The sequence below is a fragment of the Antechinus flavipes genome, chromosome 1 (assembly GCF_016432865.1).
Source record: "Antechinus flavipes isolate AdamAnt ecotype Samford, QLD, Australia chromosome 1, AdamAnt_v2, whole genome shotgun sequence".
In the NCBI taxonomy this organism is placed as follows: Eukaryota; Metazoa; Chordata; class Mammalia; order Dasyuromorphia; family Dasyuridae; genus Antechinus; species Antechinus flavipes.
This window is the reverse complement of record NC_067398.1, coordinates 23,837,607-23,981,785: the sequence shown is the minus strand read 5'-3', so window position 1 is coordinate 23,981,785 and position 144,179 is coordinate 23,837,607. Positions and strand designations below refer to the sequence as shown.

General features: G+C 41.8%; 1 protein-coding gene across 1 annotated transcript; it reads left to right on the top strand.

Annotated features, from left to right (window-relative positions):
- Positions 1 to 38,655: 38,655 nt before the first annotated feature.
- PRICKLE2 (prickle planar cell polarity protein 2) lies at positions 38,656 to 133,324 on the top strand. The gene is made up of 7 exons (XM_051980175.1): positions 38,656 to 38,838; positions 75,918 to 76,031; positions 79,480 to 79,617; positions 79,879 to 80,082; positions 82,420 to 82,606; positions 91,410 to 92,279; positions 126,222 to 133,324. The coding sequence occupies exons 1-7, from the start codon at positions 38,707 to 38,709 to the stop codon at positions 127,094 to 127,096; spliced, it is 2,520 nt and encodes an 839-aa protein (XP_051836135.1). The 5' UTR covers positions 38,656 to 38,706; the 3' UTR covers positions 127,097 to 133,324.
- Positions 133,325 to 144,179: the final 10,855 nt, after the last annotated feature.

Here is a 144,179-nt window from a genome sequence, read left to right as displayed (position 1 = left end):
GACTCCCATGACCATTTTCTGAGCAAGATGGTGGCAAGAAGTACAACCCTTACAGAGGGATGGAATCGGTCCAGAGGAAGCTTTAGCCTGAGAGCATCAAATTGTGAACATAGTTTGGAACATGAAGAGACCTCATTAGCCATCAAATCAACCATCTCTGAGCAAGAATCTTCCCTGTATCATCTCTGTGTCCAGAAGGGAAATCTAATGACCAGCATCTTGCCCGAGCAGCCACTTTGACATGGACACCAGAAGTAAGGGTCTTTAGCAATATACTAAATTCATTGGTGGGCAAAAAGGGTATACACTAGATAGGGTTCCAAGTCTGGAGCCAGGAAGACTCGTCTTCTTCAGACCCTTCCCAGTTCTGTGATCCTGGGCAAGTCACTTAACTCTGCTTTCCTCAACTTCTCATCATAGAAGAAGGAAATGGGCAACCACTTCAGTATCTTTGCCATAAAGACCCCAAAATGGGGTCTTTATGACAGACATGGGCGAAGTTTAATGAATGAGAATATTGAATAGAATAAAGAATGCTTTGAATGCATAAAATACATTCTGAAGTACCACAGATTCAAACCCAGGAGACCTCAAAGATAGCAGGACCTTTGAGGTTATGTAGTTCAACCAATACCTGATGGAGAATATTCTTCCCAATCTTCCCAACAGTGAAGATTTACAAAATCACTGTGGCTCTAGAATTTGTTAAATGTAATCAGAGTAGGCTGAAACATTGACACTCCACGAGATCTCAGACATCTTAACCGCCATTTAGCCTAAACCTCTCCTTTTACAGATGAAAGAACAGAGAGCTCTAATGAATTGACTAGGGTATGTCGGCAGAATAGAACTTCGAAGTTAGAGGCCTCCATGACCGTCTAGTCTAACTCATACTGGAAAAAGAATTCCCTCATATGTCATACCCAACAAATACTTGTGTAATCTCTAATTGAAGGTCTCCAATGAGGAGGACCCCTATTCCATCTTGGGATACTTCTCTTTGGGATACCTCTAATTCTTAGGAAGTTTTCTCTCAATGGCAAATTTAAATTTGCCTTTAAACATTACCCCCCATTAGGCCTAGACCTGACCTCCTTCCATGATACCCCTTCCACATATTGAAAACTGTTATCATACCACCCCTGGATATCTTCTTCTCCAGGTTAAACATCCCCATTTCTTTCATCTGGTCCTGACAAGAGCTCACAGGCTTGTAACATCCTGCTTGTCCTGGTACATTAGGAATTATTATGGGGCAAGTGGAGGTTTGAATCCAGTTCCTCTGATTCTCAATCCTGCAATTTCCACAGCCCTCCCTCCTCCCTTCGCCAACATCATGGAGAGTGAGAATTGCTTGATGAGAAAGCTGGCACAGAGGGGACATAGGGAACTTCACCAAGGAAGTTGTATGTCAGATGCCTATTCTTCCTGGGGAATAACTCACCATATCAAGCCTGTACTATTGATGTGGGACTTGTAACTATTCAGTTTCTGCATCATTTCCTAGGATAATTCATGTATCCAGTGAAAAAATTGGGAGGGAAGCTTAAGGTGGGAAAACCTTCATGGAGGGAGTAAAGAAGAAAGCAAGGAAGGAAGGGAGAAGAGAGAGGGAGGAAGGAAGGGAGGAAAGAAGGAAGGGAGAGAGGGAGAAAGGAAGGAAGAAAGAAGGCAGGGAAAAAGGGAGGGAGGAAGGGAAGTAGAAAGGGAAGAAGGGAAATAGGGAGGGAAGTAAAAAGGGAGAAAAGAAGGGAAATAGGGAGGAGGGAGGGAGAAAGAAGGAATGGAGGGAGAAAGGGAAGTAGGAGGGAAGAAGGAAGGGAAATGGAAAGAAAATAAGAGAGGAAAAAATATGATCACTGGCTCTTAAACTGGAAGGATAAAAAGCCTTGGGTGGGTTGTTCTCCGAACAAGTTAACATAGAATGCAGGCATCCGCTTGCTGTTTAATGAAAATTAGTAATTACAAGAAGCTGCTATATCAAGTGGCATATTTTCTTTGTCTTAGATAAAGCCGATATTTGCCAGGATATCATGTGGCTTTTAATGATATTTTCATGGAAATTTGTAACAATAAACAAGTTTAGTTCATTGCTGTTAAAAAAAAAAAAAAACAATAATAAAATCATCCCTAAAAGAGGTGGGAGAAGATAGGAGTAGCATTTTTTTTTGATTTGCTAAATCCCTCCATGTTCCAGATTTTTTCTCGTTTGACTAACCAGGCTTAACAGAGGAGAATAAATAACAGGGTTGGGGGGGTCTGTGGGGGTGGTTGACAGGAGGCTCATTTAAAGTTTAATGAATAAGAATATTGAGTCTAACAAAGAATATTTCGTACGCATGAAATACGTTCCAAAGCACCACAGATTCAAATCCAGGAGATCTCAGAGTTCGCAGGATCTCTGAGATTATGGAGTTCAACTAATACCTGATGGAGAATCTCTTTTCCAATATTCTCAACAAGTACTCATTCCCATTCAGCCTTTTCTTGAATACTTCTAGTCACAGGGAACTCACTGACCCCTGAAACTTCCCATTCTGCTTTAGGATGGCTCTGATTTTTAGAAAAAACTTCCTGAGATTGAGCCAGAATCTGACTTTTTATAGCTTCCCTCCACTACTCTTACTTCTTCCCTTGGGACCAAATAGAACAAGTCTCGTCCCTCTTTCTCATTATAGTCCTTTAAATACTTAATGGTAGCTATCCCTTCTCTTCATCACCTAAGTCTTTTTTTCTCCTGACCAAGCTCCCTCACTTCCTTCATCTGAACATCTTATGCCATGAATTTAAGACCCTTCACTATCCTTTGCCTTTTTCTCTACCAACATCCTCCTTTTGCCAGGTTCTCTCAAGAATCAGAGGCTTCAGACGTGTTCCAGATTTGTTTGTTGTTAAAGGCCAGCCTAGTTAAGTTGTTAGAGATTTTCTATGAGCTTAGTTCTGACTCGTAGAGTCCCAGTAACTGGTAAAAAAAAATCTACCAAGCTGTTAGCATCAGCAAAGGAACATGCACCCATGCCAGGGAGATCATGGATCCCTAAAAGTTCCTCAAAGCCATCAGCTGACAGTGCTTTCTTCTTAAACAGCTCTTCTGCTACGGTGTAGATACAGCCATTGTGTCACCTTGGACAAATCCCTTTTACTGATGTGTTTGGCGACTACAACATAGAAATATTTAAGAGAATAATAAATGTGAGAAAGCCATTACGGTGCAGTCCAAAGTGAAAAAAGACTTGGATTCAAATTCTGCTTCTTTCATGATTAGTGTGATTTGGAGGTAGTTACACAACTTCTTGTGTCTGTTTCCTCATCTGTAAAATGAGGGGTTGGATGTAAGGGCCTCTACTATCCCTTCCAGCTCTAAGTCTGTGATCCTTTGATCCCATGACCTCAAAAAATCTTCATGTTTAGCCTCCAGACTTCACATGGCTTAACATAAACAAAGACACTGAACTAGCAATTATCAGTCTCTTTATACCCGGGACTGATTTTTACCTCTCTCTTTCTCAATATCTCTCCTTTACCCTTTCTTTCTCCTTTTCTGTCTCTCATACCCTACCACCTCTTTCTGAAAATGCTCTGCAGACCATGGGTCTTTACATTATTGATGATGGTGATTGTGGTTTGTTTAAAAGGAAAGTGAATTAACTTTTTAAAGATACTTCTGAGACTTTGACAATATTCCTCAAAATAAGGGGATTCTTTGGGGCATCAGAGGTGACAGAGAAACAGAAAGGACTCCAAGACATCTTTCTGATGATCCTCTAATTGAAACTTCCCCTATTTCATTACAGATGTTCTACATTTTCCCTTTGTAGTCCATGTCTGAGTCAACTGTCCAAAATTCATCCTGATGTCCAGCTGAAATTCCTTTGGGATTTGATCAGAACTTGTTTCTTCTTCTTTCCCTACTTGGAGATGAGAAAGGCATTTCAGTGTCTTCACCCTAAAATCTTTTCAGCTGTTGAGAGAGCTAAAGGTTGCTAGTTCTTTGCTTTCTCTCCTCTAAGCTAACTAGTTCTGATTCCTTTATTTTCTCATAATCCCCTAATCAGGTATTTACTAATACAGAATATAGTAGGATTATTTCCTAGCTCTTGCATGTCATATTTTAATACACAGCTGCATAATGCAGTATTCCCCCTCCTTCAACTTTTTTTTTAACCATAGTGCTGATGAACCACAGAATCATCTTCATAGTATCTGTGATTCTAGGTCTTTTAATGCTTTATGCCTTTTTGATCTTTTTTTGTCTTCATAAATGTCCTCTCCCTCTTCCCAACTTTACACCTCCATTTATGTGAATCCTCTCTGTCCTTCAAGACCCAATTCAAATGTCCTCTCTTCTGTGAAATCTCCTCCAGCTACTCACCCTAAAAACAATGTCTCCTCTGAGATTTTGTAGTACTTTGTACCATGGCACCATTCATGTATTTATTGCCTGTATATGTTCTGTTTCCTCTTTTGTTGTTGAATTATTTTAGCCATCTAAATAAGACCCCATTTGGGTTTTTTTTGGTCAAAGATCCAGGAATCCTTTGCCATTTCCTTCTCTAGTTCATTTTACAGATGAGGAAATTGAGGCAAACAGAGTTAAGTGACTTGTTCAAGGTCACAGAGCTAGTGAGTGTCTGAGGCTAGATTTGAACTCAGGTGCTCCTGATGCCAGAGCTAATCCTTTATCCACTATTGCACCTTTTGTTTACCCTACCATCTTGTCACTTTCCATAAAATCAGCAATGACTCTTCCTCATATATTTTCATAGAGCTTTGTACCAGCAGGCACTCGACATGTGATCATCCTTCATTTAAACACCAACAGATCCATGATCTCATCAATGTGGATGCTTCCTTCTGTGGTATAGAGAGTGATTGCTTCATGTGTAGCCTTTGAGCCTGTCTATTTCTGACAAGTCTCTCTTATAGGTGAATCTGCCTTTGTACTATGCGCCTTTGTCTTACCTTTATGTTTGTTGGCTTTATCTGTAAGTCTGTTCTCTCTAATTATATTAGTATATTATATTAATATATATTATCCTCTCTCCTTATATTGTTTGGTCTTATTCTAAAAGTTTTTGATTTGTCCTTCAGCAAATTTGTAGCACATGCACACACACACACACACACACACACGTACATCCTTGTGCTTTTCCCTCCCCCAATTTGTCAAAGTTATTTAGAATTCTGTTCCTGTCTTTCAAGTTGCTAGCAGTTAACCCTATTTAACATGGTATTATCTTTGCATCTGATAAACATGTTTTCTTCCTTTGGCCATCACTAGCTATCTGGAACAGTATGAACCCCAGGATGATAACGGTTGCCATAAGGAAATGTTGACAAAGGGATTTTGACCTTAATAATGTGAGTTGTTATGCAAAGGATCATCTGACTGTTTTCTCATATAGCTGAGCGTACAATCATGGAGTCATAAGGGACTTCAGGAAGTCATCTTGATTTCCCCCTGCTTCTCATTAAAACTGACTCTAGTTCATCACAGAAGTGGTATACTTTTATATTGCCTCTCTTCCCAAAAAAAGACTACAGAGAAAAGAATAAGCCCGAAGAGGTACATCCCCAAGCTAGAAAGGTTTTGAATATTATTGATCGATCATCCTGGCCACAGCTAAAAATGAGGCACTAGTGATGGAAGCTTTTTGGTCCTAGTGATTCATTACTTTGCCTAATAATAATAGTAACGATAACTTTACACAGCAGTTTAAAGTTTGTAAAGTACCTTCCATCATGTTTGTTCATTGGTGAGTCCCCAAAACCTTGGGAAGCCGGTAATACAGACACTATTATGTCAATTTTAGACATGAGAAGGCAGAGATGACACCCAAAATGTTGACGTCAGAGGCAAGACTCAAGTCCAGGCCTTCTTGACTTTCGAGTTCAGCATTCTATCCACAATCCCATGCTGGCTCTTTAGATGTTTACTGAGTTTTCCATGTCACGATCCTAACCTGGACAAGGGAGTGCCCACAGAACTGGCATTGTGGAGCCTTTGGATAAGGTAGCATGAATATCTATTGGATCAGGCCTTTTACTTCTACAGATAAAACCACCTTGTACCATCCCAGGTAGATGGATATCCTCATTTTTAAAATTTTCTAAATACATATCCCTATTTATCTATTTTCTGTTAATGCATTTGTAAATATATAATTTTATGCTTATATTTTATCTCTCTATATATACACATGTAAAAATCTATGCATATGTTTATACATTGTTTAGCCCCTTACATTTTTAAGTGTTTTTATACACATTATCTTATCCTATTACATTTCTAATGTAGCTAGATTAGGCTGTATGTCTGTTTTACTATTGAAAATTGAAGTACATTTATTTGTGATTTTGAGCAAAAAGGAACCTTAGAGACCATCTTGTCCAAGATTTTTATTTTAAAAGTGAAACGACTGAGAGTGAGACAGTTTAAGTAATTTAAGAAGGTCTAGTTCTAAGTGTCACAGGCAGCCTTTGAACTCAGGGCCTCAGACTGAAAATCCATAGTTTTTCGGATGATGCTTTGCTATGACTTGGCCAAAGTTCCATATTCAATTCAACTGGGACCTGTGTTCCACCGCCACTGGCCCATAAGCGATCTAAAGAAGTAACATTTGTCATTGAGGTAGAGAAGATAATAAAGGTCATTCTTTCACACACAACCTCCCCCCCCCATCTGAGTTATGTGAGCAATAAAGGTTAAAGTGATGCATTACTCACCTTCTTATATTGTTAGAGTCTATTTCTGTGAGTGAAAAGTTATTCCGGGTCCAAATATGAAAGGGCTTCTATGAACTCGAGAGAAATTATTAAAGCATTCTTAATACAATTACATATAACAAAAGACATAATTTCACTTCCCCACATGGAACAAAAAAAGTCATTTGAAGCATCAGAGACTCCAGCTGTAGGGGAGAGATCCTCATCATGGGAGGTTCTACAGGATTGAGAGGATGGGCGAGTGGCTGAATGGATTTGGGGGCCCTTGGGGACATTTCTGTGCATGAGAGAACATACTCAGTTTCCCTGCCTTCCATGTCTTCCCCCGCCCCAGTGTTTTTAATCATATTCATAAACTCCTTATTGTGTTAAAATCCTTCATCTGTGGAATGAAAAAATAATAATGACCCACATCCCCCCTCCCAAAATGGCCCCAACTTTGGTGTCTGCCATTCACGTTGGGGGGGGGAGAGAAGAGACCGTGGAAAAACATCTCCCTCCCCACCCACCCCCCGTGGAAAAACCCTCAGCAGCTTTTCAGATTGAGGTAAAGGGAAAAAGGGCAGTTGAGGCAATCCAAACAAACATTTACTCCCCCAGAAGGGCCGGTGAACTGAAGTGAAGTTAGTTGGAGGGGGGAGGCAAAAAAAACCGACCAAGTTCTTTGAATGGTCAGCTCAGTTTATTAAATGTTGGAACAGTAATTCTCTTCTTGCAGGGCTAGACAGAGAGGCAGGCACTTAATCCAAAACAGCCACTCAGGATGGTCAGCGTGCCCAGATCTGATCGCCTCCTCCAAAGAGAAAAAACAGCATCTTTTTAAATGGCCCATTTTTTTTTTTTTTTTTAACAGCTGGAGGGGGTGGGGGCGAACCGAGGCAGCCAAGCTACTCGGAGCAAAAACCGCTAAGCCAGTTGAGAGGATTTCTCTCCTCTGCCCTGCCTGGGGGATTATTGATTTGGGAGAGAAGCCTGATTTCCATGTAAATAAATTACGGAGGGCTGGGCCGGGAGGGGGGAGCCGAATCAACTGTCCAGATGCAGCGCCTCTGACTTGCTGACATCACGGCCTCATTAGCATGCAGGGGATGGGAGCATTGCTACAGCGATGATTCTCGCTCGGCGAGCTCGCTCCGGAGCTGACAATTCTTTTGCGATGAGCTTACGTGGATGCTCGTTAAACGTCTCGGGCTGCCACAGCACGGTGCACGTCTTCTGGCTGCCTCGTCGGCTCGCTCAGTGAAGAAGGGCAGGGCCGGGAGGAGGGGAGGCCGGCCGCCGGACTCCCTCGGCTGGGATCGGGAGAGGGCAGGGGGCCGGAGGCGGGAGGACCCCCACCCCCCACCCCCGCCGGGCTGGGAGCCGAATTCGGGGAGCTCGCCTCCGCCACGCAAGCCAGCTGCCCTCGGATGCCACATTCGCCTCCGTTTACGTCTGTGGCTCCGGGAGAGCTCCGGCAGAAGCCAGTCCTTCCCGGCTCCGGATCGGGGAACGGGCCGGGCCGGGCATACAAGATGCTTCCTTTCGCCGGCGCCCGCTTTGCTGTCTTGGAAGTCCGGCGCCTGAGCAAAGTGAGCCGGAGTAACTGACCGGCGGAGGGGACGCCTTGGTTCCCATCTTCATCCTCAGCGGAGGCAAGTATGAAACGAGCTCGCGTTCCCCAAGTTGGAGCGGCCGGCTGGCTGTGGCCAAGCAGGGGCAGAAAGAGCCTTCCTGCAGATGGTATTTTGGTAGGAGCCCAAAGTATGACATATTAACTTGGTCCGAAAGCTCTTCGGGCCACTTCTCTCCCCCTCCCCCCTTACTCTTAGCTTCGTGCAGGAAAGGTTAATTGTTAAATTGTGTGTCGTAGCTGCAGGAAGTCCTCCCCAGATCTAAAGCTCGAGCCCGGGTGCTTGAGGAGGAGGAGGAGGAGGATTCCAGCCCAGCTAGCTTAGTGTGGCTACAGAGGCAGCGTTGTTTCAGATCTGGACAGTTGCATTCATTAAGTGCTCTCAAGGAAGAGGGCTCGGGGTTTAACTTCCAGGTTTGGGGAAGGGGGGGGGGTGGATTCTGTTTGTTTGCCTCATTTAAGCTGCATTTTTCAGCTGGGACCTACTAAGGGTGAACGCAGCTCCCAAATGTGCCTAAATGAACGCCTCTGTCGTTACCTCCATCTGTTTCCATGGTGGTGTTTTCCTAGTCGGTTCTCCTGTTTTATTTTTGTTTGTTTGTTTTTTCTCCTGCCATTCTCACCGAGGCTTATCCGAACGCTGGTTCCGAGCTACCCACTCGAGTCATTATAGAATAGCCTAAATCCACGTCTCTCCCTTCTCCTCTTTTTCGTGGGACTGAACAGAGCCAGAGGCCAAAGGACCCTTCGGGGAACTGGAAACAATCCGTGGCGAGCTGGGTCCTCCCGGTAGATGTGGTTTGCCCCAGATGCTGTGCCATCCTTAACCAGGCGGCTCTGCCGTGGGAGAACTCAGCCCTCCCCAGGTTTGCTTTTCCCCAGGGAGAGAGATTTTTTTTTCCTCCCTTTGGTAAAACTGCCAGCCTTTCAGTGACCACAGCCAGGGTGAAAATTTCCGGGGTGCCTGCCGTGGAGGGAGCCTTTATCTAAACAACCACAGGCTGGCTCTCTAGTGGGTGAGACAGGGATCGGCTCTGCTCTTTCATCTCTTTCCTGGGTCTGTTTTTAAACTGTCTTTGCCAGACTTGTCTCTGAAGCCGGTTGGCTTCCTCGCTGGAGGCAGAATAAGCTTATTCCACCGCTGATTGCTTTCGCAGATGGGTCAGTCCTAGGGCTCCCCCGGGGATCAGGAGTAAAGTCTCAACTTTGAAATAATGGCTCTATTTTGGAAATTCGGATGTCCTCAGATGCTTGGAAATGGATTGCCTTTCCCTTAGAGATAGATAGACAGACAGACAGACAGACAGACAGATGGATGGACATTAAATTTAGATAGATAGTAAATAAATAAATCCATCTACTATATAGTAGATAAACCAATCACTACTGTATAGTAGATAGATGTTGGAGAAAATAAATTGATAGATGATAGAATTTTTGATGCAAAAATTAAACATTTTCTTCAGTCTTTAGAATCTATAAAAAGTCTTGGAAAAATCAACATGATCAGAAAAGAAAAATCTTGCTAGCTCTAGCAAATTAGACACTAAGCCCTAGACGCTAAGGAATCTAATCTGATCTGGGAAGAAGGCCTTTATATTATCCAAAAAAAAAAAAAATCTTTGCAAGTTTAGGGGAAGATATGACCAAAAAAAAAAAAAAAAAGGCAACTCATGAGTTGGACTAAGATGAAAAGTAAAAGATGACAAAGGCACAGTATTCTTAAAATATCCTAGAGCCGATGGGATGCACTTCTGGGAACAGCGGTGGTGTTCACTGGCCCAAAACATACCATGTCTCGGTGCTAAATTCAAATTTTATTTACACTAGAAGCTTAAATTGAGACTCCTCCTCCTTCCATTCAGCCCTTCCCCCACCCTATCTTCAATTTGTTTAATTGATAAAGTGCTCTTCCTTGTCTAGGGCTACTGTTCCCAGTAGAAAGGGAAAGCGAATGGATGGAGCAATTAAGATCATTAAAGGCTGTCCCAGAGCCCAGGAGTCTTTAAAGACCTGTTCTGACTTTGGCAGCTGACAGGTTACATTTAGCTAACTGGAGGATTCAAGTCAGAATGATGATTTAGCCTGATCTCTCTTTTGCTTCTTCTTTTTGGAGAGAGACAGAAAGAATCACAGACAGAAGGAGACAGAGAGACAGAATGAATGTATGTGTTAGGGCAGGCAGCATGATGCTTTTACCCTGCCTTCCCTACCCCCATTCCTTGACATGTTTTTCTCCCAGTTCTCCAAAATGTAGCCTCATGATCTACAATCCCATCCCTGATTGGTTCCTGAAAAGTTCCTGGGCTCAACTTGTGCCACCATATGGAATATTTCAGCTTGGGGGGTGGGAGATATGGCTTTTTAAGAAAAATTGGGCCCCCTCTCCTTTTTCCCCTCCCCCCTTCTCATGATTCAATCCACCTGGTTTTTCCTTTGTATTAATGACAGGCGACATCTTCAGCAGCCTTGAGGGCTTCTCCTTTTCCCTCCCCTTCATGCCAGGAAAGGTGTTTTAGTCCCAAAGTCTAAGAGCAGCTGCTTTTTCCCAACCTCACAATATCCGTGCTGTGGAGTTCTTATAACTGTGACCACTACAGACCTGGAAAATGAGCTAAAGCTGTGTTTTCAAGGCCAGAAGAATCTGGCTCCATTCCTCCTCAGTGTGGGGACACAGCATTGGGCTTGAAAATCCCCTATCCTGTGTGACTATTTAAAGTCACCTCGTTGGTTCTGGCAAATAAAACTTTCTATTAATACAGGCCTTTTCTAGGTGATTTCATGTCAAGTTGAGGCTGCAAACATTTATTAAGCACTTGCTTTGTGTCAGGGACCTGAGATTGATTTTTAATTTAAGCTTTAGTGTCCTCCCTACTAAAATGAGAGTAGAAATACTTGTACCCCTTATTTCTTCAGACCAATAAGGCCATCGTCATTATAGCTTGTATTTATAGAGTGCTTGAAGGCTTGCAAAGTGCTTGAAGGACGTTACCTCATTTGATTATGTATATGAAAGTCCTTGATAGTTATAACTTATATAAATGCAAACTGTTATTATTGGGCCCTAATGATGTGACGTAGATTAAGTATTTGCATCCCTACTTGGCAGTTCAGGGGATCATAGGTTTAGAACTCAAAAGGACATTGAAGGCTCCATCAAATTCAACCATCTCATTTTACATAGTAACTTGAGGCCCAAGGAAGTCGAATTCTAATGAGGGGACAATATGTAAATAAACTACTAATGTACAAGATGCACTTGTCGGCTTGCCACAACTGAAAACATCCAAATATCAATAAACTGTACACACATATACTATACATATATGTGTGTGTATATATATATACACACACACACACATACGTGGATATATTTATGTGTTTGTATTTATACATGTATGTGTTGTACATGAATGTACATGCATGTATTTGTACACGCGTTCACATGTGTACAGATTATGCACAGTTATTCTATTGTGGTACATATTTATACACACATGTGTCTCCGTGTGCATTCAATGCATACCTTACTGCTTATGTATGAATCATGTTCATAGCATACGTTTGCTGTGTTTACACAAATGCACATGTATGATTGTGTTCCTGTGTACATATATGTATCTATACATGTGTACATATAGACACATTGACTAGGAGGATACACAAATGAGCCCTAGTGTCAGAACTTAGATCCTCTACCTATTTACTTGCTTTTTAAAGCTCTGTGGCCTCTCAGTCCCTGTACTTTTTGCAAACACCTCACTTGAGACCCAAGATCACATAACGAGCACTAAGGGAGCAATCAATACTTCCATCTCTCACCACACCAACCAAAGCCCTCTCCATTTCAAGGTCACCATGAACAAATCTAATAGACCTGAGGAGCATTCAAAAGCAGAAATCAGGCAGAACTGGGAATAGAAAGCTCGGCACCAGACTGGTGGTGGTTTTCCACAGGCCCATGTTTATTGGTTATTGGTTAATGTTAATTCTGATGAAAATGAGAGACTATCTGACTTCTCTTTAAGACCTGACTAAACCCTTGGTGTCATAGAGTAGCTGGAGCATGGGCTTGGAGGAATGAGGAACTTGGGTTTCAGCACTGGCTTAGACATATTTTAGCCACAAGACCCAAAGAAATTCAATGTTTCCTCATATAGAAACAATAATAAAACCTATATTTTTTAAAAGTAGCATCTATTTGTCATGGTTTTTGTGAGGACAAAAGAAGAGGAGTTACTATGGTGTAATATATCTGTAAACCCTAAAATACTATAAAATACTAGACATCATTAATATTAATTTTGGTATTATTATTATTATTGGAGCTGGAAGGAACCTTATGGACCATTAAATCCAACCTCTTCATCTTGCAGGTATAAGTAAACTGAGGCACAGACAGGTTAAATAAGTTGCTCAAGGACTCATTGTTTTTTAAAGCTTTTTATTTTCAAAACATATACATAGATCATTTTCAACACATATACATAGATAATTTTCAACATTCACCCTTTCAAAATCTTGTGTTCCAAATTTTTTTCTCTCTTCCCCTCTTCCTTTCTCTTTATATATATTTGCACAATTATTATGCTGCACAAGAAAAATCAGAACAAAAAGGGAAAAACTGAGAAAGAAAACAAAAAGCAAGCAAACAACAACAAAAAAGTGAAAAAACTATGTTGTGATCCACACTCAGGTCCCACAATTCTGTGTCTGGCAAATGGCTCTCTCCATTACAAAACCATTGGAACTGGTCTGAATCATCTCAGTGTTGAAGAGACTACGTCCATCAGAATTGATGGTCTTATAATCTTGCTGTGTATAATGATCTCTTGGTTCTGCTCATTTCACTGAGCATCAGTTCAGTAAGTCTCTCCTGCTGATCATTTCAAGGACTCAGCGTTGCTAAGGACACAAACCTGAAGCCTCCCACTCTGAATCCCTTTCTTTTCTGGTTCCATCTTTTTGAATGAAATTTTATCCTCAAGCAGCTTCTCGTACCAAAAAAATGAATGGCCCCCAGGAGCTCCTTACTTACAGCTCCTTCTTCCTCTCCCCCAGTAACTGTGTCTGCTGGTCCTTGTCACTCTGGTCTCCTCCTTTTACTCCAGCCAAACCCACTTTTGTGTTTGTGGGTACAAAAGGAAAACACACGTGGGCTCGGACACTTGGAATTTCTCAGCCAGAGACACTTATTCTTAGCCCAGACTCCAGTTTGGAGCCAGCTTACCCGGGTCCTTTGTTTGGGGCCTGAGACCTGGATTCTGTGGGGAGAGTTATATCCCCTGGGAAGAAGTGCAGGGAGAGGTGAAGCTTTGTTTAAAGGTGGATGGGAGGGTTAGGGATCAGGGAACCCCAGTGGGGGGGCATTTGTTCCATTATGAAAGCCTGAGCTCAGGTTTAGTGGGGTGGGCTACAGCTGATGAGTCAGAAGGCCACCTTGGATGATCAGATTTCAGAGTTAGACTTAAGAGTTCAAATCCAGCTGGGGGTACTTTAGTGGGTATGTCTGTTTCTTCACTTTAAATATCTCTCCCCGCCCCCATTTTCCCTCAGTTTCCTCAACTGTAAAATGGGATTTAGGAATAGACTTTGCTCACAAATTGTAAGCAGAATGTCTGGTACACAGCAGGTGTTATATAAATGCTTATTCCCTTCCCCCTTCCCAGTTGTCATTAGCTAATCCCAACAGACAGCATCATGCAGGTATTTTAAAATTCCGCTTGTGGCTTACTTTGGCCAATTAGAAGCTGTACGGTCAGCCAGGCCCTTTAGGAGATGTGTGCCACGGAAAGGTGTGTTTCTTACCAGGAGCATGTCTTCACGTGCAGTCTATTACGAGCTGTGTTCTCCAGGCACTAGGACAGAAAGCTTTGGCCCTGAGCTAGATTCCTCTCCCAGCCCCTACCCTGAAACCCCCACCCCATTTGGCTTTGGTTCTCCAAGAGGGATTTGGCCACCGGCTAGTTGGAAGTAGAGAATGAAGATGAGGAAGCCAGATGTTTGTGGACGGTCAGAGTTACGGGCACCAAAGCCATCTGAGGTTTGACCCAGTTTGGAAATCCAGCTGCCAGTCCTTGCCAAAGAATCTCTCAGGATCCCCGAAGCACGCCTGAAGGAGAAATAGCAGCCAATCCGGTTCTCCTGCCTCCTATTCCTAAGGACGGTAGCCTCTATTAAGTCCCAGAAGCTCTATCTTTCTCATGCTTGTGCCCCTTTAGGACCCATCAGAGGCGAAGCACCCTGGGCCTGTTTCATGCAGCTGGGATCTCCTCCCAATTTCCACTGTGCTCCCCACCCTCCCTTGGACTGCTTCCTCCATACCCACCCACCACCTTTTCTTTTTTATTAAATGGAGCTTCGTGGACTTTCCCCAACCCATTCCAAAGTTAAGAGGGACTAGGGATGAGAATTCTTAGCATATCCTCTCAGCTGGGCAGCGGGCCAGTTTTCAGGCTCCTTGGCGTACGTTTATCAGTCCAGAGCCCTAAGAGACTGAAGTTCATGAATGTTCCAGGATTTCATTGAGAAACAACTGTGCTGCATTATGACCAGGGGATCAGATCTGATTTCAAGTGAGTTGTTTTGGAGTCTCTGGAAGTAAGGGAGTGTGTGTGTGTGTGTGTGTGTGTGTGTGTGTGTGTGTGTGTGTGTGTGTGTGTGTGTGTGACTATATATTTTTAAAATGATAATTTCTTCTGATTTACCTTTTCCTACTAGATCATTGTCTAGATCCCCTAGTAAAGAGACCCCCCCATTTTTTATGTGCTGGATGCCCCCTGGGCAACCTGATGGTATGAAGCCTTTATCTGAATAACAGTTTTAAAAACATAAATATATAAGATTTCAAAGGAAATCACAATAAAGATGTATTTTTCTCCATCGGAGTTTACAGATATGCTGAAATCTATCCATGGATCCTTTTTTGGGGGAGGATATTTGTGGACACATACCCACTTTAAGAACCCCTGTTCCAATATCATGTTATTTAGTGTGACAAAATTCTGATTTAGAGCTGGGATGGGCTGGGTTCATATTCCATCTTTACATTACTAGCTCTTTGACCCCAGAAAAAATCATTTAGTTTAACTGGGACTCAATTTCCCTCATTGTAAAATGAGGGAGCAGGGGTCCGTGGAGGGGCCTACCGGCTTCAAAGCTCTGATCCTAGGCGTGATTAGCCATCTAATCCCTATTGATCACTGCCCAGCCAGCATCTGAACTCCTTTTGGTTATTTCTCTTTCATGAAGACAGAGCAATGGATGTTTCTATGTCAGACATGAAATGTGTCACTTCATCCATTATTTGGAACCAGCATGGCCTTTGTAAATGTCATGGTTTAGGTGATCACATGTCTCCGGTTCAAAAACCAGGGAAGTAAAGCAACGTCGTGCTTTGTGCCACAGAAAAACCTCAGGATCAGAGACCACCTGACCCCCAACATCATCCTCTGGCAGGGGTTCTTAACCTGGAGGTCGCAGACACTTCCCCCTAAGGGATTTGTGGGTAATTTCACATGATTTGAACTTGGATGGGAAAAAATATTGCGTGTTTATCTGCCCCAATCTCTAACTGAAATTTAGCATTTCCTTCAGTTATTAATATAATTATTAATTCGTTATTATCTTTATTATTATGAATGTAAAAGAGAAGGAGTTTATAGGCTTCCTCGGACTTCTAGAGGAGTCCAGAACACAGAAAGTTAAAAATCTGGACTTGGTTCAATGCCTTGATTTTAGAAGGGAGGGGAGACTCTAAAGCTCTGTCCAACTCAAAGAGTTAGTCAGTGGTGAGACTGAGTCGGGAACTTGAATTGTCTTAACAGACATCCACTGATTCTTCTATGGGAACTAGTTGGTCCCGGTGGAACTCAGCCCTGTTCAATCACAGAATAAGAAACTAAAATTACATCAGGGTAAAGTGTAGAAATGTGGCAAACCACTTGGGGTCTGGCAAGGGTGGCCCATCACCCAAAAGCTACATTTACACCCTCTCTGTTCAGAGCCAAGTCATTCCTGATGTGGGTAGATTTTAGAGGGTAGGTTCAGTAACTGAAGAAATCATTATATTTACCAGATTTTCAAATCTCAGGCAGAAGTCATTGAGAGACACAAATGAGAAAATATATGCAAAATATTTTGTACTTCTTGAAGTATTATTAGAAATACCTGCAATTATTGCCTTAAATATTGAATTCTCTCACATAAATACAGAGTATATCTAGCTCTGAGAGGGGAACATACCTTTCCTATCCCTCAAAAAACCTCACTAAAGACCAGAGAGATTTCTGAATCGAAAACAGATAGTTTTAAATGCCTAATGGATTCAAAAGGGGGAAATTCATTGCTAGTGGTGGTCATTAACCTTTAGGAAATTACAAAGAATAATCTGATCATCCAGCTAAAGCTGTAAAGGATCTTAGACCATGGAATCCAATCCCCCTTATTTACAGATGAGGAAACTGAGGCAGACAGAGTCTAAGTGATTTGACCAGGGTCACAAATATTAAGTGGGATTTGAGTTTGTCTTCCTTTTTTCCTACTTACATATAAAGGAAGGTTTTCAACATTTGTTTTTATAAGATTTTTGAGTTCCAAATTGTTCTCCCATCCCATCCCTTCCCTTCCCCCTCCCCAAGACAGCAAGAAATTCAGTATAGGCTGTACAATCATGTTAAACATATTTCCATATAAGTCATGTTGTGAAAGAAGAATCAGAACAAAAAAAGAAAAACCACAAGAAAAAAAGACACAAAAAAAGCAAATGTTTAAAAAATGAAAATAATATGCTTGAATCTGCATTCAGACTTCATAGTTCTTTGGGTGTGGATGGCATTTTCCATCACGAGTCTTTTGGAATCATTGTGGAACTTTGCATTGTTGAGCAGAACTAAGTTATTCATGATTGATCGTTGCACAATTTTGCTATTGCTGAATGCATTGTTTTCCTGGTTCTGCTCACCTCACTCAGCATCAGTTCATGTAAGTCTTTCCATGTTTTTTTCTGAAATCCACATGCTCATCATTTCTTATAGCACAATAGTGTTCTGTTACATTTATATGGCACAATTTGTTCAGCCATCCCCCAATTGATGGGCATCCCTTTGATTTCCAATTTTTTTCCACTATAAAAAGAGATGCTACAAACACTTTTGCACTTACAGATCTTTTTCCCTTTTTTATGATCTCTTTGGAATATAGACCCAGTAATGGTATTGCTGGAGCAAAGGGTATACCCCATTTGATTATCCTTTGGACTTCGTTCCGAATTGCTCTCCAGAATGGTTGGATCACTTCACAATTCTACCAACAATGCATCAGTATTCCATTTTCCCATACTTTCTCCAACATTTATCACTTTCCTTTTCTATCATATTAGCCAATTCATTTTTCCTATGAAGAACCAAAGCCCAGAGATGATGAAGGGATTTGTACCTGTAGTGTGTATATGACCAATCACATATTATTTCCAATAATATTTCAATTATTTCCAATATTATTATTAATATTATTCCAATATTATTTCCAATAATATTCTTTCCATGACTGTTCAATAAGTTGCTTCCTCTGGCCCAGAAACTGCTAGGTTTGCTTTTTTCAGTCAGATGTAACAAATAATGTGGGAATCATCTCCCTTTCACAGCTTAAAAAGAAAAATACATTGAAGCTCAGATCTATAAAATGATTTCTTTATGTCATATAACCACTAAGTAAGAAGAAGATGAGTGCTGTTTTCAGAACCTAGAGTCAGAATTGTAGACTTTGGAAAGCACCAGGGAGGTCACCTTTTCCAAACCTTCGCCAAAGTATCATTCCCATCGAGGATACAAGAAAAGTTGTTTTCTTTCTTGTAGTTTAGGGGAGGGGAGAGAGAAGGAGGGAGGGGAAAAAATTTGGAACACAAGATTTGGCAAAGGTGAATGTTGAAAATTATCTTTGCATGTATCTGGAAAAATAAAATACTGTTTAAAAAAAGAAAGAAAAGTTGCTCTCTGCTGAACGATACCCTTCACCTAAGGCACACCCCTAGAAGCTATAAGTTCTTGGTTCACTTGGACAATTTATCTGTAAATAGCTGTTGCCTGGTAAATCTGTAACATAGCTTCCCTTCTTCGCATCTGCCTCTTCTTCCTAAAAATTAAATGAGCATCCTGCTTATTTGAGGATTCTTGGTAGTTGGGCTCCTGTTCATTGAGGTTTTGTTCTTTTTCTCCCCCAGGGAAGTGAGTTCATTTGTGCCCAGGGCCCCCGGGCCCCTTGGTAAAGCTGCTATTGTCTTTGATTAGGGCTAAAGTGGGTTCTTTATCCAGCTTTTCTGACAGGATGCCCCCAGAGAAATGCCAGCCTTGCCATCTGCTTTGCTTTACAGAGCTCTTCTTGTCAGACTTTTTCCCAACAGACCTTTCTTCAGTTTCCCCTCTTTTGAGAAACTCACTATATAAAAGCATCCCATATCACCTCAGCCAGGGATCACAGATTTAGACCTCAAAGAGTTTAAGTCATCTGTTCCATCCCCCTAATTTTACAAATGAGGAAACAGAGGTGGAGTCATTTGCCGAAGACCCCACAGACAATAAGGAGGAGAATCAAGATTCCAACCCATGTCTTCTGACTCCAGATCCAGTTTTTTCCACTATATTTGTGCATTGGGCCTGCCCCTGACGTAAGCCTCCAACTGGTTTGGCATTTAAAGTCTCATCCATACCCCCAACCCGCCTTTCTTCCAGTGGTCACAAACCCACCCAGAGAGAGCGTGGAGCTTGGATCTATCTATTGCATTCATTCCCAACCACCAGTTGACCAGAAGCTGCTCTGTGGACAGCAATATGGCGGAGGCAAGTCTTGTTTCCTAGTCAGGTTGAACTTGTTTTGAAAATACGTCTCGTTAGAAAACAAAGGTGAAGGTGCAGTTGTTCTAAGAATAGTCTTGATCTGCCCTTGGCACCACGAATTCAGCTTTCTTATTGGAATGGGCTCTGGAGGGAGGACAGGTAGATAGCGACTTACTGGGTGTGATTGATCAAACGAGCTTGAACTTGCCCTACTTTCAATCTGTCAATTTGGCTGCTTATCTGGGATTCCCTAAATAGGACTCTGGTGTGTCCTTGAAGGTCTTAAAAATAGTTCAAAACTCTGAACAGTTTGGCTGCTGAGAATTGAGTGTCTGAGCTAGTAACTATCATATGATCTGGATGTATTGAATTTGCAAGAAATTTTCCAAACATCAAAGAATGAAAACAAATATTTCACTGTGTACTATCTGCTGAGTACTCGGGAGGAAAAGAAGGCAGAGAAAACAGAAGACATGTTCTTGTGCTTAAGAAAATCTTCAGAAAGGGATGTGGATAATGTTCAGTCTTGAGCCTTTTCTTCAAGTTAGATTGCAGCCAAGCCAGACAGCGAGATGGTCCCTAGGTTTCCATATTTAATTGATTTTTTCGTCTGAGTCTGAAGTCAAAGGTCCCGTATTCAAATTTTGACTGCCACTTGCTGAAAGCTAGATAACAAAGAGGATAGAAAGCAAGTCTGAGAGTCTCTATCTCAGTTTCTTCATTTGTTAAAAAAAAATAGAAATAATATCTCATAGGGTAGATGAGAGGGTCAGGTTGAGTTAACATGTATAGAATGCTTTGCAGACCTTACGGTGTACAAATGGGATTATTTATCATTAAAACCATCACTTTCATCATTACCTGTGTGACATTGGACAAAGAAAACATTTCATTTTTCTAAATCTCAACTTCCTCATTTGCAAATTGAAAAGGTTGAACCACATAATGTCCTAGGTCTTTTCTTATTTGAAATCAATGATTTTGGGGTACTCTTAGTGATGGGGCATTGCCTCCATCAGTGCAGATTGCAACTTCTTCTATTCCTTCTCCTCCTCCTCCTCCTCCTCCTCCTCCTCCTCCTCCTATTATTGTTATTGCTACTACTACTACTACTACTTTCTTATCATGAGTCACCTTGTCCATGGTCTTGCATAGAGCTTAAAGACTGGGGGGGGGGGAGGGGAGAGAAAGTCTGACTCTGGACTTCTTAATATTGCCTGGATGTCAGTGAAGGCGAGGGACTAACTAGCCTACTCTTCTTTGACATTGTGTCTCTTGCCTTATTCATCACATCTTACAATGATCTTGGACTTTTCTGATGCATCATTGGGTTATCCTCAACTTGGACTCTTTATGGAGACGTGGTTTTCTATTGTAACCTTATAGGAATATTGACAAACCTCGGTCTATTTGCATGGAGTAAAGAAGAAAACAAGAAAACATATGCTTGCCAAAGGCATTTGCCACCATTTTGGAGAAAGACTCCAAGTGGAAAAGGAATTTCCTGTAGATGGTGGAGGTTTGCTGCTATCCTTGGTTGCAAATGATTTTGTGCTGATGACATCAAACCTTGCATTATTGTGTCTATGAGATCTAAAATGACTCAGAGTTTAGCTTAACAATTACTTTTACTACTATTATTACTATTATTACTACCACCACTATTACTATTGTTATTACTACTACTAACACAACCACCAATTCTATTACTATTAGTTACTACTACTACTACTACTACTACTATCACACTACCACTACTTATAATCATTATTACTACTACTACTATTACCTACCATCCACCACCTCCACTACTACTACTACTACCACTACCACCACTACTACTAGTCCAATTGCTACTATTACTATTACTACCACCACCATTTATACAATGATTTAGATTTACAGAACATTTTACATAATTATCTCATTTGAGCCCCACAAAAATCCTCAGAAAAATTTGCCACCATCAGTTATTTTTTCCCCTTTTACTCTGAAGAGCTAGAGTATCATTCAGTAGTGAGAAGATAGATGCCTTTGATCCATACTGGCTCTGTGTCCCTGAACAAGTGACTTAACTTCTCATTGTTTTAAGAAACTTTTTGTGACTCTTAAATCACAGAGAAAGTGCTGACCTGCATTGGTAGAAGGCGCTTCCTTACCTGGGAGTTCCCTACTTCAGTGAAATCACAGGTCCATTTATCCTTATCTGTATCTTTTGTAAGAGAGGCTGCATTATTGTGATTTGTAGAATTCAGTGCAGATAACCTTCATTTTATAGATAAGGAAGCTAAAGTCACTTGAGCCTCATGTAGAAGGATAATTGATAAGCCTTGGTTCTTGCTCCTGTTAGCCTACATTTCTGAGAATTTTCCACAGTCTTTTTGCTGTTCAGTCAGATATTCACTAAGTGACTTCTCCAAAGAGAACACTTGGCTGAGTAACCTTATGGATGGGGACAAGTGGGAATGGCCACATTCATCAGCCATTGGGCTCACTTTGTGACTTCAAGCCATGCATCATTGACCTGAAACAGAACAAATATTAAAACCATTTTCAAACTCATTACCCTCATGGACCATGTGAATTCAATTCATCAAGGGCTTCTTTCCAACCTCATGTGAAATAAGGAAATGTTATTTTCTCCCTGCTTACCTCCCTCCTTCCTGTCTCGGCTACAAAGCTGGGAGGATTGCTTTTTGTCCCAGAACAAAACCCCAAAGCTTGGTTTGGAGATAAAACTGGAGAACTGTAGCCAGAACCTTGTCTCTCTCTCATCTTCTCCCCTTAGGAGATCTCTCAGCTTGCTTGACTTGAACTGAATCTCTTCTGGAACTCCTCTTCCCCTTCTGCGTCTGCACCAATCTAGAGCCATGGGTCTTGTTTCCCACACCCCGTGTCTTGGTCAACCCCTCCATCCCTCTCCCCACCCCTCTGAACCCCAGTTCTTTGGCACTTACTTCCCAAAGCTCTGTGGGGTTGTCTTTCTCTTTGGCCTCCTTTTGCTGGTTTTGTGTTGAGCCCATCATCATGGATATTAATAAGAGTCTTTGACAAGTTTGGAAGGGTGTGTCTGGAGCCAAAACTCCCCCAAGCCAAGCCCCTGAGGGAAGGGGATGCCAGCTGGCCTTGTTCCACTGCAGCCGAAAGGATTTCTCATATATGCTGTTGGCCAGCCTCCTTGGATGAAAGGTGCTCTAATGTAAACTTACAATGTTATTAATAAGCAGCCACTTAAGAATTTACTGTGCCTTTCCAATGATTGGGGGGCCTCTCTGTGAGCAGGGCTGGAAAACTGCCCATTTCATTGTACATGGATGAGGTGACCATGTGGGTGAGGATGGTATATGATAGGAGGGCACTGCCCTCCCAGTCTGATGAGAATGACTCACTTGTGAAGGATTCTGAGTCCAGAGACCTGAGTTCAAATTCCCAATCTTCTTAATATCTGTGTGAGACCCACTTGATGTGGCAGAGGCAGGACAGAGACAGGTACCTAGTAATTGTTGACCGTCATTTAGCCTCTCTGCATCTCAGTTTCTAGGATTTGGACTAGATGAGTTCTTAAATTCCTGCTAGCCCTACATCTGTTACATTACGACAGGCTAGAAGTGTTGTATTAAGTGTGAGCATTTTAGCCCAGATCTCTCCCCTGAATTTTAGCCCAGGTTTTCTGGCAGACATCCTCTTCGATTTCAAACTCGGCTCATCCAAAATGGAACCCCTTAGATTGCCTTGCCATTCCTCCCACTACCATCTATCCCTCCCCAAAACTTCCCCCTTTTGGCGAAGCACATCATCCTTTTTCCAGTCATGCAAGCCCCCAGCTTCAGTGGATCCCTTGATTCTTCTCTCTGACCCATCCTGCCCCGTTCACCACATCTCACTGACTCTGCCTCTAAGACATATTATCAGATTATAGATCCAGAGATGGAACAGGAACTCAGCAGCCATCTCAAGCAACCCTTCTTTTCTACTGAGGAAATTAAGACTAATAGGAGTTAATAGAAGTGGCTTGCCTAAAGTCACTCATATGGGTAAGGACCAGAAATAGGATTTGAATGTAGAGCCAGAGCTTTTCCCATAGTCCCATTCCCACTTTATTCATACAGTTAGTTCAACCCTTATACTTCTCACTTAGACCATTGCTATAGACTCCTTAATGGCCTCACTAGTTTCAGTCTCCTGTAAGTCATATTTCTGACAAGTCTGACCATGTCACTCCTCTGCTCAAAAACCTTTGGGGCTTCCTTCTGCTTCTGGAATAAAAAATTCCCCAGTTTGTCATTGAAAGCCTTCTACAATCTCAAACCCAGCTTACCTTTCCAGCTGCATCTCTATTGTAGCTAAAGTAGCTTCTTAAGCGTTCCCTGAATGGGGCTTGCCATCTTCCATCTGGGTGCCTTTGTTGTCCGGTTGTCCTTCATACTTGGAGGGCTCATTCCAAACTTGGATTTCTCAAAATCCTTGGTTTTTTTAAGGCTCATTTGTCATTTCCTACATCTCTGATCCTTCCATCTATTCTTGCTCTTTCCCTCATGGAATTATCTTGTATTTACTTATTTATGGACTTGTTTATAAACCCAATGGACTATAGGGTCATGGGGAACAGGGATTACTTTGTCTTTGTCCCTATATCCTTGGTATCCTGTACAGTCCTCTGCATAAGTGGGCCCTTAATAAATGTTTGCTAAACTCCTCAGTATATAATGGGGTTTTGAATACACAGTAAGCATTCATTTCACACTGGGAAGTTTATACCAGCAGGATTGAATTATTCTTTAGCTTAATGAGAAACAAGATGGCAGCTTTCTGAGCAGTTTCAACGGTGATATATAGAAATAGAACTTGGTCAGTCTCTGTCTGGATAATGATGCCCAACAAAGGCACTTTATCACTGATCCCGAAAAGACAACCCAGTGTTTTTGCTGTATACTCTTAAAAAAAATCTTTATTTCAATAAGCAAATATTTTCTCTACATTCTACATCCTCCCTCCCATTGGAGGGGGGAAAGAAACAAAGACTTTGTCACAAATATATATAATCAAGCAATGCAAATTTCCATATTAGCTGTGTCAAAAACAAATGCATCTTGGGAACATCACTTCTTTGGCTGGAGGTGAATAGTTTGCATCATCATTAGTCCTATGGAGTCACAGATAACGTTGCATTGATCAGAGTTCTTCGGTCTTTCAAAGTTGTTTGTCTTCAGAATATTGCTGTTATTGTGTAAATGGTTCTCCCTATTCTATGCATCGGTGTATACGTCTGTCTGAATTTTGGCGAAATCATTGCCTTTCAATCACTTTCCATTACATTCATTTACTATAATGTTCAGTTATTCCCCTAGTGATAGGTAAATCTTTGCCCCTATCGAAACGAGATCCTAATAGTGTCTTTATGCCTATAGATTCTTTCCTCTTTTGAGCTTCTTTTGGCTATAAGGCTGATATCCCTGCCACTGGGAGGAATGTTACTGAGTGGAAAAGAAGACACTACTCCTAGTGATCTGGGAATTATTCTCATCTGAGTCTGGAATGATAAGAAAAATTTAAGTAGCTTTGTTTCCATTTTCTAGAGAACTTTTGAACTAGAGAACTAGATGATATGTAATAGAAATAAAGAGCTTAGGAACGTGACTTAAATTTCTGCTCTGCAACTACCTGCCTTTAAGCCCTTCAGCCTCAGTTTCCTTCTCATTCAAATGAGGAAGTTGATTTTGCTGATCTGAGTCTCCCTTCCATTTCTAGATTTTTTTGCTCTCATAAATAGTCCTTTTACTTCCTCACCTCCCAAATATTATTCCTGAAACCTACTAGCAAAACATTTGCATCATCAAAAGCCTAAATATTTTAAAAATCAGGTTCTGGATGAAGTAAAATAAACCGATCTATCCCCTTGGAGTGCCCCCACTTTACCTACTCTGTGTATTCTTAATATGGTAATAGTTCTGACAGGCAGACGAGGTGACCTGAGCTTCCCCAGATACCCAGCTTCTTGCCTCCAAGATAGCAGGGATATAAACAGCAGAACTGCTCTGCCTTCACCATCTATGGACAATATGAACTCCTCAGCTGATGGAAGCCATCTTGTGGCTAGGGACCAGAGGAAGATATGCTCCATTATCTGTCCTTCAGATCACTGAGAGATGGAAAAGGCTACTCATGTGGCAAATTTTATATCCAAGGCCGTAGCCTGCTGTGACTCTCTCGGGTGAATGACTTCCCGGAGTCTTAATTTCCAGGCCTTTAAAGTTAGGATGGAAGAAAAACACTAGATTAATATATCCAAATCACCCTAAGATTCTTATCTTGTGGGTTGTGGGTGCCTCTTCTACATTTCCTTCAATAAGTTCAGCATTTTGTGAGACAGGGGATGGCAAGTCATATGCCAGGAGACTTCCTTTGAATTTTCCTGCTATCATAAGGATACTCTTGCTAACTGAGGCTTGAGGCAGCAAGGTCCAGGGAAAGAATAATGAATTTAGAGTTAGAAGAGTAAATAATTTTTTTTTAATTAATGGGTACCCAATGAAATGTCCCATTCACATGTATAACCATGAATATATCTTAGGTGATCCCTGATTTCCTAGAATCAAAAGTATGAATAAATTTCTGTTGCAACTCTTAGAAAAAAAATAATTTTTTTGCAGATGAACTTCATAGAAGTTTGTTTTTGCTTCCTCCCATCCAACATAATGAATTTGCCTTCAACCAAGTGCAAAGCCCAGTGAGCACCTTGCCAATCCTCGAAAGCCTGAAATTTCTCGGTCATCCTTTTGGGGCTCATCACATTTTTCTTTGTACCCCAGTAATCCTCCTGCTCTCCACTACTGTACTTCTGGAGGGCAGGGTCAAGGTCATTATCGGTTGTCTGTCTCATCCACTGCTCTCCTGTAGTAGGTGTCCAATTGGACAAGAAGTTGGAAGGAAGACAGTTCCTCCCTAATAGCTTGCAGGTGGGCAATCATAAATGCAAATTAGAAAGCAGAGAGAACCCTTCAAAAAGGTTTAGGCTTCTGAGAAAATTCACCCAGGAGACTGTCAAAGGAAAAGTGACTCACTTCTACCGCTGGAAAGCCAGAAGCCAGTCTAATGCAAAGTAGAGCACTGTACGCATTTCTTCATCGTGCTGTAAATTTGCAAATTAATAAGAGGAAACAATTGTCATAGAAAGTTAGGTTACTTCGACTCCAGCAGGCCTCCAGAGAGGGAGGCCCTTCTTAGCACAGATGGTCGAGCCAACGGAGCCAGAGGGGAGTGCTAGGAGTTTGATGGAAGCAGGCAGTGAGCTTTGGCACACCAGCCTCATACCCAGCTGGCTCTGGGTTGCCGTCTCTCCCTCTCAGCCTCTGCATGTGCAAGGAAACTATTTCTCAGAAACAGCAAACGTCAAGGTTCATGTCTGACTCCATCTTTCACTGTTTGAGCACCAAGGAAAAGAGCCAGAGAACAAACAAACTGTAAATGTACCCAGGGATCCTTTCTGGTCCATGAGGATGGGGCTCGTCTCATCCCTCCGTTAGGCAGTCGCTAAGCATTAGAAAAATAAAACAGGGACTGAATGTGGATCACAATGTAGTATCTTCACCATTTTTGTTGTTGTTTGCTTGCTTTTTTATTTCTTTCTTGTTTTTTTTTCCTTTTTGAGCTGACTTTTCTTGTCCAGCATGATAATTATGGAATATGCATAGAAGAATTGCACATGTTTAACATATATTGGATTACTTGCTGTTTAAGGGAGGGAGAAAAAATTTGGAATACAGGTTTTGCAAGGGTGAATGTTGAAAACTGTGCATATATTTTGAAAATAAAAAGCTAAAAGAAAAAATCAGACCCTGCTCTTAAGGAGCTTATATTCTAATGGGGATGGGGAAGTCCATCTACAAATTAAAGTATAGATAGAATACAAACAAAATGAATGCAGGATGGCTTTGGCAATGGAGAGGAATCGCATCAATTACATCAAAATTTAATCTCAAAAACAAATGGAAAATCTTACAGGCAAACTACTCCCTGGATGCAATGTCTTTAAAGAAACCCAGATTGGGATCCGGGATATATTCAGAGGTCCTTCCAATGGGCATTTAACATAAAGCGACTAAACAGATGGTCAGAAGGACACAAGAAGGGCTGGATTAGATTTAGAACGGAATTGGATTATTCTATTTGACCCGAGAAAGAAAAGCCAGTATGTACATGTAACTCCAGTGGCTACGAGCATCACTCTGGAGCGTGCAGCTGGCCTGACATCCTTGTCACTGTGCTCTCCTGCTCGTCCCTGGGAATAAAAACAGCCACTTCAGAATACTTGGCTAATTGTGCTTAACATAAGACTTTTCAGGTCCGTGTAGTCTCCTCTTCTGCTGCTTTTTAGAGCTCACATTAAAAAAAAAAAAAAATGTCTACAATTACAGTAGCTCAGAGCCCCCAGCTAAGAAAATTCCTAACATTTTAGGCAGAGGTTTGGCTCAGTGCTCTAATTTGAATTTATGCTTATCTCTATCTAACCACTGGCATCTTTACGAGGGAGAGGAGGGAGGAAATCAGGTTACTGGATTGGAGGAAAAACATGAGGGAAGTATGTTATCGTATCTGTAAATGGACAGTGGCTGTAGATTTCCTGTTCATTTTCTCTGGTTTGGTAGCTTCTGCCTCCCCTGCTTGCCACCTTCACCAGAAAGACTTTTGTGCAGAGGTGTGTGTTAGTGACTTGAGGCAAAAAGTGCCTCTTTAACTCTGGGCCAGCCAGACCTGCAACTCATTGAATCACAGGAGTCCATAATTAGAAGGGAGCCATTCAGCAAGCATTTCTTGAAGGCTTACTATGTGTCAGACATACAAAGACAAAAACAAGACATTCCATGCCGCCAAGTAGATTACATCCTGTTAGAAAAAAAAAGGAACATGAACACAAATGGAGCACTATAAATGTGGGGGTGGGGGTAGGGGTGAATAAGGCACTAACAACAAGAGGGAATCAGGAAATGGATGAATGAATGAATGAATGAATATGCATATATTAAACACCTATTATAAGCAGGACACTGTCCTAGGAAAAGCTTTGTCTATCTGGAGGTTGGGTTGAGCTTGGAAGGCAGCTAAGGCTTTTGGGAGTTGGAGTTGAGGAAGGCCAATGTTCCAATCCCAGGAGAACCCTGTGTGTGGAGGCTGAAGAGATGGAATGTCATGTTTGGGGCACAACAAATAGGCTAATTTTGGCCATAATGTAGATTACTAAAAGGCACTGATGGGTCTCGAGCCGGAAAAGCTAGACTAGAACCAAATTTGAAGGGCTTTAAAGGCCAAAATCCAAACTTTTTATTTAATCTTGAGGCAAGAGGGAGCTTTTACAACAGAGGGACATCATCACTGGACAAAGAGCTGCGCTTGGAGCATCCATCTCAGAATCCAGCCAACCCTAGCCTTAACCCTGTTTGCTGTTACTGGGTGGTTTTTAGTCATATCTGACTCTTCTTCCAATGTCTCATAGCCAATAAGTGTCTGAAGATGCATTTGAACTCGGGAAGGTGAATCTCTCTGTCTTCAGGGCTGGAACTTTTATCTGCTGCAGCACATAGCTGCCTACACTACCTGCTGTTGTTATTGCTGTTGTTTAGTTGTGTCTGATTCTTGGTGACCCCATTTGAGGTTTTCTTGGCAAAGATATTGGAGTGGTTTGCTGTTAACTTCTTCAGCTCCTTTTACACATGAGGAAACTGAGGCTAGGTAGTTGAATGGTTTGCCTAAGGTCACACAGCTAGTGTCAGAGGTTGGATTTGAACTCAGAAACTTGAGTCTTCTTGACTCCAAGCCCAACACTATCCACCGCACCTTCACCTAGCTGCCCTGACCCCAGCCATGACTCCCTTCTAAACTATCTCTGACAGAGTAAGTGGTCATTCATCCAGCTCTTACTTACATATTTCCAGTGACAGGGAGCTCACCACCTTTCAAGGTAAACTCTGTTTCTAGACATCCCTTGTTTTTTAAGAAATCCTTTCCTTCTATTGAGCACTTTTTGGAATACTGGGGCTTTACTTCATGAAGCTGTCATTCTGACTTTCCCTCCTTTGTACCCTCTTGCAGCCCCAGTTGTTTTCTTTAGTTTCAGCTAGCATTAAAAAAGGAGAATGGAAATCCCACCTCTAATCCTTCATATTCTTGGAAAAGTCATTTAGCCCTTTCTGTCTCTTCAGTTTCTTTTGGGAGCCAGACTAGGAGGCCCCCCGGATCCCTTCCAACTATAGCTCTGTGGTCCTGTAATCGTAGGTCATTTACCCTCCCCAGGCCTGAGATCCTTATATGTAAATGAGGAGGTAGACCAGATGGCCCTGAGGATCCTGTCCAGCTCTAGATCTCTGACCTTAAGTCAAAAGGCAGCAGAGGAAGGTGGTGTAGTTCAATTAAGGCTGTTGCTTTGCCTTGGCCCAAATCGGCGATATTGTTCTTGAAAAAAATGAAAGTTCTGAACCCCAGCCTGGGAAAACTAGACCCTGTTCCAGCCTCTCCCGGGTTTACTCTCCCAGGACAACCCCATCCTTTTACTGGAAGAATTATGAATTCTCAGAATAGTCAACACACCAATATTTAAAAGTACAAAGACATACTCTAAAGCCAACTATTTAGTCTTCCATTGCCCCTGCTCCGTTTCTTTCTCTTAGGACAGATCATGGAAAGTTTATGTCAGCTAGGACCAAGTTATCCTACATGAGTTTTCTTGTGAGACTTAACTCTTTACCTCCCAGGACTCGAGAGAAATTTTGTAGCGTCTCCCCTTGTGGGGAAATCTTCTCCCCCATCCCAACGTGTGTGTGTGTGTGTGCCGCCGTGGTGACGTGGCCCAGGAGGATCCATTTCTCTGAGTTGTGTACTGCATATTTGTTCCATACTAATGTTATGTTTGTTTTCCTGGCGTGTTACACCCTTCTCTCAGGCCAGACTCATTCCTGGGAGTTCAGGGGGGTGGAACATTTTGGATGAAATCTGACCCTGGCTTTCTTCACATTTGAAATATCACTCCATAAACTAACACTTAACCAAAAAAAAAAAAAAAAAAGCTCAAAATCAGGGCTGTTCCTGAGTAGTACAGTAGAAAAGGTGAGGGCTTGGGGTGTCAGAAGAATTGGGTTCGAATTCTGGCTCGGCCTTGTAATTTGTGGCAAAAGTTGCAAAAAAGGTTAATTTGTGCTTGAAGTTGGGAATTGCTTCCTAACAACTAGCGCTCTCCCCAAAGTGGAATGAACTATGTTCTAGAGATAGTGGATTCTCCCACCTTGGAGAGCTTCTAGCAAAGACTGGAGAAGTATTTCTCAGGTATATTATTTTCATGTTTGGATTGGGCTAGTTGTCTGCTGACTCTCACTAAGTCAATAACCACTTATTAGATACCCAGTGTGTTAAGATTTATTTAGATTTTTCCGGAGTAGGTAAAAGGAGTTTCTTTGCCTCAATTGCTTCCTAGCCATAGTCCCTGAATGGGTGCAGACTTGACTGAGTTGAAGTTGAAGACCTTAGCTTTAAAAAGTTGAGGTCTCCCATTTCATCTAGGGTCATCTCCAATCATCTTGATCTAAATCTGGCCACCCAATGGCTCTGGAGGGGTAAGTGAGGCAGGGGACTTTTCCCAATCCTCCCTCACTTCAGTCCAGTTCACTGGTATGTCATGGCATCCCCTCTCTGATGTCATGGGCTTCTTCAAGAAAAAGATCAAACAACAACCAATTCTGTGACTTCCTTTGATTTTAGGCAAGGATTTGACTTCTGGCTCTCGGTTTCTCCATGTGTTAAATGAAGGACCCTTAAAGGACCCATCTACTTATTGTATGTTCCTTACAGCACTTAGCTGTGTTATTCACATTTGTCCCTTTTCACAAAGCATGGGAGGGTGCTGGGTAATTTCAGCCCTTTCTCTCCAGCACATGGGGATGTTGTGATACTGACCCTTAAACATGTCCTTCAGGAGCCTAGGCTGTGTTGAGTCGAGCCTGTTTTTATTAATCTTTCCTCTACAATGTGTGAAATCTGAACTCGTCTTTAAGCATCCTTCCCATGCACCCCTCGCCTTTGACCCTTCATCCAGAAGTGGGACCTGTGCCAATCCTAAACTCGGTCTCCAGAACCCAATCTGGAAAGAGATGGGGATTTTGTGCCAAGGCTCAAGATGTGCTTGTGTAGAGTCTTCTTCCCACCATCCCGATTCCACAGCCATGCCCTAGGTGGGGATGCCAGCCCAGTGCCCACCATCCTGAATCCTGGCGCAGGAGACTTCATGGAGAGAGGGCTTGGGTTGGCAGTGACACTTGAGCAAGCTCAAGCTCCTGAAGGATTTCTGGCGGCTAGCTGAACTCCAGTGGCTTGTTAGAGAGGGACAAGCCTTTGATTTTAGATACCACATTAATACTGATGGAGAAGGGCACATTTTGGATCAGGAAGCACCAAGTAAGCACCCATTATGGAGCGGGAAGATACGATGATGTTAAAACTGAAAATTAAAACAACCCCTGCCTTCAAAGAGCTTATGTTCTCTTGAGAAAACCTTCTCTTTCTCTTTCCCTTCTTTTCCTCTCTCTTTTCCCTATACGTCCTCCCACCATCACCATTTCCAACTCCCAATACCCTGTACACCCAAAGAAGGGAATACCATGGCTCATTGTTTCACACAGTTAACCCTCACTTACTTCGAAGCACAGATTTTCTTCTTCCTCAAATTAGAGTCAGAAATCTGAAATTTATAAGGCTTTGGAAAAAACCTTCAGGAGTCAAAAGAAAGTATGGTAGCCTGTATATAGAATCAGAAAAACCTGGATTCAAGTCCTATTTCTAATATTTACTATGCTGTATGACCAAGAAATATCAATTAACCTCTTAGTGCTCTAGAGAACTCTGTAAAGCTATGTGTTCCAGACAATTTGCTGATCTATTTCAAGGAAGGGAGTTTTCCACACCAGGGGTTCCCCACAGTAATACAATCAGAATAATACTAATATAATCTAAGATAATCTTTTCTTAATGTGAGTTATTATTATTATAATTATTAAAGACTTTTCTGGTTTAAGGATTCTTAATCTGTGGTCCATGAACTGATTATATTGGGTTTTAAACTGTGATCATTGAATTCCAATATAATTGGTTTCCTTTGTAATCCCATATATTTTATTTTATGAACTTAAAACTGTTATTCTGAGAAGGGGTCTGTAGTTTTCACCAGACTGCCAAAGAAGACCCTAATTTAAAAGGGTGAAGAGTCTCTGAGATTCTAGTTCAATTCCCTTCATTGTTCAAAGGGAAAGAGTGAAACTTGGAGAGGCAACAAATAAAGCCTAATGTCGTTGGGGTAATAGAACCAAAGCCTCGTCCTACTTGATCCAGTCTTCTTTTTCCTTTCTTTCTCACTTCCCCATGAACACTTAGGTAGTCATTCATGGCAATGTTTTAGTGAAGATGATCTCAGCAGCTTAGAATATGTGGTCATGGAGTTTGAGGGTCAATACTTCTCTAAAGACACACTCGAGAAGACGGATTATTTTTCATTTTTGTGCTCACCCCAGTAACAGGCACATAGGAAGCATCGAATAATGTAAGTGGGATTGAATTAAAGGGAATCAGGAATATTTTGGAAAGGGCTCCCTCAAGATTCACTACCTCCAAATGGTTTGGATGTTATGGAACAGCACAAAGGGGCTGCGAGAGACCTTTGGACGAGGCTCTCGTGTATCTACAATTATTTTTTTCCATATAATTGCTGGATGTAGTTTCTGTGATGAAGAAGTGAATGAATAATAGCTGTGACTTTTGGAGGGGGGAGGTGAGAGTGCAAAGAGAATACTGAATGTCTTCTCTGAATCATGGCCTTTTCCTTAAGAAATCTGTCATTCACAAACCCAATTATGTGCAGGTAGAATGTCAGCCCTGACAGAATGAAATCCATGCTCCCTGCCAAGATTATAAAAAGAAATCCTGCTTACCAGCAACTTCTATTTTCATAAATGTCTATTAAAAAATAAAAACTAAAACATAATCCACACAATCCCCAGAATTCACTGTGTTTCAAGGAAAAGCTTTAATCATTACAGCAAAAGAAAGAACTGAAGGGCCATTGGGTGTCAAAACTTGATTCCCGCCAAAGCGAGTGAGCGACTTGGCTTTTCTGCTGATCTTGGGCCACATTACCAGATTACATCGCTGGGCTTTGGGTAATTGGATGTAAACATGCTAGCGCCTCTCCAGAGCATCCTGGAGAAGATGCCATTATGGCTAGGATTCATGGTTTCTTTAACCATGGAATAAATCTCTGCAGTCAACAGACATGCATTTTCTTAAGTGCCTGCTATGTGCTAGGTACTGAAGATAGAGATTCAGTGAATGAAATAATCCCTACTTAGAAGGATTTTACATTCTGCTGGCTTAAAACAACATAAGATCTTAGAGATAAAAAGCTACAAGGGATTTTATAGGCTATAGAGTTCAACTTCTCCCCTTCCTCTCCCTTGCCCCATTTTATTTAGGGGACAACTGAGACACAACAAGGTTTAAATGACTTACTCTGAATCTTACAATTAATAAGTGTCAGAGAGAAGATTTGAATCCAAGTCTTGATTCTGCCAATGACACAAAGTGCAATATCATAAAGAAACAGTTGCAAATGGTAAATACAAGTAGCTTTTCTATTTATCATACATATCATTCAGCCAGAATTTATTTATTTACTATGGTCCATACTGTGCTGGGCACTGACGTTATAAAGACACAAGTGAAAAGATTCTTGGCTTCAAAAAATTTGTACAATTTTTAGCGGATGTTGTAAATGAGAGGAAGAATAGCCAGAAAAGGCAGCTAGGTGGTACAGTGGATAGTGCTGGACCTGTGGTCAGGAAGACTAATCATCATGAGTTCAAATCTGGCCTCAGACACTTACTTGTTGTGTGACTCTGAGCAAGTCACTTCACTCTGTTTGGCTCAGTTTCCTCACCTATAAAATGCACTGGAGATGGAAATGGCAAATCATTGTAGTGTCTTTGCCAAGAAAACACCAAATGGGGTCATAGAGAATTGGATACCACTAGAAAACAAATAACAACAGTCAAAAAGATAGAGGTAAAGGGTCTTTTGAAGGATTTTGGGATTTTTGCTGTTGTTTCCATTTGTTTTGTGCCTCAAGGTAATGAGTCCCAAGTTTGTTTCTTTTTTTTTTCTTCCTCTCTCTCTCCTTCCCTCCCTCCTTCCTTTTTTCTTCCTTCCTTCCTTCCCTTCTTCTATTCTTTACTTCCCTCCCTTCTCCTTTCCCTCCCTCCTTCCTTCCTTCCTTCTTTCCTTCCTTTCTTCTTCTCTCCCTCCCTCTTTTCTTCCATCTATGGCTATATATACATATGCACATGCATATATGTATATATCCAAACACGTGTACACATATATGTATTTTTATAGATGTGTGTTTTTTCAAATCATGTTTTTTCAGTACACGTGCTAGTCACAAGATGAGCTCCTCTTTGGTTCCACCCGAGCCGCTGCCCTCCTGTTGGTGGAATCTTTACAAGCAGCAAGCTCTGAGGCTCCAGGCTGACAGAGCTCTAAGCCATCTCAGCCACTTAAAATAGAATCCTTTTGCTCAGTCAGGTGGTGGGGAGAACATCTTGCATTCTCCAGGATGCTTTTCTCACCCCACAGATGCAGAGAAATGGATCTAAGAGGCAAGTTAAGTTGAGCATTGACAAGCTCTGTGGCTGTTTGGCTGGCCTGTGGATGCCATCAAAGTTTTCTCTTTTTCCTCTTCTTCCTTCCCGCTTCTCCCTCTGCCCAGTGTACCTAGTCTGGGCCAGGGACACCAGCCAGGATTGTATCATTGTCCTGTCCTTGGACTGTATCAAGCAACATTCATCTGCGTTTCAGTGAATGCTGGTTCCCCTTTTCTTAGTACTTCCCTTCCATGTATTTGACATTAGTGCTCTCTGTCTGCTTCTCGAATTCTGGGGCTTATTTCTTCCAGGTTGTGTTTCTTTCTTTTTTTTCTTTCTCCTGATGTTTTGGTTTATTTTGTTAGTTCCTCCAACTTTAAATATTTTGCTGTTCCCTGTCTTGCTGTATAAATGAGGCTCCTTGATGGATATTCTGGGGACTGCACTGGGTAAAATTGCTTTAAGTTTTATGAAAATAAATGTGTGATTTTTCTAGTTTTTTTAAGTATTAGTCACTGAATAACTTAGTAAAATTAACTTCAACACACGTTTAGCTCTTTTTCCTCAAGTCATAAACTCGCATAAGAAACTCTGTGAAAGCTTCTCTGCAGTCCTGGCCTCTTCACAGTAGCTGATTAATTAAAGCGTTCCCATTAAATTATGCTGTGATTATTTTTGAAGGTAACAGCCAGAGGCCAGACTGAGCCCCTTTGACTTGGTAGATGCAAACCAGACATACAGTGTGTTTTGGGGCTGTGGGCGTCTTAGATCTGATGGAAAGCAGGAAATGAGAGAATCTGGCAGGGCTCCGTGGCCTGGCTCAGTGGAGCCTCCTGACTTTTTTTTTCTTTTTCTTTTTCTTTTTTTTTTTTTCCTGAAGTACATTTTTGTGTTATAAAGGGTAAAGTGGAAACTTAGGTGCAAATCTGTATCGAGAGTACTTAAGATGAATGGCTTTGAAGGCTCCCCACATTAGAAATCAGGAAAACTGCAGTAGAAGAAATTGAACTATTTATTATTTTGGAGTTGTCCCTGCCCTTTTTTGTTTGGAGTAGAAAAATCATGGTTAATTTTCTCCCCCCCGCTTTGGGGCTTACATCGGTTTTTATATAGCCTCATCCTTCTTGTGCCCAGAGAAGAGGGAACAGATGGTAACCTTAAAAGAGAAAACTCAGTTCTGGGGAAGGATTGTATCTTTATGTACCTTTGCTTGAAACTCACAGATGCATGGACTTCCTGGATATGTAAAAACGATTAAGGTAGAGAACAATTGGGTTTCTAATTAGGATTTCAAATCTCCAGCTCTCTGAAATAGAGGTAGACATTTCTTTCCTAAGAGAATCCTTTAGCTAGTCTAATTCAGGGAAGAAATCTATCTCTGCTTTTCACTTAGAAAAAAATTTCATTCAGTTAATTGTTATATCCAAATCCTTTCCAGAAAATCTTGGTTTTTTCTGCTAAAAGACTCTAGGGAAGCCTTAAGGCCTAATGGATAGAATCAAGAAGACCTGAGTTCAGATCTCTGCTGACATAAGCCAGCTTTGTGACTAGAAAGAAGGGACCTAACCTTTTTAATGTCCCCGGCAAATATTTAAATAGTGTAACTCATAGATAAGTCTTGCTCTGCATTGGCCAATTCTGTACCAAGAGATCTAAACCAAAAAAAGGGGGGTAGGAAGTGAGGAATAATATCTGTAGTATACATGTTGCTTGAATGTAATTACATGAAATCCTATATATAAAGCATTTTTTTTAACTTTAAATCATTCTATAGGGATGAGGACAGGATCTGGATCTCAGATTTCTTTGTTATAAGCTCCCAGGAGAGGAAATTCTCTTTATAGATGCAGGTAGGCACCTCCTCTACCACTTACAGTCTTAGGGAGTTGCCTAGAGCTCTGAAATTTTTATTCTGTATATGTCAACGACATGGATTCAAACCCAGATTTCTTGATTTTGAGGCTGACTCTTTATAACAGTGTACCATGCTGCCTTAAACAAACCACTTTGTAGAAATCAGCGATTATTATTGTTGTGTTTTAAGTGGATTTCATCATTATCTTTTGCCCTGCATTTTCCTTTGTTATCTTCCTTATTTATCCTTCTCCACAGCTATTCAGACTGAAGACGTTTTTTAAGAGAAAGAAGAATAGAGCATTCAGTAAGCTGATCAATGTCTTAATAAAATCTGACTTATAGGGAACATTTTATAGCTGTGCATCCTCACTTCTGCAAAGGAAAGGAAGGAAGCACTGTATTTATCTCTTTGCAATCAAGTTTCTTCTCCATTTCCTCCTCTTCCTCCTCCTCCTCCTCTTTCATCATCATCTTAAATAGCATTTATATATCACTTTAAAGTATGCAGAGTACTTTTACATATATTACCTCATATAATCAACAACAACAATGGTGGTGATGATGGTTTTTAAAGGTCTGGACCAATTGCTGGTACAGAAACTTCCTCCATTAAGGTCAGTTATGGGCAACTTTGTCTATAATTCAGTCTCAGTATTGCCTAGCCTCCTGAAAGATTGTATCCATGATCAAATGAGATAATATTTGAAAGGTGTCTGGCACACAGACACCTTCCCTCCTTCCCTCCTTCCTTCCTTTCTTCCTTTCTCCTTCCCTCCCTCCTTCCCTCCCTTCTTTCTTCCTTCCTTCCCTTCTTCTTTCCCTCCCTTTTTCCTTCCTTCCTTCTTTTCTTCTTTCCTTCCTTCCTTCCTCCCTTCCTACTTTCCTCCCTCCCTCCCTTCTTTCTTCCTTCCTTCCCTTCTTCTTTCCCTCCCTTTTTTCCTTCCTTCCTTCTTTCTTCTTTCCTTCCTTCCTTCCTCCCTTCCTACTTTCCTACTTTCCTCCCTCCCTCCCTTCTTTCTTCCTTCCTTCCCTTCTTTCCCTCCCTGTTTTCCTTCCTTCTTTCTTTCCTTCTTTCCTTCCTTCTTTCCTCCCTTCCTACTTTCCTCCCTCCCTCCCTTCCTTCTTTCTTCCCTCCTTCCCTTCCTCTTTCCCTCCCTTTCTTCCTTCCTTCCCTCCCTCCTTCCCTGAATCCTTTGGAGGCCAGAACTAACCATTATACATTTCATCTCTTAGTACTGTTATGTTGTTTCCTCATCCTTCTTATCATTATTATTTTTAAAATTATGATATGAATATCAAGTTTGGTGGTAATTTCTTCTTGCAGATATTTAACTATCAATGAATTTTTATTTGTAGTCTTTAAACTTTCTACTTACCTAAAAATATGCACACACTCACACACACATGCAAACATATTGTCTTTTACCCAAGAGAAATGTCATAAAAGGGAAGCTGAGTTCATGTTCAAGTCACTCTGTTAGTATTGGACAGCTAGAAGCCACAGGAGGCAGAGCACTGCACCAAGAGTCAGGAAGTCCTGAGTTCAAGTCCAGTTTCAGAAACTTACTGGTTGCGGGACTTTGGTCATGTTTGCCTTAGTTTCCTCATTTGTAAAATGAGGATCCTAACAGCACTTACCTCCCAGGGGTATTGTGAGGATCATAGGGGATAATATTTCCAAAGTTCTTAGCAGAGTACCTGGCCCACAGGGGGTACTACATTAATGCCTCTTCCCTCCCTGCCCATGATCCTCCGGGGCTGCCTGTGTGTTTCCATTCCCATCATGGAAAGTGTACCTACACATCCGCTGCTTCGGATGCTCTGGGGCCCTGCCGGAGGCTCGTTGCCAAGAATGTTTTGATTTCCCGATGGGGGCTGCAGTGATTGGCAGCTCTCTGGAAAATACTTTCTTTCCTCTCTGCATTCTCCCTCACCAAGCCTCCTTTCTGCTTACAGGAAGATCTGCCTGCACTGCAAGTGTCCCCAGGAGGAGCACATCGTGACGGTGATGCCTTTGGAAATGGAGAAGACGGTCAGCAAGCTCATGTTTGACTTCCAGAGGAACTCGACCTCGGACGACGACTCGGGCTGCGCCTTGGAGGAGTACGCTTGGGTCCCACCGGGGCTGAAACCCGAACAGGTAACACTACCCTTCTTTAGTCCTCATTCTGCCAGGAAGAATCAAAGCTGGGCCGTCCTGCCCCAAAGTCTGGCTCTGGGTACCAGGAGGCAGGCTGAGTGGGAAGTGGTGGGAGTAGACTGAGGTCAGCTTGTTGCCAAGCCAAGGCAAACTTGGGCAACTGTTGGAACCCAGTCTTAGAAGATGTTTGGGAAAGTCGGGCCCAGACCAAAAGTTGGGGGAGCTACGTTTTTCATTGTCTGAGAACTTTGAGGTGAGGCTCATTTCCAGAGGGGAAGGAGAAAGTCTAACCTTGTTCTTTCCAGAGATATGCCCCCATGTTGAGATATTGAGCTTGGCTATACTTGAGTCACAAAGACGTCGGCATTTCCTAGAATATTTTGGCACCCCCCACGGGCTGTAAATATCATTGGTTTGATTAAAGGAACCCGCTTTTATTTTCTCGCTTTTTTCTCTGCATTCTTCCCTGACACACAAATCCTGACTTTACATATTTTGGCAAAAGGGAACCCATCTATCACCGTCCAACTATAATAATAATATTAATAACTGACATTTTTATGGAGCTTTAAAGATTTCAAAGTACTTTACTTATTTTATCTTTTTGGAACCTCATGCAACACCCCCAATGAGGGTACTAGGCAGTATTGTACCCATTTTGCAGATGGGCTGATGGAAATTCTGAGGGCACACATGGAAATCAATTCAAAGTCACCTTTTCCATCTTGAGCTTTCAACATTCCCCAGAGGCCTCTTCTTTTTCTGGGATCAAACATAAACCCCTGTGTTTGTTTTTAAAGCCCCTTCCAACCAGGCTCCAAGTTAGCTTTTTAGCCTTATTACACATGTAGGCTCCAGTCTAGTCAGACTGGCCTTTTGGCTATTATTCATACACATCGCTGTATTTTCTGTCTTTGTCTTTGCCGGGTCTTCCCCTAGACCTAAAATATGGATCTTCCTCTCCATGACCTCTTGGAGTTCCAGTTCCCTTCCAACTTCAGCTGCAGCTCTTCCTTCTACGCGAAGCCTTTCTTGATCTCCCCAGCTGCTGGTGTCTCTCCTTCATTACCTTTTACCTATCTTGAGTGGACTGGGTACATGCACGTTTTTTATATGTGTACCTGTTGACTCTCCCAATATAATGGAAGGTCCTGGAGACAGAAACTTATTTTCTCTTTGTGTTTGTGACCCCAGAATCTGGCACAGCAGAGTTGCTTAATAAACGCTGGTTGATTGATGATTTCTGGGCAGGAATATGGTGGACAGAGTGAGGCAGGTGCTAGGAACTTCGAGAGATTTCTGGGAGATTCCTTGGATAGTCCCAGTGACTATTTAAGACTAGTGAAGTGTGGGAGAAGATGGGTTTGAAGACTGAGGAATGCTATTTAAATTCCAGTTCTTTCTTGTATGTCATTGGGCAAGCTAAAGAAGAAAGAAAAGAAACAAGCTTTGATTATGATGATATTATTATGATTCTGTGCTACATGCTTGACAAATTATTACCTGAATTGATCCCCATAACAACTCCATGAGATATTATTATTATGCCCATTTTACAGTTTTGCCTCTGTGCTCTCTGAGAATCTTTGAGCAAGGCTCAGGAAAGTATTTATCCTCAAGTCTCTGTCCCACCATTGTCTTAGATAAGTCACTTCTCAATCATACAGGATGGCACCTAATTAAGGCTAAGTGGACTTCAACAACAGCCTCCTGTCTTTACCATTCCCGATAATTGATCATTCCTTGGAAATCCATTAACTCTAGGGTTAATCCATTTCACTTTTGGACAGACCTCTGGTAGAAAATGTTCCTTTATGGTCAGACTCAAATTCTTGTCTTTTTTTTTGCCCTGTCCCCTTAGGGAATTACACTATAATTCTCCTTCCGTATGACTGCTCTTCCCCCATTCTTTTCATATATTCTTTCATATCCACGCCCTCCCCCATGCCTAGAAGCCACTCCTTTCTTTTCTCCATCTCTCAAAACAGCTGCCTTGCTCCCAGATTCAGGTGTGCCCTCTTCCTCTGGCCTTTTCTGATCCTCCCAAGTGTTGATCTCCCTCTTGAGATTATCTGCATTTCCTCATCTGTCTCCAGGTGGAATGGGACCTTCCTGAGAAGAGCAGTTGTCTCCCATTCGTATCTGTATTAGCCACTGTTTTGTACATTGCAAGTGCACGTTTTGAATTGAATGAAGAGATGGGTTGGTGATCGTGGCGTGGCTCCTATGCCCAAGCTACGGACACCATGTTATTTTCCATCCTGAGTTCACTTGCACATTTTATTCTTCCTACAGCTGCTCGAAGTCCCCCACCCCCTTCTTTCTTATTCACTCCAGGATGCGACATGGGTCTGGACTAACCAATCTTCAGCCTTCTTGCCACTGATGATTTTTTTTCCTTTGAGAACAGTAATTTGTTTGACATAAATATCAAATTCCTGGCTTTCAGTCCATGCTTTGTCCAGAGGAAAGATTTCCTCTGGGGCAAAAGCATTTGAAGAGAAAGAGTGGCAGTGGAGGTAGATTTGCAGACAGTCTTGCCAAGAGAAGGGATAACCCATTTCCTAGAGATTCTGGCCTCTATTCCCAAGAATGCTGGGAAAGGAAGAGGAGCACAATTGAATGGGACCAGGGAAAGATTTCTCAGAGTTTGCAAGACCTTAGGCCTAAGTTTCAGGAAGCCACATGATTCCTATTCTCAGAGAGCTGTAGTGCAGAAAAGGTCAAACCCTAGGTCTAAGCTTCAGGAAGTTGTGTGACCTACGGGAAGTAGACAACGTTGCTGACCATTGGTCAAAGACTACTTCCTTTTCAGTCTATCAATGAATTAAAAAATCAACAGGAAGGGTGAGTTGAACCCAAGTCTTTTTTGCTATTTAATCCATTGCGTGTTTTCTGCCATGGGCCACGCCATGGTGGACTTTGCCCAATTGGTGTACTTGGACCTCTCCTCGCAAGGACCGAATAAATGCTTTCTGTTTGTATCTGGGGATGTCTCTTGAGTAGTGAATTTGGGTAAGGGGGTCTAGCACTCCATCCCACACACTATAAAGAGGTCTCCTAGGACTTTTGGCCAGGAGGTAGGGGAAAGAGGGAGATTGAAACTGCCTATCCAGCTTCAGTTCATCTTGTTTCTGCTTGAAGAACATGATGGACAACTCTGGTTCTCTACAGAGGGAAAATGCACATTATTGGATATGTGTATCCTGGTACAAAGCTCTTGTCCCCCCAACTCTAACTTCCTTCTCAGCTCTAAAACAAGCTTTTTTTTCTCTTTTTTGCTGAGGTAATTGGGGTTAAGTGACTTGCCCAGAGTCATGCAGCTAAACTCACCCTAATCTTTAATTACAAGTAACTGGGAAACTTGGGCTCATCTGTGGAGTCTACCGATACAAAAAAAATGAATATATGCCATTTGGAGTGGGGAGTGGGAGCCATCTATTTGTATATTGCAGGGAGGAAATAAGGCTGATGTTTCCTGGGCTTGTTTTGAAGGTGGATGATTCATGCTATCAAATAAGCCGGGTGAATGGTGCCAAAAGAAACAGTGTTCCCATCTCCGAGGGTTCTTTCTGTTTGTCCTTTCAGCTTGGAAGGCAATTTTGTCTTTTCTTCTTCTTCCTTACTTGAATCTATAAAATAGAAGCAATGAGAACCATGAATTGTCCTATAGAGAAAAGACTCTCTGGACATCAGCTGATGGACTCTGTACTTGTCTAATGAAATATCATTTACTAAAAAAGCTGGATGCTATTGGAGAAAGGGAACCAACAACTCTGCTTATTTATTTTTAAATCCAGGGTTGATGAGACTGCTTATGAATTTAAAGAGACCTCTGTAGTCAGATTCAGATTAAAACATGGAGTCCTCTAAAGCTTTGCTTCTTCACGTTGCCTCTTGCTCTGATAACTCCCATTTACTTGTCTGTGTTTGGGAGCATCTTCCTTTTTAACAAGAGGAATTGTGGGTGAATATATTAAACTCCTAGTCACTAGAGGCAAAATATAAAGGTGCTTTAATTTTTGTAAGAAACCTTTCATATCCTCGCTTTATTCAAGGGTTAAGACATACCTCCCAGTGACTGTCAGAATTTTTTCTTCTTCTAAGAAGGCCCGTCATGTTAATGTCATGGAAGCTGAAGTTGGCCCTTTGGGGCACATGAGAAATGAAGAATGTGTATTCCTCTTTGTGCTCCCAATTAAAAGGTATATGAGGAGCATTTCTTTTTTCATGAAGCTCAGTCCCAGCAGGTGTGTATGAGCAGTATTTCTTTTTTTCTTGAGGATCTATCAGTCCCAGTAGGTCAGCCAAACAGCCTTGTAAGTGCCTTCTCTGTATCAGAAACTGGGCTGATCGTGTAAGTAAAAAAGACCTGCCTTCGAGGAGCTGACATTCTAACCAGCTTAAAAGGGACTGTGAGCCTAACTCTTCTACTTACTAGCTGTGTAACTAAGCTTTGGACAGATCATACAGATCTCAGTCTGCTTATCTATAAAATGGGGAGGGGATTGAACTTAGCCCTTTAAGGTCTTTTCTAGCCCTGAATCTGTTATCCTTTGCCAGAGTCTTACTACTCAATACTTAAGCAACTTAGACATATACTTTAGTTCCACGGGCCTCTGTTTCTTCATTTGTAAAATAGAGAGATTAAACCAGATGAGGTCTAAGGTTCCTGTCAGTAAAAAATCTGATAACTGTATGATCTTTGGAGCTTGCCTTGTTTTACAGATGATACGAAAAAGGAAAGAATGAGCTGTTCTTGGCTCAGTGGAAAACCAATCTCATCTTTGTAAATTGGATGTGGTTTCAGGTGATTAGTCTGAAAAGCAAGGGAAGGAAAGCCATTTTAATTTAATTTGCATCTCTTCAAACTTTGTGTTTGGAAGGGAATGCAAAATAGTGACTTCAATCGGGAGCCTCAGAATCTTTGTCCATCCTGGCTTCCAATTAGGAAATTGATATTTTCCTCCCCGGATCTCAGTTTCTCCACTGATCATCAGACGGGTGCCATAATTCTTACCCAATCAATCTCACAGGTATGTGGTGAGAATCATTTTTGTAAGTGGATAATGGTGAGGAAAGAGCTTTGTAAGACTAAGAGCCCTATAAAAATTGGTGAGGCGGCTCCTTTTCTTCTCTTTATTACCCTGGAGGAAAGGAGGTGCCATGTCAGGCTACTGCTTCTGGGCTAGACCGAAGCAGAAACTCGTCTTGTGGCGGTTGCCTTGACATTGCTACCAACGTATTTATTTAGCAAAGCACGGGGTGATACTTCCCCACGTCTGTGTCTGCACACAGGGAGGGGAGGGTTGGGTGCAATCATTTTCCTCTTGTGTTCCAAAGGAAGAACATGGAGTAAAGACCAGGATGTGGGTGGCCTGCCTTCTGTGTGTACTTTCAAATTTCCTTCTCTCTTTGGTCTTCTGGCTCCCTTACTTCTCGGCACAGTTTGACTAGAGTATCCAAAGTCAGGGCAGATTCCCCACCCCGCCCCAAGATGCTTATTTCCCTCAAATGCACCATGTGTCTGTGAGGCTCTGAGCAGGATGTTCGGATCTGAACATCCTAGGATCTCAGTGTGCTCATGTTTGTATCTTTTCCTTCTCTTTGAATGGTGCTCTTGCATGTAATGATAATAGCCTCCATTTATATAACAAAAAATCTTTTACATACATTATTTTATATGAGGCTCAAAAGAAGCCTGGAAAGTAGGGAGTATCAAAATGGTGGTTTGATTTGGACCAGATCTGGGATTCCGTTGGGATAGGGGACTCCCATTGAGAAAGTGTATTCTGTCCTTATAGACTGACTACTTTGAAATATATGGCCTGGATCATCTAACCTGTATATTTCAGAAGATTTCTATTTGTCTCATTCCAAGGCCAGTTTTCTATCCACCATAGAGAGGCGTGTGTGTGTGTGTGTGTGTGTAGTATGCATAAGTATATATAGCTATGTCTAAATAGATTGTAGCTATATCTAAATACGGAGGTAGATAGATTTAGAATTTTAAGGGACCTTAGAAGTCATCTGAAACATCTCATTTTACCAATAAGAAAACAGAGATACAAAAAGCATACATGACTCCCAGGCAATAAATAGCAGGTCTGAATTTGAACACAAGACTCCAAGTGTTCCCCTGTACCTTATTGCTAGTTCTGTCTCCTATATCCATAGCTATCTCCCAACTCAGGGCTTCATCTGCTTCCATCCAAACCACTTTGGTGCCCTCCTGATTGGTCTTCTGCTCCCAATCTTTTCCCTCTCCAATCTCTCTTACACAGAGATACCTAAAAGCAGGAATGTGCTCGCTCTCTACTCAACAATATTCAGAGGCTCCCTATTGCCTCTAGAATAGAGTTCAAACTCTTCTCCCCAGTGTTGAAAGCCTTTCCCAAAGGGAATCCAACTCTTCTCCTCAGCTTTGTTTCCCTTCTTTCCTTTCAAAGGTTCCAATCAGATCGGCCTCTGTCCCCTTGCCCTCACCGTACACTGTCAGTCTTTGGCCAGGGTGTCCCCTGCTACTGCCCTTTCTCTGTTTATTATAATCCTTAAGCTTCCTTTAGGAAACCTCCTCATCTCCTGATTTGTTTTCCTTCTTCACTTTTCTTGAATTTATATATCTGTTTACTGAAAAAGAGAATATAAGCTTCATGAGAGCAGTAAAACTGTCTTCCTTTCTCTTCCTATAGGATAGCACAAGTGTCTCCTTGTATAAAGTAGCAGATTTGTCTCATTCCAAGGGTCTTGATAAATGTTGGTTAAATTGAATTAGGGGCAGATGGGAGTTCATTGCATAGAGTGTTGGGTCTGGAGTCAGGAAGCCTTGGACACTTGCTAGCTTGGTGAGCCTGGGCTCTTAAGACACTTAATGCTATTTGCCTCAGTTTCCTCATCTGTCAAATGAGCCAGAGAAGGAAATGCTAAACCATTCTAGTGCCAAGAAAACCCCCAAATGGAATCATAAAGAGTGAGACTGATTGAAATGACTAAAAAATGAATTGAAATGAAGTGACTAACCCAGAATCAGGCAGCTGCTTTTAAAAGCACAAGCAAGAGAAAATGTGGACCCCAGAAGCCCACAGCTCTTGATTTCCCTTACCAACAGCAAGAGAGATCATCAAATTTCCATATTAAGGAGCATCAGAGAGTGTGGAAAGAGGGACAGCTAGCTGGGTTTGAGGACAAGAGGCTGGTCAAATCCCAACTGTGCTATTTATTAACAGCCAGACTTTGGGCAAGTCACCTGGCCTCTGAAATTTCTCCCAGCTGTAAAGCTTAAGATTTGGTGACTAATGACATCTTTTCCATTTTTCCCATGGTACTCTAGAACATCTTTACTGAGGACGGAGGGCAATGTGACATGTTACTTTGTAGATTCTAAGCAAAGACACCTGGAACCGCATGTTACTTTGTAGATTCTAAGCAAAGACACCTGGAACCCACAGCTCTGTACTTTTTTCCTAAAATACCTAGCCTAAAGAAGGTAAAATTGCACTTTTGGCTTTCTTTAGTGGAAGGACAGATGACAGTGACTTCAGCTCCAATAGACATAACGTTGAAAGAATGACTGTTTATTCCCAAAGCAAACATTCTGACTCAGTCTTGACTCACACTTTTCTAGAAAATCTGGACCCTAGCTAGGTTTTTTTTTGTTTTTTTTTTTTTTTTTTTTTTTTTTTTTGCCGTAACAGCCCAGCTACTGTGTCAGCATCAGTCTGTGGTCGACATATAAGCAGGAGCATGTGCCATCACTGTCCTCAGGATGACTGGACTGAACCAAGCCCCCTGGCGTGGCCATCCTCCCGATGACTCAAAGGAGAGAGGAGGATTGGCAAGGCTTGCTCCGTCGCTCATTGTTTCAGAATTAAACAGCAAATCCAGCCAGGATCATATAAAGGCTGTCTTAGACCTCATATTGGGGGAGAGGGAAGAAAGGAGACAGAATCACTCCTATGACTCTCTGTGGAAACCTCCAGGAAACCCAGAAAAGGACTTTTTGGTGCAGCAGGTTTTGAATTGTGTGAAAATGGTATTGGTCTCCATCTCAGTATCATCTAGGCAGGACCAATCTCCTCACTTTCCTTGTATCAGTAAATCAATGAGCAAGCATTTATTAAGCATTTACAATGTATTAGGTATTCTGCTAAGGGGAGAAGGGGAGACAGAAACAATTCTTGCCCTCAAGAAGCTTACATTCTTTTTTATTTTTTTAATTTATGGAATGAAGCATTTTCATAATGTAATATAATAAAAATGAAAATTGCACATGAAACTGCAAATCTACTACACACAACATACTGTTCCTTTTAAATAAATAAGAAAATTATCATGTAAATTTATTTTTCCCCTCCCCCCTCAGAAATGGCTACCATTAGACACAAATAGCTGTGTGTGTATTATGTCTATATATGTATATACCCATATACACAAATATGCATACATATATATATATGTAAGATTATTCTATGCATATTTTATTTATTAAATTTTTCTCTGGTTGTAGATAGTGTTTTCTTCATATGTCCTTAATAGTTAATTAAGAAACTTGCATTTAATGAGGGAGAGAGACATGAACATCAAAAAGGTTATATAAGACACACACAAAGTAGATCAGAAGTTCTTAACCTTTTTAGCATGGGCCCCTTGGGAAGCCTGGTGATGCCTATGGACCCTATTTTTGAAAAGAGTGTTTACATGAAATAAAACACACAGGATTATCTAGGGAACCAATTATTTTGAAATATAGCTATTAGAATAGTTTTTCAAAGTTCATGGGACCCAGATTTAGAACCCTTGTTCTAAGGAAAGAAAGAACAAGGGTCCAATCCCAGATGTGATTACTTGTGTGAACCCTAACAAATGATTTCATTTCTCTGAGCACCATTTGTGAAATTAGCATGCATCAGACCAGCATTTTTAACCTATTTTATCCTGTGGACATTCTGTAGGACCCTATGGACCTTTCTCAGAATGTTTTAAAATGCAAAATAGGATTACCAAGGAAACCAACTAGATTAAAATACAATTATCAAGATAATGGATATTTGCTACCTATACATCTACATCTTATTAGATTAATATATTATCTCTGTGTCATCTGTTTTCTTTATATCCATCATCAATACATGATTTATCATCCATCCTTGCATCTATATATCTATTCGTTATCTATCTGTCCTATCTTTGTTCATCATTTATCTATCTATCTATCCAACTATCTGTTTATCTTTCTGTCTATCCGTCCATCTGCTTACCTACCTCTTATTTCTATCTTATGTATCTCTATCCATCTTTCTTGTATTTATCTATCCATTTATCCATCTACCCATCTACTTATATATCTATTCATCCATCTATCTACCTACATATCTATCTATCTATCTACCTATCTGTCCATTCATCTGTCTGTCCATCTATCCATCCAGCCATCCATGTTGATCCATACATCTATTTATCTATCCATCTCTATCCAACAGTCATCTGTCTAACCATCCATCCATCTATCCATCTTTTTATCCATCTTCTACCTACCTATCTCTGTCTGTCCATCTGTCTTGTCTATCTATGTCTGTCTTGTCTATATCCATCTTTCATCTATTTATCTACCCATATATCCATCCATCTATCTACCTATCTATCCATCTATCTACCTACCTACCTACCTGTCCATCCATCTACCTATTTACCTACCTATCCATCCATTTATCCATCTATCTATCCATCTTTTCATCTGTTGATCCTTCTCTATCTCTAATCATTCATTTATCTATCCAGCTTTCTATCTATCAATCCATTTCTCTATCTGTCTCTCTTTATCCATCTCTCCATCTGTCTGTCTGTCTGAATAGTTCACACCTCTGGAGCAAAAGGAAAGTGTTCGTAGAGGAGCAAATTCTAGCTACTGGGGGGCCAGGCTTCCTGCAGAAAGTCTCCTTTCTTGTACTCTGAGTGTGAACCACGGCTCCCTGAGAATCCTCAGCACTCGCTCCTCCTGGGCCCCAGTTGGCAAGCCTCCTGGGTAGGGCTTAAGGTAGAAAAGTCTCCCAGGTTTTGTTTTCTTCTTCCTTGTGGAACATCTTTGCTTTTAGTGAACTCCCTCTGAGCAGATGAAAACTTTCCCAACACCCTAGAAAGTTCCTTCCCCACACCCTGCCCTGCCCACTCCCTTCCCAATCTCCTTCTTCCTCTCCTGTTCCTTTTTGTTCCTCCCTCTGCCTTTCCTGTTCTCTTTTTCCTCCCTCTCAGTCACAGGATTTTAGATTTGGAAAGGATCTGAAATGGGCCTCCTCTCCAGCCTCCCACCCAGTGCAGGAATCTCCTCTCAGCATCCCTGCCAAGGAGGTCATCCAGGCTCCCAGCCTCAGCCCGAAGACGCTTCTTTGATTTTTAAAAAAGTTTTCTTAATGCCGTTTGTTTTTCTATCTCAAGTCATTTCCGGATAGACCCCCCTCCTGGCCTCCGCTGAGCCTTCCCTTATAAAAACAACAACAACAGCAGCAGCAGCAAAGTGAGCAAGATGACGAGCAGCTCACAGTGAAGATCAGAGAGCCGAGGATGGAATGTGCCCAGTCTGGGTCCCCGGGCCTGGAATGCACTCCCTCCTCAGCTCCGGAAACCCCTGACTCCCTTTCGAGGCTCAGTTCAAGTGTCACTCCTGCCAGAGATCTTCTCTAATTTCCCCCTCAGTTCGAGGCTCAGTTCAAGTGTCACTCCTGCCAGAGATCTTCTCTAATTTCCCCCTCAGTTCGAGGCTCAGTTCAAGTGTCACTCCTGCCAGAGATCTTCTCTAATTTCCCCCTCAGTCCCGCCCATCACTGTATGTTTATTTAATGCAAAAGCCATTTGGGAAGTTTATCAAGCCACTTTACTTCCATGGGTCTCAGTTTCCTCATTTGTAAAATAAAAGGCTTAGACTCTTGACAATTCAGGTCTCTTCTGTTTCTAGATCTGTGAGTTCTGCACCCCCCAAGGGGAATGGAAGCTCCTTGAAGGCAGAGACTCTCACTTTTAACAAACGTATCCCTGTATTTTTACAAATGTATCCCTGGTGATTTGTGCAGAGTGAGAACTCATAAATGTATGTTGGTTGATGTACGGATCCATCCCATTCATTTTTTCAGATGAGGAAACTGAGGCTTAGGATATTAAGTCAAGCAGTCAGTAACAGAGCTGGGAATCCACCTCTCCTGAGTTTAGCCCTCTTGGCATGGCACCGTACCCATGGGCACCATTTCCCACCCGAAGTCACCTCTCTTACATCGCTACCTCCTGGACAAAAGGAAGACTGTGTATTTCTTTATCTCCTTCCTGGAGCTGAGATCTGTTATAATTATAAAGGCATATGAAGCCTCTTTGTGTCCCCGAGACAGCCAGCCTGTCCCTGTGGCGCTAATTGGAAGGTTCTTTGTTCATGTATTGAATCACAATCTGTCTCCCTGTCCATCTTCCCCTTTCCTTGAGTTATAGTGGGCAAGGGGGCTATCAAGAGCAGGGGAAAGAAAGCAGCTTATTATTTTAGCTTCTCCTACAGCAAAAATAACAACAGTAACTAACATTTATATGATAGTTTCAGTTTATACAGTCCTTTTCTCTTGTCATTTCATCTTTCCCACAACCCTGTAAGTTTAGATGCTATTATCTTCATCTCAATTTTACAGATGAGAAAAACCAGGGTCAAAGATTGAGTGGTTTCCCCAGATTACAGAACTGTTGATATCAGAGGCGGGATTTGAAACCAGGACTTCCTGACTCTGAGTTTTTTCCTATCCACTATACAGGATCTTCTGGACCAGATCCTGAAACAGTTGTTAGCCTTGTGTAGGGTTGGAAGGCAGCAGAACTTTGTGATAACTGTGCCTATCAACTATTATTTTTAACTGTGGGTACATCAATTGGTAATTGAGCATGTAGGATGTGCTAGGTAGGCAATGTGGAAAATACAGAAGGGTAGATGATGTAGAAGGGAAGGCAAGATAACGACCAAATGACCAGGGCTTTGTCTAAGAATGACACAGATTACTCACACATGCTAAATGAGTTCAACAGAGGGAAATTGCTCTTTGCCCAAATCATTCTTTTACTGGCTCATGGTCTAGAGTTCCGGTTGCAAGTCAGAGAGAGGAAATAAGGGGAACGATGCAAAGAGAAGAATAAGCTATCTGATCACAGCTTCTACCCAAATTCAAAAGGAGCAATTTGTTTATCTGGCAGAAGAGGAATGGGGTAAGGAAAAATGAGATTAGAACAATAGAGTAAGATGGGTAGCCCTGCCCCAAAATGGACTGGCCTATCTCAGGAGGTCATAGGTTCAATGATTTAAACCTAGAAAGAAGGATCCTTTTAAGTCATCCAATCCAACCTTCTTCATTTTATAATTGAGGAAAATGTCACTTAGGAGAGAGGAAATGACTTACCAAAATTATACAGGTAGCTGGTTAGTGACCTATTTCAGTCTCTTCATTGCTCCAACATGAGTCCCCCATCACTGGAGATCTCCAATCGCAGGCTGAATGGCCTCTTGTTTGGGATCTTGTGTTCAGATACTGGTTGAAATGAATAATAACTTCTGAGGTCCTTTCTGACTTGGAAATTCTGAGTTTGTGGAATAGTGTAGTTTGAAACTGGTATAGTCCTGAGGTTGAACTGGAATGAGGAGCAAAAGGTCCTCAAGTTTCCCTCCTGACCCTGGACCTCAGTTTCCTTGTCGACAGACTGTAGAAGGCTGGACTTTATGATCGCTGAAATTCTTCTAGCTCTAATGAGCTCTGATTTATGAAATGGAAGATTTGCTAAGAAACGGTAGATTTGTGTAGAAGGGCTATGTGGGAGTGATGATGGGTGAGGAGATATATGGAATGGGATGGGGAATTCTATAGAAAGGAGGAATGCAGCAATGTGAATTTATTGAAAACTCTATGAGATATTCCATCTTATCTAAAAGTTTACTAGCTTCCACTGGCCTCTAGCATAGACAGGAACAGCCCTAGAGAACATTCATTTTGTTTAAGGTTGAATAAAATCTGTCAAATGTATTTGCTTTATAGTTTTAAGGACTTAACATATTATTTTTCTTCTGGAGGATTTGCTTTTTTTTTTTTTTTTTTAAAGGATCATGAGTAAAGAAAGGGTCGTGCTTTACACAAAGGCGTGTATCTCTCATGGTAGAATTTCAGTGACTATAGAAAGGGAGACTTCCTCTTGTTTTCCTAAGTATACCATGTTTGTAGGCAGCAGGCGTTCTTCCCACATGGATACACAAGCTTCCCATTACAGCAGAGAATGACATAAATCGAAAAGGACTTAAAATGAAAGTCAGTTTTATTCAATCAATATTTATTAGATAACTTTATGTATTCAAGACCCCTCTAGTAATGAAAGAAGTCACAGCCTCCACCCTCAAGTATCGAGAGTAACAGATGGAACATAAATGAGCATTGGGATAAAATGGGGGTAGCGGGAAAGGGACATGGGTCAATGAAGGCTTCATGGAAGAGGTGGCATATACACTGAGCCTTAAAGGAAGGGAACTTCTTTAATAGGGTAGACGTGGGGACAAAGGTTGGGGTAAAAACTCATCTAAAGAGACACTATGGTATAGTGCTTAGACTCAGGAAGACCTGAATTCAAATGAGTAGATAATAGTACCTAGCATTTACATAACATACTCATTCATTCTCTCTCTCTCTCTCTCTCTCTCTCTCTCTCATTCTCTCTCTATATATGTGTGTGTGTATATTTATGTATATTTACATAACTCTTTTTATACATAACAAGTTATTCAAAGCTCTTTACTCATTCATATTATCTCATTCAGTCCTTACCACAACCCTTGGAGACTGGTGCTGTTATTATTCCCATTTTATAGATGAGAAAACTGAGGATGATAATTTAAGAGATCTGCTCAGTGCTAAATGTCTGAAGCTGGATTTGAACTCAAGAATTCCTGCCCTAGATCTCTTGGATTACCCATGGTACCATCTAACTCCCTAGGTGTTCATGTGTATAAAGAGCTTCCTACACCTAAAAGTCCTACATAAATGCGCTAGGATGATTGTTATTCTAAGCTGTGTGCAAACACGTGGAGATGGGAAAGGGCGAGATGAGAATGGTGGATGATCATCCAGTTTAGGTGGAGTCAAGAGTACATGTGGGAGTAGTGTGAGATAAGGCTGGAAAAGTAGATTGCTGCCAGATTGTGGAGGCCTTTGAATACCAGGCAAAGCCGTTTGTGGGTTGGGTTTTTGTTGTGTGTGTATGTATTTTAAGGGAAGTGCAGAATCTTTTGAAGCACAAATGCCCATTTTTCCTGGAAAAAGGCACTAGGGTTTTAGAATGAGAAATGAAGCATGAGAAAGTAGTGATAATTTTCAGGAGGGAGCGGTATGGCTTTTCCAGCCAAATTGACAAAGACCCTCCCACAAACAGCCCCTTTTCAAGGGTTCCTGAGATAAAAAGACCCAGCATGTGTAAGTAGCAAGTTATGAAACAGTCCTCAAAGGAAAATCCATTTTTTCCTTTTTTAGGAGTCTGATAATCCTTATAGTTTGGAGAAAGGATGTGTTAATCCTCTAGCTTGTCAAAAAGCATTGTTTTAAATGCTCAATCCAAGTTAGTGGGGCCTCCCTCTACTTTAAATAGCATAAGCCTCCGAAGGGATTGTTTTATGGCCGAGTACCTCATGATGAGGTGCCAGTTACTAAATGTCTCAGAAGACAGACTTGCCTTGTATAGAATTGTGCTCTTTGGCCAAGGTGGGAGAGGACTACATTTCCCAAGATGCCTTGGCCTGGGGTACAAGCACAAATGAAAATAATTCCATTTCACAGGAAGCTGTTTGTCTATGGCTCGATTTATTGATTGTGGAGGGGGGACTCCTGGAGAGAGAGGAGAGGATAATTGGAAGGCTCTGTTGAATTCATGACCTCAGTATGCAGTGGCCAGCCATACAAGGAGTTTGTGTAGCACCATTATGATTGGAAAAGCAAAGAAGGATGGGCTACAGCCTAAGCCCACAGGTCTTAACAGCAAGGGATGGGTTCCCTGCTGAGGCTGAGACTATTAGAACTGGGAGTTTTGGAGGAGTTTGAATCCACTCTGCAGGGGAGGGGCAATGAAGCTTAACTCATTTAGCAATGTGGTGGATAACTTTTTTTTGGTGCTTTACTATGTTGTTCAGGATTTAAAAAAACTTTCAGTGCTGTTCTGTTGTTTTGCTTTTTTTTTTTTTTCTTTTTAGCACAGAGCAAATGAATACGTAGCCCTTAATCTCGTTGGTTCCCAGTTTTCAATCTAAATGGGAGCAAATCAGTGACCTCTTTCAATTTAGAAAAGAGAACTCTCCCATCTTTTCAATCAGTTCATAGAAGGTTTGAAGGACATTGGAGCAAGAGCTTCTAAACCTTAATTGATGTACCCCAGTGTTGAGTGATGGGTCTATTAAACTGCGTGCTCCTGGCTCTTGAAACAAGTTCAGGTGATTAAAGAGTCTGACTGCAGAGGAGCCGATTGTATGTTGGATAACCTGAAGCTTACTTGACAACGATATTTAGCTTGGAAGAAAAGTTTGGGTTTGGAGGGGATGATAACTATCTTCAAATATTTGAATGGTTGTCTTATGGAAAATAGGTTCATTTTGTTCTTTGTGGCCCTCGAGTAGAAAACCAGGGATAATGTGTGGTAGTTACAGGGAGGCATGTTTTGGTTCATTGCTATCTGACGATTAAAGCAGCCCTAAATTAAGGAGTATTTAAACAGAGACTAAATAACCTCTTTTGCTGGTGATGATACAGAAGAATTCAATGCTTTAGACAAGATTTTCTTTTTCAATTCTAGAATTTCATGAGTCGACGCATGACCAACGAGTAATATATTTGGCTTATTTTGGCCAACATTGAGAGAAATGTTGGCTTTGGAGTAATAGGACGTGGCGGCAAACTCTACCGCTTAACTTTACTGAACCACCGTTTCCTTATTTGCAGTTAGGTCCATGTTGGTGTGAATGATGATTCCCATGAAGTGATAGCATCATCTGAATTCTCACTGCATATTTCCATTAGGCTGGAGCCAGCTACCATATTTTACATAATTATAACTTTAATAGTGTGAATTGAAACATGTGATCACTTGATGCTATTCATTTTTCACACTAATTGGAGCCTAGCTGCACAAACTAAAAAGGTTGGATTAGATAATTTCTAAGGTCTGCTCAGCTCTAAATCAGCAGACTTGTTTTATGCTAGAGATTATTCCTTGAGATCGTCCCCAATTTACCCTGTATATACCTTGTTTGTACGTCATCTGCATGTTGCATCTCTCATTAGACCACGAAGACCAGGGATAATTTTGCTTCTTTGAAGCCCCAGAACTTAGCACAATGCTTGGTATAACAGATGTTTGATAGACGCTTGTTGACTTTTTTAAAAAAACTATTTTAATGATGCCTTTTGTTTCTGTATCACTGTTATTTGTGGATACATACATCTTACTTCTTCCTTCTCCCATTGGACCTCCTGAATCAAAAACAAAACAATTGATTCTATGATATTATGTCTTCACAATCCACCCCTTCTGAGAGGAGGAAGATATGTTTGGTTCTCTGGGATCATTCCGGTTTTTTTTAATTACTCAGAGATTAGCTTCCTTTTACTGATCTATTAGCTTGATTATTGTAGTCACTGGATATATTGTTCCTCTGCTTGCTATTTCTTTGCATGTTTCATTCTGTATCTGTTCATACAAATCTTCCCATGTTCTCTGAATCCAATTATTTTTCTTCTCTATCCCTGGCTTCCATTATCTTGTTCAGTTCAAAAGGAAGAGGAGCTTTTCTAACCAAGTAGGACACTTCCTACCAACTTTTTGTGCCTTTTTACTCATGTCATTTTAGCACATCTCAAACAGCTACCATCACAAGACTTGGAGCCAAATGTGATTCTGATGACCAACTAGGTATAGAATTTGACAATTGGAAGAGACCTCAGTGGCCATGTCCAACCTATAGATGAGGGATTCTTAAGTTTGGGTTCTTTTTCATAGATGCATTTTGCAGCTGGTAGTGATACACCCTTCTGCATTAAATTTTTTAATGCACAAAGTAAACATATAGAGAACTACAAAGGATCATTTATATTGAAATAAAATTATTTAAATATATTTTTAAAATTTCAGGGATCCCAGGCTAGGAACTTTTGTTGTAAACCAATGGAATTCCCACTATGACCTACCCAATAAGTGACCATGAAGTGTTGTGCTTAATAGTGTGCATTTATTAAGTCCTTACTGTGAGCAGGGCAATGTGCTAATCATTAGGGAAACAAAGAAAGGCAAAATAATTCCCTGCCCAGCCTCCTCCTTTTACAGGTGATGAAACAAAACCTGTAGAGATCAAGCACTTGCCCAAAGTTGAATGTATCAGAGCCGAATCTAATACTTGTGCCTTTTTTCCACTCCACCCCAATTTTTTTTTCCATAGAAAATTCATTTCACTTTTCTTGTAGGTGTCATCTCAGTGGGTTTTGTTCAAAAGGTAGTGACGTAATAGAAATATTATTGCAATTGACTTCAGGAAGTCCTAGGCCAGAATCTGATTTTATGTTAGCTCTGGGACTATAGGCAATTTACTTTCCCCATCTGAGTCTCAGTTTATTCATTTGTAGAAATAACACTAGGATTGTTAGGAGGATCAGAGGAGAGGATGTGTTTGAAGTGCGTCAGGAAGTTTAACGTGATTCTTGTCAGCTATTATTTTTACACACCCAAACCTTAAATGAATGTCCCTAGGAATTAAGAGTGGGGTCATGGAAGAGTTAAAGCTGTCCCTCCCCCACCCCTGTTCAGGCTAAGATGAAGGAAGTCAGTACATTCCAAGCTATAAAGAGGATGCATGGCCTGTCCATATGTTAAAATGGAAACAAAGATGATTTTGAATCCCTTCCAGGGACCTTTACTTATAGTTTTCCCTCTCCTCCCCCCACTCTAAGCCCCGATTCTGCTGAGGGTGACCGTATCATTAATCATATGGCTATCGTTCGCCACTCCTGGCTCAGGGGTCATGATGCTAGTCCACTGAGGGCACTGTTCACTTTCCGTCAACTTCGACTTTGCAGCTATTTCTATTTGAGTAGCTATTTGTGCTGGGTGGTGAGGCAGGGAGAAGACAAAGTTGTTTCTCTCCCCGTGCCCAGTGGGTGATTCTGCCTGGTAGGACGACTCTAGGGAAGAAAATCGAACCTAATGAACCTTCTAAAAACCCATCAAAACCATCATTAGACTTTTCCATTCTTCTTTTAAAGAGTCTCATCTTCGTTATGTCCTTCTCTTTCTAAGCAAGCTGAGCATGGAATGGAAGCAGAGTTCCTGTTGTTGATGACACTGGGATGTCTCTTACTAAGACTGAATTAGATTAAATTTCTACTAAATTGCTTCTTGCGTGGTACTACTACTACTACTATTTACCCTCTCTCTGTCTCAATTTCTGACTGTCTCTCTCTTTCTCTGTTACTGTCTTTCTCTCAAATGCTTCTGACTCTGGGATTTTGAGGGATGGGTGAAGCTCCAAATTGACCTCCCACACTGTGGATGAGAAGTCATTTCAGGAGCACTGTAACGTTGACTTTGGCCTCTGAAATGCACTGATGTCATTGGATGACAATGTTAAGTATGCATCAGTGTGTAGCCTTAAATAAAACTGCCAATTAATAAACTCGTTTTTAATGGAGCTGTCAGAGATGGACCTCGAACTCCTCCAGTCCTGGGGCCTTAAGTACTTTGCCAGATGAGCTCAGGGAGTAGCAGCGCAAGACCAGACTGGACCTGTACAGACTTGTGGCTGATGTATGCTGGATGGGATTCCCATTCAAGCCCTGGCTCATTTACAAGCCAGGGAAGGAAGAGTAACTATTGGATTTCCCAATGCTCAGCGTGAAAGGAAAATGGTTCTAACCATTTCCATAAATGCCTTGTAGAACAGCAGAAGATTGCCAGTGGGACCATCATCTCGGACTTCTGAGTGATTTCATATACAAACAGGCTCGTTGCGGATGAAGCAAGGTTTGACAGCCACCATGGCAAACCCACTGGAAGGTCAGAACCACTAGCCAAATGAGATCAGTTGAGTCAATCAATAAGCGTGATTTAAGAGCCTGTAATGTACAGAGATAAAAATGAAATAGTCCCTGCCTTCAGAAAGTTAGGAAGCTTTCTGAGGAGGTGATTCTTTATCTGTGGGCCCTCAGCTTCTGATTAGTTTTGAATTTCATTCAATATTTGTAATTCTACCTTGAAATTCATTCAGGGACATTCTCTGTTGATAGAACTATAAATGGTCTTGTGCTCTGAAAAACTATCAGGACCCTTGTTCTAGACCAATGGAACCCCTTTTATAACCTATCCAATTAAGTAATCATTGAACCTCTGTGATGGATAGGAAGCATTTATTAAACATCTCATGTGCATGATATTGTGCTAAGGACTGAATAAAGACAATTCTTGCCTAACCCTCTCATTTTACAGATGAGAAATTAAGATCCAGAGAGATAAAACATCTATTAAGCCCTGGCTGTATACCAGCTTCTGTACTAGGTACTAGGGATGCAAGGAAAGCAAAAACACAGCCCCTAGTCTCAAGAAACTGAAGGGGAGACTACATGCAAACAGTTTTGAAAGATATGGGGAAAATCATTTAATTACCTTTGATCCCAGAGATCCCTCTGCTGGTAATATAACCTAAAGGTGTCGAAGATAGGAAGAAAGGCTTCCAAATGTAAAATATTAAGAGTAGCATTTGTGTGTGTGTGTGTGTGTGTGTGTGTGTGTGTGTGTGTTAGTAAAACACGCAAAAACATATACACAGAGCTGGAAACAGTGTTGCCCATTGGTTGAGTAATGACTAAACAAGTGGTATTTGAATGTAACAGAATGCTGTTGCACCTTAAGAAAGAAAAATCATGAAGATTTCAGAGACATGTGGGAAGATTTACATGAACTAATGCAGAGTGAAGAAAACAGATCTGGAAAAACAAAACACAGAGACTACATATTACAATATTTTTAAAGCCACTAAAAGGCATTCGAGGTTTAATGACCATTCCTGTTTCCAGAAAATGAATAATGATGAAACATACCTCCCACATCTGGATAAAAAGGTGGAGGATTCTGGGTGTGAAATGTTGCATCTGCAATTAGACTTAGTCATCATGTCCATTTATTTGGCTTAAATGTTTTTCTTTCTACTGGGGCGAGGGCAGGATGAGAGGGAGAAGGAATTACCAATGTAAAAACAAAAAGATAAATAATAGGACTTTTTTTTAAGAATTAAACTCAGCTCCACAGATACTTAATGTGAGCCCATTGCTATTTCCTGAGACTACAAAAGCAACAGCAAAACCATCTCTGTCCTTTAGAACCTTCTTCAGAGCTATTGAAGAATCAGCACACTCAACATGACTGCTTCCAACCCAACTCCAATTGCCCCATCCCTAGACCCTCTTCAGTATTAATGTTTGCATAACTAGACATTATTTCCTGGCATCTATTAGTACTATTAATTTCCTCATTACTGAGCATCAAAACTCTAGGGCCATCTTGGACTCTATTCTCTCTTGCTGCCTTGTGCAAAATTGCCAAAAAGTTTTATCTTTCTAGAAGAATAGACTTCCCTGAAGAATTTTCCTTGGCCTCTCTCAGGGCATATGTCTTTAATGGAGCCATTATAAAGACTAATTAGAACAAAGTTTTTAGGTGTGAGTAAGAGTAGCTTTTTATTGGATGCCTAATTTTGATTTTATAATAGCTTTGAATGCTTATTCAGATCATATATTTATTCAGCAAACAGTTATTGAACCCTTATTCTGTGCAAGACTGTGACAGATGCATTTATTTCAATGAATAAAGCAATTATTAAGTGTTTACTAAGCCAGGTGGTGCAGTAGAATGCAGGGCCTTGAGTCAAGAAGATTCATCTTCTTGAATTCAAATTTGGCCATAGACACTAGCTGTATGACCTTGGGCAAGTCATGTAACCCTCTTTGCCTCAGTTTCCTCATCTGTAAAATGTGCTGGAGAAGGACATGTCAAGCCACTCCAGTATCTTTGCCAAGTAAACCTCAAATGGGATTGAGAAGAATTGGGCACAACTCAAATAACAAATGTGCAAAGCATTGTGCTGAGCTCTGGGGATGATTTGCTCTCAAGATCACCTTTTGATGGAAGAGACCACCTAAATGAAAGGTTTCAGCTATGTCAGGTACAAATATCCCATGATTCTTATTGTGGCAAAACATATTACTACTGCTTCTTTAATATCATTATCTACTAGAGCTATTCCCAGGGCTTTTGAGTTCAGTATCCAAGAGGAGATGATAAACACAGAGAGAAGCTAGCAGGGAAAGTGTGGACACAGCTGGTTGTCTCATTGGAATGCACTGGAATTTCCTCATGCAATAGCCTTACAGAAAGCAAAATTAAGGAGAATCAGGAGCTCACTAAAAGCATTGGCTATTCCATTCAATTGCTTGAAATTTCAGTCTGTGACCATGTCTATGATCTCACTTGGGGTTTTTTGGCATAGATCCTGGAGAGCTGCTCCAGCTCATTTTACAGATGAGGAAACTGAGGAAAATACACTCTGGGCCTAGTAAGGTCACTTCTGGCTGGAATTTGGTGCTACCAGGATCCCAAAAGAGGTATATGTCTGTCCTCTCTGATGATAAAACCAGGAGCTAAAAGAAACAAGTTTCTGGGAAACAGAAAATTTTTTAAAAGAAAAGAAAAAATGTCTTAGGCACTTTAAAAAAATCAAAATTCAAGACATAAATGTGAGGCTAACCTACTTAAAAATCCATGAAATTAATCAGGCAGATGGTAAGCATTTATTAAGCACCTACTATGTGTCGGGCACTATCCTAAGCCCTAGGGATTCAGAGAAAGGCAGAAAACAATCTCTACTTTCAAGAAATTCCCAATCTAGTGGAGGAGGTACTTTGAAGTAGATACACAGGCCTATAATTAACCACTACCCACCATTGGGCTTCACTTAGTAAATTGTTGAACATTTTTGAGCAGAAAAGTAGTGTTTCTGAAGCTGTGCTTTAGAAAAAAAATGAAACTGTAACAATATCAGAAAGGAAAGAATAATAGAGTTAAAGGTACCAGTTGAGTGATTATTGAAAAAGTCCATGTAGTAGGAAATAAGTGCCTAAGTTTGGCTGATGGAGTGGGAGCAGGAAGAAAGAGGTACATGAGAAGCATTTTGGATATAAAATTAGTGGATTCAGCAGTTTTGCAATGAGAGAGAATAGAATCCAAAATGGCCCTGGGGTTTTGATTCTCAACGATGAGGAAATTTAATAGTACCACTAATAGAAATTGGAAAATCAAAAGGAAGGAGGGGCAGATTTCTAGAGGAAGACTTGATTTAGAATGTACTGAGTGTGGTCTCTGTTCTGTTTCATATTATACTCTTCTGTCAGTCAACTTTCCATCTCCCGGAGTCTGGAATGCCTTCCCTCCTGACCTCTGCTTTCTAGAATCCTAAGCACAGCTCGGGTGCCACTTCCTGCATTTGAATCTTTTTCAGATGTTAGGGTTCTCCCCACCTTGAACTTACCTTTTTATTGTTTTTTTTAATATGTTCATTATGTTTTTTACCTACATATAGGTATTCCCAAGTGGAATGTAATCTTTATGAGGACATGGCTCTTGTTTTTGCCTTTGTATCCCTTTGCCTTTACTCAGTGTCACTTATAGGTGCTTGAAAAATGTTTGTTAACATTGTTAACTAGTTGTACTAGTTACTAGTTGTAATTTTCAGGAGATTGTTTTGAAATGGAAAAGGAAAATTTAACCTGAGTATATAGCACATAGATTAATGTCGGTATCACCTACTTGCGTAACAAGAACCTAGAGGGCTTTGAATTGTGAAACGCCTGACCAAAGAAAAGTCATCATAAGGACTATCCAATGGAAGGGATGGAAGAAACCATAGAGGTCACAAATCTAGTGGCATCCAAATGGGACCATTACATCGTATATTGTACATAAAGATCCTTTCAGGCCATATTTTGACTTGGAAAATCACATTTTAACATTATATTCTATTGTATTTTTTTCTTCTAAAATTTTTACTTATTTTGTTCTGAACTTAAGGAATAAAAGAAGCATCTCCATATCACAGTTGAAAAAGAAGGGGGTAAAAACATGATTGGGAAGTGTTTTCATGTACAATTACATTTTAATCTGATTTGGGCTGTACTCAGGAGAGTAGCCTAAGGAGGGCTACTTATTTAATCCCTTTGATTTCACCCAGCCTCATCCCTTTATGGATGAGGCATGAAAGGCTTGATAGGCAGTTTATTTCTGAGCTAAGTCATGCTTCTTGACCTCCAGTCCAGTGGATTTTTTCTATACCATTCCTCTGAGTAGAAAGAGAATATTTCAAATCGCATGATTTGGGGCATAGATTCCAGAAGCAGGGGTGTCTGAGATCTTCCATTCACATTGAAGCTTTGCCTGTATTATCTGGGGCAAATTATGTAATTTCTCTCAAGCTATTTTTTTCTGGCCAAAGATTATTAGCCCATTCCCTTCCAGGTATGTGAGAACAGACAAGGTGTAATACCTTGAGATTATCAAAAGGGAGGAAACCAATTATATAACGAAAAGAGCTCTGGTTCTGGTTCTGGAATCACCCCCCCCCCAGCTCTGCCGCTTTCTGCCTATGGGACCTGGCACATTGCCCCAACCTTGGGTTCCTCACAAGTAAAATAAGGTGGTTGGACAAAATGACTTCTGAGGTTATTCAGGATCATGATTTATTAATTACATCATTCAGGGCCTGGATTTATTAATTACCATTAGTTATTCCAAATTACCATACATGTGCAGGATTACAGAAAGAGACATGGATTCAGAGTCAACATAAGGTACCTAATCTCAGTTCTCTACTTAGAACTTGGGAATTGTTGGCTAAGTCACTTATTTCCTCTGGACCTCTGTCTGTAAAACTAGAAGGTTGGACTCAGGGATTTTTTTTTTCCCTGTCTTCTTTGGCTTTAAATCTTTGAGAAGTACTCACTTGGAGGTAGAAAGAGTTGAGTTTAAATCCCACTTCCGATTCAGCCTAGGTGATCCTGCTCTCAGGCTTCCCAACAATTCCCTAAGACTGTAGGTAACAGGGGAAGGAACCTAGTTGTATTGTTAGCTTAAGTCAGTTAAATATCAGATCCATTCAATAATTCTGTGACCATTCTGGAGACAATCCAAGGCCTTCACCTACTGCTACTCAGTGCAATCCTGGATCATATCACCCTGCCTTTCATTGACAGATGCTTGCAGAATACTTTCTACTCTAAATGTAGGCCCAAATGTGGGCATAACGGTCTATTTTTTTTAAAGAATCATGTAATTGGTGCTGATAATAAATATTAATTGTTTTTTTAGAATTGCCAACTTCGTTGTTCACATCTCTGTGCCAAGAAAAGTTTGTTATGTTCTCATTATCGAATGTTGACCTAATGTTCATGGTACTTTGGCACGATTGCCTACAGAGATTGGTATCTTGACTCCTCATTAGGGATAGAATTCCAGCTATTGGAAACTCATAAGCAAAGGCACAGAGAGAGGAAAGTACAGGGTGTGTGTGAGGCAAATAAATAGGCTAGTGTGACTGAGATACCTGGAAGGAATTGTGTGGGAAAGGAAGATGATGGAATGTCACCATCTTGCACTTGATTCGGTAGATAATAAGAGATCAGACATTAAAGGATTTAAAATTTTTATTTCAATATTTCAAACATCTGTAAGTTTACTGGTGTGAGAATTGTCTTCACTGATGCAGATCTCTACCCCTTTATACATTACTTTAAAAAAAAAATCTTTAAGTTGCAGGCTTCCTCCCCATCCCCCAAAAAAATCATTATCTGGTAGACAAAGTACTGGAGTGAATTCTTGGAACTTGACTGGGCAGGTTCTAATGGCTCATCTCTAGTCCAGTGTTGTAATCTTGGACCCCGACACCATAACCTTCAAAAACTAGTTGATACCATGACAAGGCATGCCAGCGGGATTTTTATGGACATTTGAGCAGTTGATTATCATTTAATAAAATTGTTAGATTCATCTCAGGAATTTCTTCCATCGCTACTTTATGTTAGGAGTCTTTACCTCTACTTGATGAGCATTTTAGCAAACAGAGCAGAAGGATAAAGAAATAGGTAAGATCATTGTATCATCAATCAATCAATCAAAAAAATTATTGATGAGCCCACTCTCATACATCTAAGAAACTGTATACAATAAATAGGAAGGACTCGGAGATATTAATTTGAATGTTAATTAATATTAAATACTAATAACATTTTTCTATACCAGAAGTGGAAAATCTTTTTATTTCTATCAAGGATTACTGATACCAGAGAGAGCAATAAAGAAAATAATATTTGGCAGTTCCATATAATAGCTAGTTAAAGGAGAGGGAAGATTAAGTAAAGACTTAAAAGTAGCATCCAGAGATTGAGAGCTTGGTGGAAAAGTAAAGGAGATGAAGGGTGGGAGGCTGAGTTGCTTATTAGAAGAGTATTAATGAAGGCTAACAGTTCTGCTTCTATCCCACTGTTCACTGGGCTGATAAGTTCTCATCTGTTATCACTGCCCTGTGAAATAATAATTAGCAGATTAATCACTGTTCATAGATTTTCAACTGCTCTTTTTTCTTAACTCTGCAGAAGCTTTACAATGTCAGATACTCCGGGGAAATTCATTTCCGGCCTCTGTAGAAGCAGTGGCCAGAACAACACCACTGTAAGAAGGATAACTGGAGATAGTTGGTTGAATTTAATATGATATATTTTCATATATTTCCATGGCCACTCAAAGTTTGCTGTAAGCTGTTCATTTTATTTTGGCACATGGTGAGTAGGTAACTTAATTGATTAAATCAAATGAGATAACGTAGTGAACGTTCTTTACAAACAATATATTAGCTATTAATAATATTAATAAGTAGATTATAGATTTCTCAAAATCAGGAGCTGCATTTTATTCCACGTGTGTAGCCTCACTACCCAGCATAATCACTATCACTTAATATTTGCTGAATTGAATTAAAGGGTTACTTGAAATCAAAAGGAGGCAAGCTGCCTTTAGCTTTCCCTCTCCCCAAAGAATTCTCATCTCTGGTTTATATTAATAGGGAAAAGCCATAATGTGAATTATTCAGAATGAGGTCATCTAAAAAGTTTTTGTTTGGCATTGGAATATTCTGAATCATTATGTATAGAGCAAAGGTCCCTTCTGAAATTAGCTCTGATATATCAAGATTTGAATTGCTTGGATATGTGGCAGCAGGGCAGCAAAAGACAAAGACCAGGAGCTTTCTCGGGGCTTGTGGCAGACAAGGATAGAATTATAGATTTTCTAGGGAAAATTCACCAAACAGGTATTAATGCCTGACACGTACAAAACAGTGTTATAAAAGTTGTTAAATGGTTAACAAAAATCACCGATTGGATATAGACACCAACCATTTAAATTGGTTTTAAATGTTCTAATTTTATTTGTCCATATTTAAGTTTTTCTATTATTTAAGTCTATAGAAATTTCATTTTATACATAAGGAGATCGATTGTGTCTTAGTAAGAGTAAGTAATGTGCTCAAATCTTATCGCTACTAAATGGCAAAGAGATTTTAAACTGATGTCTCCTGACCACAGATTCAATATGGTTTCCACAATGGCGTGATGTTGAAATGTTGATTTGTATATATGTATGTATATGTGTGTTGAGTGTGTGTGTATAAATGTTTGTGTATATGTACATATAGATCAAAATGTTGATTTGTATATATGTATATATATGTTTATTTGTGTAGATGTGCATAAATGTTGAAATGATTTGTATATATATAAATGTTTGTGTATATGTACATATATATTGAAAAGTTGATGTGTGAATGTATAGATATATAAATGTTTATTTGTGTATTGTACACACATATTGATATGTATATATATATAAATGTTGACTTGTATATATGTACATATATACAGAGATGCTGATTTATGTATATGTGTGTACATATATATACATGTTGATTTGTGTATATATACATATATTGAAATGTTGATGTGTGTGTATATATATAGAAAAGTTGATTTGTGTATATGTGTATATATGCATGTTGATTTGTGTATATGTACATATATATTGAAAGGCTGATTTGTGTATATATACATATATACCCACATGTGTGTACACACTATGGTAGCAGATTGTGCATGTATGTGTTGTGTGCATGCGTAATACATACATATGCATACATCTTCTGCCATTCCTAGTGTGTGTGTGTACTGTGCACGTGTATGTTTTGAATAAACATGTGTTTACACGTGTGTATGTGGTAGTCTAGGGATCTTAAGTCAATCAACTCTGCTAACAGGAAGAAGTTAACGCTTAGTTAACGCCCTTTGAAATCAAGACACCTGGAGAATTGTGGAATTGCCCACCTGTGTCTGTTCCTAACAGGCGTTTTATCGTGTCTAGCCAAAAAGTCTACAAGAGGTCTGAGCCTTTTATTCCTAAGGTCTTAACAAAGGCCCTTTCCTGAGCTGGCGAAGGAAGTACCCAATTGGGACATTGGTGGAGTTTAGCTTTTTAAACCCCCTAGAAAGTGAGAACTCTTGTCCTTGGAGCAGAGGCATTTTTTAAAATTGCCTTATTCATCCATTTATGGTAGACTCGAGGGCGGAGCTGGGGCACAGGAATTCATCAGTCACATTTGTGGATCCCGATGTCCTTGTGTCCTGGTCCTCCTGCCCCGAACCAGAGACCGTGGCCCCCATTTGTCAGCAATGTGTGAATTGAGCTGTCTTTGTATCTAGAGGCCCTTCTGCAAGGACTTTCCAGGGGGTGCGAGGCGAGCTTCAGGCCACAAATACGGGGCTCTCAAGGCAGAAATAGGAAGGGTCTGTAATGATTTGGTTTTAAGGCTCCTGACTACACATGTGCCCACTCGACCGGCATCTGCCGTAGCCGGCTCGGAGGTGGTGATCCAGAGATGAGGAGGAAGCCGCCCCAGATTCTAAGGACCTTTTCGGGTGTTTGCACTTGTGATCTCTGGCACCAGAGTGGATCACGTGCTGGGCTGGGAATCTTCAAACTAGCTGTGTGGTTCTTGGGAAGTCACTTAACCTCAATTGCTGAGAAGAGGAGGGGAGAGACAGAGAGTCAGAGAGACAGAGACAGAATCAGAAAGATAGAGACAAGGAAATATAGAGACAGACAGAAAGAGAAAGAGATGGAGAAATACAGAGTGATAGAAACACACACAGACAGAGATAAAATACAGAGACACAAATACAGAGAGACAGACAGAGATAGAGAGACAGAGACAGAAACAGAAAGATAGAGACAAGGAAATACAAAGACAGACAGAAAGAGAAAGAGATGGAGAAATACAGAGAGACACAGATACAGAGAGATAGAAACACAGAGACAGAAACAGAGACAGACACAGAGAGTTGGAATCAGGCCCTGGGTCTGAAACTTGTGTCAGCTTTTATCTACATGTATGACCTCGGGCAAGACATCTCAAGCCTCTGGACCTTACCTATAAAACCAGAGGGATGGTCTGGAAGGTCACTCATAACTCTAAGTGTGACCTGAGTGCACACGGACAAGGGCAAACATAGCCTAGCAGCCGTAATCTTGGAATCACTCCATGTAAAGTTGGAAGGACCTCAGGGAATTCAGTCTGAAACCCTCATTTTTTTTTTTCAGATAAGGACACGTGTGCCCACAGGGATTTTTACACATGAAGCAAAACCAGGTTCTGTCCCACATGCTCTTACTCAAGCTCCCACATTCCTTTTTTGCAATTCTGAGCTCTTTCTTCAGATTCCTAGGACTTTATAAAAAAAAAAAAAAAAACAAAAAACAAAAACAGGCTGATGCTCTTAACTAACAGATTATTCACTTAACCAAAAGGAAATGTCTATCCTAACTGAAATGGACAGTTTAATCTTCTGAATGAAGAACGGACTTTAAAAGGGAAATGAGGTAAGGAGTCATGGGAAGGAGAAAGATTCACTAATGTGACTTGAAGTTATAGTACATGAATTTAGGAAGTAATGAAATCATTTTCCTTGATTTATTCAAATGCAGTTGGCTTAGCTTTAAAGAACATTCTAGCTTCTCCTATAAGACTTGTCCTCTATCCTCTCTTTAAAGAAATTCCACATTGTCAGTAATTTTCTTTCCTTATCTTTTTTCCCTTCCTCCCCCTCTCTCTTTTCTTTCTTTCTTTCTTTCTTTTCTTCTTTCTTTCCTTCCTTTTCTTTTCTTTCTTTCTTTCTTTCTTTTCTTCTTTCTTTCCTTCCTTTTCTTTTCTTTTCTTTTCTTTCTTTTCTTCTTTCTTTTCTTCTTTCTTTCTTTTCTTTCTTTCTTTCTTTCTTTTCTTTTCTTTCTTTCTTTCTTTTCTTCTTTCTTTTTCTTTTCTTTCTTTCTTTCTTTCTTTCTTTCTTTCTTTTTCTTTTCTTTCTTTTTTTCCTTTTTTCTTTTCTTTCTTTTTTTCTTTTTCAGAAGTTACTTAACTGTTTACCCCTGGCACAATGGAGGGAATGATCCAGATCTACTTTGCTTCTCTCTTACCACTTTGTCCCATTTTTGCCATTGTTTGTATCCATCCATCAGCACATTAGGGAAGCCAAGGCCTGGAGGGAACTTGTTCCAACATAGCCACTTGCTTTCTCTTTTCAGAGACATCTCTGTTGCAATCCCTCACTTGAGCTTTTTATTTCCAATTTTGATTTGAAATTGGGAATAAATATGGCAGAGATGTTGCTTAGATATTAAACTGTGCTTCCCCCCCAAAAAAATTGTTTCAGAGGTAAGCCAATTATACTTGGCATTTATGTATCTAAGAGAAAAGATTGGGGGAATTGGAGGTGGGGTGCTATTAAATAGCACTCCATTTATCCTCTCACATGCTATTAATGAAGGTTATTTGCAGAGTTCTTGCACCAAAGAATTTTTGCAAAGGGATAGAGGACAGAAGCACAGGCAAAAGAAGTCCCTTATCCATTCTCTGTACTCAGAATTGCTTTGTTAAATGAATATCATTGAAATCCCCACCTGGGGAACCAATGGGCACTTTTAATAAAACAAAACAACAACAAAGCCCAACTTGGTACTGGAGATGCGTGCGGTGTTGTATGGCTTGGTTTCTCTCCGACACCGCTCTCCAAGGTGGCCCATTTCTGCTTGTCATCCCTCCTCTGGGGTCGCCATTGATTGCCTCGCCATGTGGCAGGTAGATTAACTGAGAGGCAAGGAGGTTCCAGTTCTCTTAAAATGCAGGCTAGGGAGATCAGGAAATAAAGACCCAATGTTGTGATTAGTCCCTCGGTTAATATAGGCTTCTATAAAATCTTCCCCAAGTTTTAGTGCATGGAATAGTGCGCCAGAGATGAGAATTCCATTTCTGAGCATTCCGAATCTTCCTCCCCTTCTCCTTCTCCCTGTCTGCTAGCATTCCCGCTGGGAGTCGGAGCTAAAGAGGAAGGGCATTGGGATGTGGGAAGGACCGAGGCCTGACCCTTCCCTGGGCTTGGCTTCTGGATTCAGTCTGGATTGTCTCCCCGTGCCTCCCATAGGCTTCTGCCCTTGACCTCAAAGACATTAACCATTTTATAAGGAGGTACTCTGGGCTGGCAGAAAGAAAACCTGTGTGATCAGAGACTTAGGCTTGGAAGAGACTCACATCACAGGTTATTTGGTCTCTTTATTTCACAAATATGAGAACTGAGGCTCTGGTAGCCTCAAAAATGGAATTTGAACCCAGACCCAGCATCAGTGTTCTTTCAGCTTCCTGAGAAGCTTTGTGCCAGACACCGGGCTAAGGGATTTAGCCCTTACCTTCAAGAAGCTTGCAATCTATCAGGAGAAACAAAAAAATAAGCCGTGTCAGGGGAAGGAGCTGGCTCTGTATGACTGGGCAAGATATTCAACTCTTTGTGCCTCATTTTATTCATCTATTAAATGACAAAGTTGGATTAGGTGTCTTCTGAGGTCCCTTCCAGATCTAGATAGAGGATAGCAATTTTTAAAAATTATAAAGTAATTTCAGGGATGGGAGGTATTAATGGCTGGATGCTAGGGAGCATCAGGAAGAACTTTCAACTTTGGAATCTGTATACACACACATATAAACATATACACACATATTTTTGTATCCAGCCATTGATAGAATTTATTTTGTTTGACAGCAAACACTGGAGTAGGGGGTTGAATGGGAGAGAAAATACATTTTTGTTCTTCTTTTTTAATAGAGAGGGTTGCTACAGATGTGAGATGTTTCATGCACTTTCAAATGACATTGTTGCATTGTTAGCTTTATTTAACTGCTTCGCTTTGTTAGAAGAGACCTCTCAGCAAGTGGAAGCAATCTGTAAGTGTTTGTGATGTAAAAACAAAACACATGAGTAAAACTTTGTAAAAATAAAAGCCTCATGTGGGATATGGTGCTTAGGCTGAGCACTGAAGGATGCTAAGAAGTGTGAGTGATGAAGGAGGACTGCAGATGAGAAATGGAATACTGTGTGTGGTTAGATTGGAGGGGGGAGATGGGGACAGCTCTGGGCTCAAAAGTGAGGGGATTTTTCATTAATTTAGGCAAGCCATTTATTTTTATTTTATTCATTTATTTTATTTATCTTTATTTCATTCTCCACATTTAGAAAATGGAAGTAATAATGATAGCCTAACAACTAACCTGTCTATGGTGCTTTAAGGTGTGTCAAGCACATTTCATCCTCATGAAAGTAAGTGTTTTGTGCCATTTTCCCAGGGAGAAAACTGAGCCAGGTGGTTAAAAAACTTTCCAATAGCTCCACAACTAATATGATGGAAGCAGAATTCGAACCCAGCTTCTTTCTATGTCTAGATCTTGTATTACACCTATACAGGTGTACAGGTTGTTTCTCAAATAATAAGAACTGGCCTTTCTAGAGCTCTTCAAGATTACATAACTCTTTCTACCCAGTACCTCATCTGAGTCTCACAAACAGCCCCATGTGGCACTACTGCAAGTGTGTGCGATTATCCCCATTTCACAGATGAAGAAGCTAAGATTCTGGGAGGGTTAAATGACCGACCTATAATTAATTATCCAAGTGACAAGGATCCAAGTGGGATTTGACTACAGATCTTCCCGCACTATATCTGGCTTATCTACCTTGCTAGATTGATACAAAGTAGGGGTATCAAAGCAGAAGTGAGTGGAAATCCTTGGGAAAGCAGAGGGCAGTCTGGTGCCAGATGTCATTATTTATTATTGTGCTTTTCCCCAAATCGAAACTCCCATCCCCCGCCCCTTCTCAACACTTCCCCCACTAGCATGTGACTCTCCCTCTGTGCCCAGGAGAAATGCCGTCAAATCATCAGTTCCTTCTTTACCAGCACAAATTCATTGCAAACTGGGTGAGGTCCCAGAACCTCAGTCTCTTTATTCTCTCTAAATCTCTTCCCAGCCCAGAGAGGAAATGAACCTCCCTCCCATTTGCAAAGGCTTAAACCAAGATTTTTAACCCAAGGCTCTCCATGACCGTGTTGGGTAGAATGTCTGAAGTGTCTTTGGTGAAGGGAAAGTCACCCTCCAGTAAAACTTAACCTTTTTTGTCACGTTCCCTTTGGCCATCTAGTAAAGACCCTTTCTCACAACAGTATTTTCAAATGCCTAAAAGACAAAGGTATACAGAGGGAACCAATCATATTGAAATACAATTTTTCAAAATATTTTCCAAAATGTTCATGGATCCCAAGTTAAGAAACCCTGACTTAAGATCCAAGTCTGGCTCTAAACTTGCTGCTTAAGTCCCACTCTCATGCTGACTTTTGGGTAGGTAGATGATCAGCAAAGAAGCTGGGGGGTAAAAAGAAGGATCCAAATGGTCAAGGATGGCTTACTGGCAGTTGCTGTCCAGAGACTTGTTTATTTCCTTATGGACGTTAGTGAGTAAAATATGTTTGGGCAAAAAGAAATCATACCCAGGACTTTTCAAGGCTGGAGCCAAATGGGTTTTTGTAGTGCCAGGAAGTACACTTGAATATTTCCCCTCACTGGTTGCTTTCTTTCTATTTATTTTGGGCTATACAGTAGTTTTATTATGGAGAAAGATGGAGGGAAAACATATTCACCATTTCCGAATTCAGCCAGAAACAGATCTGGAATTCAGGAGAGCTATTTTTTGCCTTCTCTCCCCAATCCATCTGCTTCCTCTGTATTCTGGTGAAGATTGCCAAGGGGAAAAGGGGACCGTTCTTGGACAGTGCTAGAGAAATGTATTTTTCTTCCTGGATTATCAAGTGATTCTTAAGACTAGATTCATCAACAAGCTTTTATTTTCATCAGTTTCTCCTGGTCTCACATTAAGAGGATATTCTCAGTAGATTTTCATTTGGATTGAGAGAGGAAAATTTTGTATCCCCAGCATTTAGCACATAGTAAACTCCTAATAAATGTTTGTTGACTGACTAATTTAGTGTCAAGTACTCGGAGGATAAAGATGAAAGAATATTATTGTCAGATGGGATGTCACTGGGTGTCCAATCAAAACTCATAACTGAAAAATGAATCTCTACTCCAGCATCCCTGACAAATAGTGATCCAGCCCTCCCACTATTGGCTGGTAAAATGAACATATAAATAATGAGAATCACCAGACTGATGAGTGACATGATATTCATGAAGACTAAAGCTCATGGTGAAATGGAAAAGGCCCTTGATTGGGAATCAGGAGTCATGGGTTCTAGCACTTTTGGTAGATCATCACTTCTCTGGGTTTCCCATTTTCTTCATCTGTGAAATGAGAAGTTTGGATTCAATGATCTCCAAAGCTTTTTGCCATTTGTAATTCTACGATTCTCTCTGGAGTCTACAATGGCAATGAGAAGAACTGGATGACTTGATCATTGGACAAATGAAAGTCAATCTCAGTAATGAATCCTCTACATAATTTTGAAACTGGCCCATAGATATCAATTTCTACTTGTTAACCAACAAGTCAATACTGACTCACAAAATCTCATAACTTAGGCCTATATTGTTGTTTGATTTTCATGAGCTTAATAATGATGATTAGTAGCACTTTTTTGGTCTGGACCTCTGATTTTACTGATGTAGAGAGCTCATCTCTATAATGATGCAGGTGGTACTCACCTGAATCTTTAAAAATTGCCTGTGGCCCCCAAAAGTGATCCAATCAGTGATGTTTGTTGACTGATTTATTAAATACTCACGTGTTGTATATCATGCTTGGCACTGAGGATGCAGGACAAAAGAATAAAGGAGGGAAAGAAGGAAGGAGAGAAAAGAAAGTGAAGGAAAGGAAAAGGAAGGCAGGAAGGGGAGAGAGAGAGGGAGAAAGGGAGGTAGGGAAGAGAAGGAAGGAAACGGGAGGAAGGAAAGAAGGAGAAAATAGAGAAAAGGAAGGAGAGAAGAAAGAGTGGGGAAGGAAGACAGGGAAAAAAGGAGTGAGAATGGAAGGAAAGATTCATTATCAAATATTGTCATATTTGTTAAGATAACTAAATAAAGATTAAAGAAAAAATAAATATATAACAGTTAGGAAGGAACTGTATCAGAAGCAGGATTTGACCCAGGTATTCCTGATTCCATATGGTATGATCCCATACAATAATAATAAGGATGATGAATATCATAATAATAGTGAAATATAATGAATAATGAAATCATTATAAAGCAAGTTGAGGTGTTCAACGTACTTTGTAGCCATTATTTCATCCTCTTGCACAGTCACTTGAATTTCCAAATAAAAAAAAAAAAGCTATTGCAAAGCCCATTTGATATGGGATATATCTGGCCTGGAGGAGACTCTGCAGAAGCCTAGCCCGGCCCAGAAAGCCATAGACCTAGGCCCTGAGACCAAGGATTTGGCTGAGCTTTCTAAGCTCCCAAGAGCCCCTAGGGAGGGCTTTGGATTGTGGTTGAGCACAGGCACACACACACACACACACACACACACACACACACACACATACACACAGAATCAAGCTGTAATTGTACCATCCTTATTATTCCAGCATGAATAATGAATCACTCAATATTAATAATTGCTCCTAATGTGATATAAACATAACAGGAATTGTGAGGTTGATGAACTGATGTGGAACCAAAGGCCCTTGCAGGTAACTGGCCTGAAGGCACAGAGCATTCAGCATCCCCACGTCCCCAGGGCTTGGGATTCATTAAACTTAGCTTATTTCCCAAGAGGAATAACATATAAGGAGCCCTCCCTTCCAAAGGGAGGAAGAGAGGGCATTCTGTAGCATCTTAAATCATAATATCCTAGTCTTTTTTTTTTAATTATCCTAGTCTTAGAATGGGAAAGGACCTCAGAGAAAAGCTCAAGGTCGACCTCTGCATTTCAAGCTGGGGGAACTGAGGCTCAGAGAGACATGAAGTGCTGGTTTTCTGAGCCACATGGTGTAGGAGGTGGAAGCTTGGTCCGGGAGCCGGGAACATCTGGACTTCAGGCCCTTGCAGCTGTATAACTGAATAAATAAGTCACTTGCCCTCTCCATGTCATAGGCAAGACTTTAAAGTCGCAAAGGTGAAGACCCGTGTTAGAGGGGGATTTTCCTGCATCCCCAGCCTCTCATTCCAAATCCAGAGCCTGGCCCATGACTCCAAGCAGCTTCTTCTCACGTACAAGCAGATGATTGGCCAGTGGTCAGCTTCTGGTCCTAAATTATGTCTCACTTGGGCTGTGTGTGTGTAGCTAGAGCATTGTTAATACCTGTACCGTATTCATGAACTGGGGGAGCGGAAGGTGATTTGGGGCCATCTTTGTGCCTTGTTTCTGTGTCTCTACTTGCCAAATGCCCCCAGGGCCATAGCACGGAAGTCACTAGTCCAGACTCGGCCATTCTGTGATTAGCTTTGTTTATCTACAGCCTTGGTTCTCTGTTAAGACCATGCATACATACGCACAGACATATACAGATAGATCTGTATGTGCGAAAAAAAAAAGATGACTTTCTTATATTTTTTAAACTGGTTATTACAAAGCTAAGAGGCCACCTATCAATCAGAATGTTCGTGCTTAAATGTATTTAGATTTTCCCAGTCTTTTCACCTAACACTCTCAAAATGTTTAACCACTATCAAAAAAAAATCCCAGAACTTGGGCAGAATCCAACGGATCCACTTGATTTGATCTCCCTGACTTCCCTCTGCCGAGCCCCACCAAATGAATACCTTTCTCTACGGGAGCACAGGTGACGGTGACGGATTCTTGAGTTTTCTGTGACATCATCAGGACCGTGTACAGGCTCCTTCCCTGCTTCCCCTGAACATCCTTTTCTTTTTATCCTGTTGTTTTCCACTCTTGGGCCTAAAGTGCCCACCGCCACCACAGGTTTCGTGGAGTTTTTAAGAGCTTATTTTCTTTCAAACCTGGGCAATTTGGGGTCAGTGGGGACTTTGAAGACGGCGTTGGGACGAACGAACATGAAAATCCAAGACAGGAGCCTTCCCAGAAGTTCTTGGTCCTTAATGCCTTAATAATTATTTCTAAAGACACGTTGGGGAGCCCGGGATCGAGCATTCTGCTCCCAGCCTTCAGCCTGCTGGGATGCTTCCTTGCCACGGCGGGCCAGAGCCGGAGGGCTTGGAGTAGGTGGAGGCTGAGGTTCCTGAGGAGTGTGTCGAATGCCAAGGCGCAGCTTTCCCCTCGGTGCAGAAACAGGCGCTGACATATCCCCTTGGCCAGGGATGCACGCCAGCGTGCCAGAGTCTACCTGAGAAAATGGTAAAAGTCCAGCCCTCGGGAAGCCCTCCCGTGAAGGCCCCGCTCCCTTTGCTGGGACGGGGCTTGGATTTACCCGAGCTCCGGGCAAGGGCGAAGCGTCTTAGCTTTTCCCTAGATGACAGACACGTCCCCGCGGAGCGGGGGTCACCCACCCGGGCAGGTGCTGGTCTGTACCTGCGTGGTGAGTTAGCACATATGGGGCAGTCTGAGTGCATCGGCCAGGGCGGTAACCACTGTCTGCTTTCTGACCCCCAGGTTCACCAGTATTACAGCTGCCTCCCAGAAGAGAAGGTGCCCTATGTCAACAGTCCTGGAGAGAAGCTGAGGATCAAACAGCTCTTGCATCAGCTGCCTCCCCACGACAATGAGGTAAGGAGCCCCAGACCGTTCCTGGAAGGGTGAAGGCATGGTGGGGCTAATCCCTGAACCAGCACCAGAGGCTTCTTCAAAGACAGAGCTGGGTCTTTATATTTGAGACTCCGATTTCTGTTTAGTTTGTGTGAGCCAAAGAAAACTCACTTAGATTCCTGGGGAAGGGGGGGGAAGGGGGATATCTAAGTCAGGGCTTCAGATTGGAGGGTATCGTCCCATGTGGCGTCCCAGGGGGACGACCTGGAACATGTGCACGATGAAATCAGCGGCTCGTGTCCATACTTGCTCAATCTGAGAAGGAAAATCTGTCCACTTGGTGACTGCAGTTGTTAGAACTGGTTGGAATATCAGTTCTGGCCTGGTAAATGCACTGGGGCTCCCATGAATTTTCCCCACCAGTACCTGTGCATTGAGTGGGAAGCTCTCTCTTGGAATGAGCCAGGTGGCTAGATTTGTCATTCTGGACACATGAGTAATCGTTTACCAAGGCTGGCACTTATGTAATGCTCCAAGGCCTAGAAAATACTTTGTCTCTTTGACCTCGTATCAACCTAAGGAGTGACGGGCTATTATTTTCCCATTTTATAGATGAGAAAACTAAAACAACAGTTAGTAAGTGTCTGAAGAATGTCTGCGTTTTTGTCACTACCGAGTCCATGTCTTTTAATTTGGTGAAAATTTGTTAAACTTAATGTTAAATCTAGCATGTCATTAGAAATAATTATTAAGGTATTAAGCACTGTGAACTTCTGGGAATGCTCACGTTTTTGATGTTGAAGTTTGTTCATCCTAACACCCATCTGCAAAGTCGCCAACCATCCAAAATTGCCCAGATGAAAGAAAATAGGCTCTTAAAAACTCCACAAAACCTCTGGCAGCACATTCTTCTTCAACAAACAAAAGTCAGAGACATGAACGTTTCCAATCTCTGAACTCACCTATGAGTGTGAATTTTGAAATGTGCTTTTTATGACCCCTCATGCCTCAGGCAACGAGATTTATAAACTGAAAATGAATTTTTCTTTAAATGCTGGGGGAGGGAAAGGGAGATAATCCCATAAAAAGAAGCTGCTTTCTACTCTCAGACATTTACAAGGCTCATATAAAAGGCCCAGATTAAGATCTAATGAAAGAAAGAAATGTCTTTGTGAGATGGTGTCATCCATCTGACACTCCCAGGTTGGGCCCTGAAGACTGAATCTAAAAGGATGTATTTGAGCATTTCTATATCTTTGGCTCATTTTATCTGAAGGAAAAAGGGAAAAGGCAGGGTGATTTTCAGGCCCTAAATGAGATCCTCAGAGCTGTCCTGAACGTGGACATTTGGACCTTCTCTTAACAATACCTCCAGTATGCTTTATGCTATACAATAGATTATTAAAATACTGCCATTTAATCCAGACCTATTCTTATCTAAATAGGCTTTCCCTTTCCCCTTTAAAATCGAAAGAGAGACTTATAAAAATGCCTAATGAGTCAATTCAGGAATGAGTATATAGAATTTTTCAAGATTCTTTTAAAAGTTTGTCCATAAACCCTAAATACGTGTTTCGGGGGAGAGGGGGAGGGTGCTCACAGTCTCTCTCGAACACAAGCACACAGCTACTTTTTCTATCTTTATCCATCAGCGGATCTCTCTGGATGGGGAACTGTGGCTCACGGGCGTTTCAAAAAAAAAAATGAAAAGTGATACCGTACAAATTGCCTTTTCATGTTAGTGACAATTTAATACGTTCAAATCAGTGGGCAAATTAGGCCCATTCAGCATGCTCATTTTAGAACAAAAGATAATTGGTAAGGTAAATATGCCAACCATTCGCTTCTTCCCTCAAATCAGACAACCTGATCATAGGCAGAAGCCACGTGCTGGGCTTTCAGAGAAACCACCGGGCCCAGCTCTAGCAGGTCTGGGGCCTTTCTTCGGCCCTGTCCCCGGCCAGCTGCGGGACCTTAGAAAAGTCGCTTCATCTCTAAGGAGGGCTGCACGAAATGACCTCCATGGACCTCGTCAGAGGAGGACTGCCCCTTGAATCATTTAATGATAATAGCTAACAGAGTGCTGCAGCAACTGCAAGAGTTTATATACATTATCCCGGTTCATCTTCACAACAGCCCCGTACCATTATTATCCCCCTTTTACAGATGAGGAAAGTGAATCTAAGAGGGATATTCCTGTAAAGTGAGGCAAGACTCAAATCCAGCTGTTGGGACGCATTTTTCTTTAGTGAGTTGGAAGCTGTCCATCTGACATTCAGTCCCAAGATGGGCTTCCATAGCCCATCTAAACCTAAAGGAAATGGCGGAGAGTTCCTTCATCTTGGCTCACTGTATTTGGGGAAGAGGGGAAATTTTTTAAGCTCCAAAAGATATTCTGAGATGAAAAAAAGGTCCTGGAGTTTGTCTGCTTTAGCTCCCTCACCAAAAGCAAATGCAAACAGAAAAACCAAGCCCCTTCTGCTTCTCTTCCCAAACACACACCCCTAAGTAAATATGCTTGTGTGTGCATGTCAGCGCCCAAAATGCCTTGGAATTTCTGAGACCCTCTTCTCCCTCCCCATCACTCCCTTAGCGTCATTTCACTGAAGTCACCCATAAACAAGACAGGAGAGCGCCAGATAGGAGAAGTATCAGGTGCGAGAGGGTCCATCACAGCTCCCCAGACTGGCTGAGTTGGCGTCTTGCAGAAGGGAGTCATGTGAGATTCATAGCAAATCTAGGAAGAGGTCCAACCCTTTCATTGAGTCTCTATTCAGCTCTGCTTCCCTTTAAAAAATACCATTTGGATTTCAGGCTAATTGGAAAGACTCCAGGTTCAGTCCAGTAAACATTATTAAGCACCTACTGTGTTCCAGGAACTGTCCAAAGTGCTGGCTACACAATTAATACTGAACTCAAGGAGCTCATAATCTACTAAGGGGAATGGAGAGGAACAGCATACAAAGGGAGGCAGGAAATTGGGTTGGGGGGAGATTGGGAGATAGCCTTGGGGTTGTCTTGTTCAGTGCAGGTGAATCCAGGCAGATCAGCAGATGCAGAGGGGAGTGTGCTGAATCTACTTTCTGACCTCTGTGAATGAAGGCATTGGGAGTTTAGTAGCTCACCTCCCAGCCCTCCAATCAGAGGAGGAGGGAGCTGAGGGGATCATTTCAGTCATTGTAAAGTAAATGCACACAGGCCCAAGCCTGACCCATAGAAGATGGGCAGACCTTGTAAGCCTGATTCGGAAGAGGAATATGAAACAGCTCCAGTTTCCTAGTTTTCTGAGCCCTTTTTTACCTTGAACTAATCCTTATGAAGGTTTTCTTTAAGTGAATGTATGTCAAAAGGTCATTAAAACATAGGCGGGGACAGTCGATCCTACCTCCATCCGTCCATCTCGGGGGCTCAGAGGCCAAGAGCAGCAGTCCTAATGAGCTCCATCTTTCCACAATTTCGCTGTCTCTAGGTTCGATACTGCAATTCCCTGGATGAGGAGGAAAAGAGGGAGCTCAAACTCTTCAGCAACCAAAGGAAAAGGGAGAATCTGGGCCGAGGAAATGTCAGGCCATTTCCGGTCACTATGACAGGAGCCATTTGTGAACAGGTAAGTTTGGGCAAAAGCCAAACTGGCCACATTCTGACCATTCACATTGGAGTGAGATGAGGGGCCCCCAAAGCTCCTTCAAAGGCAGAGAAAATAATGGCTCTAATAGGAAGACGATGCTGATCCTTCCATCTGCTCAGTGCTAACCAGGGCTTGGTGGGCCTGGGAAACTGGGCTTCTGTCCGTTTTCCTCCCAAACGGAGGCCGCCCTCCAGCCCCGAGGCCCTTCTCAGCCGGTGCCCCTCTTCCTCTCTCCTGCAGTGCGGAGGCCAGATTAATGGAGGCGACATCGCGGTCTTTGCGTCGAGGGCCGGGCATGGGGTGTGCTGGCACCCCTCGTGCTTCATGTGCACGGTGTGTAATGAGCTCCTCGTGGACCTGATCTACTTCTACCAGGATGGGAAGATGTACTGCGGCAGGCACCACGCCGAGTGCCTGAAGCCTCGCTGTGCGGCCTGTGACGAGGTAAGAGCGGGCCCTGCCACCCCGGAGCCTTCCTCTGGCTAGCAGACATGGGCACCGGGTACCCTGCCCGCCACCCGGGCTCAGGGAGCCGTCAGAGGCGTAAACCTAGGGGCTCCGCTACCTTTTTTGTAAACTTAGGAGACAAAAAGTTAATTAGGAGTCTCGCCCTTCCCAATGACCAGAATGTCTATCTGGGGGCATCCTCACCAGGATCAAACATGGCAGTCTATCTTCTTTCCTGCTTGAAAAGTGTTTGCTATGGCCAAGGAGCCTCACAATCGGCTTCCCTTGGCTTTGAACCAATTATAGGCCCCAAAATGCGAGGATGAGGTCCTGGGGGTCTTGAGATCTCACTTCTCTTAAAAGACCCTCGTCCCCAAGTTTTGGATGTATGTCTGGCCATTAGAAACAAGAGTTTCCTCTCCTAATTTAACTATCTGCCTTTGGGGAGAGGTAGTAAATATAGAACACTGGTCTGAGTCAAGAAGACCAGGATTTAAGTCTTGCTGATTATGTGATTCCGAGGCGAGTTATGTCCTAGCCAGTTCTTCTGAGACTGTAACTTGCAGAGTAATTGGTAATTGGTAAAGGGAATGCCCTTATTGGGAACTCCTTGTTGCCATTGTTTAATCATCTGATACTCTCTGTGATCCCATTTGGGGTTTTCTTGGCAGAGATACCAGGGTGGCCATTTCCTTCTCCAGCTCATATTACATATAGGGAAACTGAGGCAAACAGGGTTAAGTGACACCAGATTTGAACTCATATTGATTAATCTTCTTGACTCTGCGTCTGGTGCTTTAGCAAAGGTCATCAATAAATGCTGGTTTAGCACAGAACTGAGTGCCTTAGATTTTGAGAATTTTTTTGTCAGTAGCCTATATCATAACTAACTTCTCTCTGACTTATATTCCTTAGTGTTGATCTAACATTCAGAAAAAAAGAAATCCTGGCAAGGGGGCAGAAGCTTGTGTAAGAGAAATTCCCAACCTGAACAGCATTGCAACTGGGAAAGGTCTGGGGCTTAGGTCTATCGGGGAGTTTCTTATTATTTAAGCAAAGAACTAGATTCAATTTGATAGTTATTGAGCACCTGCTGTGTACAAAGCAGTATGTTAAGAATGAAGGAGAAACTGATATGACACAGTTTCTACCCTACTGGGGATAAGATGCGTGTCCAGGATATCAGCAAAAAGGTGAGCGGGGCCCATGTATCCTCAGAGAAGTGTGTGGCAGCTTGGTGGCATCTACTTTGCAGGGTTTTTGTGAGGATCAGATATTTGTAAAATGCTTAGCATACAGTAGTCACTTAATGAATGCTCTGTCCTTGCCTTACACTAGTCACTTAATAAATGCTCTTACCTTACAGTAGTCACTTATTGCTCTTTTCTTATCTTATAGTAGTCACTTAATAAGTGCTCTTTTCTTACAGTATTCACTTAAATGTTCTTCTAAGGCAGCTAGGTAGTGTAGTGGATAGGGCAGCACTGGGCTGGGAGTCAGGAAGACCTATCAAATCTGGCCTCAGACATTACTAGCTGTGTGATCCTGAACAAGTCACTTAATGAGGTTCTTCTGTTTCCTCATCTTTAAATGGGAATAATAACAGGTTGTTTGCAGAATCAAAGGAGATAACATTTATAAAGCACTTAGTGCTGTGACTGGCACATAGTAGGCTCCATAAATAAATGCTTCTCCCCTTCCCTTTCTCTTATATTGAGTGAATATATGTCAGGAACTGGTCTCATCATTGGAAGGCCGAATTCAAACTTGACTCTGAAACGTACTATGTGATCCTGGGAAAGTAATTCACTCTCATAGTGCCCCCATCGAGTAATGCTTCAGGACAAGGAATAGACCGGCTTCTGATGGGCCCTATTGACAGAGGGAGGTTTTATTCTGAGAGTTACCGACACTGCTGAAGGTGCAGGCCCGTCCCACATCCTCAACCCTTCCTCATAAAAAAGACATCGGCCTTTAATTGGTGTAGGGGGCTTCAATTTATTGCCTATTTTAGGGGCTTCAATTTATTACCTATTTTGCCACTTAAGTTCTGGAAGAGCTGCTTAGAGATGCTGAGAGCCCCTAGTCACAAAGCTAATGGTGGGATTTGAACCCAGGTTCCTGAGTTTAACATCAGCTCTCCACCCGTTATACCACCCTGTCTTTCCTTTTGGCCATCATTATCTAGTCTAGAAGACCACTGACCAGCTGAAACTGTGGACAGCCATTTGTCTTTTGCTTATTAATCTTGAGGGATGGTCGTTGGTCTCCAAAGAGACGTGCCCCAAATCTCAGCAGCTTCCCCACGCTCAAGCCTGCTTTTATTCCCCCCAGATCATCTTTGCAGACGAATGCACAGAGGCCGAGGGCCGCCACTGGCACATGAAGCATTTCTGCTGTTTCGAGTGCGAAGCGGTGCTGGGCGGTCAGCGCTACATCATGAAGGAGGGGAGACCTTACTGCTGCCGCTGCTTCGAATCCCTGTACGCAGAGTACTGCGACGCCTGCGCCCAGCACATAGGTAAGGCGTCTCCCTGCGCGGCCACCGAGGGGGGCTCCCTTTGGACCCCATGGGCCGAGCCACGGCCCCTCGAAGGTGATGTCGTAGAACGGACAAACTCAAATCTCCTTCTGTTACTCATGGCCTGGGGGAGTTGTTGGGATACAAGTACCAGTAATGAAATACTACCTGTGCAAGTGAGCTTACATGTATGTGTGGAAATACATTGGCCTATGAGATAATTATGTTTCAAAATATTATATATTTTCATATATTAATGTAACATCATATACATTAGAGCCTGTCCTCAGAAATCTTACACACAGACACATACACATCTCTCCTCCCTCTGTCTGTTTGTCTCTGTCTCTGAGTCTGTCTTTCCCTTTCTCTCTCTCTCTCTCTCTTCTCCCCCCCCTTCCTTTACACATGTATATGTACATTTTTGAGAATGATGGACAATTGATTTAGAGGTACAAAGAAACTTAAAGGCCCAAAATATATATAGGGTCTCTAAGGGATGTGTATGTATGAGAGAGAATGCCTCTAAGATCCTATTTAGTTCTAAATCAATGGCCCTATCATGCTCAGAAGTCATACACATATGCAAACATACATATACTATACATATGTAATGTATCTATAATATCTGTATAATATATTCTATTTTTACCTTGTACACACACACACACACACACACACACACACACACACACACACACACAATGTAAATATAAAATGAATAAAACCAAAGTGTCCAAAGCTAAGGCAGAGGGTTAGGGATCCCTTCCAGCCCTATATCAGTGGGCCTCTGACCCACAATCCCTTTGGAAAATGACAGTGTGGCCATAGACCCCACACGGGACGAGAAGGCCAGTGGCTCCTCGGCAGGCGCTGGGGGCTGCGCAGAGAAGGGGAGCAGACGTCAGTCTGCAGCCATTCAGTTTGCCTCTGGGAGCCTGGCGGAAGCCTCCTGGGAAGGACCGGGCCGGGACAGGCGGCTTGTGTGGGATGGAGCTGGCGGCAGCATCTCCTGGGGCTGCTGTTGCAATGCTAGAGAGTCTGTGCAGCCTCTGCCAACTTTCTACCTGAAGGAAAGAGATGGAGAGGTAGTGTGCCAAGCCATTTAGGCCCACTTAGGAGTCATTATGATGGAGGAGAAAATTCAGCCGGACAGAGAAGAGGGGTGGGTGGATGGGAAGGCTTTTTTCTTTGTTAAATCCCCCCTGTGTCATCAGAAGGGATTTGTTCATACGGTGACTAATCCTGGGAGTTTTTTTAACGGCATCAGACAAGGAGACTGATAAAGATCATCGGCCCTCTCAGTGCCCGACGGGTGCCAGGGGACTGCTTACTCACTCGGCTCTGACTTTTCAAAGCCTGGGTCTCTTCCCCAGTATGTGTCTTTTCTCAGCCCTGATGTTAAAGCTCACCCTGGAGAATACTTTTGCTCTAAAGCATCCTCTCCTCTATTGCTCTGGTATGCTACAAATTGACCTAATTCTACTCTTCCCCCTGCCCAAAAGAGGAGGGGGAGAAATCCTCGCTCTTTCAAAGCATCGCCTCTTAAGGAAAGCGCTGGGGAGCCATTGGCTCTCCAGAGGGTGTGTTTTTTTTCCTTGAGGGGAGTGATGGTGAGGGATGCAGGGGAGGGGAAGGAGAAGGAAGCATCTTAAGGGAGAATCTGGTTAAGATTCCAGATCTGAGAGCCTCCCAAAGGCATCCAGGCCAGGGCCTTTATTTTCCAGATGAATAAATTGCTGCCCAGGGATGTTGGAAAGGGAAGGAGAGAGGGCAGGTATTAAGAGCAGGGATGGGATTGATTTTTCTGGTGAATTTTATGTTTATTTTTGGACTGTCTGATGATTTTCGACAAGTTGCTCCTTCTCTGAGGGGGTTAAAGCTTCTGCTTTCAGGTCTGTGATGCTTCTCTTTTATGAAAGATGTCTCCTCCTCTCTTTAGAGGAGGTGGATTGGATGCCAAAGTCTAACTCATTTAAACTCTGTAGAACAAAAAAAAAATCATTAAATATAAGCTAGGGGCTTCAGTTTTCTCACGAGAAGACTAGATTTGATTGAGTTCCAAGATCCTTTCCAGCTTTCTTCATCTGTAAAATGGGAAGATTAGCTTGACTTATAAGATTATAAACTTCTGAACTTAGAAAAACACAGAAATTCCCTTCGTTTGCTAGCAGTGGACTACTTCTTCAGTAATGAGAATGATCCATGTGGAGTATGTTTTCTGATAAGGGCCAGCCCCATCCCCCATCACCGTCTCCTTCTTCTCCCTCTGCCCCCATCCTCGGGCGTGTCTGACCACACAGCTGCAGGAGGAGGTCCAGTCGACCCCAGGATCCTGATTTTATTGAGTCCCTTCCTCCCTTCCGTCTTCTCAAACACAGTGTGACTCTCCCTCCTTCTCTTCCTTTTTCCATAAAAAAAGAGGGGAGGATCTAAGTTTTATGGGAAAGGTGCCATCCTCATCAGCTGCCTGCAATTTCATTGGACGCGAAGCTAAAAATACCCTCCACTGTGAAGAAGATGCAGGCTCTGCTGCAAAATAGAATTTTCCTTCCCCCAGGAAAAAGTATGGCGCTTTGCAGTTTGTGCTTACACACAGTCCCAGAGCTTTGCGAGCGATCCTTCTTATCCAGATATCCCATATTTATACAGCAGCTCTCTGCAAACTCATACCAGGGACCGGTTGCTAGGGAAACGGTCTCCGTTCCCCGCACCCGGCCAAGTAAACAGTCCTATAAACAGACCTAAGGATGGAGCAGCCGTAGGCACGTGCGCTCTCAGAAAAATGCTTACAGGGCTTGTAAAGCAGGCAGGGAAGGGACGTGGAAGGGACAGGCCCATTTCCAGATGTGTGGGGTTCAGCAATGGGTCAGCAGAGCATCCAAAGCTGTGGGAGTTTATGCAGTTGCTTTTTCAACGCCGCTCCCTTCCATCGGCCGCCTCTCAAACCCCCAACATTCCTCTTTCGAGGGCCCCGCAAGCCGGGACTCCTCCGGACTGCCCTCTTGGTCGGGCTCCCAGCTGTCTCTGTGGGTCTCCTGGGACAGAGAAACCACTGACATTCTGCTCCTCTGCCCTCGTAAAAAACATGGCAGGAACACCCTGTATTTAAGGAGAACATTTGAGGAGGAATCTTCCTCTATCTCATCAAACAGCTTGGACCTAGAAGACCTGAGTTCAAATTCATCCTAGATCACTTCCTAGCAATGTGACCGGGAGTTATTTAACCTCAGATAATTATTGAATCTCAGTTTCCTCATCTGTAAAATCATGAAATTATACTAGATGGCTTTTAAGGTTCTTGCAGTTCTAAATCATTGGTCCTGTTCATTCTCAGAAGTCTAATTGTAGACTGAGATAGAAGAAGAGTTTGTCAGAAGAGATTTGGCCTGGAGGAAGATGGGGATGAGGGACCAGGTCCAGCAGTCAAAATCCTCTTTCCTCTTGCTTAAGATGTAGCTCTCACTGCCAATTAGCTGTTCTCAGAATGGGTCTCTTTTGGCCTTGGGCAAAGTTCAGGGGAAACCTAAAGGTGACCTGGCTGCTTTGAGTGCTCCAGGATGGGCAGGGCTGATCCTTTGGGTGAGCTCTGGCCAGCTCGAGCCTCAGTATATCTGCCCCCCCCTCCGTAGGTGCCCCCAAATGATAGTTTGGTAAATGTAAAATATGAGAATTCAGTGCATCTCCCTCAATAGCCTTGCTGTGACCCAAGTGACAAAGTTAGGAAAGTTTTCAGAGCTACTCTCTGGGTGGGATCTGTCTCAAAGCAAATAAATGGGATGAACAGGATTCGAATCCCAGTCTTTCAGCTCCAAGTTCCACATTCATCTCATAACTTGCTTCTTGCTCCAATCTGCAATTATATTTCAATTATGGCTATGTGGTGCACAGCACGCCCAAGGCAGGACTGAGGTCAGGAAACTGGGCAAGTCACTTCACCCTGTTTGCCTCAGGTTCCTCAAATGTAAAATGAGAAATTAAGAACACCCATCTTCCCAGGGTTGTTGAAAGGATCAAATGAGATCATTGAAAAGCACAGTGCCCAGTACATAGTATGTGAGCTATTATTTATTACAGAAGATGGACGGATCTTTTAAGATGGTAGAAGTCCTATATAATATGATAATAAAGGCTCTCCTGGTCTAAATTCTCTCATCCCCAAGCCTTGCCACAGTTCCTGGAATGCCCATGTTCTTGTAGACTTGACTTAGAGCTCCAAGGGAGAATGAGTCTTTAGGGATCATCTGGGGCTAACCCAGAGAGGATCAACAAAATGTCCAAGATTGCACAGAAAGAAGATGGTAATGGTAGGATTCACACTAACGTCCATTGACTCTTGGATTAGACCAGGGAGAACATTGCCACCCAAAGGGAATACTGCTTTTCCCACCGCCATTCCCACTGGGGTCAGATACCGGAGGGCATTTTTTGGTGGTACTTATTTTAATTACAAAAGAGACATTCACAATTTTATCTTTTATTTTAGTTACAAAAGACATTCACAATTTTACCTTTGAACAGAGCTCCCACGTGCACGTCAAATTATCAAGTACATCAGCCCTCCTCCTGAAGGTTATATCGCACATGTATATATGTATGAATGTATGTATATATGAATAGGAGTACATGTATATACGTACACATATCCCTTACATTCGATATCTGATGTACAAATTTGAAATACATTTTAAAAGTTTTCTTTTATTTTTTATGAAGAGTTTTTATCTTAAATCACATCCATTTGTGAACATACCCCAATTTCATTTAAAAAAAGAGAAAAAAAAGGTATTTGAGCTAAAGTTACCAACACATCTATCATGTCTAACAGTTGTACTAATAATATAATAATGATAATAGCTAACAGATGTTTAGCAATTTACATATGTGATCTCATTCGATCCTCACAACACTGGGAGATCCGTACTAGTGTTATCCCAATAAACTGAGGTAAATGAAGGTTAAGAGCTTGCCAGAGTCACACAGCTGCTAAGTATCTGAGGTTGAATTTGAACTCAGGCCTTCCTAGCTCAGAGTCCCCCACTCTGCTCAGTAGCCCACACTCGTAATTCCCCATCTCTACAGAGGAGGGAGGGAGGGACATCCCTTTCAGCCTAAAACATTTTAAAAACCAGACAGCTCTGGGGTCATGGAAAGAAAGCCAACTGTCTCCACTGGAAACTTGGCTCTTACACTTCCTAGCTAGGTGACCTTGAGCAAATGATCTCTCTGGGCTGACTCACTTCCCTCATTTGTAAAAAAGGGAATCAAAATCTATCTCCCACTCGGACCCTAATTGGTTTCACGGGGCTCCAGGGAGGTTTGGGAAAGGTAAGACATGCAGAGTGAACCTTAAGAGCAAGGTTGACATCACTGTAATTTCAGATAAGAACCTGTGTTTGTATGGTGCTTTAAGAGTCACTTATAGACAGCCCTAGGCTCAGGAACTCTTGGAGCCACTGCCAGTCACTGACCCCTGTCTCCCTCATCCGTAGCCCCGATTCCACTCTGTTGAATAAGTTTTTACCTTCCGCCCCTAGAAGAGCAAAGTCTTTCAAACATGACTCATGGGTCTGACTTGGTAGAAGGGATTTTTCTTACCTGGGAGTCCCCAGTGAAATCTTCAGTCCGGTCTTCCTCCTGTCCCTAAGAGAATAAAAGTTGACTGGGTATGATCTAATTGGATGAAGGAGATCTGAGTGTTATGGAACTGTTTGGTTGGATAGACTGGTCTGGATGGGGCCTCTTCCTAAGGGACTCTGGCTATCCAAGGAGGTGGGAAAAGATGCTAGAATCCCTGCTCCTGGATCTTGGCCAAATCTCAGTTTCCTGGAACCATCCTGGGGATGTGAATGCTGGAAGGAAAAAGCCATAGACAGGTGTTGGGGGAGTTGGGACCTTTCGATTCTCCAGGGAAAGGGGTAGAGGAAAGCCTGGTTCCAGATCAGCTCTTTTCACCCACGAGCACTGATGCTGCTCCAGAGCTTTCTCAGGTTCTTGTTCTGGGCAGAACTGGCAGGGATTGGCCGCCTTCTCCCAGCTCGTTCACAGAGCACTCCTTTCCACTTTTCATCTCTTTTCCTTGTCCCCCTCGCCCCCTCCTCCACTCTGCTCCCTCCTGTTCCTTAATCCTCTGCTCAAACACAGACCATCCGGCTCCTTGCATTGTTTGTGGAAGCAGTGAGAACTCAGCCTAACCAGGGCCCATCTCCTCATACTCCTGGTGAACCCACCTAGTGGGGGCTGGCAGGAAAGGGGGAGGAGGAGCTTCTGGCTGGCTTTTCCCCCTGCATTGCTAGGGACCCTGCCAGCCACCTCCTTGCCCGATTTCTCCCCACCACAACATTAAAAGTCCATGTTGAGAAAATGGTGTTAGCTTTGGAGCCCTGCTTCGGGCAGGATCAGTCAGTAAATAGGTTGAAATTGTTTCCTACCTGCTGAGAAAGAGGGTTTTCAAAACCTTAATGAAGAATACTTCCCTGCTCATCCTCCCTTCTTAATAATAAAGACCCATTCATGGCCCTTTGCCATTGTTTCTCCCTCCACCTGCTGGGGGAAGGAAGGGCATCATCAATCATAGGATCTTGACCAAAGCTCCTCTAGGCTTTTACAAATGAGGAAACTGAGGCACGGAGTATTAATTTAGATGCATTTTTGTGATTGATTGCCTTCAAGAACGTGCTCAATTATTAGCTTTTGCAGCAGCTGAGTCCCTGGATCCAGAAATTTTTCCTCCCTGAAAAAATTAACTTAAAATAAAAAACAGAATTCTCTCTCACTAGAATTCTCTACCCTTTCACTTTGGTTTCATCCTTCAAGGCTCAACTCAAATCCTATATTCTGCAGAAGAACTTCCCTCCAGGAGTTAGGTGGAGATATTATTGGCCCTACTTTACAGATGAGTATACTAAGGCTCAGAGAGCTAGATTAGCTTGGCTGAAGTCCCTCAGGTAGAAGCTTGAAAGGCTGAATCTTCCAACTTCTAGCCCCGATGCCCTTTTGGTTCTAGCCGCTTTCTCTGCCTTCCTCCCTGTTGCCTCAGGTTCACCTCCCTTTCTCCCAGCCCAGTTCCCAGTAAGGCCGTACAGCCAGTCCTGTCTGGCAGAGAAGGTCCCTGGGGCATCAGCCCTTGGTTAGTCTCAGGAGTCCCCTCCTCCCAAGAGCAGGGACCTTCATCAGCGTCGGCCTGGGCCCTCTGAGAGCCCACTGATGACACAGGCTGCTTGTGGAATCACAGCCGACTCACCGAGCCAGTTTATTCCTCTAGATTCTCCCACCAAGACATCTTTCCTTAAAGGAAATGAGTCATATTTAATATGGGGAAAGTGGGGGCTAGGGGCGGAGGCACTCGGGAGACGATTGCTTCCAGGCTTTGTGACTTCATCAGAGTGAAATCAGTGTGTCTTTTTGGCCGGGGATTATAGTGGACAGCTCCCCGGCTCTGGGCCCAAATCCCTCCTCTGCAGCCTCGAGACTGGACGCCGCTCATCTCCTTGGACCTCAGTTTTCTCATCTGTAAAGAGAAGGGAAGCCCCCGAGGTCCCATTCAACTCTAGGTCTCTGATCCCACAATCTTTGTGTTTTGGAGTCGGCGGTTCAGTGGATAGCTCTCTAGCCATGGAATCCGGATGTTATTGTCCTTGAGTCATTTCAGTCGAATCCAAGTCTTCATATCCCCATTTGGGGTTTTCATGGCAAAAATACTGGAGTGGTTTGACTTTTCCTTCTCCAGCTCATTTTACAGATAAGAAAACTGAGGCAAGCTGGATTAAGTGACTTGTTCAGAGTTGCAGCTAGGAAATGCCTGAGGCTGGATTTGAACTCGGGAAGAGGATACTTCCTGGCACTCTCTGTACTATATCACCCAGCTCCCCTTGGGATCAGCAAGACCTGAGTTCAGAGGTGACCTCAAATACTTGCTGTATGACCATGGTCATGTCACCTAACTCCTGTTTGCCTCAGTTTCCTTATTTGTAAAATGGAGATAATAGCATCTTTTTAGAGTGGTGAAGATATAATGAGATAAGAATTGTAACGTGTTTAGAACAGCGCTTGGCACCTAGTAACACACATTGATAAAGTGTTATTATTATTATTATTATTATTACCATTACTACCACCTAGTGTTGTTGACTCAAATGGAATAATAATTGTAAAGCACAATGCCTAGCACACAGTAAGTGCTTTATCAATGTTAGCTATTATTATTACCTCCTCCTAATATTGGTGTGAGAATCTAGTGGCTTGATAATTGTAAAGCACAGTGCCCAGCACACAGTAAGTGCTTTATCAGTGTTAGCTACTATTATTATTATTATTACCTAACTACCAGCATTGTTGGGAGAATCCAGTGGCTGTCTGATTGTAAAGCACAATGCCCATCACACAGTAGGTGCTTTATCGTGTTAACTATCATCAGCTGTTATTATTTGGAGGCTAACCTGCTGCTTGTGGCAAGCCAGTCTGAACTTAGCTCGCCCAATCTTCAGAGAGGCTGTCACCTGCCAGATTTGGACATTATCAGTGGCCACTTCAGTGGGGATATGAAATGAGACTATGATTACTGATTTTTGGGAGGAAGCTAAAGCTAGCTAGAGCTAGCTTTAAGGGAGGCCCTAGTTCACCCCTCCTATTATATGGAAAGAGATTTAAATAACTTATGTAAAGAGCAAGATTCGAATCCAGGTCCCTGGAGTCCTGAGTCAGGGTGTTTCCCACTACTGCATGGAGCCTCCGTTTAGGGGAGAAGAGGGATTGTGGGTTCTGGGCGAGACTGATGTTTTCTCCCTCCTTGTCCTTCTCCTAGGCATCGACCAGGGCCAGATGACCTACGACGGCCAGCACTGGCACGCCACCGAGGCCTGCTTCTGCTGCGCCCACTGCAAGAAGTCCCTCCTGGGCCGGCCCTTCCTGCCCAAGCAAGGCCAGATCTTCTGCTCGCGGGCCTGCAGCGCCGGAGAGGATCCCAACGGCTCCGACTCCTCGGACTCCGCGTTCCAGAACGCCCGCGCCAAGGAGTCCCGGCGCAGCGCCAAGATCGGCAAGAACAAAGGCAAGGCCGAGGAGTCCCTGCTCAACCCGTGCGGCCAGCTGCAGGTCACCCCCAACCGGCTCTCGGCCGACGTGGACCCGCTGTCCCTGCAGATGGACCTACTCAGCCTGTCCAGCCAGACGCCCAGCCTCAACAGGGAGCACATCTGGCGCAGCCGGGACGAGCTGTACCACTACGGGAACAAGATGGAGCAGAGCCCGTCCCAGAGCCCCATGCAGCTCCTCAGCCAGTGCAACATGAGGACTTCCTACAGCCCCGGACAGGTGGCCGGGGCCCCGCAGCCCGACATGTGGCCCAAGCACTTCGGCAACCCCAAGAGGAGCTCCTCCCTGGCCATGAAGAGCCACGGGGGCAGCTTCATGAAGGAGTGCCGGGAGGACTACTACCCGGCCAGGATCCGCTCCCAGGAGAGCTACAGCGACATGTCCAACCAGAGCTTCAGCGAGCCCCGCGGGAATCTCAAAGTCCCCAAGTACGAGGAGGAGGAGGAGGAAGGCGGCCTGGCCTCCCAGCCCTGCCGCACCCGCCACCCGCTCAGCGCCATGAAGTACACGGAGGATCTCACGCCCACGGAGCAAACCCCGCGGGGCTCCATGGAGTCGCTGGCCCTGTCCAATGCCACAGGTAAGCCGAGGCTGTGGAGCCCTGCTCGATCTCGCGGCCCATCTTGCGTCCTTGAGGTCCTCGAGGCTGGGGGTGAGGGAGATAAAGGAAGGCGGGGCGAAGCCGGGGGTAGCTTCCAATCCCGCCCCCAGGACATCCTGCTGGGGAGTGGGGAAGGTGTAATTTCTCTCCTGAGCCAAAAGAATACAGCTGAGCCCAAGGGATCTCTGCGGTCTGCAGGTGTGTGCGATCACGTAGACACACACCGGGCCTGCCTGGCTGCCAAGGCAGAAGACTCTGCCCCCGGGAGAGAGAGAGGGGGCAGTAGTATCATTAGCACACGGGGGGATGAGGGGGGAGGGAGGAGAGGGTCACACTTCCTTCCCTTCCCTTCCTTCCACACTTGAAAACTTAAGGAAAGGATGTAGTATGGGGGGAATGAGCACTTTTACATCCAGTTCCTTCCTGACCTCTGATTATGTCTTAATCTCCTTGAGCCTCAGTTTCTTTTTCCGGAAAATGGAGGGTTTGGACAAGGGGCAACCTCTCAGATTCCTCCTAGTTCCAGATTTGAGATCTCTCGATTTCCCTTCATGCCCAGAGAAGGGAAGAAGCTCTCATTGGTCCTATTTCACAGATGAATAAGCTGAATCCTAGTCAGGGCCGATATTACAGCAAATTAATGCTGAAGCCAGGAGCAGTCTTTTCTGACTGGGTCATAGTTCACTGAACCACCTCGCTGCTTTAGAATTGCCTTGGATCACCGTGGATCATTGCATGGATCGGAATATCAATCTTTCATAGTTGATCATTATAACATTGTTATTACTCTGCACAATGATCTCCACAAAGTGACTTCACTTTGTATTAGTTCATACAGGTCTTGCCATGTTTTTATGAAACTACCTTCCTTGTCATTTCTTATAATAATATTCCATTACTATCATCTGCCCCAACTTGTTCAGCTATTTCCCGATTGATGAGCATCCATACAATTTCCAATTCTTTGCCAGCAAAAAAAGAGCTGCTAGAAATATTTTTGTACATAAGGGTCCTCTGCCACCTTTTTAAAAATCTCTTTAGGGTTCAGACCTGGCCGTACTACTGGATGAAAGGATATGCAGTTTTATAGCCCCTTTGGCAAAGTTAAAATTGTTCTCCATAATATTTGGACCAGTACACAATTTCATCAACAATTTTTTTTAACTGTTCCCTCATTGTCGTTTAAAATTTGTCATTTTTAATAGGTGTGAGGTAGTGCCTCAGGGTTGTTTTAATTTGCATTTCTCTAATCTATAATGATTCAGAGCATTTTTTTTTCATATGGCTGTAAATAGCTTTGATTTCTTCCTCTGAAAACTTTCTTCAGAAAACAGGAAAAAAATTCATATCCTTTGAACATTTATCAATTAGGGAATGGTTGTTAATTTTATAAATTTGACTCACTTCCCTATATATTTGAGAAATAAGGTTTTTATCAGAAACTTGCTGTAAAATTTTTTAATATTGTTTCATTGTCTATGGTACCTTCTAGCAATATGTAGTTTCCCTGAGTATCTCTTTTAATTAGGTCTTTTTTTGCTTTTTCTTTGTCTGAGATCATGATTATACCTGCCTTTTTCTTACTTCAGCTGAAGCACATTTGTTCCAGCTTTTAAATTTTTAACTATCTTTATGTTTTAAGTGTCTTTCATAAAAAACATATTGGTGCATTCTAATTTGTAATCCATTCTTCTATACACTTCTGTTCTGTGGGGGAGCTCATCACATTCACAATTAGGACTAGGACTACTGTGTTTGACTTCATTCTGTTTTTTCTCTCTCTTCTCTCTCTTCTCTCTCTCTTTCTCTCTCTCCTTTTTCTCTCTCTTCTCTCTTCTCTCTCTCTCTCTCTCTCTCTCTAATTTGTGTCTCTCTGTCTTTGTGTCTCTCTATATCTCTCTTTCTCCTGTCTCTTCTTAAAAGTCCATTTTGCTTCTGGTCCAAGAGAATTTGTTTTCTCTTTTATCATCTCCTTCTTTCCCTCCTATTTCCCATTTAGCTAAGCTAGCTCTTTACACCCAACTGAATGTGTTAGGGATGTATATGTGTATATATTCTTTCCTTTTTAAGTAAATTTTGATGAGAATGAGGTTCAAGCATTGCCAGTCACTCCTCTGCTCCATTATAAAAGCTTTTCCTTATATGCCTCTTTTATGTGGGAAAATGTTCTCCTTTCCATCTTTCCCTTTCTTTTTATCCCAGTGTATTCCTCTTTTTTACTATTCCATATTTTTTGAGGTCATCTCAATCTAATAAACTCAATTTATGCCCTCTATCAATATAAATACCGTCTGAGTGCCATTTAATGTTCAAGTTTTGGGAAGTTACATGTATCAGCTTCCCAGACAAGAATGTAAACAGTTTAACTTTACAGAGTCCCTCGTGATTAGTTTTCAAGTTTATTTTTTTTATGTTTCTCTGATTATCATATTTTCTATTCAACTATGGTCTTTTCATAAGGAATGCTTGAAAGTCCTCTATTTCATTAAATATCCATTTTCCCCCTGGAAGTTTATACTCAGTTTTGCAGTGTTGGTTATTCTTGGTTTTAATCCTAGTTCCTTTGATTTTTTGGAATATCGCATTCTAATGTGATAAAGGAATAAATCTTGTATAATTTTGACTATGGTTCCACAATATCTGAATTATTTCTTTCTTGAGGGCCTGTAATATTTTCTCGTGGACCTTGAGCTCTGGAATTGGTCTATAATATTCCTGGGAGGTTTCATTTTGGAATCTCTTTCAAAAGGTAATTGGTGGATTCTTTTAATTTGTATTTTAATATCTAGATCTAAGATATCAGGCAGTTTTCTTTTATAATTTCTTGATATATGATATCTAGACTCTTTTTTTTTATCATGGCTTTCCAATAATGCAGTAATTCTTAAATTATCTCTCTTTGATTTACCAGGTCAGTTGTTGAGTTTGTTTATTTTTTCATTCTTTTGATTTTTTTTTTATTGTTTCTTGATGATTCATGGAATCATCATCTTTCATTTCCTGACTTCTAATTTTTAAGGAATCACTTTCTCTTATGAGCTTTTATATCTCTTGTTCCATTTGGCCAATTCTGCTTTTTTAAGCAGAATTTTATTTATTTTCTTCAGTGAATTTTTTGCCTTTTTTTTTAAACCATTAGGCCAATTCTGTTTTTAAGGTGTTATTTTCTCCAACATTTTTGTGCCTCTTTTTACCAAACTGTTGTTCTCTTTTTCAAATATTCTTGCACACTTTCATTGTTTCCTCCGATTTCTTCTCTATCATTTTTATCTTTTTCTTCAGTTCTTCCAGGGATTCTTGCTGGGTTTGGGTCCAATAGTGCTCTTCTCCATTCTGGAACTGTGAGGGGGGCTCTTGTTCTTTAGTGACCAATGAGAAGCTCTCTCTCCTCTGTTCTAGAGCTGTGACACAGAATGGCTGTGGGCAATAGAGTTTCTAATCAGATCCAGCTGCATTCAATGTCAGCAGAGGGACCCTGACTAAGTTGCCCAGCCTTCCTCTGGGCTGGAAGTTGCTACTGCTGCCATTGTTGTGACTGCCTCCCAGGCCCACTGCTGGAATTGCTGCACATGCACTCCAGACCGGCTCCTACCCTAGTGTCAACGACCTCTCTTGCCAACCTTCTAAGTTAAGTCTTAGGTTGGGAAAAAGATCTCCCAGTAGCCTCTTGTTGGCTCCGCTGCTTCCAAATTTGATTTGAGAAGCTATTTTAAAATTGTTTGAAAGGGAATGTTGGGAGAGTTCAGCTGGGTTGCTACCATTTTAACTCCACCTCCTGAATGACTTTTCCCTGGAAATAATGAGCCGTAACTTATGCCAAAGAAATTTTCTGTGCTCAGCAATGGGAGAGGCGAGCAGGGAACAGACAGAAATGTGGGGGTGGTCTGGGGAAACAAGGAAAGGAGTGTATAGAGATTTTCAGAGGCACCTCTAAATGTGCAGGAGTTCAAGATTCTCAGTTCCTGAAGGAGGCAGGGGCCAAGGATGCCCCTGCCCCAATCCTCTGTGTGCCCTTGAGCCAATTTGCTAACTTCTCAGTACCTCTGGAGTTTCTGCCCCTGTCTTCCACTCAGGAAGTTATCCCAGAATCACATCTTGATGATGGAAAAAAATTACCATTCTTACAAAGTGCAACAGGCTATTTGGGGCACATCCAGTTTGTTCTGCTAGGAAGGGATTGGGTCGTTCTCTGCTCTGAATTAACTGCCGTGGCTTGGAGATTCTTTCTCTTGGGTGTTGGTACTTGGACAGCATAGCTCCTACTGAGCTTAGGGTGGTGCTTCCTCCTCCTTCAGCTTCAGATCTGTGCCTGCTACTATTTTCTTCTCCTCTACAGAGGCAGGAGAGTGTTGCTCCCCCACCCCCATGCATTTTAGGCCTTTGTGCGTCCAAGGGCCTGTCAGACGCAACAGCGTGGGAGAGAGATTGCGGCAAATCCCACAAAAGTAGCTTTTTTAATTAGTCACCGGCTGAAAATAGCCTGGAGAGTTGCATGTGAACACATATGTGCTGCAAGTCCATGTCATTGGCTGGCTTTGCAAAGTCAGGCTTTTCTAAGCCCACCATACACATGTAGGTGGAGAGGGGTTACTGGGGTTTCTTTGTGGCAGGGTTCCCCCTCACCCCCCTTCGCTCCGGTCCGAAGATTTAGTGGATTTTGGAAAAACTGGCCCTGGAAAGCAAGCAGCCTCATTCTGAGAAGTCAGTGTGTCTTTAAATTTTAAGACTGCAGTCTGTGAGTAACGAGGACGCCTAAACACCTTGAGCCTGGAGCCAAAGTTGGGTTTAATTGATGGTTTTCCCCCCTTCAGTGGTCAGTAATTTACATTATCAAATGACTAGGTTGTAGTTAGTCTGGCAAAGAGAACAGGCCTTTTGAGAGGCAACGTTTTCCCTCAAGCATCCCTGAGAACAATGTCACTATAGTGGTTTGTGAAGCAGAGGGCCGCGCTGCCTCCTGTTTTGTTCCCCATCATGTTCGGTTTGGAACCGGGAGTGTGCAGACCTCTCTCCTCGGAACAGACAATTGGTCCCTTATTGTGCATTTATAGACTGAATCAGGCAGGGTACCCGCCCACCCCCGTTCCACCTCTCCCCACTCCTCCCCCCCACCTCCTAGACACAGTCTGGTCAGGGAGCATTAGCACCTGGACCTTGGCTTATAAGCCCATCATGTTCAGATAGTCCATCAGCACCCCAGACTGGGGGTGGGGGCAAGGATTTGGAGACATAGATTGATAGTTGGAAGGTATCTTAGAGCCCCTATGGGCAGGTGTTTGCACAAATAGGGAAACTGAGGCTTGGAGAGGGGCCAGAATCACAGGGAGAGTGTTCAGACGGCAGCCAAAGTCAGAGTCCAGCACAGGAGACTCAAGGGGAAGAGGAAGTCAAGATGCAGAGTCTGAGGCAGGCAGAGGAGTGCCCCGGCAGTAGCATCCTTGAGGAAGTAAATCTGAGCCTAATGGCTCCTGTGCTCCCTCTGTGTAGCCCATTTCCACAGTATGACCTTCAATTCCAATCTGAGGAAAACTTCAATAAACTGGAGAAGGTCCAAAGAGGGAAACCAGGACAGGGAAGGGCCTGAAATTCATCCCATATGAGGACACTTCAATTGCACAGAAGGATACCCGAGAGGTTCATGAGAGTTGGCTTGAAAGATTGTTCCTTCAAAGAAGGATTCTCTTTCTCTGTCTTTGTCTTTGTCCTCCTCCTCTCTTTCTCTCTCCCCCTCTCTTCTTCTTCTTTTCTTCTTCCTCCTCCTCCTCCTTTTTTTCTTCTTCTTTCTCCTCCTCCTTCTCCTTCTTTTTCTTCTTCTTCTTTCCTCTCCCTCTTCTTTCCTCTCATTCTTCCCTCTTCCTCTCCCTCTCCCTTTTCCTCCCCTCCTTCCCTACTTGACTTCAGAGGTCTGAAATAAGAAGCTGTGGATTGAAAGGAGACAAATTTAGACTTGAAATAGGGGAAAACTTCCTAACAAATGGAGCCATCCCAGAATGCATTAGGCTGCCTTGGAAGATAGTGGCTTCCATTTCCCATTTGGAAGTCTTCAAACAAAAGCTTATTGGTAATATTATGTTTTAAGGTTTGCAAAAAACCTTTACAAATATTATCTCATTTTAACATTACAATAACCTTGGGAGATGGAGAATATTATTTGCCCCATTTTACTGATGAGGAAACAGAGGTGAACAGAAGTTAAGAAACTAACAAAGCTCAGAGTCATAATAGCTGGTAAATGTCTGAGACTGGTTTTTAATCCAGATCTTCCTGGCTCTGGCCAGCTCTCTCTATTTAGCACCACTTAGGGCATTTTTTAAAATAATGATTTTTAAGGTTTGGGCTGAATAATTAGATATACACGCTCTTTTCTTTCATAGAATAAGTCATGTAAGTGACCATCCAGGCCACACTGTGCCTGAATGTGATGAGGAAATCACTACCATTCTGGAATAGCTCTTCCCATCTTTTTGTTTAAGTCTAAAAATCCAAACTTGCTTCTACATCCTGCTAATGCCCAGAGCAAGACTCCTATGAGTGAAAGCCCCAGGCTCTCTGGGGAGCTCTTTTGGGGAAAAAAAAAAATCCAGTATTTTGATGGAGAGTTCCAAAACATCAATAGGATTACCCTTATGGGTGTGTTCTGTTACTATAGATAAGCAGAGGATAGTATGACTGGGCTGGGGTTTTTTGGCAGGATCTGATGAGATTTTTAGGAGAATAGAACCAGTTTAAAGACAAAACTCTGTGCTGTTACCGTTCTCAAGCCCTATTTCCTGATTGCCATAAATCAGCAGAAAGTATGACACAGACCTGAAATTAGAGCGCTCGAGTCCTATCTGAACTGAAACCGTGAATGCAGAGAGAAAGGGTACCTACTGTCTCCCTGGGTCGGGGTGGAATTTTTGCAGTGGATACACACCCTTCAGATGCACAACCTCCACACCTTGGCAATGGAGATTGTCTTGTGCAACCCCCAAGTGCTGCGGATTGTTGAGGGCATCGTTAGCAAACTGGAAAAGAATGTTAAAGCAGCAGTTTGGATATGTGGGGCAGCCGAGAGGCGCAGCTCAGTTTACTGAGCATTGCTGAAATGGTGCTTTTAATCCCTGTAATGCAAAACGTTTCTAAATTTAATTTTATGAAGAAACTGCCTCAGTATTCGTTTGCATAGCTTGTCTAATTGTCTGTTAACCCAAAGCTTTTGTTTAAATAGTTGGTTAAAAACTCATCCTCTCCAGCTGGCACACATTAGCTTCCAGAGCCACACTTCAGAGGCCACGCCCTCAAAGGGCCCAGTTTTTCCCCCGCTCATCGTCCTTCTAAACTGACCAAAGAGACTTCTCAGTCCTTTGAGAAGTTGTCAATGAGCCCCTCCTTTCTCTGCCTTCTCACTGCTTTCCTCGACCCCTCCAAAAAGGGATGTCTCATTACTAGCCAGTCATCTAGCCTGGCATCCTTAAGCTGCCAACCAGGGCTTATTACTGTCATCGAGTAATTGTTCTTCCAAGTTTCCCTACCAAGCAACTTATCCCTGGACGCATTAACAAAGTGAGAAATTAATCAGTGGTAATTCGTGAAACCCAGAGGGCCTTGGGAAGAGAACCCTTAAGCACCGGACTGCCTTCCCACTGGTGACGGTTTAGTGATTGGGATTTCAGGCCAGTGGGGCAGATAGTTTTGAGCATGTGAAGTCTCTTTGTGAATACTAATACCAAACATTGATAGAATCCAGACAGTTTTGACCAAACACGCTTCTCGTCTGAATCTCTGATGAGTCGCTCTAATCCTGGATATTCCTAGAGAGAAAATGTGATGTAGTTGATGTCACAGTGGATGAACTCAGGAGTCCAAACCTTATCCCGTAGGCTTGATACTTCTGGTTGCAAAGTGCCTTCACACTGATGATCTCATTTATAGAGAGTGTTCTCACCTGGTGAATAAGAGAAAGCAGGGGACAACATGAAAGGAAGCCTCAATGGAGGGATTTTTTAATGGATGCTCTCCAAGTCACTATGGACATACAGTGGTTTTAGTATAGGGCTCAATTATTAAACCCATTGTATGTCCATAATGAATGAGATTACCAGGGTAAATCATCATGGTTGTTGTGTGGTGGAAAATTTTGCTCATTTTAATTCATTTTGCCTTGAGAAGATGGTCCTGGGGGAAGATAGGTAAGGAGCGATTTTGAGCTGGAGAGTTTTTTATATATATACATACTACAAAGTATATTCATGAAGCATGCTACTCCATTTATCATAAAGTTCCCTTTTTGTAATTTTCAGCTTTAGGCCTCTCTGGGGTCATTAGGAAAGAGAAACCCAATGGCTCACGTGCCCTCCCGTGATTTGAGTGATTTTATTTTAAACTCTGACACTCCTTCTCTCCCCAAGTTAAATAATGACCATTTCGGAATCTTCTTCATTTATCCACTAACAGAGTAACAGCTATTTCATCTCAGATCCCAGAAGATCCCACACAGATCCAGTCTGAGCCATGTCTTAGCCACCCCCAGTCAATGAATGAATCATTCTTGCTGGTTCACTCTCGTTTGTGACATCCCCCAGAGTGCATGTGGGATAAGGAGGCAGCATGATACAATAAAAAAAAGAGATCGACCCATGGCATGAAAGGGCCTAGGGCTGTATCTCACCCCTAATGCTTATTATGACCTTGAGTGAATCATTGAATTTCCATGAATGAGGTCAATAAAATGATGTGATTGTATTAGATGGCCATAGAAGATTTTTTTTCAGCTCTGCATCTATGATAGATTAATATCTGTGATATTAATGATAAATCCAGTTTAACAATTTGACAAATAAGTATTAAGCACTTATTTAGCACAGTGTTGTATATAGCACTGGCAACAGATACTAAACAGTCCCTGCCCTCAAAGAGCTTACATTCTATTGGGAGGAGCCAATGTGTATAGTAATTAAATGGAGGTTTTCTTTCACTATCCAAATTTTGTATGTTATTCTTTTATGCCTCATGCTTTCTTCTTTCACCCCTATCTGCATAAAACCTGGACCATAAGTGAAATGCATACGCGTAGACTTTGTAGGAACTTTAACAACCCTCTTTCCCCCAATAGTTACATGCCTCTGGAGGATTAGTAAGAATATATTCTTACTCCTTACCCCGAACCCCCATCCTCTGCCATATAGTCTCGGCTTCTAAGACCGCTGCTAGGTGGAATGGTGTAAAGGATGCCATACTTGGAATCAGCACAATTCATTCCTCTCCAATTGAAGACTGAAGGAAAAAGGAAAAGGGAGATAACCAAGGATGAGATAGGTAGAGTGTCATGGAAACAACAAACATGACTTTGGACAGACCTTGAGAGACAGTGGAATATAGATCTTGGGGTTGCAAAAAGTTGGACACGATTTGATGATTCAACAACATCATAAAAAAGGATAATAACACTTACCTCAGAGAGCGTTATGAGGATAAAATGTGATAATGTAGTAAAATGTATTACAGACATTAAAGTACTATATAAATTGCTACTGCTGCTGCTGCTGAAGAGCTAAAATCGGCACCAGGAGTGGTAAATAGAAATAGATCTCATCACTGCTACTACTACCACTATTGCTTATCCATATGGATAAACCATATCACTGTCCCTGCTCTGTCCATTAAATGTTTAGAAAGAGCCAGATTAACTCCATATTACCCAACAGCCACTGGCAGATATATATATTTGCCTCATTTTAGTAGATCCTATCAGAAGCTGAAGGAAAGAGACAATACTGGTATTCTGTTTTTTTCTCTGGCACATAGTAGGTGTTTGGTAAATATTTGTTAGTGGAACAAATGAATGAATCAAGCAGACAAGGAAGTCGACCACCACCACCCCCCATTCCAGGGTTCCTGTGCATCCTTTCTTGGCCTTAAGGCAATTGGAAACAGCCTCCCCCTTAAAGGGCTCTGAAGACATCTTGAACATCAAACATCTTTCTGTACACTAAATAGCATCTTAATGAGTTAAGTGCAAATTAATGTGAAACATGTGGATGGGAAATTCCTTAAAATACACAGCGTGGATTCCAAATGAAAAAAGGACAAGGCTCAGCCAAACATGTTGGAAAGTTGGGTCCAGCCCCAAACTCTGGAAAAGCTGTGGAGCTTTTTCGAGAACCTCAAATAGGGGCCGGTTTTGTCCCTTCCGTCTTGCAAAGCAAATATGGTAGCCCGTGGTTGGCAGCTGGAATTGGACACTTTAAGGTTGGTCTTTCATTATCTTTCTCCAGATTTTCACCTGTGTGGAGAGAGGGAAAAAGATGGCAGAGTGAGAAGAACATGGCAGAAAGCGATGCTCTTAGTTTGTGATTAGTCTTGCTTGGAGAAGGTCTTTTGTGAAGGTCTCCACAGCATTACTCTTGGCATCATTCTTTCCTTGTCATCCTGCCTTGGACACGTCACCCAGGGATGATTGTCACAAATAAGACCAAGTAAAATAGTGACAGAAGCTAACTGACCCAGTTGCCTTCCAGCAAATAAAACTGTGGTTTTCTTTGGACAGTTCTCCTATCGACCATTCAGTCCACCCAGGATTTATTGGGATTTTCTCCAAACTAAAACAATAATTGATTGTGTGACTTTAGGCAACTTATTTAAACTCTTGGAGCTTGAGACCACTCTGAATGGTATAGCATCAGCCAATGGGCATTGCTAAGGAGAGTTTGCTCATGGTTCTGTACAAAAACAAGCTGAGAATGGTTTACATTCATAGAGCAATCTGCAACTTCCATCACTGAGAGCTAGTGATTGACTTTGCTCAGTCTCAGTTGTCCCAACTACAAAGTTGGAGGTTGAACTAAATGACCTTGGGGCTCTTTCCTTCCTGTTCTTAATCTGTGACTCTTGTCATCTTCAGGATGGATTGTACAAAACTGACTTCATCTACTCTAAAGAGAATGCTAGACCTGGAGTTAAAAAATTTTGAATTCAAATCTTCCCTCTGGAACTACATGTCTGTGACTCTAGACAAAGCTGCTGTCCTCAGTTTACTCCTCTGTAAAACAGGAATCAAAATAGCACTGACCTCTCAGGTTGGGAAAAATCAAATGTGAAAAAGCATTTTGCCAAATTCAGAATGTTCTGTGAAAGCTGGTTATTGCTAGTCTGGTCTCCCCAGTTTCTGCTGAAAATAGGCCATCAGCCCTCTGCCATTCATATCCCTTCGAATTTGCTCCCTCATAGGTCTTCTGACAGACATGGGCTGGTCCTGAGGCTTCCCCAGAGGGACTCAGGAGCCCTGGAAGCCTCTGAAGGCCTTAATCCTTGCCTCACATGTTCTTTCTTGGCAGAGCTCTGCTTTCACCTGTCAAGAGCTACATGAGAGCCCTAGAAAAATTAGACCAAGTTTGCATCCATTTTCCATCTGCAGGTCAGACTTTATTTACCTGGGTCTTTTCCTGAGGAGCTTTCTGGAATCAGAGCTGGCTTATGTTGAAAGTCTAAAGGATGATAAGCTGAACCTTAGGATTTGGTTGGTACTTGAACTAATATCTCTATCCCGGAGCCCATGAAAATGATATGGGAAGCCCAAGGAAAATCAGGTTTCCACTTGAAATAAATCTTGATGTATTTACTACTGCGAGGTCAAAGTCAGTAAACCAGTGGAGCTTCTTACACTATGTGAAAGTCATTATTTTGTAGATTTGAAGTCAGAGAGACCTAAAGGTCATCTCACAAATGAGGAAACTGAGGTCCAGCAGAAGTCACTTGTCCAAAGTCATTCAGATGTTGAGTTCCAGCACCAGAATATGAACCTCTGACTCCAAATCCAGCCTCCTTCTCTTCTATACTGCACTATTTCCCTCTCCTGTCCCTTCTGGGGATTCTGGGAGCCTTCTTTCCTCTTCAGAGATGTTCCTTTCTTCCATAACCCACTCCCTCCAGATTTTTTTAAGAACCATCTTATTTCTGCTGCTTTTTCTTACTCCGGTTACTGTTCTTTCCTTATTTTGCTCTCTGCCCCATCCATTAACCATCTATTGATGGGCAAGCTTTGGACAAAGAAATAGAATTCATGGCAATCCAATTTGGCCCTTGGGAGTTGTTAGGACTGAGTAAGAACAAAGTCCTTACCAGTATGTTGCAAGATGACATTTGCAGATTTTCTGTGGGTTTCCCTGCTCCCGATTCCAGAGAAGCAAAGCAGGAGAGGGAGAATTAGTCAATCCAAGCATTTATTTCTATTTGCCAAGGCTATGCTAGGTGTCGGATGGGCTACAGAGACAATTAAAACAATCGCTGGCCCCAAGGAGCTCACATTTTAATGAGAGGGCAGACAGCTCACACACATGTGCAAAAAAAATTCAAAGTCACCTTGAGAACAGCAAAGCAGTATTCCCTATCTCCCCACCCCCATTCAAATGTAAGCTCCTTGAAGGCAGGAAACCTCTCATTTTTGCCTTTATATCTTCATCTGGTGAGAAGGTACTTTAAAAAAAAATTTATGATAATTAGAGATGGCCAGAGAAGGGAATTTTGGTCCAGGCAGAATGAGAAATTGGAGTCTATGAGCAGTCAATTTACAATCACTATCTGATATTAAGGGTGACTATTGATTGGGTTATTTTTGTCCTAAAGCAAGAATAAGAATTGGCAAGCAAGGGAGGAGAGTCAATCAATGAACCTTTGTGAAGGAGGTAGCTGAGTGCTGGAGATAAAAGAAAGGCAAAACTATGATCACAGTGCATGTCCCATTAGACAACTGGAGAGAGCAAGAGACTTGCTTAGAGCTGATTCCTAGCTTTTCTGTTTAATTATATGACCCTCCACAAGTCTTTTCATTTTATAATGTTATTGTTTGGTCATTTTCGATTGTGTCCAACTCCTTATGACCCCTTTTGAAATTTTCTTGGCAAAGATACTGGAGTGGTTGGCCATTTCCTTCTCAAGCTCATTTTACAGATAAGGAAACTGAGGCAAATAGGGATTTAGTGATTTGCCCAGGGTCACACAGCTAGTAATTATCTGAAGTCAGATTTGAATTCAGAAAGATGAGACCCAGTGTTCTGTCCATTGTGCCATCTAGCCGCTCCTTTCACCACTAGAGACTTCCATTCTTATCCACATAATCAACCAGTTAGACTACGGGACCTCTACAGCTCCTGGCACTTATTAAAATTATGATCCCCTTCACCTCCTTTTTCACTCCAATTATGGATTCTTGAAGACAAGCTTTGTCTTTCTGGAACGTTAGCCTGTTTTCAGCGGCACGTGCTGGAAGAAAGATGATGGTTTTTCCTCCCGGATCTGAATTTCCAGTCATGTGTAAGCTAAAAGAGGCTATTAGAAGCTTGGCCTAATTATGCGTGTGTAATACCTATTAATGCTAATGGGACCGACCACCCAGACTCAGAAAGAAAAGACTGTCATCTTGTACAGCTTGTCTTCTCATTTGTTTCAGCAAATTTTTTTTTCAGTCAGTATCAATTAACTTCTCAGAGAATTCCCCGTTGACTTCGTTTTCCCTCAAAGATTGGTCCAGGTCAGATCTTCTCGCATCTGATTAGGAGAATCCGGACTCAGAGCTCCCCGAGATAGCCGCCAGACAGCGAAACACGGAGCTGGCCCTTCCAATCGAAACCGGCTCGTGAAGCTGTCTGGTTTAAGCACAGACTGCACCCAGCCCCCCAAAGACAGGAGAATCTAGGGCTTGCTTGTGCATCCCTAGGGCTCTCTTTGACACACCCAAATTGAGCCAGCAGAGAGTCTGCCAGCTGCCAGGACTGACCACTTCAGGGCCCTCCCTGTCAATTCCCTGTCTTCTCAAGGGGTCAGGTTTGCCAAGTGAACAGATGGGACTTCTTTGCTAAATTTCTGCCCTTTGTGACATTGGGAAGAGGAAATGAGAGGCAAAGAATGTCGGGTTTGATTGGAATCCTTGGCCTGAGAGGGCAAGTCAGTTTCTCTAGGGATCACTTTCTTTATCCATAAAATAAATAAGTTGGGCTAAAATACCTGTAAGATGTCTTTCCACAGCAGATCTGTTTTTCTGTGGTCTGTCAAGTAGGGAGAATGATGCTTTAGAAAAATCAAATTTGGGAGGAAGGGCGGATGGACCCTCTCCCACCCATTCACTTAAACTTAAGCCACACTTAAACAATTCTCCTCCCTTCATCGAATCTAGATGTATCGGTCTCTAAAGCCTCCCTCAAATCTGGGTCTGTGGTAGATACTGAAATCAAATCTTGGTCTTGCTGCTTCTATCTATGTGAACTTAGGCAAGTCAGCTTCTTCAGTGTTTTCCCCCACTTCAAGTGAGAATTAGCAGCAGCTGACCCCAAGGATTGGCCCAGAAACCTCATCCCAATAGTTAGGAATGAACCTGCCCTGAGAGTCCCTGATCCCTGAATTTATGATCCAGTATTATGACTTTTTTCATTATATAGAATCATGATGTATTCACAAACCAATTTTTTTTAATTAAATTCAATCTTTCTATAAACCTCTTAAGAAAAGAGGGACATGAGCCCCAGTCTGGAGAGCAGGAATTCTTCATCTTTTTTCTGTTCTGGACCTCCTTCGGCAATCTGACAAAACCTATGAACCCCTTCTCCAATAATGTTTTTAAGTATTACAAAGGAAAATACAGGTGACAGAATATTTTTAAAAACAAGTTCATGGAGCACAAATTACAGACCTTTGCCCTAGAGGGATCTTAGAAAGCAGAGGAGAGCAAAGGCTTGCATAGGAACCTGAGAAGGAAACGTAACAACAGAACTCTGGGCCTTAGGGAAAGGAAGGGGCTTTAAAGCTTGACTTCTTGTCACTGGTTCCAGATGGCTCTGAGGGGAAAGTGAGGCAGGTGACCTTGCACAGCGCTCCCTCACTTAAATTCAATCCACTTGCATGTCATGGTGTCACCTCCCTGATGTATCATGGTCCCTATTCGAGAACAAAGTGCAAACAATAACAATCTTTCCAACCAATTCCTTTTATACTCAAGATTAAAGTAAAATAGAAAAATGAGGAACCTCTACTTGGACCCGCAGGTAGAAGTGGGAGAACCAGGATTTAAATTGCAATCTCATGAGAACTGGGACAGAGCTCTTCCTAGTCTACCAGATGTCTCCCACAATTATAATAATAATGATGAAGTTCCACTATTTACATAAGTGTCTAATAGTCTTACAATATGCTGGATGTAAATGACCTCATTGAAGGCCACAATAATATTGTGAGGGATGATAAGTGTTGGTATCCCCAATTTATAGACAAGAAAACTGAGACCAAAAGGGGTTTATTGGATTGTCCATGGTGACATAGGCAAGATTTGAACCAACTAAATCTTCTCAATTCAAAGCCTATCCAGTAAACATCTATGTTTAGGATCTTATGATAAAATAATCAAAGAAAAATTCATAAATTCTGGTACTAAATTTCCTTCTGCTTAAAATTTGCAAGGCCAAGGTGAATTTCTTTTACAGAAAAAGTTCCTGCCTTGATTACACTACTTAGTCTGTGGGAATAAGCAGGAATTTCCCTCATGTGTTGAAATTTTGTACCAGGGAACAAGACTCGGCAGATACCAGTAGCCAATATGAGCTAAGAGCTCTCTGGTTAAGGAAAAAGCCTTTATTTAAACAGTGAACATTCAAAATAGAAAGCTAAAAAGAAATATGTTTTGTGGGTTTATTAACAGTTTTTCCCTTTATTGCTAAAGTCAGCCAGATTTAGGCCTTTAGCTATTACTTAAGGAGATATGAAAAAAATCTAATAAAATAAATTATTTTTAAAAAATTTAAAGGCAACTGAGAAATTATCTAAATTTATTCCTCATTTTATAGAAGAGGAAATGGAGGTCCAGAGCAGAGGAAGTGAGGTGCTCAGGGTCACTTTACAATGAAGGAAACTGAGGAGAATAGGAAATAAATTATCCCAAGTCACACAGGTAGTAAGTGGTAGAATTGGGATTTGCATTCAGGGCTCATTATTCTGGGGCCATAATGTTCCAAGCACTGTTTGTCTAAACCTAGTGCTTAGTCCATACAATCAATTTATAAACATATTATAAAGCACTTGGGAGAGAGAACCGTAATAGAGTGGAGAGAGAATTAGCCTCAGAGTGAGGAAGATTGGGTTCAGGTTCTGTCTCTGATACCCACTGGCTGATACTCACTTCTCAGCATCCCACTCACCGACCATCAGAAGAAGTTTTGTTTTTGTCTCTGTATCCCTAGTACCCTGCACATAATCAGGTGGTTGTAGTGTGGTGGTGTTAATGGTAGCAATGTGTCTGGCTCTTTGTGACCCCATTTGGGTTTTCTTAGCAAAGATACTGGAGTGGTTTGCTATTTTTCTTCTCTAAGATGTCCCCATTTTACAGTTGAGGAACTGGTGGAAATAGGGGTTAAGTGACTTGCCCAGAGTCACACAGCTAGAAAATGTCTTGGGTCAGATTTGAACTAAGATATTCCTATCTTCAGTCCTGGTGCTCCTTCTGCTGCACCATCTGGCTGCCTCTCAAAAGGTAGCTGCTGTAATCTAATTGGAATAGGGAAATCCTGGATAGAATGTTTCTTCCTCTCAGCAAGTTTACCTTTTGCAATGTATGAATATAATTATATTCACTATATAATACATGAATATGTATTAATATATATTATTATATTAGTTATTAATATAATACATGAATATAAGAAAGCATATACCCCCAAAAATGCAATCAGTAAAAGCAGTAGAATTAGAGTGGGGGGAAACAAGCCACTGGAAGTCTTAGGAATAAAGATTGAATGCTTGGGATTATTATTTTTTTTTTAAATCAGTCAGACAGAGCCATAATCACAGTGACTCTTAAGCCAAAGAAATGTCTTTCAAGGAATTGTATCCATGTAGCTATCATAAAAACTAGGCACATGTCCAGGATTTCAGAAGAGAGCTCTGATTATCAAAAGAGAGGATGCAATATGACTTTGCCACTTGGTGAATGGCATTTCCATTGGGTCTTTCCTAAGATGGTTTCATTTGGGGAACACTACTGTTTTAATGGCATGATCTCTTCATCCAAGTGACAGGAAGCTGGGCTTAATGGTGCAGGTTAACCCAGGGAAGCCACAATTTAGAATGAATTCCTTCAGTGAAGCTCAACTCAATGAGTCTTGAAAAAGCCTGAGTATTTAAAGTTTTATCCTTGGCCATGGCTGTGGGACTGCTGGTCCTAGCTCCCGTTTAGATGTTATCAGTCTCCTTCTCCTTGCAATGTTGACGTCTTTCTAGGGAATCAAGGATTTGGGAGAAAAGAATACATTGTGGGATGATTTATCGTAAAGGTGTGATCATGTTTCCCCCAGTGGAATATAATCCCTTCTGTGACAGGGACTATGTGATTTTGGGGGACAGCTGGATGGCACATTGATTGGATGGAACACTAGTCTTGGACTCAGGAAGACCTAAGTTCAAAGTCAGCCTCAGATGTTGAAGCTACTGATACTACTAGCTAGGTGATCCTGAGTAAATTACTTAACTGTTTGCTTCAGTTTCCTATCAAATGAGCTAGAAAAGAAAATGGCAAACCACTCCCCTATGTTTGCCAAAAAAAATTCTCAATGGGGTCACAAAGAGTTGTACAAGGCTGAAATAACTAAATAACAGTTCGATTTTTGTCATTGTTTAAACAGCATCTAAAAAGTGTCTGACAAATAATAGGCATTTAATAAATGCATATTGACTGGTTTATTTTCCAACCTTATGTATCTTAAAACAAATGTTTAGAGTAGGCATAGGAGTGGAGAGGGGCGGAGAAGAACAAGGTAATCTTCCCATGTAAGGTTAACTTGTATCTACTCTGTATGTATCTTGTATACATCTCAGTTGACACTGTGTTTCTCCCATTAGAATATAAACTTCCTGAGCGTAATGGCCGATGTAGCTTTTTCTCTTTTTCCTCTAGTGTTTGGTATTTATCAGATAGTAAGCACTTAATAAATATTTATTGGTTCATTGGATTCCCTAAAATGCTTTGCCAAGATAATTAAGATGAAAACAGTCTCCATCTTTCAATAGGTTTCTAGCCCCTGAGAGAGTTTGAAGGTTTTAATTTATAGCTTTAGTGGTGTTCTTTCTATTTTTTCTTCCATAATCACAGAACTCAACTATATTAAACCATTTTCATATATCTCTTATTTTACTTTTTCCAATGAATAAAAACCTTGTAATTAATCTATATAGTCAAACAAAACAAATCCCCCCACTGGCCACATCTAAAAGTGTATGGATTATTCTGTGTCCTATCTCTCAATGACATAATAAGAGATATAATTCATCCTGAGTCCTCTGGAATCCTGGTTGGCCACTGCATTGACCACAGTCGTTATGTCTTTCATAGTGGCTTGTTTTTGTCATGTCCTTGGACTCAAGACATTTTTCTCTTGGTCCTACTCATTGTCCTCTGCATCAGTTCCTATGACTTTTCCCAGATGTCTCTGGAATCATCCCCTTCGACATGTTATGGGAGAAGTATTCTCCCATATTTTATTACAGTATTCATATGCTATAATTTGTTCAGCCATTCCTCAATTGATGGGCACGCCCTTACTTTTCAGTCCTTTCCACCACAGAAAGAGCTACTATAAATATTATTGTGCAGATGGCTCCTTTTCGTCTTTCTTTGATCTCTTTAGGGCATGTGCCTAATAATGATATTACTGCATCAAATGGTATGCACAGTTTAGAAACTTTTGAGGCACAAGTCCAAACTGCCCGCTCCCAAATGGCCGAACGGATCCACAGTTCCACTTACAAAGTATTAATGCGCCTGTTTTCCCACAGGCCCTCCAACACTTATCATTTTCCTTTCTTGTCATCTTTGCCCATCGGAGGGCTATAAGGTGAAAACTCAGACCATGTTATCGATGTAAAAAAATATGACTTAGCAGGCCCAATTATGTCAACACAAGGGAGTCACTGGATTATCTTGATGGGAGAAGGGGGGAAAGACGGCAGGAAATCAAAGGATCTGTTCTTCAGAAAAGGAGTGTCACTTGGTGATACCAGTCACTGATCTTGATCCAGATAGTAGCAGTTAAGAGAAATCCCAAACAATAAGCCATTGTCTGGTAGAAAAACACTTCAGAGAGAAATCTATCTTTACCCGGATGAAGCCAAATTTGGAAGGTTACGCCAACTGTCACAAGAGCCTCAGTATATCATCCTTCACCCGCTTGTAACCATACCCTCTCTGTTCTGTTCCCCTCACCACAGCTGCCTGGCCCATCTGCTGCCCTGGCAGCTGGCAGGGTCTCAGCTGAGAGGAGGTGGATCAGGGCCAGCACCCTCCGCTGCCACCAATGCCACATTAGTAGAGACCCAGCATCACCAGCTGGTCCAGAATGCCTCATTCATTGCTCTCACTCTGTTCCTCCGCCTTTCTGCAGTGGAGAGAGGAAAGGACACAACAATCTATGATCCTACTTCTCCCCGGAATGTTTGATGAGGGGATGGGATCCCCCAGCTGGAGGCTTTGCAGGCCCAGACTCCATGAGCCCTTCCTCAGGATGTTGTAAAGAAGTTTCTTCCATTATTTACTGTATGATCTTGAGTAGGTTGCTACCTCATTGGTAAAATGAGCAGGGTTGGACTCTAAAATCTCTTCAGTCTCATAATCTCATGTGACCTCGGCCAGGTTATTTAACATATCTATAGCTTATTTCTAAAATTAATTAATTAGTTTGTTTTTGCTGAGGCATTTGGAGGCTAAGTGACTTGCCCAGGATCACACAACTAGGAAGTGTTAAGTGTCTGAGACCACATTTGAACTCAGGTTCACCTGACTTCAGGGCTGGTGCTCTGTCCACTGCTCCACCTAGCCACCTCATTACAGCTCATTTGTAGAATGAGAAATACATGCCATTGTTGGGGTTACCATTGCACTCTCATAGGCCCCTAGTCTGTGCTGATTGCTTAAGTAGAATTTGAACTATATCTTTATTAAAGGTTTACCCTTAAGCAAACAGCATTTGGATCCTTGGATCATATTTTATTCACCTTTCCCAATCTGCCAACTGTTTCTTATGTATCTACTACGTGACAGACACTATCCTAAACATTAATAATGCAAAATTAAAGAATTCCCACCCTCGAGGAATGTATTTGTATTTTTCAGGGCAAGAGTTCTAAACGTGGGATCTGGGAAGTTTTGTTTACTTTTTAACCACTTTAATAATTGTATTTTAACATAATTAATTTCCTTTGTAATCCCATGCTTTTTATTATATAGATTTAAAAACATTATAAGGAACATAGGTTTTACCAGACTTGTCAAAGGGAATCCTTGACATTAAAAAAAAAAAAAAAAAAAAAAAAAAAAGATTAAATAATCCTGCTCTTCTTGGAGTCCCAGCATGAGCTATGGATTTGGTTGAGGCTTAGTGTCAAATTTCCAATAGATAGAAATGGACGTGACATTTTTGAAGGCAGCATTTCCCAAGGAGGGGGACAGAGGACCGTGACCCATCAGGTGGCCTGTGGGTTCTGCAAGGCAAGAACAAAATGGGGGTAACGGGACAGGGAAGGGGTTTCGGGTTATTGGCGGAGAGAAGAAAGCCTTAGGAAGCTTTGGAGAGAAGGGAAGATGGATGCTAAGAGTCAAGATTCACTGACTGTAGGTGGGGAGTTGGGCGATTGCCAGAAGAGGATTTGGCAAAATTTGATCAGACACCGTAAGAAAGTTTTAATGGAAAACAGTAAGGAGTCCATCGCTCCATGGGCAGTTGGGAGGAATTCAGAGGCTGACCACTGACTACAGGATGTATCTGTAGGCGACATCCTTTTAGCCCTGATCAGAGAAGCTTAAGTCTACCTCTCAGCAGCTGGATCCCCAACGGACTTTGGGGGGCTTGGGAATGGAGGTAGGGCGTGGGCGGAATAGAGATGGGTTGGAAGTCAGCGCCAGAACCTAGCACCTACAAGTTCTGCAAACGCTTACCCCGATTTGTCATGCTCCCCTAATGGGCTCCAGATATTTTCAGTTGCAAAACAGCTGTGAATAACTTTGCACCTCTTCTACCTCAGAACAGGCTGTAGGGAGGGTTTTGTTTTCCCTTTCAACACCTCGAATCACCAACAGAGTGATGCGCTATATAAAAAAAAATTTTTTAAATTTTGGGGTGAAATGTAGGGGAAGAGGCTTTCGGTTCTGAAACCTTTCTGAAGCGACTTAATATGTTCCATTCTGACTCAAGTCTTAGTAGATGTGTGACCCTGGACTGGTCAGTGCCCCCAAACATTTCTCTTAAGATTGAAGAATTTTAGAATCAGCATCTTTGCAATTCTCATTCTCAAAGAGAACCATGACACTGAGAGGTGATAATATAAAATAATTTAGATTTAAATCTAGAAAAATCTAGAAAGGCAGATAGATTCTGGGAAAAAATAGATTTGAAGCTAGAAAGGACCTTGAGAGTCATCTAATCCGACCTATTCATTTTGTAGTTGAGGAAACTGAGGCTCACAGAAAGGAAGTGGCTTAGTTGAGATCACACAGGTAAAAAGAGACAGAATTTTAATCCGTTTGTCTGATTACAGTGTCCATGCTTTTCATTCTGTAGTACTCTCCAAAGTCCTCAAGAGTAAATAAGATTGCCTCCTTCCTCAGATGTACCCTTTTGCCCCTCCGCCCTCAGCTGGGGCACCCTATCATGTAACCTTGGACTGGCTTCCAGCGAGGAAATTTGTTTTTTCTCCCTGTCCAGCTTGTGCACACAGAGAGACCCCAGTGTTGCTCCAGAGAATGTACTTTGTGGGCATTCTGTGGGTGAACCCGTAGAAGGGGACCACCAATTCCCAGCCCAAGTCAGATAGCCCTGAAGAAAACCAGTAAATTCTTAGAAAGCATCAGGTCTGATGGCAGCCAGCATCCCTGTCATTAATCGACTTTCATTCATTGCAGTTATGTAACTGCTCCCTTCTCAGACTTGGAATCTCCAAGGTCATTCTGGAGCAGGGAAAATAGCCCAGTAAATGCATTCGCGTGGCGTGTGCCGATGCTTGCTCTTCCCATGTGGGCCGCCTTTATCTTCTCTTCCTCCAGAGACATGGCTCGGTGATGGCCTCTGGCTTCCTGGGGTGCGGGGGAAAAGGTCCAAGGTGAGGACCTCCCCAAGCCCCCCAGCAGGAGGAGGCCGGGGCTGCCCCCTGGCAAAATCATGAGACGTACAGTCAGCTAAACATCAAATAAAACCCCTGATCTGCCGAGCTCTATGCCGGTTACTGGGGCACAAAAGTGGAAACTAGTCCCTGCCTTCAATTAGCTTACTTTTTATTGAGGGAGGTAAGAGAGGTAGAGAGAGATCGAGATAGACATATGTGTATCTGCGTGTATAGTGTATAGAAAGGTACAATATGCGCAGATATGTGGTAAAGTGGACCCCAGATATGGATGAGCAGCCCTCACACCCCACATGTGACTCCAAGAAGCCATACGTGCACAGCAGCCGCTCCCTGGCATATGGGCTAAATGAACCAGGCTGAGGGTCACCAACGGGCCTCAAACCCGTGAATTAGGGACGTGGCCATCCCTGGCACATGAAGGCTTCCCCTGCAGAAAAAGAACAATTCGGCCCCATGGCTGTGAGGCGGCCAGAGCAGGTTCTCAGAGACCCTGAAGGTATCACCGTCATCCACTGCCCCCTGCACCCCCGCCCCGGGCCAGCATCAGTTATCCTGACTGTTGTCCTTGACTCTGGACTCGGGTGGCTTGGAAAGGAGAGTGGGGCTGATGCTCTTGTGCAATTCTGCCTCGCCCGGGGCCAATTCATGCATCAGGGATGTCACTGGTGGTCTTCAAAGTGAAGAACCAACAACAGATGTACAATGTATGGGAATATCATCGGTATAAAGTATGGGACTGTGTGTGCATTTTGTTATATAGATGTACTTCATATATACATATAAATGTGTGTCCATGCATAACATATACATTGTATTAGTATATAGGAGTTTCTATTATATAGGTATACTACACACACACACACACACACACACACACACACAAACATATATATATATAATTTTTTATGGGTGTGTGTCTGTATGTATATAAAAAATGAGCACAAGATAATTGTGTGAGAGAAGGCCCAGCAGCTGAGGGGGTGAGTTAAGTTCTCCTGTAGCCCAACGGTTTACATAAGAACAAATCCCTGTAGGCCACCCATTAGCTTAGAAAATGACAAGTGAACATCATCGACGCCGAATTCTGTTTTTAAATTTCTTGCGTTAGCCATTCCCCGATTGCCCTGGGATCGGGCTCTGGAGTAGGGGCCCTGCCTAGTGGGGGCTGCCTAGAGGTGACCCCTCGGCTGGGGGAGGTGGCCCCGGAGATGAAATTAGAAAGAAAATAGGAAGTCTGAGAGATGCAGAAGAAGGATTACATTCAGAGCCGGGGCCAAGGGACGGAGAGGGAAAATGGACGACCACATATCACCGACTATAAAAAAGCCATTTTGGTTGAAATTCCCGTGAATGAAAGGGAGCCTTGTGAGAGGAAGCCAAATGGTGTGTTGATGCTGGCCCAACCCTTTGGCCCATCTGGCCCCATCCAACCCTCATCCTTGCCCCTCACTGTGGCTCGTTTCTCTAGCCTGCCTCTCAGCACTGGGCACTGCTCCCGTCTCATTTAGACTCACCTGCCCTGGGGCTCTCCCCACCTTTCCGTGCTCCCCTCCTTCCCCCTCTCTCTCTGACAGAGCTCTAACCACCTGAGCCATGCTGATGTGGAAGCTCCAGGCTGAGCCCGGGCCCCCTCAGCCATAGCACTTGTGAACACAAACAGGAGCCATGGGGACTTCAAACCAGAGGATACCAGCTCGGACCCTGTGGCAGACGGGCTGTGGAGTGCTCTGGGGGTCAGGGAGGCCTTCCCTCGTTCCTCGACTAATACTGTCCAAGCCACTGCCTACCCCACCCACTCGGGAGGGCGGCCCTGCCAGGAAGAGAAACCTCAAAAGGGCATTGTGCAAGCAGAGCCTGAACTGCCCAGGAATCAGAGAGCAGTGATGGGAGGGGGCGCAGGGAGTGTCCTGGGGAACACCCACTCGGTTACAAGCACCCTCTTCTAGGGGAAGAGTCGGCTTCTCTCCTCAGCCGCTAGTGCCTTCTCTTCCAGGGGGACCTTGAGGACAGCTAGAAAGCTCCTAGTCTCTTGGTAATTGTGTTTGATGGATAAACAAGGAGGGGATTGCTCTCCAGCCTCAGAGGCAGCTTTTTCCCTTGGGAAGAAACTGGCCTGAGGGCAGAAAGCCCGGCTCCCTCTTCCAGGTGGGACCTTCGCCAGCTTTGCCACCATAGCTTTCAGTTCATCACTGAGGATCTTATTTACTTCCCATCATCATTATCAGTACTTTCACTTCAAGCGTTGTTCATCACAGAGCGTCGTCATCCTCGGGGATGGTTTGTAATTCACAGCAGACTCCAGTGGGAATGGGAACCCAAAAGATGGAGATGCTGTTGCAGCCTTCAAATGGCAAAGCCAGTGAATGCAAACCATGGCGGGGAACCTGGACGTTCATCCCCAGGATAGAGCAGTCAACAGACCTGGGGATGATTAGTCTGGAGTGTATTTGAAGCTCTGGGAGGGGGGACAGGGCTTGTTCAGGGTTTGGCCTGGGGAGCGGCGGAGAAAAGCTTTGGGAAAAGCTCCCTCACTGCGGGAGCTGTGCCAGGGGCAGGATCTGGGCTGACTCATGCAGCAAAGGTGCCCCCTTATTGGTGGTCTGCAGGCGATGAGAACCTGTCAGGTGCGTTAGTGTAAGTGGGATCCTCACCCTTCTCACCGTCCCCCTGCCGCCATGTTCTCTGCCATCCAGGAACGAAGGCCCCATCCCCCAGTCTGGGCATTTTCAGCGGCCGCCCCACGCGCTCCCTCCTTTCCTCCCCCTCCTGGCTTTCTTCAGTCAGCAAACATTAAGTGCCTGCTATGTGCGAAGGCTGGGAACAGACAGAGAGGAGCTGGCCAGTCCCAGCGGAAAGCCCCACACGAAGCCTCCCATCCCTCTCACCTCCAGCGACCTCCTCCCCTTACTTTGCTCCTCTCTCCCATCCGGCCTCGTTTGTTATAATTGTTTGCGCGTTTTCTCCTCCGTCCGTGAGACTGTAAACATCGCCCTCGCCGGTGTCTCCGGCACTCACCGCCGATCTGGCACGGGGCGGGGGACTGACTGCCTTTGTGCTCTTCCCTCGTCCCGATGACGAGCAGAACCCGGGACCTGAGGCCGACAAAGGAGCGTGTCCGCTCTTAGCCCCCCATCCTGGTGCCGTGCTCCCCGTTACCAGGACGAACACACAGTGTGTTAGCTGGGAGGACTGCAGTCACATGTTCCCTCCGACTCCTCCAGGCCACAGGAACATTCCCTGAGTGATCCCACTGAAGAGCGACCCCGTCGTTCCCAAAACCGGGCAGGGGCAGTCCCAGAAAAGGGCCCCTCTGGGCCTTAAGCCATATTGGGGGGCTGGGGGAACTGCCCTCGGGCTCAGCGGCAGAGGCAGCCACGGGCTCCCGCGGGCCAGGCCAGAAGAGCCCTGCTCACCCTCCTGGGTCTGGTGCCCGGTCTTCACCCAGGGGAGGCCAGACACAGAGAGACTGCGCCAAGTCTGGTCTCTCTGGGGCCACGGGAGCAGATGGCAGGTGTGGGGCCGGCTTACGGCCGGCTGCTCTTTGGGCACACGCGTGCCAAGTCAGAGAGGGCAGAGTAAAGAAGGAAGGGGCTCCCCAGGGCCCGAGCTCTCAGCAGCTTGGGGCTTACATGGGCGTCTGGGTACAAATGTATATGTATGTGTGTATGTACAAATATATATGTGTATAGGCACACAAATATATATGTATACATACAAGTATATGTACATACATAAATGTGTGCATGTATTTATGTGTGTACATGCATATATGTATATATGTGTATATTGTACATGTGTATTGCGCATACATGCATGTACATGTAGAGGTATGTCTGTGTTGCCCATATATAGATGCATTGTAGTGTTGTGTGTATTGCGCATGTATGCATGTATATGTGTGTGCAATTTGTGTCGTGTATATGTATGCATGTGCACATTTGTGTGTGGTGTGTGCATGTGTACATTTGTATGTGTGTTGTGTGCATGTGTATAGATGAGTGTATTGTGTATGTTGTGAGCATATACATGCATACATATGTGTGGACACATTTCCCAATTACATGTCACTTTTTTTTAACGTTCATTTTTTAAAATTTTGAGCTCCAAACGCTCTCCCTCCCTCAGATTCCCGTTTTGCCTCATAGTTGCGACCTAAGACCTCAACTCCGCTGTCACTCGAGCCTCTGATGCCTCAATGACGTATCAGGACTGTGTTCTCCTTGCGTATGGAGCAGGTGGAATCAGCTGGCCCGTGGTTATAGTTGATCACTCATTCAGTAAACGCTTATTCAGTACCTGATGTCTGCCTGCCCAGCACTGGACTAAGATTCAGGGGGCAGCTCTGTCTGCACGCCCCCCCAGTGTGTAAGCTGACCTCTGTGTTGGAAAAAAGTTCTTTTCGTTTGAAAAGGATTCCTTAGAAGAGGCTACATAGTGTGATAAAGAGGGAGCTCCTCCTTGCAGCCCCATGGACCTGGATTCAAGCTCCGCCTCCAACCTATTGTCTGTGTGATGCTGGACAGATCTCTTCGTATCTCAGTGCCTTAGGTCAGAGGTATCTGGCTTGTGCCGGCAAAACTTAATTTGGAAATGTTTTAACAAAATAAAAATGCAGGGGCAGCTGGGTGGCGCAGTGGGTGGAGCACCAGTCCTGACTTCAGGAGGATCTGAGTTCAAATCCGGCCTCAGACACTTAGCACTTCCTGGCTGCGGGACCCTGGGAAAGGCACTTAACCCCAATTGCCTCAGGAAAAAAAATAAAATGCAGTACAATATACTGGTCATTTGTTTTCTAACAAGGATCTGCTTCCCTTTGAGTTTGGCAGCACTGCCTTAGGCTACACGCTACAGCTAAGTTGCTAAGAGGGTGCCATTGCAGGGACCAAGGGACGTTGAAATCTCACGTCCAATATTTGAAGGGATGTCATGTAGAAATATGTGAGGAACAGGAAGCAATGAGGGGAAGATGAAAAGAGGCAGATTTTAAGCTTAACAGCAGAAAAAGCTTCTTAACAATCAGAGCTGGCCAGAGAGAAGGATGGTTTGGGAAGATGTGGTTCCCCCTCCTTCCCTGGAAGTCTTCAAGCAGAGCCTGGACAGCCAGTTGGGGATGGGCCGGAGGAAGCGGCTGTGACATTTGCCAGGCTGATTCCTTTTGGGGATGGGCTGGAGGGAGCGGCTGTGACTCTCAGACTCTGTGACTCTCAGTGACTAGCGGGGTTTACGCTCCTTCTCGGGTTTCTGCATCCCACCCACCAATAACCGTCCCAGAAAAGTCACCTTGTACACACATGCAAGCACGGTCTTTGAAACAGCCCAAGTCCTGTTGCTAAGAAACATGCCGTGGTATGTAACCTCTGTCCTTCAGCTTGTTTTCTCTCTCTCCAGCTGTTACCAGTTGGACTGATGTGCCTTCCTAATAGGGTGAGATCAATCGACTCGTTTAGGAAAGGGACCCCGAGACAGACACCTGGCTAAAAACATCTGTACTTTGTAATTAGCTTTTGATCCTCTGGGGCTAGTGCTGGTCAGGCTGTACACAAAGGACATGTCACGTGCTTTTAAGGTCTCTTTTCTCTGACTCTCCCGATTTGATTTCCTCTCTGCCACATCAAAACAGTTTAATGGAGTAATAAGTAGGATAAAGGTAACAAAAAGTAAAAGTGTATTATCAGCATGAATTATAGGAAGACATGTATAAAAGATGGCAGGAAGGACAATACAAATGTTTATTACGTTTTTGTAAAGACAAGTTTTGTCCTTCATGAGATTGTAATCTCCTTGAGGCTTAGGAAAGTTTTTCCTTTGTATCTCCAGTGCTTTTCAGAATGTTTGTCACATAGAAAGTGACTAATAAAATGCTATAAATAAGGACTTCTTAAAAAAAAAAAAACTTTGTTAGGAGAGGGGAATAAAGAAAGGATAGGAGTGTTTGTTGTTCAGGAGGGATGGAATTATTGATGATGAGAAAAACTAAACTATTCCATTGTTATCTTGCTTCTGTTTTCTCTCCTAAGGACAATGTTTTGGGAAAGTGGAAAAGTTTTTAAAAATGGTTAATAAGGCCTTAATGTTGAAGATAAGTGAAGAGAAAGTAAGAAAGAACCCAGAGACTTTCTAGTTAAGAGGCCAGAGCTAACTACGTCCTAGCATACTGAAGAATTAAAAAAAAAAAAAATCAACTAGTTTGATGACCTAACACTGTCGGAGAATAAAAGAGATGCCTCAGGACTCCAGAAGGCAAATGCTCTGGAAGAGGCTGGAGACTTCAAATCAGGGCCAGAGAATTTGATTCAAAAATGCATTATTGCAAGGATGACTTCTGAGCTTTTGTTTAGAAAGGAAAACAATAATAACCAAAAGTCAATGTGATTCATCAGGGTACTCAGCTTTAACATGTCAGAGGAATTTTGTAGACATGGAAGCATTCAACAGAAATTCTAAGTTTTTCGTATGGGAAAAATAGGGCCTATATAAATGGATAGTATCGTCAGACTCAACAAGTCATCATCAATGGGTCAATGTCATCTTGAAAGGAACCCCGACTATAGCTTTAACCCAATTTCTGCCCCTGACCCTTTCATGTGTCATATTTTGACCGACGATTTGAACAAAGTCAAAGAAGGCATCCGTGTTTGTCAAATTTGCAAAGGACGGAAAGGTAAACGGGTCAGCTAATTCATTGAGTGGTAGATGATGCAGTGCCATGAGTTAGATATAATTAAGATGAATGTTAACACAGCTAACTGCAAAGCTGTACCTTGGGATTCCAAAAATCAATTTTACAAGTATAAGATGGGGCAGACGTGGTCAGGTAACAATTAATATGAAAAAGAGCTGAGAGTCCCAGGGGACGACAATCCAACTCAATGCCAGTCGGTAGTTTGTTGTGAGAGGAAAAAGGAAGAAAGAAAGAAAAACTAGCTTTAACCTAGATTATATGAAGGGAGGCATAGTTTCCAGAACAAGATTTTCTTAGTCCTTGGCAGATCACATCTAGAGTCCTGGGTTTGGCTCTGGAAGTCGTGTTTTAGGAACAGTGTTGATTTCCAGGAGAGGATCACCTTGATGGGGATAGGTTTTGGAACTGGGCCATCTGAAGATTGGCTGAAGGAGTTGGAGGTATATATCCTGGAGAAGAAAAGGCCCAAGAAAAACATCTAATGACTGACATTGTAAAAAAAGGTCTTTTTGGGTCAAAAGAGCAAAATTAGAAGTAGTCAATTCAGGTTCCTTGTAGGAACACATTTCCTAATGACTTTAGTCTAGTATTGTGATTGGATGCCTCAGGATGCTTGTAAGTGATATAGTAGATTGGGATCTTACTCTTTTACCATTTGGACCCATTAGTTTCCCTTCCAACTCTTGAGATTTGGTGATTCCATATAAATATGGGGAGGGTCAAGGGGATTAGCCGTAAATATGGACCAAAATCCAAATCTGCATTTATTGTTCATCAAATACAAGCACCACCTATTAGGTGTCAGAGTGTAGGAAGGAGGGAACAATAAGAAATGTAAGGTATAAGTTAGGGACTGGACCTGTGATTTCCTTAGTATGAGGAGCTCCCAGATGAGAAAAGTCCTTTCATTTTTGTAGGATAGCTCTCACTTGCAACTTATTGTCTTAGAGACATTGAAGCTTAAGGCATCGAGACATTAATGGATTTGCTCAGGGTCTCTCACAAGCCAATATGTATGAGAGGCAGGATTTCTTGACATTGAGAGCAATGCACTGTCACAGTGCCTCTAAGAAATGTAATTGCATATAAAATGACTGCCTCCAAATTAAGGTTGCCCTGCCTTTCTCCAGAAATTAAGTGCAATCTCATTGTTTCCAGTGAAAATGAGATAGTCAGTTATGTCCAATTTGTTTTCCTCTGTTCTTTTCCCTGATTTTTGTGGACTTGAAAGGGCTTGAAGTCCAGTTCCCAGAGGAGAAATGTTGTTATGTCCAAAGTAGCAACAGTGTCTCTGAAATGCTGTTTCCAAACCTACTGCCTTGACAAATTTAACCATAGGCCAAAACAGAAGTTTGAAATTCACGTTATTTCTAATAGAGAAGAACTTCCCCATAACATAAAAAATGGACTGATGAGACAGAGAGTGGACATTGCTGTTATTGGTGATCACACTAACCTTTGTGGTAAAGATAAACAGGAGGCTTGAATTCTGCATCTGTTGAGTCAGTTTCTTCCACAAGCTCTCCATTATTTGGAGAGAAACAAGCAGGGGAGTCCTGTGGACAAGCAATTTTCCATTCTAAGAAAGAATGAAAGAAAAAAAGGCCATCAGTTTTACAATTCCTTGTTGTTGTGCAGGTTTTTCTTGCCAAACTCTTTGCGTATACTGAGCAAAAACATTGTTAATTTTTAGCTAGGGAATAGAATCTTCCTTTCAACCTAGGTTTTAGTCTACCTGTCTTTGGAAGAACCAGGGCTAATATTCATAGAAGAGAAGTTGACTTTGGTGACATTTTAAAATCTATTTCAGTATTGGGCTGCTTTATCCACGTAAGAAAGTCTTGGCTTAGAAATACATTATGCCACAGATAGAGATCAACAAGACTAGTGAAAGTTGATCTCTATTCTTGATAGGATCCAAGAATACATTATGTAAAAAAACTCAATTCAAAAATCTTAAAGAGTTGGTTAGGATGCTAAACATGGTCACATCACTTGTATGATTCCAAGGCAAAGTTTGAACCCACTTCTTCCTCATTCCAAAGGCAGCCTTTTAGCTGCTCTCTCACACTGACTTACTTAGTTTAATATATAGTGGTTCATAATTTAATTGATCCATATCATTTTTTAAATTCTTAATCATATGGGGTAGCTCTTGCCGAGAATAGATATAGCAAAAAAAAAAAAAAAATGAGGAAATCCATGGGAAAATGTGAGGAAGGACCAAAGTTCCAATCTCAACTCTGGATGCTTTTTAGCTTTATGACTTTAGGTCAAGTCATTTTACCACCCTGAGCCAGTTTTTTCCTGTCAATTGAGAGGATTGGATTAAGTGAATTCCAGGACACCTTCTAGTTCCAGGATTCCAAGAGATCATTAAAACCTCTGTTTGTTTGTTTTTTAAGTCTATAATCCAGAGGGCGGAGCTGCATGGGCCAACCAAAATGCAGTCACGAGTAATTATCTGGTAAATTGGATTAGTAAATATGTTTGATCCCTTGCATCAAGTTTGAGAATAAGAGATATCTGAATAACAACATAAGCTCAGTTTCACTCTGCCTATCACTGCCAATGGAATGGTTCTCAGTGGCTGATGTAGCCCATCATCCTGCCATCTACGAGTCATGCGAGTTGCTCTTTTTCAGTATTTTTGTCTCTCTGATTAGTAAGAGGCTCCAACAGTTTTGTGAGGCTGCATATTTGGGGGCTAATTATGAACCCTCGTTTTTTTTTTCAAATTGGAGCATTCCCAGATGGTAGGATCCATAATGAATAAGAAGACATAACAAGATTGACAGGTGTGAGGCAGGTTATTTTTGTTTCTTTAAGTTGGGAAACTCAATTTGTTTGAATTTATAATTGGTATAATTTTTCTATATCCAAACTTGCTAGGAATCAAGAAGGTTGCTTTTTTCTCCCAATTTTTTGGTTGGAGGAAACTTGGGGATAATACTGATCCTAGCCACAGCCTTAGGTTTTTCTATGAACATAAGCATTCTTGGAGTCTGGGGGGCCAAATTCTCCCCTCAATTTTTCTTGCCCAACTTGGGTACGAATTGTGCAAGAGAAGAATCTCAATCGTTCAGGTTGCTCATGAATAGGAATGCCATGAGTTATTCAAACTCTCGACCACATCCTCTTTACTCCTTCCCCTGCTCCCCACATATATTGTGTTTACTGTTGAGAGTAATTGATGATAAACTCTGGAGTTTCAGGGAGCAATGCAGGAGACCAGTGCTACTCTCCCTACAGCCATTTCCTTTTTTGGGGATGATCAAGATTGCGCTGAGGTCTCTCTTGCTATGTACTGGCCAACAGAGAGGGGAGAACATCTCCTACCGACACAGTAGGGACCACCTCCTTTCCCCAGCACCAGACTGACCTTTCTGTTGAAATACAGATCTGCTCCCCTGTTCATGCTTCACTTTGGGGGTCGTAGACGTTTGGTGAGGAAGACAGCATGTTTAGGAATTTATGATATTTGGAGGGGTTATTCATGCAGGTCTTAATTCTATTAGAGGGCTCAGGTAAAAAGCCTTCTGAAGAGAAATGAATACCATCTGTATTACTGGGGCCTGCCTGGATCACTTTTCTTGGTAAATGTGATTTGGGAGATTTTTAATTTTTTTTTCTCCTTTAAAAGTTCACCGTCTCCTGCCGCTCATTCATCATCATACATTATAACCTTCTATCCGAGCCTCCACATCGGAGCAGGCTCTGGAAATGATTAGACTGTTGCAAATCAACTTTGGGGATTTGTTTCTTCAACTTCAACTTCTCTCTGGATGCTTATCTATGATATACAACACCCCACTTGTCAGGTATAAAAATCCTAGGATTTTACAGAAGGACTGGGGTGAGTGCAGGGAATGGTGTCATCTGGGTGTTGTGGTTACCGCAGAATGTGGTTTGGTGCCACAGAAAGACGCCAAACAGGCCCGGAAAGGGACCGTGAAGGTCACCAGATTCAGCTCCTCGTTTACAGTTGAAGAAACTGGGATCCAAGCTATCTCAATGAGAGTTTGAACCCAGGTTTTCTATTACCCTTTTTTATGCCGTATCTACTGTTAATTACCAACATGAATTTGATTTGGGGGATTTCGTTTCCTTATTTCCTTTTTTTCTTTTTGGTCAAATAAGGGGGTTTCCACTAGCTTCCAGCCTTACTCTCGCTGAGATTGCGACTTTTGACAATTTACGTTGCTTGTGCAGCTGGGTGCAAAAATGGGGCTCCATGAGAGGGAGCAGAATGTTGCGCTTTATTGGAAAAGGCAGAAAAGACTCTTCATGTCTTTGAAGGGGCCCTAATGCTGCCTGCCTTGTTCTGAATCTTCCCCTGGTGCCAGACTAACAAATAGCTTTCCATAGAAAGGGAATAGACAGTTAAAAGGACGCCCATCAATTTTCTTCCGGTAGCCGGAGTCCAAGTGGCCACTACAATGAACGGTGGACAGTCCATCTGGGAGCCAAAGGGACCCCCGGCTCAGTGAGGGGGTGGGGTGCCATTAGGATACCCACCACTTAGTGAAAGAAAGCTTTACAGGAGGAGAAGCTGCCCCTGGGGAGTATGTCCATCCCTTTCAGGACACTAGGACACCATTTAGCTTGGATGCAAGGGCCGTCATTTGCTAAATGATTAAATGGTCTGAAAGAATAAATATGGTTTCCTAAAGGGTCTAATCTCCACCTAAGGAGGGCGTCATTCCCAAGGGACGACCCCTCAGAGGCTAGGGTGGAGGATCTCTGAGTGATCGGTGAACAACAAATGTAAATTGTACTGAGAGGTAGGGCAGCGTCCTGGAAATCCTGTTCCTCTTGGAGGGAGGAGGCACCTGCGTGTGAATCTCACATTTCATATGTACATCTACACATGTCACATCAAGTGATTGGATCGCTTTTTTCCTCAGTTTCCCCATCTGTAAAATGAGCACAAACACTATAGGTAATACACACTCACTTCCCTGGGCTTCATTTCTGCAAGTGTAAAGGGGAATGAACCAGATGGAGGGCCTCCAAGCACCTGCAGGTTTAGATCTTGGGTCCTTTGAGGATTTCTCTACCTCCTTCCCATCCCTACCCATTAATTTACATAATCCTCTCTTTTCCCTTAGGCCTCTCGGCGGAAGGCGGCGCCAAGCGACAGGAGCATCTCTCCCGATTTTCCATGCCGGATCTGAGCAAAGACTCGGGGATGAACGTCTCGGAGAAACTGAGCAACATGGGAACCCTGAACTCCTCCATGCAGTTCCGCAGCGCCGAGTCCGTGCGCAGCCTCCTGTCTGCCCAGCAGTACCAGGACATGGAGAGCAACCTCCACCAGCTGTCCACGCCCATCAGGTACAGGGACCTGCAGTCCCGGGGAAGGATGCACCAGAGCTTTGACCTCGACGGGGGCATAGCCGGCAGTAAGCTGCCGGGCCAAGATGGGGCCCGGATCCAGCCGATGAGCGAACGTACGCGCCGGCGGGCCAGCCCCCGCGATGACGGCCGCCGCTTTAGGCCCCACCGCTCCCGCCGCTCCCGGAGGTCTCGTTCGGACAACGCCCTCCACCTGGCCAGTGAGAGGGAGGCCGTGTGCAGGTTGAAAGAACGGCCCCCCCTGCGAGCCCGGGAGGACTACGACCAGTTCATGCATCAGAGGAGCTACAGGGAGAGCCTGGAGCAGGGATCCCGCCGGGAACTGTACGGCCAGTGCCCGCGGACTGTCTCCGACCTGGCTTTGCAGAACGCCTTTGGGGAGCGCTGGGGACCCTACTTTGCCGAGTACGACTGGTGCTCCACCTGCTCCTCCTCTTCGGAGTCCGACAACGAGGGCTATTTCCTGGGGGAGCCCATTCCCCAACCGGCCCGCCTTCGGTACGTCACCAGCGAAGAGCTGCTGCACAAATACGGCTCCTACGGCGTCCCCAAATCCTCCACGTTGGGGGGCAGAGGACAGTTGCACAGCCGAAAAAGACAAAAGAGCAAAAACTGCATCATATCTTAATGCCCGCCCTGCCTCCTGCAGCAGGCGGGAGCCCAGAATGTAAATCCATCCACTTGCACTGTTTTCAAATTTAAAGCGCTTTTCCCTTGTTTGTCACTCAAGGCCCTGGCGACCCAGATGGAGGCGAGGTTAGGGATCAGCTTCTAGAGATAGTCACGGTTCTTGGCATGGTGAATATATATATATTTTTTGCACATCTCACTTTGGAAACACTTCGGACTGTCCCTTTGTCGAAGGGGTCGCGTTCCTTTCCCTCCGATCTGTGTTCAGTTACCACAGGTTAGCGAATTATTTACTCCTCGCTTCTCTTACTCTCTCATTTTTCAGGACTTTTTTTTTTCCAGTAAGTGATTTGTTGATCAGCCAGTACCCAAGACTAAGTTATTTACACGTCCATTGTAAATGCAATGTAAATGAGAGTTCTGATAAAAAATATTTTTGTATTTTGTAATATCAGAGGAATTTCTATATCGTAGGACTCAGTGGGAAATTGCATGAACAGCCAGCATTGTCAAGTAGAATTAAAAGATGGTTTCAGGCCATCGGTTTTTTTCTTTCCCTTTTTAGATTTCTATATAAAATTTGTTATATATCAGTGAGACATTTTTTTCAAAGGAGTATATACATATATATTGTGTGTGTGTATACGCACATACACAAGACAGTTTGACTCTGTGGCTGGAAAATAAAAAACAACATAGCTACACAAGCATCTAATGCTTCGTTCCATCTAAAGGAGTCTACAGGGTTTATTTACTGAAGTCTGCTCACACCCTCAGTAGAAGTTGCTTTCTATCCAGCAATAGTCATTTTTTTGAAAATTGCAATTGTAACTTTCACCAATTACGAAGCTAGCCAGTGTCAGTGAAGTCCAATGAGAAGTGCCATCTCCATTGGGGACATTGAGTCGCTTCATATTGATCTATTCCTTGGGGAATTTTTTTTTTAAAGTGTCCGTGGTTCCATTGTGTGGTGTCTGCATGGCCCTGTTCTGAGTGTGGTGCTGTTGTTTCCTGGATTATGTTATCTGCTTTTCTTGACCAAGGCAGAGGGAGGACTGCCATCATCGATAGACAACCCAATAGCCTTAAAACGAGTGAATTAGAACTCTGGGAGCTCGAGTTAAAAGGGAATTCGAACAGGTGGGACAGAGTTTGAGGTGATTTCTTTTTCTCTGGGTTGTTCATCAAAAGGCAAGGTAAATTGTAAACAGGGAGCATGTCAAAGGTAGAAATTTTTATGGAAATTAGTGAGAACAGAAGTGGAGGCCAGTGGTTTGCCAACTAACTGAGATCCTGTTGGGAGAATTGCTTCCCTCGTCTCTTTCTGGTTTCAAGGTGGAAATCGAAGGGTACCCTTCAAGAAAAAAGTGTCTAGTGTAGGAAATCTTCAGTGGTCGAGGGATCCGGCTTACCTGAACAAGCCAAGATAACTGGGGTTAATAATTAGTCCCATTGGCTATAAAAGGAGAAACCGTAGAGAAGGAAGATTTCCAACTGGAAGGTTGGGGTCATAAAGCAAGGACTGCACATTTATTTAAAGAGGTCATTTGGGCTTGTGTTGTCTACCTTAATGCTAATTTTCCTACTTTGATTCTATTTAAAAATACAACACAGAGAAGCACCTACATTGCTTCTACTCCTTTCTCATCCTTCATTGATTATGGCAGTTAAGATAATCCAACAGAGAACTGACATTTAGTGAGACCTACATTTAAGTGTGTTACACTTCGTATCTCATTGGTAACTGGCCTTGGTGGGAAGCACGTGATGATTTTCCAGTATAGTACATGCCTTTTCTTAGTATTTTTTTTTTTATTAAGAGGAAGTGATCAGCAGATTTTCAGATCCCATCCTAAATGGGTCTGGGGGAAGGAAGGCTTTAAAGGAAATATATATATATATATATGGCACTCAATGCAGGATATATGAAAATAATTTGCTTTTCAGGTATAAATAGAACATTTGTCATTGTCACTGATTTAAAAAAAAAAAAAGCAATGCAGATGTTGGTCGTGGCAGTTTCCCGCATGCTATGTTTCATATCTAAGCGCTTTGTTAATTATCTGAGCCTCTGGAGAATTGTGTTATGTTTGTATAATAAGTTTGTAAACTGCTTGGCAAACTGATTAAGAAATAATCTGCAACCCCAGTTTATTAAGGGGCAGGTTTCTGGTAGAAAGACATGACGTATTTGAAGTTTTGATTTCATTGATGGGAACAAAAAGGAAATTTGAAAAGGGGAGAATTTGAATGATTGTAGAGCAGCTGAGAAGTCGTCTCCTATTTCCCCCAACAAAAAAATCTCTCTCGGTAACATTGCTCCCCAATACCCCTTCAAAGTATTCATTTACTTCCCTTGCCAAAAAAAGGTTCTAATCATTTCATGTCCACCGAAGAAGAAAAGAGACCTAGAAATTAATATCTATTAATTACTCCTAAGGGACAAGGCAAAAGAAGCAAGATGTCATCTTCATAGTCCCTTTGTTGTTCCACATCCACCTTGGTTCAATTATTTTAACTAATTGAAGTCCAGGAAACGATCAGCTGACTCGGTTTAGTCTGTGACCGTGAACAACACTCAGCAATAGCAGACCACTTCCCCCAAGATGCCATTTATAACAAGAGGAGCGGGGTAACTGAGGGGAAAGTAGGAAAGAACTCATGCCCATTATTTCACTGTTACTGGAAAAACAAATCAAACAAATGTCCTCTGAAAAGCCAGGGAATCCCCAGTAGATCAACATCATATATGAAGCCAGTGCACTAATAAGTAAGTACTTAGCTCTCATGATTTCTCTAAGCAATTTCTCTTCTCTCTTTAGGTAGAGGAATGGCAAACCATGGACATTGGTTAATCGACTGTTTTAAAGATCTGTAATTCCCACGATGTGGGCAGTCCCTCTACCTCTCTAACTTAGGAAACAGCCTCTGAGAGAAAGCAGAAAGGTAGATTTTCTCTCTTCTTTGAGAGAAGGCATGGCTGAGACAATCATCATCCTTGAGACAACTCTGTGAAGAGCCCCTCCCCATTTAGCTTGCCAATTCCTCAGACAGCAGATCCGGGCCATCCCTGTTTACATAGCCATGACTTTTCCAGCTTGATAGGACCTTTCAGAACATGCATTTCACTTGTATACCCTTTAAGAAGCAAGAGTCACTGCCATGATTTGGGTGAGAGGCTAAGGTAGCGCTTCTGTGGCGGTCACGATCATCTCTTGATATTGGTTGAAGGAATCTTGGACTTGAGCCCTCTCCCTAGATTTCTCATAGACAGACTTTTTTATGTTCAAAAGACTGTTTAGCTATGGCTGAATAAGTGGCTGTCTGTATCACAGGAGGGGGCACACTTTTAACTTGAGATCAAAGACTTTTCCATCTTGAGACATTGGCCCTGGTTTCTTCTCCCCCTTTACATACTAGTTTCTTTCTTTCATTCTTGGTACTTATCTCTTCTGTCTTATGCCTACTTTTCATTTGAAATATAGTTCGCATTTTTTTGCAGATGAATTCAATAAAAAAGGACTCGACCCTGTCCCAGCACCTCTCAATTTAAGCATGAGATTCTCAGAGCAATTGTCTGCATAGATAAAGCTGGAACTGAGAATCTCAAGTGTTTGAAGAGCCAGAGAATTTGCCCAATTTGATGAAGATTTTCAGTCAATATACTTGAAATAACCAATCAACCTCCTAAGTTAAGGTGAGGGAATAAAACTTATAGAATGCACTCAAACTGCTGAAGAGATGAGGGTAAGAGATATTTCAAACATCTTTCGAGACAGATTATCTTTCTCATCATTTCCTGATAGAATTAATGGTCATTTATTCACACCCTCTTTTTTACATTCACAGAATCATTGAATTTTAGAGTTGGAAGGACTTTAATGATCCTCTTAATCTAAACTGCCCCCCCCAAAGGATCCCCTCTGAAAGACCCAACAAGAAATTTTACATCTTTTGCCAGAAGACTTTTAAAGGAAAAAGTTATAGCTTTTTGAGGTGGTTTAAATGGTAGGAAATCGTTTCTGACCTCAAAACTGAATTTGTCACTTTTCAACTCCTACCCATTATTTTTGTTCTTTCCTGGGGGGGTGATGAGGGGGTGGGGGGAGGAAGGACAAACCCATCACTCTGAGTCTTCCTGTCTGTAAATAATCACTTCAGGAATGGCCACTGAGATGTGAAAATGTGAGGAAAGGGAGATATCAGAACTGAAATTCCTGGTTCCCAGCCTATCAGTGGGCAGGGAAAAGTGTCACCTATTCTCATTTACTTATCTCCATTTTCTCATACCCTATATCTTTATCTAATTAGTCCCACCGATCAGCCAAATGCATCCTTCATCTTACCAGTCTTGGATCCAGAAGCAAATTTCTCTCTTGTTTCTATGTCCCTGCAATAGAATAAGATGTGGTGATAAAAAAAGATTCCCACAATCTTCCCATTCTCTAGCCCAAGCTTTGAGCTCTGGGGACACGAGTGGCCATAGCTGAGTTCATCATATTAAGTGCCCTTATCTCATGAGCTGAAAGTCAATACCAAAGCTACACAGCTAGGAATCAGCGGTGAGGGCATTTTCAAGCTCAGCAAGCCCACAGATTCTAGGGGAACATGGCTTTCTAGACCTCGTGATAGAAACTCTTTGGATGCTCTCTTCTTATGTTTATTGTCAACTTGTACACAACAACCTTCGCTTGCCTTTTATTTCATTTTTATGATGATGCATTGTGACTCTCGTAATTCCTTTCTCAAGTAAGGAAATAAGATGAGAAATAAACAGCATGGGAACAATTTGCTCTTTGTGTTTTCCCCTCATCTAGGAATTGAAAAGAGTGCTCTCAGTCCCAGAGAAATCTGAGTTTCCCAAAGCAGAATAGAGAATTGAGATGCTTGCTTGGATAATTTGGGTCCCCAAAGTTACTGCTGTATCTTACCTGTAGCCAAATGAGGATGACATTTTAATTTAGGGGAATCCTGGCCCACATGCAAAAAATATTGGAAGTCAGTTTCAAAAGGCATCTTCCTGGGCTGCTTGGGTTATAAGACTCAGCTAGGAAAGGAAAGGAAACTTTCCAACTCAGGTTGGGAACCACCAAGTGGTCAGCCATTTTTAATGAGCAGTAGGGACTGTGATTAGTCAGCGTGATTAGTTTAAAGAACTTATCCAAGTTGGGGGAATTGGATTTCTTTTCCATTTCCTAATAAAATTCAGATTAGTAACCCTGATCAACATGAAAATTCCATAAAACGTGACATTGTTAGGAGGTATAATGTTTAATAAACATATTTCCTGCCGACCAAACTAGATTTCACAGAATGGGGATGGGAGTGGGAGGGGGAATGTTTGTAGTGTTAGGAAAATATTTCTGTGATTTAGCGGCCGAACGTATAGGATAGAAAGGTGTTTTGTTACCCAGGGTGGGGGATGCAGAAAGTTGATTGGTTGGTTAGGGCAAAAAAAAAAATTTATACGGTCACTGAACATGGAATCAGGGGACTGGGTACAAATCCTCACTTCATGGCTTACTACTTTATGTGACTTTGGGCAAATCACTTTGTTGGCCTTCAGTTTTCTCATCTGTAAAATGATGGGAATAAGTTAAATGACCTCTGAGGCTCCTTACAGCTCACTGTCTGTGATCCCAAGTGCAAACACTGGCCGTGTGGGCCACCGATCAGTCTCTTATCTGGAAAATGATCTAGAACATGGCGAACATTCAGCAAGGTCGGCTTCCTCAGAAAAACTGACCCATTCTCAACAAAGACCTTTTCCTCCTCCACATGTGGTTTGTCCCATGGCCACCAGGCTTTTTTACGATAGTCAGTGGGACCCTAGCCACAAGTGCCCCCAGCTCAGTTGTATTTCAAGGAATATAAAGTCTCCATCTTCTTTAACCAATTATGACTTTGGCCTCTTTCCCATCCTAAACACACACACATTCCTTCATGTTAAGGGATTGTTTTTCCTCTCTCCTACTTTGATTTCAAGGGCACAAACAAAACCTCAAAGAGACCAAGTAGGTGAAGTGGGCCTGAGTCTGTGCTGTTGAGTCAAAGATTGCCAAGCTCTTTGTTAAAGAATGTGCATTGGGCCTTTGGTGTGGGCTGTCTGCCAGAGACCGTTTGAACATTTTGCTTGAGATCTGTGCCCTGTAAAATGGATATAACGTTTTACCAATGTCTGTAATACATTTGTAAACTTCCAATAAAATTTGAATCAAACAAACAAGGCCATTTTCTCCTATATACCGCCGGTTTTCTAGATTACTGCCGTAGAGTTTGCCTTGGAGCATTATGATCAAGAATGGGCGAGACTTATTCTGCAAGTTGAGGAACGAATCACGGGTTTCCTGAGTGCCTTCTGTGTGCCAGGTACTGAGCTAGTCTTTGGGGGCGCGAGTGGAAGAAATCAAACCAGCCCCACTGACAGGGAGCTTACATTGTAATGAGAGAGATGTACTTGTGCGTCCAATATATAGCATAACTATAAAGTTAATAAATAACAGATACATACAACTTAGTTAAATACAAAATAGGGAAAGAGAAAAGACCCTGGCGGTTGAGTCAGGAAAGCCTTCATGAAGATGGTGCCTGAACAGAATCTTAAAAGAAGAGAAGGACTCTATGAGATGGAGGTAAGATGGGAGGGCGTTCCATATGGGAGAAGATGCCATAAGTGAGAAACAGAAGCCAGTTTCACTGAATTTCATAGCGTCAAGGGAAGAGTAATGTATCACGAGGAAGGAAAAATGGGTTGAGACCAGGTTATATAGAACTTTTAAAACTAAATAGAGGCATTTGTGTTTTATTCTAATGGTAATAGGAAGGCCCTGGGGTTGGTTGAGTTGAGAAATCATATGGTCGGAGCTGTGCTTAAGGAAAAAAATACTTTGACCAATTAAAGATATTTCTTCCTTGATGTTTCTTTTGGGGTAATTCTAGAAGCCATACAAGTTTTCATTTTCAATTATCTTTTCAATGGGCCAATGCTATAAATTATCCCAAGGAGCAAATAATTTTAAAAGTAATTATATTCCTTTTTGAGATTCAATCTCTGTGTGTATATGTTTTAAAGTAAGGAGATGGGGACTCCATTTATTGTTTAATATCACATAGGAAACTTGGGATAGGATTAAGATTTTATTGTAGTATATGGGATTAAGATTACAGTTAGCTCCATAGTACATGGAGCTTACTTATTATTTATGTGTTTTAGCTGAATATTGAAAAACAGTGATTTAAAAAAAATTATTGGGCTAATTGTTGCTTTTAATCTCACTCTCCCCAAGAAGATGTGTTCAATTATTGTTTCAATACAATTCAATTCAATATATATGAATATATGCTGATGTATTCTTTAAGTGATGATCAATTTACCTAGTTTTTACCATGATATGTGTAAAGTACAATCAGTATAAGCTAGTAGCAGGCCTTAGAGACAACAGAGTTGTGAAGTTCAAGGCTCACAGACTGTAAATGGACTAGAACTGGTCAGAAGGAGATTACAAGAGACCCTTGGCTGGCACTGGGAGCAGAACTCCCACATGGAGTCCCATATTGTATTGCCCATGTGGGTTTCCAGGTCAGAGTCCCACGGCAAGGAGGAGATTTAGAGGAGGGGGGACCTTAATCATAATTCAAAGATGAATAACAGGTTTGTGATCACTCACAGGGCAGAACCCAGGCCAGGAGAGCAGTGACCATACCTCTTATTAGATCATACTACTTTGGAAAAACTGAAAACTTGCAGGTCCTCCCCCAGAACTAGTTCTGAAAACAGCAAGATGAAAATTCTGGAACTTAGAACAGTGCTTCCCACAACCCCCTCCACACCAGGAGCAGAGCCTGATTAACATAATGTTAAAAGTCAAGAAATAGGTTGGGGGAGATGAATAAACTTTTTTTACAAGAACCTGACCATAATTAGTTACTATGGTGACAGAGAAGATCAAAACACAAACTCAGAAGAAGACAATGAAATCAAAGCAGTTATACTCAAAGCCTCAGAGAAAAATGTAAATTAGTCTCAGATCTTGGAGGAACTTTTAATTTTAAAAATCAAATTAGAGGTAGAGAAAAATTGGAAAAGAAATGAAAGGGCTGCAAGAAAATCATGGTGGGGTAGGAGAGGGGGGAGTCGACATTTTGATAAAGGAGGGACAAAAAAATACTGAAGAAAATGACATCTTAAAAAAGAGAATAGGCCAGATGTTAGTAGAGGTACAAGAACTCACTAAAGAGAACTCCTTATAAAGTAGAATTGGCCGAATTTTAAAAAAAAAAAAGGTACAAAACCTCAATGGAGAAAGTAATTTCATAAAAATTAGAATTGGGCAAGTAGAAACTAATGATTCCAAAAGACATCAAGAAACAATAAAACAAAATCAAAATAGAAGAAATGCAAACTATCTCATTGAACAAACAACTTATTTGAAAAATAAATTGAGAAATAATTTAAGAAGTGTTGGGCTATCTGAATGATATGACTAAAAATACGATCCTAAACATCATATTTCAAGAAATTATAAAGGAAAACTGCCCCGATATTCTAGAACCAGAAGATAATATAGAAATTGAAAGAATCCACCAATCTTTCATCCCCTGAAAGAGATCACAAAATAAAGTTCCCACGAATATTGTAGGAAAATTCCAGATCTCCCAGATCATGGAGAAAATATTACAAGCAGCCAGAAAGAAACAATTAAAATATGTAGCCACAATCAGGGTAACACAGTATTTAGCAGCTTCTACATTAAAGGATCAGGGGGATTGGAATACAATATTCCAGAGGGCAAAGGACATAGGATTATAACTAAGAATCACCTATCAACAAAACTGTATAATCCTTCAGGGAGAAAAATGGACCTTTAATTGGGAATTTTAAGCATTCTTCATGAGAAAAACCACGGTTGAATAGAAAATTATACTTTCAAATATAAAACTCGAGAAACATTAAAAAGGTAAACAAGAAAGAGAAATCACAAGGGATTCAATAAGATTAAACTCTTTACATGGAAAGATGATACTTGTAATACCTAAGAATTATCATTATTGGAGCAGTTAGAAATAGTGTAAATAGACAGAGAACATGGGTATGAATTAACTATAATGGGATGTTATCCAAAAAATAAAATTTAGGGGTGACGAAAGGCAGAGGTAAATTATCTCATATTAAAAAAAATCATGAGAGAGCTTTTAGAATGGAGGGGGAAATAGAAGAGGAGGGAGAAATGCCTGAACTTTACTTTTATTGGCTTTGGCTCAAAGAGGGAATAATATACACACTCAGTTGCGTATAGAAATCTTTTACTCTGCAGAGAAGTAGGAAGGGAGGGAAATAAGAAAAGAGGAAGAATGAGGGCAGATTGGGAGAGGCAGTGGTCAGAAGTAAAAGACTTTTGAGCAGGGCCTGGGTAAAAGAAGAGAGAGAAGTTTAAATGGGGAAAAGGATGGAAATAGTATTAGTCATGACAATGAATATAAATGGGATAAACTCCTGTGTAAAGTAGAAGTAGATAGCAAAGTAGATTAAAAACAACAATCATATAATAAATTGTTTACAATAAACACACCTGAAGCAAAGAGATACACAGAGTAAAGGCAAGAGGCTGGAGCAGAATCTATAATACTTCTGCTGAAGTAAAAATAGCAAGAGTAACAATTATTAACTCAGACAAAGCAAAATCAGAAATACATCTAATTAAATAAGATAAGGAATGTAACAACCCCAATTGCCTCAGGAAAAAAAAGAAAATGGACCCACATGTGTAAAAATATTTACAGCAGCTCTTTTTGTGATGACAAGAAATTGGACAATGAATGGATGCCTATCAAGTGGAGCAATGGCTAAATAAGTTATGGTCTATGAATGAAATGGAATACTATTGCTCAATAAGAAATGATGAACAGACTGATTTTAGAAAAGCTTGGAAAGACTTTCATGAACTGATGCTAAGAAAAGTAAGTAGAACCAGAAAAACATTGTACACAGTAACAGAAAGATCATGTGATGAACCAAGACAATTCCAATACACTTTGAATGGAAAATGCCCTCCACATTCAGACAAAGAACAATGGACACTGAATGTAGATCGAAGCATATTATTTTCACATTTATTTATTTTTTAATTGAAAACTAAATAATTGAATCCTAAAGAATGATTGGATCAAAGAGTAAATCATAGAAACAATAATTTCATTAAGAATTTCATTCAGATGAGGCAACACACCAAAATTTATAGGATGCAGTCAAAACATAGGGGAAATTTATATTTACAAATGCTTACGTCAGTAAAATAGAAAAAGAGCAGATGAATGAATTGAGCATGCAATTATAAAAATTTAGAAAAAGAACAAATTAAAAATTCCTAATTAAATATCAAACTGTAAATCCTGAAAAATCAGAGGAGAAATTAATAAATTTACTTTTCCAAAGTAAGAAAACTATTGAACTAATAAATAAAACTAGAAGCTGGCTTTATGGGGAGAAAAAAACAATAAAAGAGACAAATCATTAATTAATTTTATTTTTTTTAAAGAAAGAGAAAAGCAAATTGCCAATATCAGAAATAAAAAGGTTGAATTCACCACTAACAAAGATGAAGTTAAAGCAATTATTAAGACATATTTGTCAAATTATATGACAATAAATCTAACAACCTAAGTGAAATGGATAAACATTTACAAAAACATAAATTGCCCAGCTCATCAGAAGAAACAGAATATTTCAAAAACCATGTCATAGAAAAAGAAATTGAACAAGGCATCAGTGATCTCCCAAACAAAAAATCCTCAGGGCAAGATAAATTCAGAAGTGAATTCTACCAAATATCTAAACAACAATTCATTCTAATACCATATAAACTATTGGAGAAAATAAGGAGTCCTACTAAATATCTTTTATGACATAAATATTCTGTAACTTAAACCAGAAGCAAATAAACAAGAGAGAGAGAGAGAGAGAGAGAAACTATAAACCAATTTTCCTAATGAACATTGATGCAAAAAAAATTAAGTAAAGTACAAAGAAGGAGATTGCAGCAATTTATCACAAAGATCATATACTGTGACCAGATGGAATTTATACAGGAATGCAGGGCTGGTTCAATGCAAGGAAAAGGATCAGCATAATTGACTATTGTTCTTCAGTCACTGCAGTCATGTTTAATTCTTTATGATCCCATTTGAGGTTTTTTTGGCAAAAATACTTGAGTGGTTTGACATATCCTTCTCCAGTCCACTTTATATAATAATAAAAATCTTGTGACTATTTTAATAGATGTGGGGAAAGCTTTTGACAAAGCACACAACTCCTTCCTGTTAAAAAATATTAGAAAACATTGGAATAAATGGAATTTCCTTCAAAAAACATGAGTAGCATTTATCTAAAACCACAGCCAATATTATCTGTAACAATAAGCTAGAAGCCTTCTCCATAAGATTGTGAATGAAGTAAGAGTGCCCATTGCACCACTATTGTTCAATATTGTTCTAGAAATGCTAGCTATAGAAATAAGAGAAGAAAAAGAAATTGAAGGAATTAGAATATGCAATGAGGAAACAAAACTACAATCCTTTGCAGATGATATGATGGTATCCTTAGAGAATCAATTAAAACTAATTGAAATAATGAACAATTTCAGCAAAGTTGCAGGATATAAAAATCCACATAACTCATCAGCATATTACCAACAAAGTCCAGTAGCAAGAGATTGAAAGAGAAATTTCATTTAAAATAACTCTAGATAATATAAAATACTTGAGTCTATTTGACAAAACAAATCCAGGGATCATATGAACATGATTACAAAACATTTTTCACACAAATAAAGGCATATCTAAGCAATTGGAAAAATATTAATTGTTCATGAGTAGACCAAGCTAATATAATAAAAAGGACAATTCTACCTAAAGTAATTTGCTACTCAATGCCATACCAATCAAATTTATAAAAAAAAAAAAAAAAAGGTTTTATGGAGAAAAATAATAATTCATCCAGAAAAATAAAAGATCAAAAATACTAAGCCATACTAGACCTCAAACTTTATTATAAATGGTAATAATCAAAGCAATATGCTACTGGCTAAGTAATAGGATGGTGGATCAGCAGAATAGATTAGATACATAATACAGAGTATGATCTGGCAATAGCAATCTTATATTTGATAAACTCAAAGATCCAAGTTTGGGGGGTAAAAATTTGCCATTTAACAAAATTTTCTGGAAATATTGGAAAACACTCTGCCAGAAACTAGGTACAGACCAACATCTTATACTATATGCCAAGATAAGATCAAACTGAGTACATGATCTAGACACAAAGGGACACCATAAGCAAATTAAAGGGAAATGGAATGGTTTACCTATCACATCTGTGGATAAGAGAAGAATTTAAGAGATAATATTATGGTATGTAAAATGGATAATTTTGATTACATTAAGTTTAAAAGGTTTTGCACACATGAAACAAATGCAGTCAAGATTAAAAGGGAAGTAGAAAACTGGGAGGAGGAGAGATTTTCAGCAAACTTCTCTGATAAGGCCAAATTTCTCAATTATATAGAGAATTAAATCAATTTTATAGGAGTACAAGTCATTCCCAAGTGATATGCAATGAATATGAACAGGTAGTTTTCAGATTAAGAAATCAAGCTATCTTTACTCCTATAAAAAATGCTCAAAATCACTATTGATTAAAAAATGCAAATTAAAACAATTCTGAAATGCCACCTCATACCTTTCAAATTGACTAATTTGAGTGAAAAGGAAAATATTGGAGGGGATGTGGGAAATTGAGATACTAATTAGCTATTAATGAAGTTGTGAATTGATCTAACCATTTGGGGAGCAATTTGGAACTTTGCCCACAGAGCAATAAAACTGTGCATACCTTTTGATCCAGCAATACCACTATCAAATCTGTATGCCAAAGAGATTTTTTTAAAAAGGGGAAAAAAAGAATTACTTATACAAAACTATATAGAGAAGTTCTTTTCTGTGGGAGCAAAAAATTGAAAATTAAGGAAATTCCTATCAATTGGGGAATAGTTGAATCAAGTTGTGTTTTTTTTTTAAGTGGAACACTATTGTTCTATAAGAAATTACTTGCAGGATGCTTTCAGAAAAACATGGAAAGAGTCATTTGAACTGATATAAAGTGAAGTGAGCAGAACCAGAACAGTATTATATGATGGTTATCTGTGAATGACAGCTATTTTTAGTAATACAATGATCTAAGACAATTTCAAAGGATTTAAGATTTTAAAAATGCTATCCATCTCTAGAGAAAGAATTGATGGAGTCTGAATGCAGATCAAAGCATACTTTGTTAACTTTATTTTTCTTGGGGGGTTTTTTGGTCTGTTTTCTTTCACATCATGACTAATATGGAAATCTACTTTGCATGACTACACTATATCAAATTACTTGCCTTTTCGATGAGGTAGAGGCAAAGAAGAAGGAAGGCAATTTGGAATCAAGAAAAATTTTCAATGATAAAAAATTTATATATAATTGGACAAAAAGAATTTTGAAAAGGTGACTTCGTATAAAAAATTACTTGCACATAATTTGGAATGTTATGACACAAAAACATCAGCAGAGTATTATACTTTCTAAAGTCGTATTTCTGTATTCAACTCCCTTTGCACTGTATGATTGTGGATCGCACTGTTTCTCCTGAAATGTTCATTTCTCTTCTTCCCCAACTCCAGGAGCCCCAGAGTTTGTTTTTTGATGGCTATATTTTTTAATATGTGATTTCATATGTATAGACAGTGAGCAATAGAAAGTTCACCCTACTAGTGTGTTCCAATAACTTCTCTGAAACTTTGAGACTTAGAAAGTCATCTTCATTGGCCATAGGAATTGATTTCTTGTTTCAGCAGAGCCTAACTCTGAACCAATGGTTTCATCAGCCACTGCAGCCCAGGGTCACTGCCTAAACGTGTCCCCCATTTAGGGTTGTCATGGAAGTCCCCACTCTGATTTCCTCCTGCCATCTTCATCACCAACTCTCCATAGTACACAAAGTATATATGGCAAAGCTCAAAGTTCAAGTTTTTGTTTGTGATTTGATTATTGTTCAGTTACATCCGATTCTTCATAACTTCATTTGGGATTTTCTTGGCAAAGATATATGAATGATTTGCCATTTCCTTCTGCAGCTTATTTTACAAATGAGAAAACTGGGGCAAACAAAGTTAAGTGATTTGCCCAAGGTCACATAGTTAAAAGTCTGAGGTCAGATTTGAACTTAAGAGGACTCTTCCTAACTCCACGGATGGCACTCTATACTGTACTTCACATAGCTTTCCCTTCAACATATAAATAAAATAAAGCTTCCCTAAAACAAGGTTTTCTAAATTGAGGAGAATAAAGGAGTTTGGGGGTGATCAGTGAAGTGGACACAACAGATGGGATTTTTTCTAATCACAGCAATTACAACCTTGTATATGTCCAACACTTCTTTTGCCACAGAAATACCAAATGTGCCACCCAAAACTTTTGATCCTTCCCCCGCCTTCATGGAGCTTCCATTCTATATTATTGTTTTTAATCTATATCTTATTTTACTTCTTCTTTTTTAAGGCTCTAGTCCATATTTCTGCAATTAAATATACATATATATAGACTCAACAAATGCCAAAATGAAATTCCTCATTTCCCTCTCTCTTTTAAATCCTAGTTTTCCTCATGCTTTTCCTGCTTTCTTAAGGCCATTCTCATTTTTTCCATAATCCAAGTTTGAGACTTCAGGATCATACTTCATTTCTCTCATCCCTCAACTGCTGCATCCAGTCAGTTGCCAAGTACTATTAGATCTGCTCTTTATGTCTTTTCCCCTCCTTGTCATGGCTATTGTTTCTCTGGTTTAGAGAATCAGCGGGTTCTTGATTTCAAGTCCACGGTGTTTCTTGCCTCATCCATTAAAATCATTTTCTGATCAGTATATTACCTGTTTCTCTAGAGTCTTTTTCCCTTATTCTAGTCTATATATCACAGTAAAAGCACAGGTCAACATCTTCTCAATTCAGTGAAGCAAATAACACAAAATGCACCAAATTAGATCAAATAAAGAGTAGCTATAATACAAGAAAGATAAACCAAAAAATTCAAGGTACCAATAATAAAACAACTGATTAAAGTAGAGAAAAAAAAAGAAGGGAACCGCCTAAAAAAACTGGAATATGACTGCAAGGTGACCAATAGCTACGTTAGGTATAATATTGGGAGTTGAAGAAGGAAGTTTCCTGATATACTTAATGCGGTCATAGAGTAATAAGACTTTGGGGCTTTTGAGAACATTTTCCTCACAACACAAGCTACAGAACCTAATGCAAGGAGCCAAATTTGCTATCACCGGGACTTGGTGGGATAAGGTCCATGCCTGAAATATGACTCTAAGCAGGGTTATACCTTCTTTCAGTTCTATCACTATAAAAATATACTCATGTAAGGAAATCCAATAACTGTGATGAAGGATATAGAAGTGAAGATCAATAGAGATAGACATCAACAATGTTATTTTCATCAGCATGTACCAGAGATCGCTTGGACAGAAGAAGGAAGTGAATGAGTTCAAGAATATCATAAGCCTGGCTCAGAAACATGGATATAAGGGAGTAACAGAGAACTTTAGCTATTTGGACATCTGCTGCAGATCTTCCTCTGTCCCAAACAGTCACAATTTCTTGACTTGCCTTAATGATAGCTTCATTCTTTAAGAGCTGGAGAAACCAATGTGGGGGTGGGGGTAGGGGGTGGGGGAAGGCTACTATTCTGAATACAACTCTGAGATACAGGGATGAAATGGTTACTGAGGAAAAAAATAATGGGAGTCGTGTGTGGGTGGGGATAAGAGACAGATTTACCTTATTCCATCTTGGAATTTGTGATAAAGAATAAAAAAAAAGCCAAGTATTTTCTTTTATACACCCTAAATTTTGTTTGAGTTTCCCTCTAGGATGGGAATTCTTTTCTCTTTTTTTTGTTATTATAGCTTTTTATTTACAAGATATATGCATGGGTAATTTTTCAGCATTGACAGTTACAAAACCTTTTTTCCAACTTTTCCCCTCCTTCCCCCCACCCCTTCCCCCAGATGGCAGGTTTACTAATACATGTTAAATATGTTAAAGTATAAGTTAAATACAATATATGTCCAAACAATTATTTTGCTGTACAAAAAGAATCGGACTTTGAAATAGTGTACAATTAGCCTGTGAAAGAAATCAAAAATGCAGGCAGACAAAAATATATGGATTAGAAATTCTGTGTAGTGGTTCATAGTCATCTTCCAGAGTTCTTTCTCTGTATACACCCTAAATTTTAAAAGAATATAGAATTCAAAGAAATGACCAAATTCGCTAGACTAAAATGCTATAAAAGAAATTAACTGAAAAGAGTTAGAGAACTCAAGAATGAAATTATGAAGCCAGAGAAACAATTCCAAAGAAAAGAAAAGGGAGAATCTTCTCTTAAAAAGATGGTTGCATAGGAAATGCATTAGCCCACTTGTTTTTTTAATGTAAAGGGTTGATCAAGGAGTGATCAACTTGGTGAGCTCACAGGGGGATTTTGAGAACATATCTCTATGGAGGTTGTATTTGTGTCCACTGGGGCCTCATTGAGAGGACTAAGGAAATCCCCAAAATATGTCTCAGTAACCAGGATTGTCCCATAGTAAATTAGTTGAGTCACATTCCTTTTGAATGGATTTTGTGGGAGAAGGCAGACACCCTTAGCTCTTACCTATAAAAGTGAGTCCTCTATATTGGACTTAGTTTCTCTTTTTGGTGAATTCATCTTGTCTATGAATCAAGAGAGGTTAACAGACTCAGTTTTATGGAAGAGAGGTTTCTTCCATGGGAGGTTGTAGTTGTTGCCTTGAGTTTAAGGAACATAGAAATTACTCTGCTTCATTTCATACACACAGCTTGAAGGAAAAGTTCCTACCTCCAGCCAACAGGGACAGTACTCTAAGTCTCAGTCACATGGCAGATTGAAGAGGACAACCATGCAATCAAGTCAACAACCATTTACTAAGCACTTACTGGGCTAAACAATGGGAAAGCAAATACAAA

Excerpts from the sequence above, each read along its gene's own strand:
- PRICKLE2 (XM_051980175.1), top strand. The coding sequence starts at position 38,707 with ATGCCTTTGGAAATGGAGAAGACGGTCAGCAAGCTCATGTTTGACTTC. Across the intron at positions 38,839-75,917 it reads CGGGGCTGAAACCCGAACAG|GTTCACCAGTATTACAGCTG; the intron begins GTAACACTACCC and ends TCTGACCCCCAG. Across the intron at positions 76,032-79,479 it reads TGCCTCCCCACGACAATGAG|GTTCGATACTGCAATTCCCT; the intron begins GTAAGGAGCCCC and ends CGCTGTCTCTAG.